General features: G+C 36.9%; 1 protein-coding gene across 4 annotated transcripts; it reads right to left on the minus strand.

Annotated features, from left to right (window-relative positions):
- Positions 1 to 13225: 13225 nt before the first annotated feature.
- Positions 13226 to 99430, minus strand: RWDD3 (RWD domain containing 3). 4 transcript variants are annotated; one of them, XM_078155004.1, is made up of 7 exons: positions 99248 to 99411; positions 77970 to 78457; positions 75777 to 75892; positions 75573 to 75678; positions 72599 to 72637; positions 25841 to 25868; positions 13547 to 13647 (listed from the first exon to the last, which is right to left on the minus strand). In XM_078155004.1, exons 1-7 carry the CDS (start codon positions 99330 to 99332, stop codon positions 13634 to 13636), a joined length of 876 nt encoding a protein of 291 aa, XP_078011130.1. In that variant the 5' UTR covers positions 99333 to 99411; the 3' UTR covers positions 13547 to 13633. The 4 variants fall into 4 exon arrangements, with proteins under 4 accessions (XP_020855165.2, XP_020855157.2, XP_078011130.1 ...); XM_020999506.2 differs by lacking the exon at positions 25841 to 25868 and having other exon boundaries at positions 13226 to 13647; positions 77970 to 78451; positions 99248 to 99430; XM_020999498.2 differs by lacking the exon at positions 25841 to 25868 and having other exon boundaries at positions 13226 to 13647; positions 99248 to 99414.
- Between the last annotated feature and the right edge of the window lie 35362 nt (positions 99431 to 134792).

Below are 134792 nucleotides of genomic sequence, written 5' to 3' on the forward strand. Positions count from 1 at the left end.
GCAAGTCACTTAACCCCCATTGCCCAACAAAAAAGAAAAAAAAAGTTAAAAAAAAAAGAGATGATGGTGGGCAAGTGGGAATGATAATGTTGCTTTTCCTGATTCCCTCCCTCCTGAGATGCTATTGACTCCCCAACCCTTCCAAAAAAATTATCTTATATTTACCTTGCAAATACTTGAGTGTATACTTGTCTTCCTGATGGAATGTAAGCTACTTTGGAGTACGGACTATTTCGTTTTTGTTTTTGTCTCACCTCAGAGCTGTCTGGCACATGCTAGCTATTTAATAAATGTTTATTGATCAATTGATGAGGACAATAATCTTTCAATATATCAAGGACCTGGGATTTTACTAGTCTATGTACCATGAAGATTATGACTTCAGCTATAACTTAGTAAATAAATCTTAAAGAAATGCTAGAGGTTGGGAGAAGAAGAGTGACTTGCCTATGGTCACACAGCTAGTAATTTCCACAGGTAAGATTTGATCCCAAATCTTCTTGACCTCAAATCCATTACTCTGTCCTCTACATTGACTCATAATATTAATCATTTTTATGGCACTTAATGTTGCACCAGTGAGTCATCACTGAGGCTGGATGACCATTTGTTGAGAATGTGATAGAGGGAATTTCTGTTTGGGGACAGAATAAATTCACCTGAGGTCTCTTCTGTATCTGGGAAGCTATGATTCCAGAACATCGCAAACCATTCAGCCTAGACAGGGGCCAGAATCCATGCTATATAACCTGATGAAATGAAGAGGTTGAACCAGACACTTCATAAAGTTTCCATTTGCTTTTACAGTTAAATTGCTATTAAGACCTGCGACAAGGAAATACTCAGCTTTCCTTTTTTACTGTGGGAATTTAAAACATACAACAATTAACAGATGCTGCCCTGCAGCCCCAAGGGTTCAATTCCTGAGAGACTGTGATATTCACAACACAGGCTTCCCCATCTTAGCCCGTTTATGGTTTGTTTTGTTTTCTCATTCCCCTTCAATGTGTCTGTGTGTGCTATTCATAAATGGTCTACAGCAAATTATAACAAAGGTATCTCCTTTCTCTATTGACATTTTATGATCTATACTTAACTACAGGGTAACAATACAAGCCCTAAATCACAGAGCAAACTCCCACCTTCCAAATCTACAGCTTGGCCAGAATCTTGTAGCAGGGTGCTACATGACTAGATTTAATGCGTATGTTGTAGTCTGAAGCGAATATTAATTTTACAGCTGGAATATAACATTTGCATAAGTTACAATTAAAAGGGAAAAATATAATTACAAATTTTCAACTTAATTCGAATAGCTTTTAAAATGCCTGTTTGGCGTAGGCAACGGCTCTCAGGAAAACACAAGACCCACCAGGAGCCGTATCTATTTCCTTTGTCTGGGCAGCAGCACTGTGGGCTGCTTCTAAAGGCTCGTGGTTAACCCCTGCATCCCAGAAAGGGTCCTGAGTGAGCTGCGGGTTGGGACAGTGAGAGCTGAGGGGTTAGGGAATCCATATACTAGAAACCTCCCCCCTCTCCCAACATGGCAGAATCAAGGACCCGCGGTATACAAGACAATGTTTGTTTTCAAAATAGGATTACAACGTAAATTGATTCATAAATATTTGCATCTTATAATTGTTTCTAAAAATGAAGTGGTAAGTAGAATCACACAGAAACGTGATTTCTCCTGTGAAGAGGCTGAGCAGAGGAATTTTAACTAGTTTCTATCATCTTCAGCAGCCAGCCCGTGTTCGGAGATCTTGCGATCACATCTCTGCTACAATACTTACCTAATATCCCTCTTTGAGAACTTCCGTTTCTCCCTCATTCTCCGCCGCCCCTCACCACCCCTTCTTAATTAAATGCCTTTCCACAACCACTCCTCACCCCTACAGCTTCTCCTTGCTAGGACGTACCTTTCTTCCCAAGGACAGGTTCAAAGTATATAAAGTATCAGTTCTTTATTTTTAGGATAGTTTTTTGGTTACAGGAGATAAGAACCATTTGCACATATACCTCAGAGATACTGTGGATTTGGTTTCCAGACTACCAGAATATCACAACCAAGAGAATATCAGAATAAAGCGAGTCACAGAAATTTTTTGGTTTCTCAGTGCATATAAATGTTTATATTATACTGTAATCTATTAAGTATGCAATAGTATTAGGTCTAAAATATTGTACATATTTTAATTTTAAAATACTTTATTGCTAAAAAAAATGCCAACCATGATCTGAGCCTTCAGTAAGTTGTAATATTTCTGCTGGTGAAGGGTCTCACCTCGATGTTGATGGCTGCTGACTGATCATGGTGGTGGCTGCTGAAGGTTGGGGGTGCTGTGGCAATTTCTTAAAATAAGACAATAATGAAGTTCGCCTCATCGATTGACTCTTCCTTTCAGGAAAGATTTCTCTGTAGCATGTGATGCTGTTCGGTGGCATTTCACCCACAGTATAACTTCTTTCAAAATTGGAGTCAATCCTCTCAAACCCTGACGATACTTTATCAACTAAGCTTATGTAATATTCTTCGATATTGTTGTGTCTCAGGGAACAGGGAGGCCCAAGGACAGGGAGAAAGATGGAGAATGGCCAGTCAGTGGAGCAGTCAGAACACACACAATATTTCTGACTGAATTCTCTGCCTCTTATGAGCCCAGTTCTTAGTGTAATAAAATAATTACAACAATGACATCAAAGATCACTGATCTGATCTCAGACATAATGATGAAAAATTTGAAATATTGCAAGAATTATCTAAATGTGACACCGAGACACAATGTGAGCACATGCTGTTGGGAAAACGGTGGGGATAGACTTGCTTGACCACAGGGTTACCCTAAACCTTCAATTTGTAAACAGAGAAAATACAATACAATTAAATAAAATAAGATGCAATATCTGCAGGAGCCACTAGGTGGCGCAGTGGATAGAGGACTGGCCCTGGAGTCAGAAGGACCCGAGTTCAAGCTCGTCCTCAAAATACTTAGCTGTGTGACTCTGGGCAAGTCATTTAACTCTATTGCCTCTCTCCCCGCACCTCCCCCCCACCAGACCAGCCAAAAAAAAAAGTTCAATATTTGCAAACCACAATAAAGTGAAGTACAAGAAAACAAGGTATGCCTATACTGTTTGAAATATAAGTATGGGAAATATCCTGAGATATTTCCTGGGCCCAGTGCCTTTACATGAAGTTCTACTATTACTAGTAGCACATTTATTAGTGCTTATCACAATGTGATGTGTCAGTGGGTTTGGAAAGTGGAAACACTGAAGGAGAAATGTGACTCCATTCAAATCCCTGCCAGGAAAATATATGTCTCAAAAGTGTTTAGAGTTTGAGGAAATGTGACAAGACTCCTGGATTTTCTATGAATTATGTAACAGAATATAGAGAAAAATAATGTTAAACTGATGATTAAATTAATTAAAATATATTCTTCCTTCCTAAACTAATTCTTTTTTTTTATCACCACCATCATTGTCATATTCTGCCCACTACCGACAAGAAAAATCAAAAGTTCATCCTAAAAGATGGTCTTGCAGGTAATATTAACCAGCTTGTCCTTTCGTCTTGTTACCGTGGAATACAATGTATTTGTTAAATACAAAATGGAAGAAGTAGGCTTCATCTCAAAGATGACTAATATTTGGTTCCAATCCAATGCAACCCCGTTGAAAAGTCAGGTCTTTCATACACACTCTCTTCTCTCTCTCTCTTCCTCTTTAAAATTCATTTAAAAATAAGCAAACTAGATTTCAGGTGAGACAAAGTCATTTGAGACCCTTATTTTCCTGTTAATTGTTTGAAAACTTTTCACACAGAAAGACTCAGGTCCCACATACCTCCACAAAAGTACTCTTTCAGGTAGGTGCTAAACACATTCAGAGCTCAAATTCTCATTCAAATCTCATAGCAAGAGAAAACAACAATGGACCTTCTGCTGAGAAGTTCTCAACAGGCCTGGGCCTTAGGCTTCCTGAAATCCGTAGTTCACATCCCTCAGAAAAAAAAAAACAATAAAGTGAGAAAACCATATCTTTGTTACTCCAGTTTTGAATTTTTCTGCCTTTCAATGGAATCCTTCTTCTCTGCTGTTTAGAGTGCCTGGTGCCATTATGCTTTCTCTATTCAAGAAAAGAAAAGAAAAGAAAAGAAAAGAAAAGAAAAGAAAAGAAAAGAAAAGAAAAGAAAAGAAAAGAAAAGAAAAGAAAAGAAAAGAAAAGAAAAGAAAAGAAAAGAAAAGAAAAGAAAAAAGAAAAGAAAAGAAAAGAAAAGAAAAGAAAAGAAAAAAGAAAAGAATAGAAAAGTAAAGTAAAGTAAAGAAAAGAAAAATCTTTTCCTGAAAGAATATGATAAATATGCTTACACTGAAGTGGTGTAGCAGGAAGAGCACTGAACTAAAAATGAAAAGATTCAATTTTAAATCCTGGGAATACCTCATACATACTAGCTTTGTGACCCTGGGTTAATCACTTATCCTTCCTGGGTCTCAGTTTCCTCTTTTGTGAAATAATGTAGTTGTACTAGATCATCGACAAAGACCTTTCCAGCCCTCTGATTCTACAAAACACCATGATATACCAATCTAAACCTAAAGCTTAATGTGCAGCTGCTCCTAAAAGCCTTTCACTCATGCCTTAGGCCAAAGGAATAAATGGTGGGATTTCAAATGTCAGCTAGAAGGGGAGAGAGGTATTCTTTTAACTGCCAAGTGCCCCTAAAATCAGGTCAGATTTGGGGGAACTTGTGGAGATTCTGCATACTTACACAATGAGCCCAAAAAAATGACAAAATGGAAGATAGAATGTTGAGAAGGACTAAGAGATTAGACCTGCTCACACAGGTGAAGGGGAAAACTGGGTAGAGTGAGAGAACAGGACCTAGAGAATAAGAAATATTGGTGTTTCTATTACCTGTTGACCTTTTTCCTTTGAGATCTAGTTCAGTTTTGCCCCCATTCCCCTATTTTTCTGTTCTTCCTATTTTTTGTCCTTTTATCTTTCCTTCCTTCTTCATCTCTTCTCCCTCCTTTTCCCCCTTTCCTTCTAACTTAACTGAATAAATATGCACTGAAATGTATTTTATATTATATATTACTTTATTGAATTAAGTATCCGTCTCCTTCTACTTAACTTAAAATATAATTACATAACTTGAACCACATCATGTAACACACAAGATGCAGGTAGAAGTAAGGACTGCCTTTCTCAATATACCTGGACCAAGACATAAACTCTTACTGAAGAAAAAAATAAGAAAGCCATTTTCCATGAGGCATATGAACCCATGATTCAAGGTGAGTACATTGAAGTAAACTTCTAATGGAAGAGAAGAAGAACAGCAGATGATGCTTGCGTTCATAATTAGGAGGTGGTGAAAGCATGGAGATGACCATGACCAGGGTGACAAACAGTACTTGAAACCAGACAAGGCACTACATGGAAGCTGAGAGCAGGAAAGATAAGTAGTAAATACATATCCAAGCAGCAGCTCCAAGCCTTTCTTCACTGAAGGCTTCAGATCCCTGTCCTCATTCTGGATGTATGAATCTTAGATCATATTTAATTAAGTGTCTTACAATCCCAAAGCTATATGACATAGTAGGATGATCCATTGAATACCTATGATTTGGAGCTGAGTTAATATAGCTGAGTTATTGTTTTGGTATTGCTGATTTTAGTTTTTGTTTTTTGGTTATTGTTTTAGGGTGTGTGGGGGGGGTGTGTATTTAACCATATGAGGACAAGCAAACCAGAGAAATGACAGCACTGAAAAATGCCTACATTGAATCCAAGTACTTTAAGGGTTCAAAATAGTTGGAACACCATCCACGCTCCCTAGATTTCAAGTGGTTGATTTTTTTCCTGCAGGTCAGGATTCCTCATCAGAGGATCATAGATTACAAATGAAAGATTTTAAGATAATCTAGTCCAAGCTTAAGCAATTTACGAAAGGTCATATGGATAGTAAGCAGGGTATAATCCAAGTCTTCTAATCCTATACCTCGTGCTAAATGCTACTATGGAAAGTTAGGGGATTTCTCTCTCTCTTTTTTTTTTAGTGGTAGAGGAATAAAGCACAGAAGATTAATGGGAGTAGAGGATCATAGAAGAAAGATTATATATGGGAGGAAAATGTACTTCCAAAAGTGATTCCAATTCAAATTTGACAAATATTTATCATCTTTGTTTTCAAGAGGGTTTAGAAAAGAGAAGGATATTCCCTTCGGAGTATTCTTGGGAATAAAGAATAAAAAAGAATAATGAACATACCCTGGGATGACTCCAGAAAGTGAACATTTTGCAAAGAAAATGAACATTTTTTCAGGCTGCAGGATTCTCCATATACATTTCCAAGACTGTATTAACAGGTAATGTTTATACAGAGCTTTAAGGTTTACAAAGAGTTTGACATATGTTATCTCATTTTCTCTTCACAATTATGTAAGGCAGATGCTATTGTTATCCCCATTTTACAGATGAGGAAACTGAAAGTGAAAGAGGTGGAGGAGCTTGCCTAAGGTCCCACAGCTAGGAAATGTCCAATGCAGAATTTGAACTTGTTCTTCTCAATTCCAAGCCCAGAACTCTATCTACTGTGCCACTCAATTCATATTAGCTACATGAGACTCCCCTGTAGAGTCCACCATACTCCATCCTTAAATCTTTCTCCCATAATTACTCCTGTATTTTCTGATATAACTCTGAGGGGTAGTTAGAGAGAGTAGGACCACTGGTTTTTCTTGCTTTTTCTTCCTTTCCTCAGTTTTTCAAAACTGAGTTTTCAAAACTGAGTTTGACAAAAGAATAAGATCTAGGATCTTTTAAGAGTTTAGTAATTCCAAATATTCCTTTACAGACACAGCTGACAAAATCCAGAAATATCCTGTGTAAAAGAAACTCATTAATTTTAAAAGGATGTTTGATTCCCAAAGGGGAGACATGCTTCAATTGGAGGGTTATGATGTCACAGCAGAACTTCATTAGTGTGCCAATTAGAAAGGAGTAATGAAAGCAACTAATGTGAAATGTAAATAACTGCCTAATTAGTTGTATACTAAAAACTGGAGCCTCTCCAAAGTCGTCAGAAATGTCCATTCATGGCAGCTAGGTTTATAGGGAGACAAAGGAAAGTTGAGTGCGTTCACTGCCTTCACAATTGAGAAATCACAGAGAGTTTCCACACTGGCAATACATCAAAAGAGTTTTGGGATACCAGAGCTTCTCTTACACCAAGACTCCTTGCATTGTGTCGTCATGGCTAGGCTCCTCTATAGTAATGGTCTTCAAGCTTTTTAGACCACTACAATGAGGTAAAATATCCCACTGATCACTTACCCCAACCACTCCCATTTATCGCCTTAATCCAATACTTCAAAAGATACCTGACTTTATTGTGCTGGTGCAAAGCTTGGAACCTTTCCTTCTCACTCCTCAACCACTAAATCCCTATTATATTTTGTCCATTTAAATTCAAATGTCACCACCTCCATGAAGCCTTCCAAGATACATACACATACACACACTAATGATCTTTTCCACCTTGGCCCTACTAAAGAACTTTGTTCTTTAATTCTCTAAAGCACATTTTGTATATATGTTTGCATTGTGATTATCAATGTATAAATTCTAACCAAATTCTTGGCATTAAGCTATAAAAAGACAGGAAATGTGTCCTATCAAAGGTTTCTATTTCCATCAACACTTAGTATTACACTCTGTATAGAGTAGGTTCTTAACAAATGTTTACTGAAATGAACTATAAATTATTTTCATGTGTTGGTGTGACCCAAAAAAAAAGACCAGCTGGTGATAAGCCTCTACAAGCCCAGCTAGGCTAGCCTTCAGAAGGCAGTGTGTCCCTCCACCTATATGCAAAGCCTTCTTCACTCGGCAGGACCTAATTGTACTCCATTAACATGACTACTTGTCACTGACCAAAAAGGAGAAAAAAAAAAAGAAAGAAAGAAAAAGAAAACAGGCCAGTCCAATTAATGAGGAGAACTAGTGCTGCTTTTGATGATGACTATCCTAAAAAATAATTAGCTCATTCAGGAAACAGAAATACAGAGGATCATATTACAATCAGGAATATAAAAAGTAGTCCACAGATGACTTAAAGGAGTCTTAAGGAACTCTGTGAACCACAGATCTTCTAGGACACTAGAGAAGCCCATTATTCAAGTCTAGAGCTATTAACAACTCTACAAAATGAACAGAATGGATATTATATATCCTTCCATTTCTCATGCCATGTTTTTCTTTCAGAATTCGGCACTTGTATAGAATATGTGATGATATGGAATCTCTAGAGAAAGTGTCCACTCAAGAAAACTATCAGTGAAGAGGACACTACCCAGCAGAAAGGGTAAATAAGGAAATTCAGACCAGGCTTCCAAAGGCAACCTCTTAACCAGACAAATATGCCATGAGATACTTAGCATTCATCAATTTACTGAGGTCATATCTTTCAGGAAAGTCAGTGGAGCCCAACAGACCTATTCATAAATCTATACAAATGAGTTGATCCCTGGAGGTCCTAGGGTTTTCACAAACCATTTGAATATACTCATCCCTTGTCAATCAAGTATTTATTAAATACCTACTATGTCCTGGACACTGTGTTAGGGTTACAAACACAACAACCATAAAAGAGTCCCTGCTCTCAAGGAGTTTACATTCCATTGGGGGAAACATCATATACACATATAAGTATATACAAGAATTTAGACACTATAGCTGGTAGGATAAGGAAATATCATGCAGAAGGTGGCTTTTGAACTGAACCCTAAAGAAAGCTCAAAATTCTAAGAGATCAAGACAAGGAGGGATGGGGTGGGGTGGAGGACAGCTCAAGCAACTTTGACAAGTTCTCCATATTTTGCATAATTAATTCAACTTTCTTCATTTCCCTGTTGATACTCTACCCCTCAAATGGAAAAGCACCTTACAAAATTGTTTTTTCAAAACTATTCAACTTTCTTTGTTGATATTAAGGTTTAGTATACCATCAAGAAATGGATCAAAAAGTTACTTCAATTATTGCAGGTGTAGCATTGCTTGCCAAGAAAAACTAAAAATCTTCCTTTTAAAATCAATTAAAGTGATTTAAAATTTCCATGATCATAAAAGACAAAAAGATGTCTAAAGACGAAAGTGAAGTCTGTTATCCAGAGAAAACAGGGGGTGCTGACTTCCTTCAGAGGGGCCTAATCCTAACAAAAGGGCGTTGCATAAGACAAGTGATTAAGCAAAGCAAACATCACATTGATGGGGACACAGTCTTGAAAGGGACCTACTATTCTAATAGATTCAGGCAATTCTGCCACCAATTTTGTTTCACTTTCGAGTTCTGAGTTGCTGCATTTTCCTTGTTCATTTGTTTGTTTGTTTTCCAAAACACATGTTGCTGCATCTGGAAACTGCCTAAAAAAATTCTTTAAAGATTAATAAATTAAGAGAGGACAAGCATATAAGTCAGACATGGCCACCAGATCAGGACAGTCGCAAGAAGAAGTTATCAATATAGCAAACAAAATGTTGAGAGAAGTATTCTAAGCAAAAAGAAACGAAGGGGGAAGGAAAGGAAATTAAAGCATAGGATACTAGTTATAACATAGAACCCAGTAAAAAGATGAAAGGAAGATAGCAGTTCTTGAAACATCAGCGAGCAGCCATGAAAGGAGGATTTTTTTTTAACACGAAGCTTAGAATCTCACAAGTAACGTATGTTCCATATTATGTGGCAGTTGCTATGGTAACAACCTTTATTTTCTGAAGCACAGTACACAGATGTGTACAACATACTAACTTGCTGGTAGTAAATTACTGCTTTCCCGGAGGTTCAATAACTTAAAAATCCTCTTTCTTTTTTGGAAATCTGAGAAGTTTTGTTACTGCTAAATAAGTGTTTTACAGGGTAATTTTCCTTGTATTTTACAAATGAGCATGTTCTCAAACAGGCCAAGAGAATGAGATGATGAGAAAATGTAGTGCATCATAGGGGAGAAGCTGGGTCTGTGTTGTTTCTACAAAGATTTCATAGGAAAATCCACTGAAATGAGCAGGAAATTATTTTAATGAATTAGGCCTCACGGATAACAAAAGTTCTAGGAAAAGAAGAGGTCAGCAAATAATGTTGCCCATAAAGTTATTTATTGATTCTTAATATAAAATGTGCCAGACTCATAGTTTTAGATTAAGTGAAAATTATTTTCTTTGAAAAATGTTATCACAAATATAATTTCACCAAATGAAGCAATGAATGATAATACCACTGCAGGAAAAATCGAGCTGGGATGAAAGTTTACTGAATCTCAGAAAGGCCTGTCTCTATAGGAAGAAAAATAATTTTCATCTATTTCAGTTAAAATGGTATATGCTTTTTTTAAATAACCTAGGTACAAAACAGAAACTAAAAATTGTCATATATTGAAATATTTTGCTCTTTAGGTTTTTGTCAATTATCAGCAAAAAATTCTTAAATATTTCCTATGTATACTGTTCTCAGCAAGCTGAACATGTGTCTATTTTTTGTGTTATTTGTACAAAAGTATATATCATAGAGATTTCAAGAAATGAGAAGATAATGTCCACATACCTTAACTTCATTTTCAGTAAGATTACTGCCACTCATTGTATACCCTGAAACCAAATGATCATTTAAAATCCATAATTCATTTCCTGTGACAATACCAGATGATTTTTATAGGTTAAGGTTTATTTCCTAGAAAACAATTTTTAATAATAAAAATCATACATGTAACATTTAAGAGGTAAGCCCAAATTTCTAAAGCAAGAAAAATGTCTTTAGTTATAAGAAAAGGCATGCAATGTATTTGATGAAAAGTAAAAAAAAAAAAACCATTCCCTGATTTAGAAAGCCCAGGAACAACTCTGGGAATGGATTTCCTGAACAAACATAAAGCACTTCCAAATGTTAATTCTGGTCACAATGCATTTATATTTGAGTTCAAAAATACTGCATCCCCAAGGATGGTAAAGAATGACAGAACAAAGGACAAATGAATACAGTAAAGATAAGAACTGATGGGGGGGGAGGGTAGATTTCATTTCTAAGCATAATTAAGTCATCGTTAAAACTTTTGCTATGAATTTCTGCATATACTCTTCTCTGCATCTGCCAAAGACATATTAAAATAGGCCTGGATTTTTATCCATTCAAATCCTTAAGTTATCAGAGAGAGAGTTAAGTTATAACCTAATAGAGGCTTATAGGCTAGGACCAAGAACATAGTGGAAAGGAGAAAAGAAGTACTTCAGTGGTGGATGCATTTTAAAAGTATTACTTAAATTACATTTAAGTCATCAGATAATTATGAACTTTCTTCTCCTTTATATTTATGTGGCATATTTATCGAATGGCACAGTATGCTTTTACAATAAAGTGCTTTCTACGTTGTTTCCTTTGTTCATCCAAAGTAAAACTGACACTCATCCTTTTATAAGCTATTCTGAGAACATTTTCTCTTCTTTGAAACTGATTGATGCACTACTTTAAATGTTCCTGCAAATATCTTTTCAATTCAAGTTTTTGCATAATGTAATAAGAAGATAAAAGAATTCTATACTTCAACAAGAGACATTACAAAGCAAGTAGAGACATTATCAAGGACATTAACACGCTCCTAATAGCAATAAAACCTTTTAACTGTCTGCTGTAGAGCATGCTCCTACCAAACCACCACATATTATGGTAATTGGCTCCAATTTCTGAATCTTACATTGTAAAGTTACAAAGAGTAGGTAGAACTGAAAAGCACAGAATACCCAGAATACCTAGAATACCCAGCCTGTCGGCTTCCCTATTGTCAGGGTCTGGGCTGCTGCACTGTTCTGTTTGGTGCTATATCTTTGCATCACTCCTCACTTTTATTTCCATAGTCAGATATAAACACAAATTTTTTAAAATATATATGACTCTGGTTTCTAACTCCAAAACATCACTGGAGTCAAATAACATTTTCCTCTGAATTTCCACGTAACAAATGGGTTCTCTGTGCATGCCGATGTCACATCTCATTCACTTTATGTGTTCTCTCATCATGAGAGGGTAGAATGAGAGGGGGAAATATTCCAAGAGGATGCTTCAATTTTTCTTTACAACACAGGACTAAATTATGTGAGTAGTCTATCCCCTACCCACTCTGGCCAAAAGAAAATAACATCTCAAACTAAAGTAGACCCTAGGTTTTATTAAGGTAAACAACAGAAAAAGATATTACTTGGCTTTATATCTCTTGCATAGGAAGCAGGGTAGTGGAGAAAGACATAGGTCTTTCCTCAGTGATTAACCTGCCGTTTACGGTTGTGTTTCCAGATGATGGACGCACCATCGTACAATAAGGTTCTTCAGAGGCTGGCAATAGCAACCTGTCTGCTTTGAGAGGTGCGAATCTATCAGTATCCAGAATCATGCTCTGAAAAAGCTGTCATTTCATGTCTCCAAAACAGCCTTTGATTTAATGTATGAGATGTCAAGAAGGAAAGGACAATGAAAGAAATACCAAAGAGGAAAACTATTACAATTAAGAAGCATTTCTACAATAGTTCTTGGAAATCACATAAAACAAAGCCTGTCAGATGCAATCTGTGTTTAAAAGGTTGGTTCTGTTATACTTACAAATACCATGCAGGATAAAAAAAAATACACATCATTAGCACTGGAAAAAAATGAACTTTAAGAACTGCTCACAAGAGTCTATATTTTTCTAAAATTCCCTGATGGAAATAGGAAAAATGCTGTTTTAGTGAAAGGGGCAATGAGACTGTAAAAGGGGGGGGGGTCACATTGATCTGAATGTAGTCTCCAGACATGTAAGAAGCAATAGTTTTCTGTATTTTTTCGGAATTTAAAAAAATCTCTGCTGCTAATAATTACTAATAGCCTTTTAAATGAAACTGTAAATTAACTTTTTTTGGTGCCATTTCCATATGCTGTTTGGCAATCTTTTTCACAGAAAGATAACTATTACTTCTACAACTCTCTGATCACCCTAGTAATCAAAGAGCTAAAAGGGGAATTTAGAAATGTGTATTAATTTTCACACAACCTTCTGGTCACAACAATAGATTAGCATAGAGATAAACATCATAAAGCAATGAGGTAAACCTATGGCCATGGTAGCAACATTATCCAAGACCTAATTTCTATTAAAAACAAATAAACAAACAAACAAACCACCATAGCACATTTGCTTCCAGAGAATATTGTTTATTAATTCAAATAAAACATGCATTATACTTCCGACCATTCCTCTACTTCAAATTTTTCTTATCATCTTGTGGGTTTTTCATTTGTCATTAACTATTGAGAGGGCTATTGGCTAGTGAAAGAAGAAATGAACTCACTTGATGCCCCATTGCTTATCAATTTCAGTGGCACACAGCTTTCCAACAGGCTATTTCTGCCTCCTTTATGAAAAATCAAGTCCTTCCGAAGGGGGATTTTTAAAGAGAAAATGCACTCCTTCAGCATGGAATCAAGAACTTTTCCAAGTGAGTCTTCTCAAGGCAATAAGGACAAAGTACTCCAGAGCTTCCTCCAATCAAAGGAAAGTGAATCAGTTTACCCAGGATCTCCTTAATACACTTTAAGCATCTAAAATCACATTGATGTCTCTAAAAATAAACATAAGGAAAGAGCACCATTATTGATTCACAGCAAACCGAGGAGCATTGTCGCTTAATGATAACACTAAACACCCTCCAAGCCTTTAGTGATTTCTAACAAAAAGTCTGCCGCTGAACAAAAGTTTGAATCATCATATTAATATATTAGGGCAAAAAAAATTATCACGGGAGGCACTTGGAAATTAATTAAAACCCAGGATTCGTTTGTTTGTGAGGCAAGATAAATATCACACATGGGAAAAGAAGTCTGACAACCTCCCTAGTTTTCAGCCAGAATTAAGACAGCTACGTCTGTCTTGTATGATTCTCCTTGGGGTACGCTATACAGATATATAGAATATGAAGATTTCTAATAGAAGTATTTATTACTGACACTTCCAAAACATTCCAAGGGTGGCATCAGCAAAGGATGCTCAAAGTCAGACAGAAATGTCAGATTTTCTTCCAGGCTTTTCCCCCTCTTCTATTTCTTTCCCCTTTCCCTGCCCCCACCCTTCTTTCTTTCCTCCTAAACATCAATTTGTTTAGAAGTTCAACAGCGGCCCCTAGTGGACATCATCCATTCTCTTTCCCATTTAACTCAATTGTTTGCGCTACCTCTTTCCATACTGTGTATTAAAAAAGGAAATTATTGTTTGTGCGCTCAGAACCACACCAGCGCACCATCCCTGTGTGTCAGTGTTCCGAATGTGACCTCCCAAATGTACAAATGCAGTCCTTTGTGATGATAATTGGAGCTCATTTCAGTAGCTAAAGCTTGAGAATGGGGGTGGGGGGAGGAATATATATGTAGTCAACAATAAACATCTGTCTCAAATGTCACATTCATTTTATGCATGAAGACCAATAATTAACTGCTAAATAATATGCAGGGATACACTTGTGAATAATACTTACCCAGAGCATGACTTCACAAAACACAAGGTGGTGATCATTATTCTATTGGAGGCCTATTGTGAATGATGAAGCATTAGAACTTAGCAAAGTGGAAAAGCCCAAACACAATTCAGTGCAAAGAAGGGAGGTCACTGGCTCTCAGCCCAGACCCTACCCCACTGCTGCCTTCAAGCCCCAATTCCAGCCTGCAGGAGAAGTAGAATATCACTGAAGCCTTTGGAGCCAAAATGCTTTTCAGGTCTAATGTTGCTTTTGTTACTCTAGAGTTTCTAGCCACAGATATGAATTCTGGTCAGGAGGAGGGAATTTTTTTCTGCTGGTAGTGGGCAAGACAGAGCAAGAAGTTAACGGACTGAAGAATTCAGTTTTCCTGATTGGAATACCACATTATACTAAGGAAAAGGGTGCGCATTAATTGCCTGGGCGTTGGCCACTTGAAAAGCCCCATTAATTAGATTCATTTTAGGGGAAAAGGAATTGTTGGATACCTAGCCAAGGATTACTCAGCTCTCTTCACACTTCCATTGTGCTTACAAGTTTTCCTTTTTAGATTTGTCATTTAAAAAAAAAAAGAAAGGTATATCTCAAAATGGTTTTTTCTTTATTGAAAGAAGTTCCTGTAATGAAATGGTATTTTTTAAAATTAATATACTCAACACTTAACTGACAGCCTATAGAAAACTGAAGTTAGGCCTCTACACATGCAATGAAGTGGGGAAAAGGTTGAAATGGAATAACGTATGTAAAGTGCTTTAAAAACCTTAAAGCAATATATAAATGTCAGCTATTACATAGTAGTTCTTAAAGTGCAGTCTTCAATCATCTTCCAGATGGCCCATGGCCTGGTTTCAAATAACACTGTTGTTTATGTACCAGAGAGCCTCCAAGAATCTCTGTTTTCCTTCAATACTCAGTTCAAGTCACCTTCCACAAAAGGCCTTTCCAATTCTCCCCAGCTGCTGTTGCCTTCCCTTCAGAGATTACCTCATTTTTTATTTGAATATGTCTGAATATGACTGAACTGAGTCACTTTTATTTGTTTTTACTTTCAAGAGAAAGAGAGAGACAGAGAGACAAGGTCAGACACAAAGAGAAACAAAGACAAAAAGACAGAAATAGAGTGAGAGAAAAACAGAGGGAGAAAATTAGACAGAAAGTGAAAGAAAGATGGAGAACTTGTCAAGAAAGTCACGGGCTGGTATAGGTTTGAAATAAGCAAAAGAACAAAATCTAATTTAAAGTGGGCACAGATTCATTGTTAAAGTTTTCTCCAATGGCACAGTGGATACAGTACTGGCCCTGGATTCAGGAGGACCTGAGTTCAAATCCAGCCTCAGACACATAACACTTACTAGCTGTGTGACCTTGGGCAAGTCACTTAACTCCATTGCCTATCCTAAAAAAAAAAATTTAAAAGATAAGTTTTCTCCATTACAGCATAAATTCCTTGAGTACATGGACTGTTTCATGCATGTCTTTACAGCCCCAAATGCCTAGCAAAGTGCCTGGAACATAGAAAGTGCTTTAATGAATACTTGCTAATTGATTAATAAGATAGTGATATCTAGATTTCAGTTTCTAGTATGAATTAGTAATCTACATATAATATCTCTTCTCATTTTTCATCATAAAGTTATTTTCCCAGTACTTCTGGGTAGAATATTTTTTTTAGTAGTAGCAAGATGATGTGGATGGTCTTGTACTTTGTACAAGTAGCACAACTGGGAAAAAAATGAGAAATGCTTCCAAAAAATTAGCCACCCAAGTCATTCTTCATATCTGTTATTTTATATTCAAATTCCCCCCTCAGACACTTTCTACAAACAAGTCATTCAACTTCTCTGAGACTCAGTTTCTTCATCTGTAAAATATGGCTACTAAAAATGTCTCCTAGGGGCAGCTAGGCAGTGCAGTGGATAGAGTACCAGCCCTGAGGTCAGGAAGACCTGAGTTCAAATCCAGCCTCAGACCAAACACTTTACACTTCCCAGCTGTGTGACCCTGGGCAAGTCACTTAACCCCAATTGCCTAAAAATAAAAATAAAAAAATTTTAAAATGTCTCCTTTAGAGTGTTGTGAAGATCAAATAATGTTCGTAAAAGTAATAAGGCATGCAAAGTGTTCTAAAAATTTTTAAACACTCCATAAATGCCAGTTACTAATATTATTTTGGCACCATAACATGGAGGAAACAATTAAAGGATCTCTTTATTCACAAAAGAGTTCATTGTTTCTCTAGATGAAGAAAAACCATACCTAGGTTATTTAAATTCTTCTGTTTAAATTGGCTTTTATTTATTAAAATTGGCTCACTTAGAGTTTTTTATTCCATAATAGTGAATTGAGAGTACGCCTTCTAAATAGAGCAGGAAAAGGAAAGAAGGTTAAATCTGAATGTTCAGAGAAGACTTTCAATCCAGCAGAGAATGAATCACAGAGCCTAAGGGTAATGGGAGACCTCGGTGACCACTTAGTCCAAACGGCACCTTTACAAAAATCATACTGCAACCTACCTGACAAACAGTCATTTATTCAGTCATGGCATGAAGACCTTCAGTGAAGAGGAAGGTGAGGCTGCCTCCTGAGGCAACTTCTCAGGTTTTTGAAAGCCTTGAGGAGACTTTCCCTAAATCAAGCCTACATTGTTTCTTTGCAGTTTATGCCCATCTCTCCTTGTTCAGCCCTCTGGTCAGTCTCATCTCTGGACCAAGTGACAACACTTTGAATACTTAAAGTCAGTGGCCATACCCTTCTAAATTTCTATTCTCTGGACTAAACATTCCAAGATCAATCAGACAGTCAAGCAAGCATTTATGAAGCCTTTTCTTTGTGCCTGGCACTGTGCTAAGTGATAGGAATGCAAAGAAAAGCAAAAATAATTCTTGTCTTCAAGGAGGTCACAGTCTAGCAACAGGCAGGACCAGCTTCTTACAGAAGCTATCATTTAAAATGAGTTTTGAAGGAAATCGGGGAAACAGAGGCAACAGAGGTGATGAGGGAAAGGACTCCAAGAACAGGGAACAGACAGTACTTTTATTATTCCCTAATTAACTGTATATCACACTCATCACTGTAGCATTTCCCAATCTGTGCTTCTTTCTTTAAACTCTTTTTACTTTTCCCTGTGCCCCTCCCTGTCAGCATAAGACTGCTCCTACCCAAGGTCATCTGCCATGTCCTCCATCTTCTCTAGTGTTCCATACTTCAAAACTCTCCTTCTTTCAAAACCCTTCTGGGGGGCAGCTAGGTGGTACAGTGGATAGAGCACTGGCCCTGAAGTCAGGAGGACCTGAGTTCAAATCCGGCCTCAGACCAAACACTTGACACTTACTAGCTGTGTGACCCTGGGCAAGTCATGTAACCCCAATTGCCTACAAAAAAAAAAAAACCCTTCTGCTTTGCATCAGTCTCAAAAAAGAGAGGGCCTGTTTCCTTGCCAAAGCCACACCCTCTATTTATGCCCTCCCTGCTAGCTCCTTGATGAAGGGATGACCTAGGAATTTGCCCCTTCAGTCTCCACCTCTCTCTCATCTTGAAGCAGTCTTTAGCTATTGACTCTTTCCGCACTGCCTACAGATATGACCTTCTCTTCCCTTCCTTAAAAAAACCTTTACTTGACTCTACTATTCCATCACTCCATTACCCTATATTTCTTCTCTCTTTCACAGTCAAACTCCTAGATGAATCATCTACACTTGTTGCCCCAGTTTTCTTATCTTCTACTGACTTCTCAACCCCTTGTCCCAGCCCCATACAGGTCAAAATGCATTGGATCTGAAGGGCATGGGTTCAAAGCCTGATTGCATTGTTCAACTGGAACTACTCTTCCAAAGTCACCGATGATCTAATTGATAAATCTGATGACCTTTTCTCAGTCTTCATCCCACTTGACCTCTGCTTATTTCTACACTGCTGACCATACTCTCTCCTCCTGAAAATTCTATCTTCTTTTAGCTTCTATGACATTGCTTTCTTCCAGTTCTACTTCTAAGCATCTAACCTCATCTCACACTTTTTTCCCTAGATCATAGAAATTCCCCAAGACATTGTTCTGAGTTGAGCCATCTTCTCCTCTCTATATAAAAGTCTCTCTTTTGGTTACATCATTATATTCCATGTGTTTAATTATGTTTTCATAGAAGATATGTATATATATATATATATATATATATATGTATATATGTATATGTGTATATACACATATATATACACACACAATCTTTTTTTGTATAGTATTTTTCCCCAGTTGTATGACAAGAAAATTTTCAGCATTCATTTTTACAAGATTTTGAGATCCAAATTCTTCTCCCCTCCCTCTTATCCCTTCTTCTGAAAATTGTAGGCAGTTTGATATAATTTATACATGTGCTATCATGTAAAAATATTTCCATATTAGTCAGAGTTGTGTAAGAATAAACAGATCAAAAGGGGAAAAACCATAAGAAAGAATAAAGTAAGTAAAAAAATATTCTTCAATCTGCATTCAGAGTCCATCAGTTCTTTATTTGGATGTGGATAGCATTTTCCATCATGAGTCCTTTGTACTTGTCTTGTATCACTGTGTTGCTGAGAAGAGCTGAGTCATTCATATAGTTGATCATCATACAATGTTGCTGATACTATATACAATCTTTTCCTGGTTCTGCTCAGTTAATTTTGCATCAGTTCATACCAGTCTTTACAGATCTTTGTGAAATCTGCCTATTCATCATTTCTTACTGTACAATATAGTATTCCACTACATTCATATACCACAGCTTGTTCAGCCATTCCCTAATTGATGGACATCCCCTCAATTTCCAATATTTTGCCACCACAAAAAGGGCTGCTATGAACATTTTTGCACACATAAGTGCTTTTCCCTTTTTTATGATCTCTTTGGGATATAGACCTAGTAGTAGTATTGCTGGATCTATGCAACATTTGCTTGCCCTTTGGGCATAGTTCCAAATTACTCTTTAGAATGGTTGGATCAGTTCACAACTCCTTCAACGGTGCATTAGTGTCACAATTTTCCCACATCCTCGCCAACATTTATCATTTTCCTTTTCTGCCACATTAACCAATCTGATAGGTGTGAAGTAGGACCTCAGAGTTGTTTTAATTTGCATTTCTCTAATCAAAAGTGATTTAGAGTACTTCTTCATATGCCTATAAACAGCTTTGATTTCTTCATCTGAAAACTGCATGTTCATATCTTTTGACCATTTATCAATTGGGGAACACACACACAATCTTAATCTGAATCTTGAACTCTATTTTTTCATTACTGGCTAGATAGCACCACCTAGGAGTCACATCTGATTCTAAAATTTGACTTAACTCAATACACAATGCACTATCTTCCCCCCTAAAGCTCAAAATCACTACTTCTCCAAAATTCCATAATTCTGTTGAGGAATATTGAATTCATTACCCAAATTTTTAACCTCAGTGCCATTCCTGAAGCTGTCTTTTCCCTCACTTCCCATACCCAAATGAGCTGCCAAGTCTTGTCAATTTTACCTTCACAGTGTGTCTTATCTGTCTCCTCCCCACTCACACACCCTAGCTCAGGTACCCACTGCTTCTTGCTTGTACTGTTGCAATAGCCTCCTAATTTGTCTTTCTGCATCCAGACTTCCCTTTCTAATCCATCCTTCATACGACTATCAATTGATATTCCTAAAAACACATCTGACCATGTTATTCTCCTATTGAAAAATCAGTGGCTAGGATAAAATAACATTTCTTCAGTATGGTATTATAAAAAGCCCACCCACCTTTCCAGATTTATTTCATATAACTTTCCTTCATAGCCTCTACCACACAGCCAAACTGATGTAGAGGTTCCCCAGACTTGGTATTCTATCTTTCAACTGTGTAACAATAATAGCCAATGTTTATACAGAGCTTATTTGTTCCAGACACTGTGCTTTACAAATACTAGCTCATTTGATCCTAATAACAAACCTGAGAGGTAGGTGTTATTATTATTCCAATTTTTAAATGAGGAAACTGAGGCAAAGAGAAGTTAAGTGACTTTCCAAGGATCCCATACCTTACTAGCTGTGTGTGAGGTCAGATCTGAACTCAGGTCTTCCTGACCCTAGGTCCCCTGCACTAACTAACTGCAGGTTGTCCCTCGGGCCCAAAATGCTCTCCCTTCTGACGTCTTAGAATACTGCTTTCAAGGCTTGATCTAGGTATCACCTCCTAAAAAAAGTATCTCCTAAAACCTCCTCCTCAATGAGTTATCCTTCCCTCCTCATAGGACTTTTCAGTGACTTATACGTGGACATGTCGCCTCCCTCCAGGAGAATTTAAGCTCCCTTAGGACAAAGGATTGCTTCATTTCTGCCTTTGTATGCCCAACACCTCATAGGCCCTTAATAAATGTTCTTTGAGGGGCAGCTAGATGGTACAGTGTATAGAGCACCAGCCCTGGAGTCAGGAGGACCTGAGTTCAAATCCAGTCTCAGACCAGACACTTGACAGTAGCTATGTGACCCTGGGCAAGTCACTTAGCCCCAGTTGCCTTGTCAAAAAAAATTGTTCATTGAATTGATTTGAAGAAAAAAGGCGGAGGGAGGGGGAGGCAACCCCTAATGGCTATATAGGGAACTCTGAAGCTTTTGAGTCTTTTTAATTCATGTACAAAAAAATGGAAGCAAAATTACATCCCAAGAAAGAATACAAAAGAATGGCATCAAATGTTAATACTAAATTGAGAGAGGCTAAAACCCAGAATAAACTGAAACCTCCAAAAATACTAAACATATAAAAGGGTTATTTTAATTTGTATTCAGGACAAAAAGAAGAACCAAGAAGGGATGGCCTTGAAACCATACCATATTAGAATCAATTGAAGGTAAATAGGAATGTTCAGCCTGGAGCAGAAAAGACCTGTGGGCAGGGACGAGGGGTGTCCAGTATTTGAAGCTTTGTCCTGTGGAAAAGGGATTAGTGATGCTCTTGCCTGACATAGGAACAAGAGGAAGCTACAGAGGGCCAGATTTAGGTTCAGCATAAGGAAAAACTTGCTAACATTTAGAGCTATCCACAAGTGGAATGAACTCACTTGGAAAGTAATGGTTTTTACCATCACCAGAAATCATGAAGCAAAGCTAGATGACCACTTGTTCTATGAGTCTACGTGGGAAAATAAATAGGTTGGATAAAATGCAAGGTTAAAGTGACCTGTTATCCTCTTTCTCATGGATCAGCTTGCCTTTCCTGGTATCTCACACCAGCATTCTGAGAAGTCTGTAGTAGACAGGACCAAGAAGCACCCAAATGCCCAGCCTGCTCTTGAAATGTGCGCTATACCAATTTAAAATAATGTCATACCTGACCCCTGGCAAAGAGGAGAAGAACAGGACAAATGAACAGCTTCAAAATATTTCACCAAACTCTATCTCCACTTGTCTCCATCTGTACTTTGTGTCATTTACATTTTAACGTCCTTTATTGGGAGGACAGGGTGAGTCAATCAGTTAACTAGCATTTATTAAGCAACTACTATGTGCCAGGCACTGTGCTAAGCATACAGTAAATCTTTGTGGTAAGTAGAACTGGGGGTAGCAAGCACTTATTTATTTATGTGTTTATTTATTTATTTGTTTGTTTGTTTGTTTAGTGGTTTTACTGCCCAGTCTCCTCATCTGTAAAATGAGCTGGGGAAGGAAATGGCAAACCATTCCAGTGTCTTTGCCGAGAAAACCCCAAAAGGGGCCATGAAGAGTCGGACACAACTGAAAAATGACTGGACAACAACAACTGTACTCTTGGCTAGTGTTGCGGGGTTAACCATTTTGGGTACTTTTAACAGGTGTACTAAAAAAATCTTCCACAATAGCAATTATCTACTTGCAAACTTAGAAACAAGATCCATACAGTATATGCTACTAAAGTTCCCCACTTTAGCGTCTATATGCTGTTCCCAAAAGCATTCACACCTGAAAAGGACCTCAGAGGCCATTCACTTCGACCTCCGCCTGAAAAAGAAATTTCCTTTACTATAATCCTGTTAAGTGGTTTACATAGCCTATGCTAGAAGAAGGCTAATGAAAAGGAATCCACTAATAATAAAGACAACCCATTTCACTTTGGAATAGTTGTGATTCTCAGGTAGTTTCTCTTTATATTGACCCAAAGACATACCTCTCCACAACTTTCTCCCATTACTTTTAATTTTGTCCAAGCAGAAGAAATCTAGTCTCTCTTCCACATATCTTCAAATACTTGAAGATGTCTCTCATATTCCCTATCCCTAAGTCTTATATTCTATAAGCTAAAAGTTTTTTAAAATTATATCAAATTCTTCAAGTTTGCCCTCTCTGTACCAGACAACAATTTTTGTCTACTTCCTCTATTTTTCATGCATTCTAATGCCACACTTTCAAAAAACTCCTCTGATTATTCTCTGGGCCATCCTTGGCTGTGTGAGATGTCTTGGAAATTCTGTATAACAAAAGAGCAGAGGACACTACATCATATAATTCCCACTGGAATCAATAAAACAAAATGAAGCACCTTGTTGAATTAGGTTGAATTGAATGAATCAATGTATGCATGAATACATGGATGAGGCAGTTATTAAACTCTTATTATGTGCAAGGACCTGAGCTAAGTTCTGGGGATACAAATATAAAATACAAGGTCTCAAGAAGCTCATATTCTGATCAGGGAGACAACAAGCAAGTTAAATGGGAAAATGTCATGGTCCTTAGGGTATCAGGGCAAAGATGCTAATTCCTCTTCTTTCCAGTAATAAAATGATATCAGTTTCTGATATGGACCCATTTGATAATGTGAAGGACTTTGGAGTCAAGAATTTTCTTTTCTGGCTCTTCAGTAACTGTAGAGGTAATGTGTGCCCGCAGGAGATGCTTCCCATCATGATGGCCCAGGGTACTGGTCTGGAAGCATTGCTAGCTCAAGACTCATGGGTTCACTGTCTTGGGCTATCCATTAGGGACTGAGGGAAGATAGTGGTCAAGGTGATCACTGTGATGGTTCTACTTGCCCAATACATACTACCTCCTATCTCTCCTTCAGTTAGTCTGACTTCTCTGTCCTGTATGAATGGAGTTGAGCCCAGAGTTTGCTAAACTAAGAAGACGACTCAGAATGAAATAGATTTGAGGCACATGGTAGAGAGAACAATCTGATTTTCTGGCAAAACCAATGAGAGGGTGTAAAAAGATCCTACTCGTAAAATAGCTGAGACAGCTATTGGAATTAGTCTGGGTCCAACAGGCCCAGGATCTGAAAAAAAAAATTAAAGCCGGGACAAAAAGTACATTAAATATTTCTATATAAATGACTTAATAAAAGCAGGAAAATAGAAACATCGTTCATTATATAGTGTGACAATCATGAGAAAAGTAGATTAAAAAAAATTTCAGGAGCAGCTAGGTGGCGCAGTGGATAGAGCACCAGCCCTGGAATCAGGAGGACTTGAGTTCAAATTTGGCCTCAGAAGCTTACTAGCTGTGTGACCCTGGGCAAGTCACTTAACCCCATTGCCTAGCCAAAAAAAAAAAATTTCAGTCCCCTGTAGGAAAATAACCTAACCAATCTTCCCTGTTTCTGTTAAGGATGCTGCCATCCTGTTGGTCTTCCAGTTTTTAAATCTCACATTCATCATTGGCTCTCCCTTTCCCTCACCATCTCCCCATTATCCTATCAGTTGACAAGTCATGCCATTTTATACCCAGCAATACCTGTGGTTCCAACGTTCTTCTCTCCCACTCACATATATAACTACTGCCCTCATTCAAGCCTTCATTATCTCTTTCCTGTAATACTGTAATGGCCTTGGAAGTGGGGCTCCCTGCTTACAGTCTCGGCCCTCTCCAACCCATTCCCCCTACAGCTGCCAAAGGCTCCATCCTGTCACTCCTCTACACGAAAACCTAAAGTGTCTCTAACTGCCTCTGGGATCAAATATAAACCTCCCCATTGGCAACAGAATAATGAAGTTAGAGTCACAGGCCCTGAACTCACACCCCAGCTCATCTACTTATTCCTTGTGTGACCTTGGTTAAATGACTTAATCAATTAACATTTATTAAGCACCTACTATGTGGCAGGTCCTATGCTAAGGCTAAACAAAAAGATAAAAGACAGACCCTGCTCTCGAAGAGGCAGCTAGGTAGTCCAGTGGAGAGAGCACCGGGCCTAGAGTCAAGAAGACCTGATTTCAAATCCTGCCTCAGACATTTACAAGCTGTGTGACCCCATGAAAGTCCCTTAACCTGGTTTGCACCAGTTTCCTCATCTGTAAAATAAGCTGGAAGAGGAAATTGCAAACCACTTCAGTATCTTGGCCAAGAAGACCCCAAATGCGGTCAAGAGAGCCAGACACAAATGAAACAATTCAACAACAAAAGCCCTCAAAGAGCTTACAATATAATGGATCAAAATCTAATTAAATCTAATTTAATCTCTCTAGGCCTCAATTTCCCAATCTATAAAATGAGGGAGTTAGGACTAATTGATCTCTCAGGTTCTTGATCTATGTTCAGTCATTTCAGTCACATCTGACTGGTTATGACCCCATTTGGGGTTTCCTCGGCAAAGAGACTAGGGTAGGTTGCCATATCCTTCTCCAGCACCTTACACATAGTAGACACTGCACTTTTAATAAATATGTTAAGTTCAATTGAGTTTTCACCTCCAGTCTCATCTTTTTTTTTGTAGCCCCTTCTTTCACAACGCTAACAAATCACTTTCTTTAAGTCCAGATCTAGCTTTGTCACTCTTTTGCTCAAAACCCTATGGCATGCTAGATAAAGTTTAACGTTCTTATCCTGACATTCAAGGCTCTCCACAACATATCCCATGTTTCTACTCTTATATCAGACTGCTTCATTCCACGTACTCTGCATTCCTTCCAGATACAACCCTCCATTCCCCTTCCCTCCCCCCTGACCACAATCTGAAATTTTCCACCATCATACCTATGCCTATTCTATGCCTAGAATTTCCTTTCCACTCCACCTTTCAACATGCTGAAATTGTGTCTGTACTTTAAAAGGCTGCCTCAAATGCCATCTCCCCAAATAGCACTTTGATCGCGTTTCTCAGATACTTACTATGCATCATTCTGTGTTATAATTATGTTTTCTATGTCTTATATTACAGCGATAGTATGTTTTCTTCTTATCTAAATGTTTTATATCTCCCTCCCTCCCATGTGCAGCACAAGACACAATAAGAATTTAACAAATATTTGCCAGATTGAATAATTGAGTGAACTGGTATCCTATGGGTAGAACACACATTGCCTCCTTCTTACCTTCCTGACACACACTGGCGCCCCACTCCTAAAAAGGAAAACAAGATACTGTCAAGGGTGCATCAGTAAATAGCAGCATTCTCCTGATATCAAGACCTGGACTGTACAAGAACTGCACTACGAACAAGTTGATATAAGAATTACTTATAATGTATACCTAGGAAAGAATATTTCCTGATGTAATGTAATTTTCTGGTTTCCTTAAGTTTTTCTTTGAATAGAAGTACTTTTCAATGTAATCCTAAATCGATATACTTAGGCAAACTCATATACCTCAACCTAGTAGTTTCTGCAATTCTTTGAGGTCTTAAACTGTCTTAGATTGTCTTTAAGAAGGATAGAGAATGCTATTTTTTCCTAACCTGCAAATATTTGACTAAATTTTGTTTCATACAATGACTGGGAAAAACTCCTATTTCATGTGTTTGGATATGAGAATAACGAATTACAAGACTGTTAGGAAGAGAAATACATAATTTAGTTCCAAGGGAAACCAGTCAGAATCCTTCAGAAATTCCACCAGGAATAGCAGCTGCTTTCTGAATACAACCCAACCTTTGACCTCAACTCTTCTAGTTTGTGTGGTTCTTTTTAGCAACTTTACAGAGCTGCTTAATTTAAGCATGAGAACTGTTTGCTTTGGTTCTACAGTCTATTGGCAGTTATCTCCATTTCCTAGGACTAAATGAAGAAAATTTCTTCTCCCAGAACTGAACTCCACACAGTGTAAAATCCATTTACCCTGTGGATAAACCAGTGTATACCCTGGGGAGTAAGAGAACCAAGTGAAAGTCACTTTTTAAAATGGTGACAACTTGGAAAAGCTAAGCTGGTTTATTATTGATTTCTCCCTGGAGTTTAGGCCCTTAGGTCACATAGGTACCTCCCTGTGGTATTACTGGGAAGATAATCCATTTTGGCAAGATAACCAAGTACATTTAACAGTAAATCGCTCCAGTTTCTTTTTCAAAGGTGAATTTCTTTGGGATTATGATTGCTTTTGCAAATATTTTGCCACCATTGTTAAAACCATAGTTCTAAATTTTAGCCTAACAACGACCAGAACTAAACTTTCCATCCATGTAGTAGTGCCACTCTCCTTTAGTAGAAAAAAAGTTGTATCTGTTGGAAATTATGCATTATGACAGGTCAGTGAAATAGATATAATGCAAACTAACAGGCAAACTGATACATAAATATGTTGTTTGAATGCTTTATGAGGGGTGGGAGGGCTATGTAAGTAGTAACAGCTACTATTTATGTAACACACTAAGCTTTGCAAAGTGCTTTACATATAGTGTTGACTCACAATGACCCTATGGTGTATGGTTGTTATCCCCATTGCTGTTATTAACCCCATTTTACAAATGAGGAAACTAAGACAAAAGAGAGAAGGCAAAGCTGCTCAGTCTTTATTCATCTTCTTTTTTATCTACAAAGGAAAATGACTTTTGCACTAAAACAACAGAAAAATAAAGGTAGATGATAACTCAGATAAAGAAAGATGTAACAATAGAGCTCCTAGTTGCACTTGATAAATTCAAGTCAACTGGCCCAGAAGAGCTATATACTCATGCACTAAAAGAGCAAGCAGATATGATTACTGAGCTTCTGTTTTTAACAATAATAATAACACTAGTAATAATAATATTTACATATTACTTAACAATAATACAATATAAGTGTTTATATAGCACTTCAAGGTTTGCAAAGCACTTTAAAAATATCACATTTTGTATTAACAACTCCAGGAGGCATTTGTTCTTATTATCCTCATTTTACAGCCAAGGAAACTGAGGCAGAGAGTGGTTAAATGACTTGCCCACAGTCAACATAGCTTGAAAGTGTCTGAAACAGAATTTCAACTCTGGTCTTCCCGACCAGAAGTCCAGTACTCTATACTAAGCATCTGCCTCATATGACAGTCTATGAATCCTAATGAAACGTGTCATATTATTTTTTTGGGGGGGGAAGAATATAGACATGTTGATAATACAATCAGATGTTTTTTTAAACTGTTGCATGTCCAGATTCAAAAAATAGTCATTAATGGTTCACTCAACTTGAAGAGGGTCTCCTGTGGAGTAACTCCATAATTTATGCTTGGCCCTGTACTGTTTAACACTTTCATAAATGACTTGGATAAAAGCATAGGTGGTGTGCTTATCAAATTCACAGATGACACCAAGGTGGAGGATGGAGGGAAGGATAGCTAACTGAAAGGCAGAGTCAGAGTTCAAAAATATTGGGCTGAATCTAATAAAATGAAAATCAATAGGGATCAATGTTAAGTCTTACACTCAAATTTAAAAAAAAACTTTACAAGTATAGGATGAAGAAGGCACATTTTTGGAAATTTGTCTTAAAAAAGATCCAGACATTTTAGTGGACTGCAAATTCAACACGAATCAATAGTGTGCTAATGTCCAAAAAGTCATGGGATCTTGAGTTATCTTAATATATAGCTCCTAGGAATAAAGGGGTGATAATCCTGCCCATGTCAGCTCACATCCAGAGCACTATGTCCTGTTCTGGTTCACAAGATTTAGGGACAAAAGTGGATAATCTCATAAGTATCCAGAGAAAAGCAACCAAGCTAGTAAAGGACATTGAGTCCATCTAACATAAGATGTTTACCTTAAAGAAGAGAAAGCTTGGAAGGGACAGTGGTTCAAATATTTGAAAATTGTTCACACAGAAGAGGACTTTAGTTTATTCTGATTGGCACCAGAGTATAAAAACAAGAGTGACAAAGAGCCTAATCAAGGTTTGGTATCAGGAAAAACCTCTCAACAGTTAGAGATGTCCAAAATATAATGCACTGTCTTGGGAAGTAGTGACTTCATCCCCACTAGAAATCTTCAAAAGGAGCTAGCTGGCATATTCTCAGGTATATTATACTGAGGGTTCTTTTTGTGTATGGATTGGTATAGATGGCTATTGCAGTGTCTTCCAGTTTCTCTCTGAAATTTGGTGATTTGGTGATTCTGAGACAGGTTAAATAATTTACCCAGGGTCATAGAGCTAAGTGTCTGAAGCAGAATTTGTACCCAGGACATCTTAACTCCAGGTCCAGAAAGCCATCCACCAAGGCACACTGCCTGAACTGGGAAGGAGTGAGGAGGCCTGGATTCTAACCATATATTCTAGTGCCCTTGGAGAAGCCTTTTCTCTCTCTGTGCCAAATTGTCACCACCTTTAAAATGAAAAAGTGAGATTAGATGGCCCCCAAGGTCCCTCCCAGCTTTGACATTCCATGATTCTGAACTTAAAACTTTTCCTTGACCAGAAAAGCAAAAGGAAAAACTTTTCAGTCTCTTGCCATTCTTCTATAAATTTACATCACTTTGCTAAATGTGATAGCTAAATAGACTTCTGACAGTGTTGTTGAGAACTGTGTGTCAGATTTGGAAATGTTATTGTCTAGGCTTACCTTTGATGGTGAGATTTTAGAAGCCTGTTTCCCTACTAAACAAACATATTATGGAATGATGGATAAGGGAGATTCAAAGGATTACAATGAAGGATCAAAAAGTTCACATGCAATATCTATTACACTGACAGCTGACTTTACTGAAGTTTCACAATATTAACTGCCTATCTACAAACCAACTTAGCTGTAAAGCGATTATCAGTTTATCACGTCAAAACACAGATTGCTTCAAGTACCGTATCTGTGGCATAATCATGTACCTAGAATCCTATTAAACTGGAAATATCCTACTGGAATTATTCTCCTAAGACCAAGAAAGAAAAATAGTGGTTTAGAGCTATTTTAACATGATTATCTCATCCTTGAATTTTGTTGGGGCAGGAGGGGGAGTAAAATAATTTGTCTAGAACCTGGGTAAATGGGACTAACCCAGCAGTTAAGAAGCTATTAGGGGGAGTGATAACTTGTGAAAGCCAAGCTGAAGGTTAACCCATACTTTCCTAGAGTAGAAGAACCTTTAAAGGCTGTCTAAGAATCCTAACAATAACATCCCCAACACGTGTTCACCCAGCCTTTTCTTGAGGACTTCCAGTAAGAAAAAATCTGCAGAGGTGACCCACTCCTCTTTGGGCCAGCCAAAGGATGATGAAAAATGTTCATGAAGTTTGGAATTGCACCAATGGATTCATACATTGTTAGAGCTGGAAGGAAGCTTAGAGATTAATTAGTTCAACACCCTCATTTTACAGACAAACCAGAGAGATTAAGTAACTTGTCAAAAATCACACATCTAGGTAGGTTTAGACCTGTGATTCAAAGCTGTTTTCATCATTCTGATTCCCAGTGGCACCACAAAGGGAATACACCAATTCCAAGAAACCTCTTCCCATAGGAAGTCTTGCCTCTAGAAACTGCATCCAATCTAACACTGCAGGTGTCAGCTGAACCTGTGGGAAAGGAGCTACATGGCTGGCACATATTGGGCACTGAATAAATGCTTTTTAATTGATTGATTGGTTGACCTAGACACTAAAGGATCAGCATTCCCTTTTTGGTTCCCTGATTTTATATATACATTGATTTTAAAATATACCATCAATCACACATTGATATTCTCTGATTCCATAATCCCTCAGCAATCTGACCTTCTTTCATATTCTAATTGTTATCAAGAATATCATCAACTAATTCCTCAAATACAGATGTGGGAGGGCTGAAGGTTTGTGTCTTTGTCCCTTGAGGACAAGGCCTCTCTCATACCTTTTTGAACTCAACACAGTACCTACACCCAACATGAATTCAAAAACTCTTTGTTTATTTGATTTGGTTCCCACATGATTTACTCTTCTTATTTTTCATCTAGGAAAACAAAGGTATGAATAGATACCATAATATCTTGATCAGAGCTGCACAAAAAATCAGATGTTTGAAGAATTAAATCCTTAAGAGTCCCAGGCTAATATTACCATCACCAAATACACACAAACACACACACACACACATACACATACATATATACACACATACTATATATACACATAATATCTATATACACACATATGAAACAAATTCTTATTTACTTCTCCTCTAATAATATATATGTATATGCATATATACATATATATGGTAGTGGGAGTGTGTGTATATATATGTGTTGTTGTTGTTGTTATTCAGTTGTTTCAGCCAGGCCTGACTCTACATGACCCCATTTAGGGTTTTCTTGGAAAAGATACTAGAATAGTATGTGTGTTTATATATAAATATATAGAGAGATTATAAATATACATTATATATATATGTGTGTGTATATGTGGTTATGTATGTATGTGTAATACATGCGCTCCTGAGTGCGTGTGTGTGCGCGCACGCACACACACACACACACACACACACACACACACACGATTTCCTTTTGGAGCTTCTATATGTTCTAGGTCTGCTTTCAGAAATCCCTCAACTCCAAATTTGAAATAAGGTCTATCCAATATACCTTTCCTCTGGTTGTTTTCCCTCCACCTATGCTAATTTAACATCTTGAACTCTTTCTTACCTCTCTACAACTGCATTTGCCCTAAGAGAATTACAATTCCCTTTGTTCTATTAAGGTAGTACTTAAAAAAAAAAGTCAGCTCTAATAGTCCACACACCCTACTGAGCTGAGCTACTGGATGGAATAAAAGTTGAATGTCAGTGACTATAAACAGTCATAACACTTTGTGAAAATGCTCCATAAAAGCAACTAACATCATAAAATGTGGGAACTGGACTCTATATCATTATACCACTGATTTTTCGTTTTGTTTTTTTTTTTTATCTCCAATCTATCCAGTTGGTAGGAAAAGGGTGAGGTTTTTTGGAGGTTTGGGGGAAGGGGCTTCCATTTGTTCCATTTGTTTGTTTTTGCCTCTTAAAGCTATAAATGTTCTTGAACAAAGGTTTTATTTTCAGCACCAGTCAGGCCTTACTGGTACCAGTAGAGGTCAGGTCCACGTTGGGGTCAGCGTCTGAAAATAGAACACTGAAGGGTAGGCTGAATATTGACTTGCCAGAGGGGCAGACTATAGTGGGGAATGCAATCTTTCTAGGAGGACATTATTGCACAAGGAAGCTCTAGCTGGTTTTCCTCATTCGATACCGTCTTGTATTTAGTAGCTCTGTAACCCATTCTGCAATAAGAAATAGAGAATGCCAGCATTGTGTAGCACCCCCCCCCCCACCCAAAAGACAGATGGTTTTTTTCACATTATTTTTTCACACTATCCTTCCATGGCTTTTCTTAGAGAGTTTATTACCATTAATAACTGCAAGCACTGCTGAAGCCTTTTAGGGTATTAGACCAAACCTGAAAATTAATGCAATAGCTCATCACAATTCATTAATCAAGCTCAGGCTGGATTTAACAGCAGATTATTAAAGATGCAAAATTATACCCACAAAAAAGGGGGGGGAACCTAGCTCCCAGAGGGTCAGATGTAATGCAAATGGTTTTGCATAAAATCATAAACTTGCTATTAAATTAAAAACAGGAAAAGAATTACATCCACTACTTATCTTCAGGCTTTTTTTTTTCCTAAAAAGGGATGTTACACTAATTTATTTCTTCACTACTCCTGGTTACAGAATGAAAGACCAAAGGTTAAATGAGATAGGTCTTCTAATGTTTAGTTAAGCAACTTATACTAACATATCTTGACTGAGGTGAAGAAATTAATGAAATTACTACTACAACTCACTATTCATGGAAAACCATTGATGCTTTTAGCTGTCAGCTTTTTTTGCTTGTTTGTTTTGGGGTTTTAAGCATAATACTCAGACACTTATACTCTTCAGAGGGTCTTAGACTCACTATTGCTCAGAGCATTCAGCAAAGTAGAACTCTAAATTCTTTCCCAATAAATTTTCTAATTTTTCACCTCCACAATGAGTGTTTACTTATGATTTAAAAAAAAAAGTTTAATCCTCTTGTGAGGTGGGGTTGAAGGACATAAATGTTTCTAATTTTTCTTTCTATTATAGAATTTAGGCAGAAGTCATTGGGGACGCCCAAAGACTCATAAATTTTTGGTCCAAATAACGGCCAGCCTGGTTGACAGCACCAGTGGTTTCAAAAAGCAGTTAACAGTTTAAAAGAAAAAGACAGATGGATATCATAGCAAAGCAGAGAAAAGCAAAAGAGACAAATATTAAAGACCAGTCTTTCCGGCACTGCTGTTGTAGCTGTTCTTGTTTAATATTCCTGAATGCTTGCGATAATATTTCTCTATGCTTTTACAAAAACACAAGCAGCTATATCATTATAAAAATTGATTTTTTTTGTTTTCCAGCTTCTACACAACACTTTAATTTCTGTCCCTATTTGCTATTTTTACTTTGTTTAAATCAGTACTGTTTCAAACTATATGTTCCCAAGGAAGTAGGCACCTGTATTTGTAGGTACTTAATAATTTATCTTTGATGAGCCCCTATGATATTTGATACACCATGTAGTACCCAAAGAATCACACAAGTTCTCTCAAATGGATCTGTGATCTCATAAATTCAGAGTTCCTTCCCATGATACAGATAGCAGCCCATCCTGTATGATTACTATGCATATCCTCCCAAAATTTTGCCACAGAGGGACTGTGCAATGTACTGGAGGCTTCTCTCACTTTCTAAGCCATACAGTATAAAATAAATTTTAATGAGAGGCTATGAGTACAGGACTAGAAGCATATTGTATTTAAGTATACAAGCCAGCCTAGATAAGTACAGAAAGGTGTATCAACAGAAGGTTGGCAAGCAAGCAATGAATTTTTTGGCTATGCTGATCCATGAGACAGCTAAAAATACAAATCAAGGTTCAGTCCTTCACTACCCCCTCCAACTCTATAATGACAATAGCCATGACAGAAAAGAGGGCAGAGGGTAGTGTGGTAAATAAAATGTAACAAAGGCAAACTGAGGCATGTTTTCTCCAAGCAAGATAATGGTTTATTAACAGTGATAAATATAGCTGTTAATAAAGTGAGTCAGATTGGCCCCCTCAGTCAGATCAGCAACCCTGAAGGGATATAAAAGGGTGGGGGGGAAAGACCCTCTTTACTGAGATGCAGGAAAGGAGGATTTCTGGGTGGTCAAGGAATGTCACAATTGGCTACAGCTCCGAAAGGTTAGTTAACCTTCAGGTGTGGATGATCGTACCCCTCTGTGACAATTGAGGAATGTTAATTGCTTTATGGGACTCAACTGTCTCCTATAACCTTGACTAGAAAATCAGAACCACATAAATCAGGACCACCCAGTTAGTTGTCCCCTTAGGGGAGACCAAACCACACCTAATTTCACAGGGAGAGACAAGGGCAAAAGAATTATCTTTTGGAAAGAGGCTCAGTTTAAACTGGCTTTTGTTTCCAGGGAAAAAAAATACAGAAGTCCCAAATTATACTGATTTGGGGAGAGGGGGAGTACCAACAACAAAGCAGATGGCCATGGGCTAGTTGCATGATCTATAGCACAGCTCCCTTTCAATCATGTTTTTAAGCCAATTCAATCTAGAACAGACCAAATTTTTAGCTTAACTGAGAAATGGGGCTTGACAAAATGGGGAATAGGGTCAATTAAAGAATAGAATCAATTATTAAATGATACAGCATAATTTTAATTTCCTCAGTACTGAGAATCACGAGGCAGAGAATCTATGAATACTAATTTTGCTATTGATGAAGATAGTGAAATGGTTGCAAACAGTATAGCCACCCCCATCCACAAAGTTCTCCAGACAGATCTAGAAAATGCATCATACTGAATTCTAGTGAGGAAATCCAGAAAAGATTACAGTGGGTCATTTGTCCAGCCCAGCTTAACCCAGGGAGATAGGTGGTGAGGTTTTCAGACACTGGGAAGTCATTGGACAGGGAGCATACTTGGGGAGGACTGCAGCACCCTGAGAAAGATTGTGCACCCGGGAAAGAGGAAGACCCAGAACCCTACAGAGGCACCACTAGACCAATACAAGGGCACTGAAGTGAGGATTGGTGCTAACTGATAGCTTGGTTCCCCACTACTCAGTTCCGGTTTACAGACCCAGGGCAGGCTAAGAAAGGGACCTGTACTGGGAATAGGAAAGCCTGGAACAGTTTAACAAGAAGGAAGTTCAGAAGCCAGCAGCAGCAATGCTATGGTTCTAATTCCAGGCACAGAGCAGGGTCCCAATTAAAGCACCTAGCTCATCTTGCAAAGGAATAACCAGGGCAGGAATCCCAGACTCAAGGGGACCTAACAAATTCTACCACTCTCAACTAACAGAGCATTCTAGCTGGCTGAAAGGGGCTGAATCTAGCAGCAGTTTACTCTTGCTCAGACCTAAACCCAGGTCAGCAACTTGCAGAGTTAAAACCAGAAGGCTGCAACCCTACTAGTCCTGGTTCTGACCACTTTGGGAGCACTGAAAGCTTTCAGGTCCCCAGCCTGTCCCTGAGAATCAGGAATAACAAATTACTCAACATTCCAAGAAAGCAGCAGTAGGACCAGCCCATATCTCTCCTCTAGAAACAAGCAGCGCCTAGCCCTAACATCAAGTCCAAAGTCAGGGAGTAGGCTAGAAAAAAGGGCAAACAAAAAAAAAAAGGAAGTCCACCATAATGAGCTATTATGGTGGCAGGGAAGCTCAAGACACAAAGAAGAAGAGAATGACTACAAAACATCTGCAAGCAAAGTCTCAGAGAAAAACATAGCTTGGGAATAAACTCAACTAGAATTCGTAGAAGAAGTGAAGCAAGGGTTTAAAAAAAGTTTTTCAATGTGGGGTTTTTTAAATGGAATGAGAGCACTTGAGGGAAAAAATTGGGGGGAAAAAATGAGTACTATTGAAGAAAAAATTAGAAAGGGGATTAAGAGTTTGATACAAAAGATATAAAACCTTGCCCAAGCAATAAACTCCTTGAAAATTAGAAAAGACTGAATAGAAGCAATGATTCCACAAAGTAACAAAAAATACTAAAACGAAATCAAAAGGTGAAAAAAAAATGAAAGAAAATATGAGGTATCTCATAACAAAAACAACTAACCTGGAAAAGAGATCGAGGAGAAAAAAGTTAAGAGTCACTGGACTATCTGAATGCCATGACCAAAAAAAAAAGAGCCTGGACATCATATTTTCAAGAAATCTTAAAACTGCCCAGATCTCTTGGAACCAGAAGGCAAAGTAAAAATTTTAAAAATCCTGGTCATCTCCTGAAAGAAACTCCAAAATGAAACCATTATAGCCAAAATCTAGAGCTTCCAGGTCAAAGAAAAAAAAATCCTACAAGCAGCCAGAAAGAATCAAGTACTAAGGAACAAGAATCAAGATCATCCACAATTTAGCAGCTACCACTCTAAAAACACAAGAGACTTAGAATATGATATTCCAGAAGACAAAGGATATGGGCCTACAGCCAAGAATAACTTACCACGTAAAACTGAGTATAATCCTACCAGGACCAAATGGAGACCTTTAAAGAAACAGAGGACTTCCAAGCATTTCTGTTGAAAGACCAGAGCTGCAGAGAAACTTTGAAATTCAAATACAGGGGTAAAGAGAAACATAAAAAGATAACTATGAATGCGCAATGATAAAGGACCAGATGGGATAAACTTCCTACATTCAAATATGGGGAAATGATAAAAGGTTCCCTCTGAACCCTATCATCATTAGAGTTTACATAAAAAGTCCAATTAGACAAGGCCTGGGAGTGATTCTGTTATGTTTCAACGATCTTAAGAGAAGAATGAAAAGAAAGGGGGAAACACTGGGGAGAAAGAAGGGAAAGGAAGATTAAGAAAAATTATCTCACATAATCAAGGTGCAAATAGACATTTATACAAATAAGGTAATGAGGGGGAATAGATAACACAAACCTTATTCTCATCTGAATTGATCAAAAGAAAGAGGAGGTCCCAGAACCCTACAGAGGTACCACTAGACCAAGATGGAGGCACTGAAGTGAGGATGAGTGCTAACTGATAGCTTGGTTACCCACTACTTGAAAAGATACTTCAAACTAAATTAATATGTGCCCTGAAATTCAGTAACTTCAGTGCAATGGTGGGTGAAGAGGGGGGCAGTGAAAACTACATTGGAAAACAAGGAATTGGTATCAGTAAGTGAAAGGGACTTTCAACAAGTAGCCTTGCAGACTGCTCAGATTCTTATATCTGTATAGCATGAATTCAGTGTCTGGTACATAGTAGGCACTTAATAAATATTTATTGAATTGAATTCTTTAAAGAAAAGAGAGGCAAAAGGAACTGGAAATTGGTGGGCATTGAATAGTAATGCACTAAAATGAAATTACTATATATCAAGAGAAAGGAAATATTTTAGAACAAACAGTTGACTGCTTAGAGAAAAAGTAAGATTAGAAAGGTAAAGATGAAAAGAAGACATAATATGCAATTATAGCAACCCCAATTTGAACTGTTTAAATAGGCTGTCAACTTTGACAAACGGGAAATGGATAAAAGCAGAAACATTGACTCTATCACCATTTTTTAGAAAAGTTTAACCATGCTAAACAGTCATCACAACCAAAGGGTCAAAGGAGCCCAGAAATTAACTGTCAGGAAATCTGACCTCTTCCTCAAGTGGTAAGACATGACTGTCAAGAGCACCTCCAATTTATAATATGAAGCCATTTACAAAATGACAGCAGAAAATTATGAGCTGAACTGCCTCATGAAACGGTAAAAATGAGTCAACAAGCCTGCAGAACTTGGTTTAAGACTAACTAGGCCTTTTCATCCTCAGAATACTTGTCAGTGAAAATGGAAGGAAGACAAAGAATAGATGAAACAGACCTACGGTTGATTCTAGAGGAATCTTTAAACTCCATCACCTAAGCATCCACAGTGTTAAACTAAAGTCAGGAAGTGAAGCTGGCTAACCAAAGATGCAGAGAGGAGATCCAAGATGAAGAAAACACAATTTTGAAGGCACTGCAAGATACGTTTCCAGACATCTACACAGTACAAAAAGAAACAAGCTTTTCATTAGTCTTACCTGCGTCAAGAAGAATTTCTTGCATATGGTTCAGATAGGATTACCTAATGATAGCAAGGCCCTCCAAATTTTTCATTCTTAGATAGCATTGTACCAACCACACTGCTCCATGGATACTCCTTTTAAATGGAATCCTTAGTCACTCAACTGACATTAGCACAACTATTCACACTGAAGGAAAAAAAAAGGCAGGCAGAAAACATAGTTTGCCCAGATATCAATAAATAATAGAATGGCTAGCCGATTAAATTAGTCCATCAGCAGAAACATGTATCTGTGTGTATAATTTTTAAACTAGACATGATTTCATCAGTGTGGGAAACATCTGGTGACTAACTAAGCTCCCTCTAACCCCCATCCATAATTGTCCTCCAACTTGTACATTGCAAAGTTGCCTAGTCCACTGAGAGATTAAGCAGCTCACCTAAAGTCACAGACCCAGTAAGTGCCATGGCGGTATTTTAATCCAGACTGTCCTGACTTTTAGCTGGCCCTCTCTCTTCTACACCAGACTGCCAACACATACATACACACATGTATATGTATGTATGCCTGTGTATATGTGTACACATACACATGTGTATATAGGACATCCATTGCAGACAGTATTAGAATTCACTTTCAGGAAACTGTGCAGAGGTTTCAACTCTCCGTAGATGCTTGTTGCTTCAACAGTCTATCATCTGCATGATATCCTCTCATTGCTCCCTATGGAATGCCACCATCAGATGTGGCTCTCATTTAGGAGGCTCTACAACATTACAAGACTTAATGAAATCATGTGCATGCAAGAGTATCTGGAGGGACTCACTATCCATAAAGAATCTTACTTCCATTTGAATCTTCTATAACAGCTGGTAAGCATACATCTCTTTTTTTCTCTCTTAATGATAATCAGAGGATTAGTGAACAAAACTTTGTTGTATCTGTCAAGAAATAGCATATGATCTTAATTTAAAAAAAATGGGTCAGTAGTTGTTGTCCTCTGTATCACCTTTTTTCTTTCAGTAGTGATATCCTCCACGATTTTTCTCTGATATACAACTTCTCAACTATCCTGAGAAAACAATATTACCTCTAGCAGAGATTTCCTTTTCTTTAGGTGGTGCAGTAGATAGAATGCTGGACTTAGAGTTAGGCAGAGCTGAGTTCAAATCTAGCCTCAGAGACTAAATGGCTGTGTGACTATAGACAAGTCATTTAACATCTGTTTGCCTCAGTTTCTTCAACTGTAAAATACAGATAATAACAGCACCTACCTTACAGGGTTATTGTGAGCCTCAGATGAGTTTAACATGTTTGAAGTGCTTTATAATCCTTGAAGTGCTATACAAAGCTAGCTAGCATCACCTTCACCATCATCATCATTTCACACTTAGTCTGACTGTATTGCCACCTGTGATCAACTCAGAGTTTTTTGTTTGTTTGTTTTTAGGCAATTGGGGTTAAGTGATTTGCCCAGGGTCACACAGCTAATATACGTCAAGTGTTTGGTCTGAGACTGGATTTGAACTCTGGTCCTCCTGACTCCTGACTTTAGGGACAGTGTTCTATCCACTGCACCACTTAGCTGCCCCCTCAAAGAGTTTTTTAGAGTGGAACAGGGTCCTGGCTCCACACTTCTTCTCTTCTCTGCACAGCTAGAAATTTTTTAAAATACATATAATTAATACAATGCGTAAATCTCTGAGCTTCCAAGTTATTCTTTTTATCACCAGGCCAGAAAAGTATTTCCCCAGCCATCTGAATTTGGTGTAATCAATTATTCCACTCTTTGCCCTCCTCCCATCACACTCCTTTAGAAAAAATACAAACTCATAATGCAATTAAACTGGCATTTACTTAGAAAACTATTGTTTAAACTACAAATAACCAATAAGCAAAATTTTAAATAACAGACAAAAACTTAGTATTGAACCTGCCACCCATTGCAAAAAGCAATAAAAGTGAAGAGAGAAATAGTGGGGGTGGAGTAAATGCACCACTCACTATTCTAGCAATTTCTCCAAATGATCATAATTCATTCACTCCCTATTGGAATCTCTTAACAAGAGAAGCAGCAAGCCAGGGAAAGTATGAGGCTCCAGCTCCCGGAAGGCTTAGGAACAATCTCCAGGGGTTTTCATCTACTCCTGATATTTGCTGCTGCCAGTCACTCTCTTCTGCAATCAGTCAGTCAACAAGCCACTGCGTGCCAGGATTGTATGGGTGTCTGTCTAGAAAGAATAAAAGCTGCCCCTGTAGCAGAAAAAAACTCTGTAGTTCTAGTCCTATGATAGCTTATAATATATTATTATTACTTATATTATTATACTATAATAATATTATTTTCCTGAGCTAGGAAAAACTACAACTCCCAGGATCCTTAGTGTCTTAGCCCCATTTACAAGGCATCCAGGTTAAGTCTTTCCTTAAGCTAGTGGAGGAGTTCAGCTTGGCCAGAAAAGCCACCTCATTTTGTGAAATAGGTAGTGGTAAAGGGCATCTGGGAGATACGAGTTGAGAAGAAGGAGGAGAAGGAGGAGGAAGAGAGAGGAAGATCTCACCAAATGGCCTCATTTTTTTCAGTGAAATTTCTCAGCTGAGACAATGGAGGGAGTAGGAGTTATGGAAGGTTTGACAAGGGATCAAAAAATTTAGAAAAGCCAATGTGGTGAGTGGGGAAAGTGAGTCAATTGGGGAATTGTAAAAAGATTTGTCTTGTAGCAGTGAGGGATCAGTTGAGATTGCATAACATAAATTAGTAGTGGATCCTATGTAGTGAATATTTGTACTTAATACCATGTCTCTCTTAATGTCGCCCAAGATTGCATTATGTTTTGGAGCTGCCGTATCACTCTCTTGACTTCTATTGAGCTTCTAGCTCACCAAAGGCTCCAGCTTTCTTTCTCAGAAGACCTGTTATTGACTGACACATAAAACAGAGGAAAACATGCCATGGTCTTTAGTAATTTGTAACTCCCTTCTTCTTCTACAATAACAACATCAGAACGCAAAAAAAGAAAAAAAAAGGCAGAAGATACTAAAAGTTGTATACTTTTTAGAACATATGTAATTATTACTTTAGCTACTGGTATTCTAAATGTGAGATCCTTGCCCAGTGAGTAGGGGTGTAACAATTTAAGTTGTTCTGGAGTCTGCCTGCCTCTCCAATCAATGAGCGTTTGTCTCCAGAATGACTGTGAGTCAAGAGGCATGAATCTGCTCTTTTCTTAGGTGCTATCCCACCCAGGGGCCACCTAGGTGGTGCAGTGGATAGAGTGCTGGGCCTGGAGTCAGGAAGACTCGTTTTTATGAGTTCAAATCTAGCCTTAGAGACTTACTAGCTGTGTGACCCTGGGTAAGTCACTTAACCCTGTTTGCCTGTAAAATGAGGACCCTGGAGAAGAAAAGGCAAGCCACTCCAGTATCTTTGTCAAGAAAATTCCAAATGGGATCATAGAGAGTCAGATGAAACTGAAAAACGACTAAACAACAACAACAATCCCATCCGGTCCTACACAAGAAAATAGAGTCTTTCCTGACATTAACAATTGCATGCATACATCTCTATCTCTCAGTCTGGGCACAGTAACCAAATGAATACTATTATGACTCACCAAACCAAAACTCCATTCCCTAGCCACTATTTCGCTATATATGTTGCCTGCTACTATGAAAAGGTGAGCTGCTTGAGGGCAGAGACTGTCCCACATTTGTATTTCTATCCCCAGCCCCTAGCACATAATGGGAGCTGAACAAATTCTTTTTTCAGTGTTAGTCATATGGTAGAACCCAGGCCAATCACATCATGCTTCTTACAGAATTTAGCATCCTATCACACTCACTGTAATTCTAGAATCTCCTCTTCATCTGGGTGGCACAGTGAACAGATTGTTGGGCTTGTAATCAGGAAAACCCAAATTCAAATTCGGCTTCAAATACTTACTAGGTGTGTGACCCTGGGTAAATAATTTTACTATTTTCAGCCTCAGTTTCCTCATCTGTAACATGATGGTTACATTCAAAGGCTTTTAAAATCTCTTGTAGCTCTAACTCTATGTACCTCTGATCATACTCATAGTCTGTTCATTCTGCTTAGGCTGGGAGGTTATGAGAGGAACAACTTTATCTAGCACTCCTGGTTAACTAGAAACTTCCTGTGGCATTTCCTATGAGTTCCTTGTATCATCTCTTAAAGGAGATTTGCAGTTTCCTGAAAGTAATCCTGCCTGCTTTCCTCTCCCCTTTCATTGTGCATATATACTACCTGTCTCTGATTTGCATACCAGTGGACAAGCTCTATGACAGGGTTTGTTAATCTGGGGTCCCTTACTATGCAACTCAGGAACAGGTAGTTTAGTTCCCTTGCATAAATTTCACAAAGTATGCGAACATAGATGGGGGAAAAAATTCATCTTTATTTTCATTAATCTGTAACCACAATTTAGCATTTCTTTCTTTTTTAATCTTTTGTTTTGTTTTGTTTTGTTGGAGGCAATCAGAGTTAAGTGACTTGCCCAGGGTCATACAGCTAGTAAGTGTTTGAGGCTGGATTTGAACTCAGCTCCTCCTGACTCCAGGGCCAGTGCTCTATCCACTGTGCCACCTAACTGCCCTTTTTTTAATTTTTAAAAATTATTCTGAAAAGTCCATAGGCTTCATCAGACTTCTAAAAGCGTCTATGATATGAAAAAAGAATCAGAACCCCTGAATCCTACTGCAACACATAACTGAAAAAGGATCTCCTTTCCAACACATCTGACAACTATTCATCCACCTTTTGCTTTAAGAAAGGGAACCTGCTCCCTCCTGATAAAGATCTTTCCACTTGTGGATAGCTCTGATGGTTGAAAAGTTTTTTTCATTGTTTTAAGAATAAATTTCCCTTCTTAGAACTTTCACCAATCGTTCCTAATTCTGTCTTCTTGAGTCAATCAAAACATTCCTAATCTCTCATCCAAGTGACAACCCAAATCAAAGAGAGCTGAACCTTAGCCTTCTTGAGTCTGAGGACAGCTCTCTTTACTGGGCTATGGTGCTTCATCATGGGAGGAAAATCATAGTATCCTTCCTTTTTCTAGGCTTGGACTAGGAAGAGCATTCTTTTCATACCCAAGTAGTTTTTGGAAGACAACAAAAAGAAAATACAAATATATCAGTTTGGGAGGGAAAAAATGGAATAAAGAATCTTTTCCCTACTCCTCTTTTACCTACCTACTTACTCACACCCTAAGTCACCTTACTAGTGAGGTATTCTAAGTCACAGAGGAACTCACTTCAATTAAATTTTAAAGGTATGCATTATCTAAAACTGTATTTTCTAAAATAAGTCTCTTTGGAACAACAAAGTAACAATAATGTATCTTGTTAAACATCAAAATAAATGGTACCTTGAGGAAAAAGTGGTCATTCTTAACTAATAGGAGTCTTTTATTTCTTTAGTATAACTGCCTTCAGTTATATATTAATACTCTAAAATATTAGACTAATAAAGAAGGATTCTCCCCCTACCTCTATGTGGAGAAACACTTAGTTTATAGCTAATGTAGCTTATAATCAGTGAGTAGTGTTTCTCAGGGTCTATCTCCTGGCCCACCTTTTTTGTTATGATAAAATGCTCTTCATATGATCAAATGGATTTCTTCTATTTCATTGTGTATGCCAAAACAATTTTTTAAATGCATAAGCCATCAAAATTTAAGAAAAAAACTCAGTGATTGTACATTAATTATATCTTTATTAAACCTGTACTTTTCCATAGGGTTATGTGAAGATGAAAATGAGGCTCAGTTTAATAACAAAGCATGCTTCCCTACTACTACAAAAATTATGAAATTTTAATGTTCAATGTGTTCCTTAATTATATAAAACTGCAAAGAATAACATCCTTGAAATTTACTATGCAAATGCTCCTAATTTGTGACAGATTGCTACTTCAAATACAAGTATTAAATCTCTATTAGATTTGTTGAGGTAATATACTAATATGCATCACTAAGGTCTTAAATTTCTAAGTAGCAATGCTGTTTGTTAGATGCAAATAAGAATTACCTTAATTAAAACACACCATCTCTGGTCTCTCAGAAGATTTAGCTCAGTCTTTATATAGGGCAGGTTCATTATCTACCTCAAGTTAATAAAAATATGACCTACTGTGATTATTTCTTTTAAATTTTAATTACTAATTTGTTAATAGAAACAAAGCAGTAAAGACTTTTAAAGATGATCCAAAAGCAATTTTGAAAACTTAATTAAAATACCTCCTGATACCCTCAAAAGGAATTTAGCATTAACTGATGGTCTCAAAAATATAATATTAGATAACTCCATTAAAAGATGGCAGAATAGCACATATTTTAAATAAATTGTCTCTTGAAATTATGTCCAAATGAAGTCATTTAAAATTTTTCACATTTGACTTGAAATGTTCAATATTAAAATATTCATATTTTTGTATTATAAAATATATTATTGTTATTATAGCCAGAATTCATACGATGTTTTAAATATGTTATCTCCCTTGAATATCACAACAACTCAGTGGAGTAGATGCTATTATTATCCTCTTTTTACAAACTAAGGCTGAGGGTGACTTGCCTAGGGTCATATGGCTGGGTCTTTCCTAACCCTAATGCCACTATTTACTCCACCACCTAGATGCGATAAATATTTGTTCTTTCAAAAAAAATGTAACAAGAATCCTATTATGAATATGTTTTCTTAATATGTAAATGTTAAAGTGATACAGTCAGAGATTTTCAGAAAATCAGAATTGCTTAATTCATATCACCACAGAAGGTTTTTTTTTCTTTTCCCTTTGACTCAAGACCTGTAGAAAACTACGAAGCTGATAATGTGGTTCATAAAATTCACCACCAGAGTTCTGAAGGCAATCACACACAAGAAAATACAATCTGAATTTCAGGGCTTCATACATATATTGTTGATATTACCTGTGATAACACTGGTTTAGCAAGTAATCTTTAAGGCCAATGCAATTCATAGATTTTATTCAGATTTGCCACACCTAGTCAATAGCAATAGATACAGAAATGAGAAGGTGGCAAGCATCATGCTCTTTTCAATAAGCCAAGTTTTTATTATACTCAAAATGTATTTAGCAGTTCTTATGCGGCAAGCCTGACGATGCTATGGGTAATTCTATGTATATTATGCATCATGAGACTACTTTCAGCAACTGAAATCCCTGAATTCATTAACCATGATAAATCTTTTTTCCCCCACAGATTCATTTAATGGAAAGGCACTTTGCCATAACTAAAAGTGTTCCAACACTACATTCAATTTAACATGAAGTCTTTTAAATATTGGAAATCAACTCTTCAGAAATTAAAGCTACTGATTTGAGTGGAAAAAAATTATGCATAAAAACAGTATAATGGAGAAACAATGAACCTAAAAACTTGTTGCACATCTATGATTAAATTGTGCCATTGAAAAATGTGATTGAAGTTCATTTGCACAAACTCGATTTAGAGTCACACATGTGGTATATAAGTGGTAACATAGATGCATGTATGTATGTATGTATGTATTACACTTTTTCTGTGACTAAACCTATCTCATCTAAAACTGTTTGCCCAAATTCTATCATCATCTCTAGTTCCCTTTTAATTAACTCAAGGAAGTTTCATCATAATGCAGAATGGGAATGAATCCCATCCCATCACTATTTTATCTCTGATACCTAAACTAGCTGAGTTTTTTTTATTAAATCAATCAAAACAGAGTGAACAGGACCCCCCAGTACACCTCCACCAACCAATAAAAGCTATTGTTTAAATGGTTGTTTATTCTCAAGCAAGGAAGAATTTATCTCAGCACTAGAAGGAGAGATTCTAAGGGTCTGGATTCAAGAGGTAAAGAGCAAGCAAGAGGTAAAGATGCTGGCATCTCCAGCATACCTTTGAAGAACAAGCAGGACTATGTGGCAGAGAACTGAGAAATCAAGGAATGCCGTTGGTTCTATAAGCATCTCAGAGTGGAGGACCCAAACTGAGGGAAGTCCCAAGAAATATCTGCTCTCTCCAACTTCCTCTCCTGGTATTTTATTCTATACAAACACTATAGCATAATCTGCTGGTTTTTTACCCAAACGTTTCCAGTAAACTGAATTTACACTTATCTCTAGTTAATCCCAACCTCTTTTGTCTCAACCACAAAGAGGCTGAGATTAACTAGAGATAAGTATAAATGTTAAGGTTAGATAGAGAACCCATCTTCTGCCTAGTGTTAGGAATTTTCTTAACTGTTGGCTTGGAGCAAATGTCACTAAACTCGGCACTTTTCATTTAAAATAATTTCCTAAAGCTGAAGAGAGAAAATCAAGTGTAGTTTGGAGGCCATTATATTTCCCTCTGGGCTAAAAATGAACTAATTATTGTAGTGTACTATTTAACAATAATAACAATTATTGTCATTTATGTAATTCTTTAAGATTTGCAAAGTGATTTACATACATTGTATCATTTGATCTTCAGCAATCCTGTGATGACCATAAACCCAGGAGAGTCAAATTAAAATTGTGTTTATTCACAGAACATAAAGCTTTCTTCAAAATTCAGCTCAGATGGCACCTCTTCCACGAGACCTTTTTTGATCCCCTAGCGGCCAATGCTTCCCCATCCCAAAAAAATACCATATATTTCTTTTGTAAATACTTACATATGTACACGTAGTTTATCCCCAACAGACTATAAAATACTTGAGAAGAAAGATGGTTCCATTTTTGGCTTTGTATACCCAAAAACTAACACAGTTCCTGGCTTATAGTATGTGCCTAATAAATGCTTGTCAATCAATTGATTTTTTTAAGAGAAGATGAAAACCAAGGTGTAGAAGTTACAACAATGTTTTGATTCAAAATAATGAAGATCTTTCTAAGAATTAACATTGTCTAACATTTATGTAGATTACCTTAAAAAGTAGTGCTATCTAGATATATAGATACACACACACACACACACACACACACACACATACACGTTCCTTCAAATACTCTAATTTCTCAGTTTCTCAATCTACTCAATCCCTTAATTCCACCTCAGCTACACATAAGGATGATTATACCATAGCTCTTTCCATCACCTACGTTCTTCTTCCATGCTCACTCTCCAACCATATTCTCTATCATTAGCTTATAATTGAATATTTGATAAAAATTTACTTGTATATCCATCTAGTCCTGGAGTCTTTTTCTTTGGGAAGTCCTTTAAGACTTGTTCAATACCTCTTTTGGAGATTAGGGTATTTAAACTTTCCCTTTTTTGGTTCACCTGGATAGTTTATGGGTTTTTTAAAATATTCACTTATTTCATTTATCAGTTTTATTGGAATCTAATTTGTCAAAATAGTTCATATTATTTCCTTTTTTCCTCTTCATTTGTTGTACTTTCTCCTTTTTTTCACTTTTTATATTGGCACATTGGTTTTTCTCTTTTTTATCAGATTAAACAATCATTTGTCTATTTTTTTTAGTGTTCTCAAAAAGTCAGATGTTAGTTTTATCAAGCAAATTACTTTATTTTCAGAATTTCTATTTTTGCATTTAATTAGGTTTTTAAATTTCTTGCTCATCTAACTTTTATTGAATGCCTAATTTATCTGTTCCTTCTTTTTTTTGGTGTTGTTAATGAAAGTATTTAGAGATAAAGATTTTCTATATCTAAATTTATATATATAAACTTCTATATCAAAATCTACTCTAAAGCTTACTTAGACTACATTTCAAATTTTAGGGATGTCTCATTATTGTGATTTTCTTTTATAAATTTTTGTTTCTATAATTGTTCTTTACCCACTGATTCCTTAGGATTAAATTATTTAGTTTCCATTTTAAGTTTTAATCATTTTTTCAAATATCCTTTATTCACTATGATTTTTGTTGCATTGAGGATAGTAAAAGATGTGTTTAATTTTTTTTTTTTACTTTTGTTTATTAGGTTTTTATGCCTGGCACATGATCAATTTTTGTAAAGTTCCTCTGTATATGTGTATAAATATACATACATATATATATATATATATATATATATATATATAATGTGTTTATGTATATATTCCTTCCCATTCCCATTCTGTAATTGCCAGAGGTCTAGCATACCTAAGTTTTAAAAAATTCTATTCTGATCCTTAACACCTTTCTTGTTCATCTCTTTGTCATTAGATTTGTTTAGCTCTGACATTGACATGCTGAAATCCCCAACTGCTACACTTGTGTTATTTCTATCTATAATTCAGTTAACTTTTCCTTTAAGTGCTTAGTGCTATGCCACTTGGTATACATATTAATATTACTTTTGGTGAATAATATATATATTCTGGTATATATATTAATATATACTTAATATCTCGAGTATTGACATTGTCATTATCTATGATACACTTAGGCATAATGTAATTAAGCTTATTTCATTTTTATTGTTGCCTAATCTGAAAGAATTATTGCTACTTTTGCTTTCTGAAATTAGCCTGGAGTATGATAAATTCTGCTCCAGACCCTTATTTTAACTCTGTGTGAATCCTTATGTTTCAGGTATGCTTCTTGTAAATAATACATTCTCAAATGCTACTTTCTTTTCCATTCTACTACCTTCCTCTGTTCAATGGTGAGTTTATTTCACTTTTATTTGAAGTTATGATTATCATTTGTATATTCTGCTCCATCATATCCTCTTACAGTTCTCTCCCCTGCCCCCAACCTTTCTATGCAAAGAATGAGGGGGCAAAGTTAAAATGGCAAAGAGGAAGCATTTTTGTCTAGCTCTCCCAGCATACCTTCTCCCCAACAACCTACAAAATGCAAGAAACCAAATTCTAATCAGAAAAGCCAAGGTAAAGTCACACTGAGTCATTTTTCTGGCTGAGGGCAGCTTAGGTAGATGGATTTGTATCACTGGGGGAGAGACCGGCCAGGAGAGGCATGGAGAGGGAGTATTCTAGCACCCAGGCGAGGAAAGAGGCTCAAGACAAAGCATCAGGGAAGAAAGGGATCCCAGACGACCCCTTAACTTTCACTGGGTTCAGAAATGGGTGCCATCTGACAACTGTCTCTGTCCTATTACTCAGCACGGGTCACAGATCCAGAGAAGAGAGGAACAGTTGTTTCTGAGTGGGGTGCACTAAATGAATACTGAGGAAGGAGCAAGTTCTAGAAAGGTAGCTGTGTGGCTTTCAGCCCAGAAGCAGAGCAACGACCCAGTTCTGGCCTTTAGCTCAGCACATATGCCTGGAATGGAATGACCAGAGCAGGGGCTCAAACCAAAGAGTTTAGTCATTTTGAACCTGCAGAACCTCCCACTGGGCGAACTGTGACTGAGTCAAACAGCAATCTGCTGGAATTTAACCACACACAACCACACACAGTTGAGTAACTTCTGTTACTCTTTGAAATTGTTATTTTGTTTTATTTGGTTGGAATGTGTACATGGGAACTGAGTTCCTCTATAACTTTTATATTGATCTCTTAACTACATATAGGAGGCGAGGAAGTATTAAGCAGGCCAATGAGGCCCAGTTTTGTTGACTTTGGTTCTTCCTGGGAGGGGGGCAGGGGGAACAGGGTTTGCTGGGAGTAGATGATTCATTGATCTCCTAACTGCCAAATCTAATGGCCTTCTCTCAATCTTTATCGAAGCTTCATGACATCTCTACTGATCTGACACTATTACCTTCTCCTCCTAGATACCTTTCTGATACACCATAATCAGTAGATACAGTATCAATATCAATATCAAGATTTACTAAGCACCTTACTATGTGTGAGGAACTATGCTAAGCACTGAGAATACAAAGAGAGGGCTAAAGATTGCCCTTGCCCTCAAGGAGCTCATAATCTAACAGAGGGAGACAAGACAAAAAGAAGCTGAAAGGGGAGAGGTCACCCCAAGTAACCAGCATGATGAATTCCTGCAGCAATGAGAAATGATCTGAAGATGTATGAGTTACAGAGTTGAATTCAACTTACAAAATGATGAGTTTCTGGAGATCGTGAAACCCAAAATACCTAGGTGGAAAATGATGAGGTAAATTCCTTGGATGCCTTTCTTAACTGGGCCGACAAGATTAAGGGACTTGCCCAAAGAAACACAACCAGTTTGCGTCAGGGGCAAGAATTAGCTGAGGCCTTCCTGATTTGACTCCAGGGCCAATTCTATATCCCTCATGCCTTGCTGTTTCTCTCCTGACATAATTAGACAAACATAGTTCTTTTATATAATGCATTAAAATTCACACTAAGGTGGCACAGTGGATAGAGAACTGGGCTTAGAGTCAAGAAAACTCATCATCTTCTTGAGTTCAAATGCAGCCTCATATACTAACTAGCTGTGTGACCCTGGGCAAGTCACATAACCTTGTTTGCCTCAGTTTCCTCCTGGAGAAGGAAATGGCAAACTGCTCCAGTATCTTTGTCAAGAAAACCCCAAATGGGGTCACAAGGAGACAAGACTGAAATCACTGAATAACAAAAAAAATTCACAAAGTACTTTCATCCCAACCCTATGAGGAAGGTACTACAAGGACTATTTATAGACATTTAACAGATGGGGAAACTGAGGATCAGAACAGTTAAATGATTTTTTCTAGCATTCAAACTCAAGTCTATCTAGAGATAAAGAGATTTATAATTCTTGTCCCTCCCCTCAATCACTGAATTGCCATATAGACTTGAATTTTTTGCTTAGTCCTTCAATATCTATGAAATAGAGGTAGTAGCTTTCACCTTAAAGGAATTCTTGATGAATTGGGTTTTTTAATATTCATAAGTAACTTGAAGTCTTTAGCAATAGATTTTACAGATACATATACACACACACACACTCATACATACACACATATGGGTGTGTATGTGTGTATACAGATATAGCCATAGCTATAGATGAACACAATATTCCTAGAATCCATTTCTCAAATTTTAAATGTTTAGGTCTTTTTAACAATTTCCTCTGGGTCCCAAAAGCAATCAACCTTGCAACACAATAAATTTTCATTTCAAATTTTTTAACTATCTTTAATGTATGTAGTTTTTAACTTGAATAAAAAGCAAATGTTTTCATAATTGCTTTGAGTCTTCAGAACTTTTTTCTTTATGTAAAATATGAATAAATATCTATCATGTATTATTTACTTATATAAAAAGAAAATGTTTTCCTACTTGCTTTGAGTCTTTAGAATTGTTTTTCTTTCACTATCTCTCTGTCTTGGAACTTGAAAATGATAAAGGAAAGAGATGCACCTCCTAAAGTGGTTGCCTACGTTGGTTAGGCAATTTTTAAGGAAAAAGATTTGTCACTATGTGAGTGAAAAGTTACAGTCATACACAATCATGGTCATGCATTCAATAAAATAGGTTGGGATTAAACAGATGAAGGTCAATGTGGTTGAATGAAATAGAACATCTTGTTCTCTCCATCTGTTTTTTTTTCCCTGAGTTTGATAAAAACAAAATTGAATATGGTTGATTAGACACTACTTATCCCCTGACAGATTAACCTTTCTCCACTACAAGTTTCTGGTTGGAAATCTGATAGCAAAACCACCATGTATCCTAAAATTGATCTTCTGAACTCTACTATAAGAAGACATTAAGACTCCCATGCATACTAACTAACCTCTGTAGCCTGTCATGATAACTGAAGCATAAACTTAGAGACATGATTTATATGTCAGAGAAGGTAAAGAATCACAGAAGATGCATCTCTTCACCTTTTTCCCTTTTACCTTAATTTGTCAAACTTTGTGTGAGAGAAATGAGAATCCAAATTCCATAAAAGCAAGACTGAGTTCTAGTTTAAACTAAGTTATGTTTTAAGAAATGGTTTTACAAGTGATTGGCTCCTTAGAATGATATTGACATTGTCAAGTATAAATTCTGACATTTTCTATTCATCTGAAGGTTTCCTGTCCTGTTTCTTATATGTGAGTTTTTTTGTTTGTTTGTTGTTTGTTTTGTATAATAAAGAGGAAGCAACTTTAGTTTTATCACTTTTTATACGGTTAATCTGTATCAATAGTACATTGATTAGCTATCAGTTATTTTTAAATAGGGCTTACTTTACTGACAATGATTTGCTTGACATTTTTTTAGAATCAGTACTTGGCTAAATCAGTTCCTTCCTATACTTGCAGTAATATGTAATTACATGGGGAGAGGAGGAAATTTTAAAAAGAAAAACATTGCTTTTAGCCTGAAACTCTAAGTATCTAGTTTCAGCCAGCAGCAAGTTTCTGCATTTAAATTATAAACTACAAGTAATAGAGATTTATAATGGAAGTACTGATAAGATCTTAACTATAGTGCCACCATCTGAAATGTTCTAATGCAGTATATGAAGAGGTTATTTGCATTAAATTATCTTTAAGAAATGCAAACAAAACAAAGGAAAATATAAAGCTTGCTGTATGATTAGCATAAAATTAAAGTCCTTGAATACATAATTGTTCCATACCCAAAGTATTAAGGGATTTTTTTTCTTGAAGTTCAAAGACTCCCTAAGTTAATGTGCAAAATGTTTTTATATTCTATGTAAGGATTTTTTTCCCTTCCATATCAGAAACGAGTCCTTTATGTAATTGTGGGTGCATGTGCATGTGTGTGTGTGCGTCTCTGTGTCTGTGTGTTTGTGTGTTTGGTACTTACTAGACAAGAATACTATATGATTTAGTCAATATCAACTAATATAGATGTTAAAGCATATACATATAATAATCCAAAACAATAACTACGGGATGCTATTAAGATGTTTATATTTCCTAATTATGCAGCTATTGCTATAGCTGATACAAATTAAATATATTCAATGCTTTGCTAACAATAACTGAATTTACATAATGGAAAAGGTAAACATAAAATTGTTCTAAAAATACCTTTCAGGATACCATGTAAAAGTACTTTAAAGAAAGAATGTAATCTTTTTTTTAAGTTTTATTGATGTGTTTTGTTTTTACATTACAAACATTTACAGCAATCTTGTAGCAAAGCAATTAAGGAAAAGTAACAATATGGTGACCTCATCTGAAATTGCAGGTAACATTACACATTTGTAGCACTTCTTTCACCACTTCTCTATTTAAAAAAAAAAATTTAAGTAATAGAAATCTGTTTTCTCTTCCTCCCATCTATCTTCTCCCAGTCCACTGGGGGGGGAGGGGAGAGGAAGATAAGAAAAACAAGCTCTTTGTAGAAAATATACATAGTCAAGCAAAACAAATTCTCTTACTGACTATATACAAATGTATGTGCATGTGTATACATACATATGTATGTATAAGTATACAAATGGCAGCTACAGTGGCTCAGTGGATAAAGTGCTGGGCCTCAAGGCAAGAAGACCTGAATTCAACCCACATAAATCATCAGTATCTCTATATATTACCAACAAAGCCCAACAGCAAGAGATAGAAAATTCCATTTAAAATAACTGAAGAGGGGTAGCTAGGTGGCGCAGTGGATAGAGCACCAGCCCTGAAGTCAGGAGGCCCTGAGTTCAAATCCAGCCTCAGACACATAATACTTACTAGCTGGGTGATTCTGGGCAAGTCACTTAACCCCAACTGCCTCACCAAAAACAGTAAAATAAAATAACTTAAGACAATATAAAATATGTGGGAGTCTACCTGTCAAGACAAACCTAGGACTATATGAATACAATTACAAAACATTTTTCACACAAATAAAGTCAGATCTAAACATTTGGAAAATTACCAATTGCTCATGGGTAGGCCGAGTTAATATAATAAAAATGACAATTTTACCTAAATCAATTTACTTATTAAATGCCATACTAAACTACCAAAAATTATTTTACAGAGCTAGAAAAATTAATAACAAAATTCATCTGGAAGAACAAAAGGTCAAGAATATCAAGGAAATTAATGGGGAAAAAATGGAAAGGAAGGTGGACTAGCTATACCAGATATAAAACTATATTATACTGTTGCAATCATCAAAACTATTTGGTACTGGCTAAGAAACAGAGTGCTGGATCAGTGGAGTAGGTTAGGTATACAAGACATAGTAGTCAACAACCATAGTCATCTACTACCAAGACTCCAGCTTCTGGGTTTAGAACTCACTACGTGACAAAAACCGCTAGGAAAACTGGAAAATAGTATGGCAGAAACTAGCATAGAGACAGACCGACATCTCACACCCTATACCAAGATAAGGTCAAAAAGGGTATATGATTTGGACATAAAGGGTAATACCACAAGCAAATTAGGAGATAAAGGAATAGTTTATCTATCAGACCTACGGAGAAGGGAAAAATTTATGACCAAAGAAGAGATAGAGAGCATTATGAAATGCAAAATGGATAATTTTTATTATATTAAATTTAAAAGGTTTTACATGAACAAAACCAATATAACTAAAATTAGAAGGAATGCAGAACTCTGGGAAACAATTTTTATAGCCAGTGTTTCTGGTAAAAGGCCTCATATCTCAAATATATAGAGAACTGAGTCAAATTTATAAGAATACAAGTCATTTTCCCAACTGATAAATGGTCAGAGGATATGAACAGGCAGTTTTCAGATGAAAAAATCAAAGCTATCTATAGGCATATGAAAAAATGCTCTAAATTGCTATTGATTAGAGAAATGCAAATTAAAACAACTTTGAGGTACCACCTCACACCTATCAGATTGCTAATACAACAGAAAAGGAAAATTATACATTGCATAAGATGTGGGAAAATTGGAACACTAATGCACTGCTGGTGGAGTTGTGAACTGATCCAACCATTCTAAAGAGCAATTTGGAACTATGGCCAAAGGGCAACCAAACTGTGCATACCCTTTGATCCAGCAACATCACCCAAGGAGATCATAAAAAAAGGAAAAACAGCCCACATGTACACAAATATTTATGGCAGCTCTTTTTGTGGTGGCAAAGAATTGGAAATTGAGGGTAACAGCTGAACAATTTGTGGTACATGAATGTAATGAAATACTATTCTTCTACAAGAAATGATCAGCAGACAGATTTCCAAAAAATCTGGAAAGACCTACATGAATTGTAACTAAGTGAAGTGAGCAGAAGTAAGAAAACATTGTACACTGTAACAGCAACACTGTGTGATGGCCAACTTTGACAGATGTAGTGCTTCTCAGCAATATACTGATTTCAGACAAATTCCGAAAGACTTGTGACAGAAAATGCCATCCACATCCAAACATGACTAATGTGGAAGTATGTTTAACATGATTGTGCATGTATAACCTGTATCAGACTATTTGCTATCTTGGGGAATGGGGAGGGAAGGGAGGAAGGGAGGAAAATTTGGAATTCAAAAATCATACAAAAATGAATGTTGAGGTCAGCTAGGAGGCGAAGTGGATAAAGCACTGACCCTGGAGTCAGGAGGACCTGAGTTCAAATCTGGCCTCAGACATTTACTAGCTGTGTGACCCTAGGCAAGTCACAATGAATGTTGAAAATGATCTTTACATGTAATTGGGGGAAAATACTATTAAATATATTTTTTAAAAGACCTGAGTTCAGATCTGGCCTCAGACACCTAATAGCTGTGAGACCCTGGGCAAATCACTTAACCTGTTTGCCTTAATCCATTGGAGAAGGACTCTAAATAGCATGTTTTGTCATCAATCCTCTGAAATTAACAGTAGTCATTTTATTGCTCATTATTCTTACAGGTTTCAAAGTTGTCAAAGACAGTATAATACTAAAGAAAAGATACATATGATCAATCATCAGAGGAAGGTTTATATTCTAACTCCAAAATAAAACCTTACAAAGCTACCACCTTTGAACTTACATAAAAGGAAAAGAAAAATCGAATTTAAAATTAGTTAAATTACCTCCAATTAATAAATAAATGTATATTGTCGCCAAAATCCTGGTCCTCTTTAATCCATTACCTACAGAAATCCAAGCAAAGGTTATTCTCTGCCTAGATTTCATTTGTTTCCCACTGTGATTTTTTTTAAACTCTTGCCAGTGAAGGGTGCTAAACAGATCACTTTATTCTATCATTTTACATTTACTTTTCTTCATATCTACAAGGTATTTGAGCCTTTTATATCTATAACCATAGCTGCAACAACATTGTAATTGGTACAATATCTTTACATTTAACTTGGACAAAAACTGAAGAATGTGTTCTCACAAAAAGCAACCTAAAGTTTTTCCAATCTTCATTGTTCAATCCAGTTTGTTAACTTTATGTCCCATTTGAACGAAACATACCTAAACTATGAAGTGGACCTTCATCTAGTACTATGATAATGTTTATTGCTGATTAATTACAGACAAAGGTCTCTACACTGTACCTTTTCAAGCCTCTCAGCTATAACCTACCATTTTACATTCCTCCTTATCTCTGGATTCTAACTGAAAGTGGTATTATCAACCCAAATACAAAACTGCATTACCATTTTATGCAAAAAAATAATTAAAAAGGAAGATAGTTTAACGTATACTTTAAAAAAAATTTTAGAGTCCAGATTGAAAAATATATACAACATAAAAAGTGCTACCCGCTAAAAAAAAGTCTTGTTAATAACTGATTCTGCTATTGACTCATTAAATAAGCATGTATGGATAAAAATGACATCTACCATATGTTCCAGTAAAAAGCACAAGTTAGAAAAATTACTATATTATTTAAGGCCTGATCAACTTAGAAGTGGTCTGGTCTCTTCCCATAATGGCTAAGAAAAGAGATTTCTTCTTGTCCAAGTTGGTCCTTTAGCTAACTGCTGGTCCCTAAGTTTATATTCATTCTGACAGCAAACAAAATCATATGATTTAATGGTTTATTTGTTTTTAAAAGACTAGTTGAAAAGCCTACCTTCTTTTGGGGAGCTGAAAAAGTTGAGGATAGGTTAATCTGAAATACCTGTTGTCAAGCCCTCCATAAGATGAAATTTCCAGGAACAAAAAAAGGGGGAAGTTAAAGTTCTTCCACACTCCGGTCATATTGTATCTAGCTTCAGAAGCCATATTTTAAGAGGAAACATGACCAGAATTATAAAAAGTCTGGAAATCATGTCACATGAAGAATAATTGCAGCAACTGGGGATATTTTAAAAAGATCACTGCTCTTCCCATTATTTGAATAGCCAGCATGTAAAAGAGAATGCAAGTTCCAGGATACTATAGAAGGCACCAAGAGGTGAAAGTTTCAGGGACGCACATTTCAGCTCAATATAACTAGAACTGTCCAACAAAGAAGCAAGCTACCTCATCAAGTTGTGATGTTTCCACGAGTGAAGGTAATATCAGGTACAGTCTGGATGACTGCCTATCAGGGATGCTATAGAAAAGTGTCATGCATTTGGTTCAAGGTTATAGTAAAATATTTTTAAGGTCCCTTCTAAATTCTGACTCAATGATTCTAAATTAAAGGAAACATACATGTTTGTGTTATAAAAGATTTAAGTGTATATTCACTATAATTACAATGAACGATTAAAAAAAATAACCTGGTTTTAAAGAATGGAAAATAGATTATAGTAGAACACAACGTTCTTCTATGGAGGTGAAGGTGTCCCAGTTCCATTTTTTAGAAGACTGTGACTAATAACACATAGTATTTGTGAAATTAATGAAATAATTGCAGATCCTAAAACACAGGTGGCATGCTATTCCAAACACAAATAAATCAATAAAACTATAGTGAAATAGCTTTTGCAGTTTTGAGAAGGAAATTCTAAAAGTTTACTACAAATATAAATTTAGAAATACATTCAGAAGTCAAAAGGAGATTTTTTTCAACCTACACAAATATGCCAGAACAAAACATAGAGCCTATCTTTCCTTGGGGAAATTTAGAGGGGGTGCCAAATTACTCACCAATACCTATTGGTCCTGCTCCTTCAGTGTGACCTGAGTCTTAGAATTAAAGAGATACCTGTATTCTCCTGTAATAGGATCTTTGAGTTATGAAATTCAAATGTGATCACGTACAATGACGTCTTAATTATCTAAAGCTCAGATGTTTTGTACCTTGTGTTATCAAGAAAAACTAGATACCTGGAAATAATATTTTTTTTAAAATTCTCAAAGAGTTCTCTTCTTGGTAAGTGATAGTTACAATAGCTAAGAACGAATACTGCCAAAGTCAAGAAATTAAAGAGAAACAGGTAAAACAGAGCTGAAGGAGGAAAGGATAGGTATTTAGACTATTTGGAGGCACCATGGTGAACCCTTTTGCACAGTGAACTCTTTTGAACCAAGACCCCCTCTATGTTAACCTTGTTAACAAGGAGTTAACCTCAACAATGAAATCAAGCTTGCTAATAGAATTTCAACTCCTTCAGGAGATGTAAGAATAATTTAAGACCTTTACCACGTTTATCCTAGGCATATTATCTGCATTACTAGAAGAATATTAGTCTTCTCATCCCCAAGTCACAGGGGGTGAGTTTAGTAAGTAGGGAAGTACTTTTGACATAGTGATTATTCTGAGATTTGGCACAATCACCTGAAAGACATATCTGAGAGGCCCATAGGTAACACTTATAGCTCAATACCTGCATCATTCTTAGCCATGACACCAAGGGGAAGACTTCCCTAGGTTTATGGCCTGAGGACCTAGGACAAAGGGCATCAATTAAATTCCTGGTAGGCCAACAGAAGCCCAAGCAAGGGATTTCACTGGGTTGGAAAGGCAGAGCCTACTATACACCGTAGCCTGTCACAACCAGAACTAATGATTATGGAATCTGTTACACAGAAGGACTAAGATAGGTAGCAGCCTTGCCAAGTCAAATATCTCTGCTACTGAGTTAGCATCCAGAACAAGCAGAAATGGACTGGCAAAAAGGGATCAGATGGGAATAAAAATGAAATTAAGAAAGAATATGATCCAGTTCCCTTCAGATGATATTAGGATCAGCAGCAATTTATAAAGCCTTTGTAATGTTATGTGTTTCTTCTTTATTATTTTTGCCACCTAGAATAGTATAACCCTTAAAACCACCTAAAAGCTTTGTACATGATTTTTTAGAAAGAGAATCATACACATACACACACACACACACACACACACACATGCTTGTTGCTGTTCAGTCATTTCAGTTGTGTCCAACTCTTCATGATCCCATTCCTACTTGGGGTTTTCTTGGCAAAAGTACTGGAGTTGTTTGCCATTTCATTCTCCAGCTTGTTTTACAGATGAGGAAATTAAGGCAAACAGTTAAGTGAATTGCCCAGAGTCACACAGCTAGTAAATATCTGAGGCCACATTTGAACTCAGGCCTTCCCGACTCCAGGCTCAGCACTCCAGCCACTGTACCATATAGATGCTTTTTATATACTTACAGAGTACTGAAAAATAAAGCTTATTAAGTTGACTTCCACTTCCCTAAAAACATGGTTTAAATCTAAGAAAGTATCAAGCGGTATGTTGGAATATGTATCAGCACAGCATACCTCTGAGGTCAAAGGGCAGTTATTACAGAAGCCTCAATTGCCAACTGACAAATGATCAAAGGATATTGAACCAGCAGTTTTCAAGGTAAGAAATTCACTCGATGCCTAGCCACATGAAAAAATTTTCCAACTCACTAATAATTAGTGAAATGCTAATTAAAGCAGCTCTGAGGCTCTACCTCACACTCAACAGATCAGCAAAGGTGATTTTTTAAAGAAGGAAACAAAGAAAACAAATGTTGAAGAGGCTATGGGTGAACAGAAACACAATGTACTGTTGGTAGAGCTGTGAATTCATCCAGTCATCCTGGAAGACAATCTGGAACTACACCTCAAAAGTTACAAAATTGTATATATACCCTTTGATCCAGCAACACCACTATTAAGTCTATGCCCCAAAGAAATTGTTTTTAATAGGAGGATTCATGTGTACCAAAATATTTATGGCAGCTCTTTTTGTGCTGACAAAGACATGGAAATTAAGGGGTACCTGCCGATTGGGGAATGGCTACATAAATTATAGTATATGAATGTAGTGGAATACTATTGTTCTATACAAAATGATAAAGAAGGTGGTTGCAGAGAAATCTGGGAAAACTTGCATGAACTGATACAAAGTAAATGAAGCAGAAGCAGAAGAACAATTTATATTATAACAACAATAATGTAACAATAAACAATGATGTAAAAACAACTTTCAAAGACTTAAGAACTCTAATCAATGCAATGACCAACCACAATTCAAGAGAATGAAATGTCCTCACTACCTCTCAACAGAGGTGTGATGGACTGAAGGCACAGACCGAGACATATGTTTTTGGACATGGCAATGCTGGAATTTTGTCTAAGTATTAATTTGTCACATTTGTTATCAAGATTTTGTTTTTCCTTTTTTTCCCCCAAGAGATGGAGGGAGGTGGGAAAAAGAAAATCTATTTTTATGGATTTAAAAAAAAAATTTAAAAAAAGAAGGCAGTTAATGGAAACAATTTCTCATAGTAAGCTCCAGGGTGTTGCTCCAACTCACTCTTGAAAATGAGCCATGCCATACACTCTCACTAATCTTGTGAGGAAGATGTTTAGCAATATGAATTTTCCCCTAAGGACTACATTGATATCACAAGTTTTAAAAATGATATCTAGATGTCACTGCCTCTCCCAGACCACTATTCTACCATTTCAAGAAAAGCCCTACCCACATTTCATTTCATTCCTGACTCTCCTCTTCCTCTTTCCCCACCAGCAAACCCAAAAGAACTTTTGATTGACTGCCTCTCCCATAAGCACCCATCTCCCTCAGTTCTGAGAAGCAAACAAGAGATATCTGTAAAGTGCTTTGCAAACCTTAAAGCATTATAAGAATGCCAGGTGTTATTATTGTTGTTGTTGGTACTATTATTATCAATTCTTACTAATAGGGAGGGAATGGTTTATGGAATAAGAACAAAGGAAACCTTGGGTGAGAAATTAACACTTCATCTTAAATTTTGTGGTAAAGAAATGAAAGGAAAGTCACAAAGTCTGACACATACAGAATTTGGGGAGAATAGATTTTGAAATGTTAAACCTTTTAAAGGACTCAGAGAAATAATGGTATAATCTTACATAATAAAATTTTAGAGAAGCAATTCCAGATGGGATGGGGAGCTCTACAGAAAGAAAATCTAACTCAAGGAACCCTAGTTTCTAGTCCTTCCTCCTTCCTCAAGTTTTCCTGCATTTAACTCCACCAATTGTATCCCTCAGTAGATATTATTACCTGGAAGGCAGGGGCTGTTTTCCATTTTTATTTTTGTACACCTAATATTTAGAGAGGTAGTTTGGTATACTGGTTAGAAAGCCAGCCTGGAACCTAGGATAAATGTTTTTTCCTCTCTGTTTAGAAATACTGTGCTAAATTTTTAAGTGTTTTGTTGTTTTGTTTAGCTGCCTTTTAAGCAAGATTTTCTCCTTTACTGTTCAAAGTATTATATTAAATATTTTTATTTTAAGACTCTTAGTTGGACTTCCAGTGCCAGGATGGCAGAGAAGCAACTTCCCAGCAGGCAAGGTCTGTCTCAGTGGGGTGGGAGGGGAGCAAAGTCCAGGAGCAGCAAACACTAGCCAGCAGCAGCCTCTGCCACTGCCATCCCCACCCCTGCCCTGGGGTTGGCCAACAGCAAGACTCCACTTCTTCCCTTTTATATACTCTCTCATGTTGTAACATATTCCCACAAAGTATTCAGGGTATTACCAGGTTCTATCCATAACACCCCCCTGTATACCTTTTCACTGTTACCTCTACCTGGTGTCATGGCACCTCCCTGAAGTCATGGTCCTCTTCAAGAACAAAGGACAAACAACAAACTCTGTGAGCAGTACTAACGGCCCCACTGGGGACCCAAGTGGAACTGGACAGTTGGGCAACACAGCTCTTTCTTCTTGTTCCTTCCTTCTTTCTTTCCTTCCTTTCTGGAAGTTGCTCTGCCCAAAAGAATATAAATTTTGATTGCTGAAACCTCACAAGACATCTTGGAGTTTAGAGGCTAGATTTTTTTCCTTAAGGACTTTGCCTTAAGCCCAAATCTGTCTGACTCTCATTGACTGGCCCTAAGTCCTCCTTGTTCATTGTTTGGGCCCCGATTGGCTCAGAGCAAATGCAAATAGCAATTGTTTCTATTTTGGCCAGAAACCCTGAGAGTCTTCCCCTCCCAGACTGGTATTTTTTTTAACTAGGTAAAAGAGGCCATTCTTTGCCTCCTTTCTTACCTAGCTTTAACCACTTGTTGCCTCAGTCAAACTGACACCTATTAAAGACCTTAGCTTAAAAAGGCCAGGGTCTCCAACTGCATCCAGGGTCATCTCCAGTCATCCTGATCTACATCTGGCCACTGAACCCAGATGGCACTGGAGGAAAAAGTGACGCTGGTGACTTTGCCCAGTCCTCCTTCACTTAAATCCAATTTACTTGTATGTCATGGCATCACCTTCCCAAGAAGGAAGGACAAACAACAACAACAACAACACTGTATACCAAGATAAGGTCAAAAAGGGTGCATGATTTATAACTAAAGGGTAATACCATAGCAAATTAAGAAAGCATGAAATAATTTATGGCAGATTTATGGATAAGTGAAGAGTTTAGGACCAAAGAAGATATAGAGGGCATTACAAAATATAAAATAGATAATCTTGATTATTTAAAATTAAAAAGTTTTTTGCACAAACAAAAGCAATGCAACCAAAATTATAAGGAAAGCAAAAAACTGGGGGGGGGGCAGAATTTTGAACAAGTACCTCTGATAAAGGCCTCATCTCTCAAATATATAATTGAGTCAAATTTATAATATAATTCATTCCCCAACTGATAAATGGTCAAAGGATACAAACAGGCAGCTTTCAGACAAAGAAATTAAAGCTATTTATAGTCATATTTTTAAAATGCTCTAAATCACTATTGGTCAGAGAAATGCAAATTAAAACAACTCTAAGGTACAACCTCACACATATCAGGGTGGCTAATATGACAAAATAGAAAAATTTGGATGTTGGAGAGGATGTTGGAAAACTGGGACATTAATGCACTGTTGGTGGAGTTGTGAACTGATCCAACCACTCTAGAGAACAATTTGGAACTATGCAAAAATGGCAACCAAACTGTGCATACCCTTTGATCCAGCTATACCACTGCTAGGTCTATATCCCAAAGACATCCAAAAAAAGGAAAAAGGACCTATTTGTACCAAAGTAGTTATAGCAGCTCCTTTTGTGGTGGCTTAGAATTGGAAATCAAAGGGATGTCCATCAGTTGAGGAATGGCTAAACAAGCTATGGTACATGAGTATGATGGAATATTATTGTATTATAAGAAATGACAAGCAGGTTGATTTCAGAAAAACCTGGACTTACATGAACTGATGCATAGTGAAGTGAATAGAACCAAAGGAAAATTGTACACAGTAACAATGATACTGTTCAGTGAAGAACTGTGAATGACTTATTCTCAGCAATACAATGATCCAAAACAATCCCAAAGGACTTATGAGGAAGTTCACTATCAGACTCCAGAGAAAGAACTGATAGTGATTGAATACAGACTGAAGCATGCCATTTTTCACTTTTTTTAATTAATCTTCTCATAAAATGACTAATAAGGAAATGTTTTACATAGCTGCAAAAAAAATCTTAGTTCTGATTTATGTCTAAGAGGACACCATCCTATAATTACATAATCTGCTAATAACTATGGATGACATTATTATTACTGTATTTCTAATCTGGATTGTTGAAATTGATCAAATTGCTTGGTGGTTGGGTAGACTGACATTATGGAACAACACTGTGAGAATATGAGAATAGCATTTGAAAAATGTTGTCAATTTATGGAAGTTGATATTCATAAAGTACTACTGATATGTGGAACAGAACATGTGTTTATTAAAAAGGATGTCACAGATTTCATGAAGATCAAGTAAACAGAACAGGGAACTATCAAAAGTATATGTGGGAGTGAGGTTGGAAGCATCTCCGAAGGATATATTCTCTGAATTAACAGAGTCATTTGAACATTTGAGAATACCTTTAAAAAATCAAATAGGGTGCAATCTTGGAAATTGATTCACAAGTCCTCCATTTGAGGGGAAGAAAGTACCACACATACATTAGTGAATTGAAATGATGGCAACATAGCAAGTAAAATTTGGAGGATTTGAAATAGGTTTGGGGTTTCATCTACATAGAATGTTCCAGAAGGACGTTTCCCAGCAGAATTATTCTTGAACAATGCTGAGTCTGCTCTCTATAAACCAAAGATGTTTTTCTGTTATCCCTGGTGGGGATGGTGAGGGTGAGGGGAGGAGGGAAAAAGGTGGAGGGAGAGGGGGGAAGCTTCCCCAACCCAAATAGCAATATGGCCCTAGAAGGAAGATCAAAAGATAGTTCCATCATGATGCATGGAGTCACCTCACCAATATGTCAGTTGGTGGCTAGATCCCCTAAAAAGCACTGAGAAGGTTGCTTCCCCTTTAGACTGAAAACTGTACACATTGTTAGACAGCAAAGATAAGCTAAATCTAGAAACATTTTCAGGGAATAACCCTAGTTGTTCTGAGGAAAACTTTTAGAGAACCAGGCCAGATGTGCACTAGAACTAATACAAGACTGGTAGGATTCTGATAATAACAAAATCTGCTAGTTAATGGAAAGCCATAAGGGCTTGTTTTTGAGCACCTGGGAGGAATGGAGAGAAGAAAATGGAACCCTTGAATCACACTTAGAATGCATACATAAATTCAAATTATTCTATGGTCATGGCCAAACAGTGGCAACGGTACTGAGTGGGTAGGAGGGTTGGAATTCAGCTAAGAAAGGAACCACCATCCCAGCTCCTATCATTTATCCAAACTAGTAGAGTTTCTCACATTGAAATGGAAGATCACTGAAAAATTCAAAGACTATTTGCATGGAGTGATGTTCAAGTCTGGACTGATAAAAATCCACTGGCATATTTTGACCAGCCTTTTTGGATGCTGTCTACCAGAAATGGGTGGCAGCACTAGACAACTATGAATTCAACATCCACTACCAACTGGAAAAGATATGGAAGTAGATGTCCTACGCAGAAGGCCATGTGACAAGGAAACCATAAAGGACTGAAATATGTAACAGCCAAGGAGCAGGAAGCCAAAGAGATGACAGTTCAACTGAAAGGTTCCACCAGATAATACGCCAACAGTACATGTGAACTTCGCTCCACTAAGCCAATGCTATTTACCTTGTTGTCTGTGCATGATGGCGAAAAGAACAGATGGCTGATGCTTATGAAGGACTGTGTGAATATATGATAAGAAGCAAGGCAGTAATGTCAGAGGGCTCAAATGCCATTCCCTCGAAGGTACGTTATTATCAAGACAATGGCAGAAATAGGAGCTGTGATCAGGAGTACCATACTGGACTGTAACTGAGGACATGAATGATAATCAAAAGCAATTGATACTGGCTGGGGCATATCACTCTATGGTCATGAAAACTTTATATAATGACTCTGGTTGGAAATATGGGTCAAGAAATAACCCTAGAGTTGCAAGAAATATTTTTCCTGCTCAAGACAGTCATACAGGTCACCAAAAAGTGTGACTTGCGCTCAGTGTGTACAAAGAAAAAGCACTACCAACTCAGGCTGCATATTTGGAGAATGTTAGCACCAATAAAACTCTAAAATTTGTCTGCATTTACTTTTTATTTCTTGAAGAGAATAGCAAAAGTAACATATTAGTGGTAAATGATCATTTCACAAGGTATATACAAGAAAACCCAAACAAGAAACAGAAAGCTTCCACAGATGCTAAAACATAGTGAGAGAAATTTTTCAGTATATAGACTTCCTGCCAGGACCTATTCAGACCCGGGCAGAGACTTAGAAAGCATACTGCTCAAAGAAATGTTAGCTTTGGTATTTCAAAATTTTATTTATTTTCCATTCAAATTTCTCTCCCTTCTTCCCCTCCCACACACACTGAGAAGGCAAGAAAAAGAAAACCCATAACAAGTTCCCACATTTGTTATGTCAAAAAAAAAAAAGGAGAAAAGAAAATATGCTTAAATCTCTATGCTCACTATCTGGAAATGAATAGCATGTTTCAGCATGAGTTTTGACTAGCATTAAGAAGTCTAGAAAAATGCCTTACTACCTTAAAGGAGACCCACTATCTTAACATTTTAGCCATTCACTGATAAATGTAGTAGGAATACTGAAACTAGAACAAAAATCTCAGCAGAGTAGGCATCTCACTTTTCTGGTAGATACATACAACTCTACCAGGAATGAGGCCCCTGGCTTAATACCCTAGTTAGTGATTTAGGGGCATGAACCATACTATCTGCTTTGTGTTTGGGAGTCTCCAAAGATTGAGAGATTGCAGAAATCAATATAATTCTCAGCTGAGAAGCTAAAGGAAGCTTACTATTTATCTACATTTCAGCCCATAAGAACACCGAAAGGAACAAAATATATAATGGTCCAAATTTGTTGGTGAAACCGTCAACAAGGTGACAGATTGCTGAGATATATTGGTAGTCAGAAAATGCACAAGTTAACAGATCAATGGAAAACCACTCCATACTTAATAGTGGAGAGAATGGGCAACTTGCCTATTTACAAAACAGTCATGGGTGGGAGGTAGCTTGCAAAGATAATCCACTCAAAGCATTTATTGCCAACAGCTGAATTAGTTGGACTCTACCAAGCAAGTTGAGACTGACAGACATTGATCTCAGCAGACTCTAAACCAAGACCTCTTACTTATTACTTATTACAAAGTGTGCCCGACCCAGGCAATGGATCAAAAACAGTCATTTCAAATGAAAATTGGACCTATGAATGAAGAAGATTGTACCTCAAGAACTACTAACAACTGCGAGGTAGCCTGGCCCCTCTAGAATCTTGGGTTTAGGAAAGTGGAGATTATAGTCCTTGATGCAGATTATGATCAACCAATACCATCAGCCAACAATAAATCACAGAAAAGCAAAGCCTATTTGAATGGTGACCAGGCTAACTTCTAACGTCTCAGTTGAAACTAGATAAACAGCTATATATGTAGCCAAATGATAATGCCAACTCTTACTCAAGTAAGGTATGCTCTGCGTGAAATTACATGTATTCAATTATGCATATATTCATGGCTTCATGCTTTTTGTCTTTTGCTTTTTAGACATTCGAATTAGCATCATGAATCATGCAGTATATTTGTTAACTATGCTTAATTTGCTTTTAGCACGTTAATCTATTTTGCATAGCCTATCAGTGTGACTATTGCATGAATATGGCAGTTCTTCTGGTTTCTTTCAAGCTATGTCCACAGAGTTAAACATCTCACAGATTCTTGGAAAGGCTTTAAGTACGTGCAAGGAACAGTCTGGCTAAGTTTACAGAAACTTATCAGTAGCTGGCGGAAGGGGGATGAATTTTTGACCATAACAACTCTTGGGGACAGTGTACTAAATTACAAAGGGACTCTAAATTGTATCAATAGGAGTACCCACATTGACAAAATTACAAATCCTTTAAGTAGCAACATTTGTGTGGATCATTGTGGTTTTCAAAAGGCACTTTTACATAGATTATAGTTTGGATATATATAACGACCATTTGAGGTAGTTACTACAGATATTATTATATTACAGGAGAAAACAAGCTAAGAGGTTTAAGGGACTTGCCCTATCTCACACTGCCAGCAGCATCAAAAACAGGATTTTAACCCATGTCTTCCTGACTCAAATCCATTACTCTTTTCACTACAACACTTAATAGGAATAAGTTGAACTGAACCAAATCTTACTTCTATTACCCACTAACAACTTTCATTTCTTAGCAATTAACAGCTGCAGACCAGCAAAAGGTCTTTTAGGTGACTAAGATCCAGTCCATATTTTAAATTCAAAATATCTCTCCTACTAGATCATAAGCTGTCGGAGAAGAAATTGTTTTATGTGTATGTAAGTTCTGAAGTGTGCCTAGAATAGTACCATGTCCATAAAAAATACTCAATAGCTTTTTCCTAAATGAACAATATAGACAGCAAAAGGAAGAAATGAGGATAGTGCCTAGAACTACTAAATATCAATACAGCTGATGCAAATATTTAGGCTGAATTGAGCATTTGTACACCGAACATGTCTAGTAAGCTATCTCCAAGATGATATGAATCATCCTACAAAATCTCTGCCTGAGAAATTAAGATTACCAAAGTCAGAATTGAAGAAGCCTGGAGAGAGAAGAGAGAATCAGATCTCTGCTTAGTTACTTCTACTATCCCCATTGCTACCCTCCTTCATGTCTTCCAGTTCTACTTCACAGCCATTCTACTGGAAAAGATAGTTTTCTCCTTGACTGAGAAACCTACTATTCTCTTAGGATTAGGATCAATTCTTGCATCTGATAATAATCCTATTATGCTTAAAAGGATAGCAGTGATAAAAAGCAGGAGGAATGAATAAGGGTTGAGCTCATCCTCTGGATTCTTTCCAGCCACCATCTTAGTTATTTGTTGCCAATAAAAGCTTAGCAATGTCAAGTTGATAGCTCCATTTAGAAACCCATAAGTATTTAGGTACCCGAAAAAAAAAAGGTGAGCTCAAAACTTTATACTATCTAGTTAATGCCTATTTCAGCTTCTTAAAGTTAGAATTGCTTACAGTGACTAATAGAAGTCAGTTTTGCTCTTCTCAAAGGCAAGCTGCAGAAAAGATATTTTATGTGGTTGTGAAGAGGGAATAAAAAATAGGGTGGAAAACTGGGAAATGAATAAGACACATTTGACCTACTTCATGATTTTGCTGACTGTTATGTGATAACTTGATCACAAAACTGTTATAAAATTCTTAGATTTTATATTTCAAATAATTTGCTCATTGACCCAAATTATTAAAACAAATTTGGTATATTTTAAGGGAGAAAGTTATTTCTTAAACTTGGGAGTTTACTTCTAAAAGTTTCTATAAGCACACTGAGTTGAAGAGATACACAAAGGCTACAGGCAAAGCACTGGGATCTGATCTTGGTCCTTCCCAGGATGATGATAAAGAAATAAAATGAAAATCCATTTAATAACCACACAGCCTTTTGTTTCTTAGTCTTATTGCTTTAAATGACAGAGGTTCTTATGAACTTTTTTATATTTCATAACTATATTTTGAAATAATTGTTTTCTTTATAATCCTTTGCATCTTATTTTAAGCATTTATTTATGCATTCTCTCTGAGAAGTGGTCCATAGACTTATCCAAACTCCCAAAGAGGTCCACGACACACACAAAAAAGTTAAGAACCTCTCTACCTAGAGACTTCCAGGTCATATGAGCAACAAGGTGATGGACTTAACATTTTCTCTGATCCCCATTCCCCTCTGATCTAAAACCTCTCCAAAAGAGAAATTATGAGCCAAGGATAAAAGCAACTTCAGCTATTTCCATGGTCTAGGACACCCAGGACCCAAAACAAGCTTTAAAAAAAATATCCCCAAACCCAGGAACTGATACTCAGCATCCGTTCCCTACCACCCACGCTAGTCAGCAAGGCTGTACTAGCAGACCCAAGGACACAATACAAGCTTACATCAAAACTCACCCCTTCACCCTGGTCCCCATTCCCTCTTTCCAGTGCCACAGAGCCTCTGGCTCCTGGCTAGGAAAGGTTTTTTGGGCCTCAACTGCCAACTTGGCCACAGTCCTTCAGAAGCAAAAGGAGAGGGGAGTTGGGAGGCAAGGCACAGTGCAACCTGGAAGCACCAACACAGCAAAGTTCTAAACTGCTTGTGCCAGGCCAGAGAGCTGAGCAACAGAGGGAGTGTGGCTGTTCACCAGGTCTGAACATCATGTGTGTGGGAGGCTGTGTATCACTCCACAAAGCCTGAGGGCACTATGAAGCACTCTGCCAGTTCTGAACACGCAAAGGTCAATTGAGGCATAGACCCAGGCATTGCCCAGCGTGAGAGGAGGTTCAGACACTTTAAGACCCAGCTCACAAGGTAATCACAATCAGAGGAGAAGGAATCAGAAAGTGAATAATAAAGGAAAATAAGGGGGGGGGGAATGAAACTACCAAAGGAAGGCAAAAACTCAAAGACCTAGAACATAAGCAGATAAATCAACAGGAAAAACATTAATAGTAGAAGGAAATATGGTCTCCAAATCTAGCAAACAAATTCAGACATTTATGAATAAGCACTGCTAAAAAAAAAAAGGAAAATGATCTAATACTTGATGAGACAGGGAACCCTGTGGAATTTAAGGAGAACATGGAACCACAACAAACTATTCCTGAGTGATAGAAAAGAAAAACATGAGAACAGAATTTTATGTTCTATACAGCAAAAATAATGAACAGGATAGAAAAATTTGAATCTGCAATGACAAGGTTCACCAAAGAAACAAAAGAGAGAACAATAGATTGAGGATGCAAATATACAAAAATGAAGGACAACCTAGAAGAAGAGAAACAAAAAACAGTAACATTAAAAAAAATACGCTCATTATATAAACAAAATATACTGAACACAAAGACAGGCTGCACAGTGACAACCTAAGGATCATATGTATCCCAGAATAACACAAAAAGACAAAAAACTTTAACACCATAAGGAAGGAAATGATAGAAGAGAACTGGCCAGAACTTCTAAACATAGAAAATGAAATTCCAATTAGAAGAATTCACAGATCACCTCCAGGGGAAAAAAAAAACTCAAGACTGCAACTCCAAGACACAGTCAAATTTAACAATTTCATTTAGAAACAAGGTCTGCCAGCCACCAGGAAAAAGCCCTTCAAATACAAAGGAAAGGGCATCCAAATAATGCAAGACTGTTTCGTACCCACTAGAAAATGCAAGAAGGGATGGAACGTGTTCCAAACAGCAACAGAGTTCAGGATGTAGCTCAGGGTGACCTATCCTGTAAATTTGAGTTTAATTACACAGAACAAAAGATGGATGTTCAATAGTAAAGAAGAGTTTGAAACATGTTTAGAAGAAAACCAGAACTGAAGAGATTATTTGCCTCTTTAACATACCAAAAATTAAAAATGTAGGGGGAATGAATGCAGCACAGAGTGATTGTGAGAGAAATGATTGTTATATAATCGATTATTGGGGAGATCCAGGTTTTTCCCTTCCTATATTCTCTAGGTGAAGCCAGCATCTGAAGTACATTGCTAATAGTGAGACTGGATTAACTTTCTTCTCAATCTTGTTCAGACCCCATCCAAGTGAAGAAGCCCATGGTGTCCTACTCAGGTTTGAGTGGGGATTGATCCTTTACCTAGATTGCCAAGGCTTGGAGTGAATGGGAAGTAAATGACATAATCAAAATCATATCCTCCAGTCTCTCATTAGAATAGTCTCTCATTAGAATATCCATTCTTTCCTTACTTGTTAACTAATCAGAGCTGATTGTCACCCTCAGGAACACCCACTCTTCCAAGGGCATATGAGTATTGATTGGGGGGCCATCTCCAGTTGTCCTGATCTGTATCTATATCTTGCCACTGGACTCTGATGTCTCCAGAGGAGAAAGTGAGACTAGTGAGAATGAATTACAAACTACCACTAGATTTATACTTTCAGCCATGTTTCCTGTTATACATTTAGAAAGTCTCTTCCTGGTCTCTTTGTTGTGGCTCTGTTACTGTTATCCTTGTACAATGTATTAAAAGTTCAAGAGACATAATTTTCTGGGTAATCATCTTACTAATCATGCAAGCCATAGTTAATAAAAAGGGTCAGTGACACTCTCAAATGCCAAAGACCCTTCATGGAACCCACTCAACCCTTGTTGTTTGTCCTTCATTCTCAAACAAGACCATGACATGACATCAAGAAGGCTACATTAAGAAAGACATAATTTAAGCACTCTGGAAAGCAACTTGGAATTACTCAAATGAAGTCACTAAAATCTAGCCTCTTTGACCCAGACATTTCACTGGGTCACATATTCCAAGCTGGTCATTAATAGAAAGACTATACATATAGATATAGATATAGATATATAGATATATATATAGATATATATCTATACATATAGATATAGATATAGATATAGATATATAGATATATATAGATATATATCTATATAGATATATAGATATATAGATATCTATATAGATATATATCTATATAGATATATAGATATATATATATGTTAATTAAAAAGTGAAGTAAACAGAGCCAGGAAAACAATATTCACATTGACTAAAACAATGCAAATCAAAAAACTCAAAACTAAATGTTGTGATATTATGAACAAGCTTGGCCCCCAATGAAAGATAAAAGAAGCTATCTTCCTCTGCATCTTTGCAGAAATTAGGGTCCACAAATGCAGAACAACGAATTTAGTATAATTTTTTTCAATGTGTTGGCTGAATTTACTGGATTTTTCTTCTTGCAAAAAACATTCCTTGTTATAAGGTTGATCACTCTCCTGGGAGCATGAGGGAGAGGGATATAAGGAGAAATCTAAAAGAAAAGATAGCAGTTAAAACTAAATTTTTTAAAAAGCATATTTTCTAGGAATATGGAAACTATAGTCCTAACATGTTCTGCCCCTGGTCAGATCACATCTATGGTGCTATGATCAGTTTTAGACAGCATATTTTAGGAAGAACATGAGTGAGAAAGTGTGTTGAGAGTACACAGGATGATGAATGACTTCAAGTTCATACTGTATGTGGATCTGTTTAAGGAACTGGTGTTTTTAGCCTGTAGAAAAGAAATTTAAAGGATAGAGAATAGCTGTTTTCAAGCACCTGAAGGACTGTCAAATAGAAGCAAGATTATACTTTGTTCGAGGCAGCTAGGTGACGCAGTAGATAGAGCACCAGCCCTGGAGTCAGGAGGACCTGAGTTCAAATCCAGCCTTAGACACATAACACTTACCAGCTGTGTGATCCTGGGCAGGTCACTTAACCCCATTGCCTAGCAAAACAAAACAAACAAAATAAAATAAATGTTAAAAAAAAAAAAAGATTATACTTTGTTCACCTGGCACCAGAAGGCAGAATAGGTGCAAGAATGAGCATTAAAATATATATGTGTATACATATTTTAAGATGAATTAACAATTAGAGCAAATCAAAAGTGGAAAGGGCTGCCTTACAATGTAGTGGTTTCTCTCTTCACTTGACGTCTTCAAATCAGGAGTTCTTAACCTTTTGTGTTATGGACTCCTTTGGCAACCCGGTGAAGAAGCCTACCAACCCTCTCTCAAAATCTTTTTACGTGTATAAAACACACTGGATTACAAAGGAAACCAATTATATTGAAATACATTTGTCAAAATATCAAGAAAACAAGTTCACTGACCTCTGAAGTTAAGAACCCTTGCTTTAGATAAATATTTGTTGATTACATTGTAAACAAGTTTCTTTTTCAGACGTGAGTTATGAAGGTGACTTCTGAAGCCCCATTCAACTCAAATTCTGTTACAATTCCTTTCCCTCCTAAATTGGACGTTAACAGAAAATCAGGACTGTTCTATTCATTAGAACACACTATGATGTCTTTGCCTTTCTTCTCTGCCTATAAGGACTAGATATTAAACGCATGGCCTCCTCTACCACTTTGCCTGTTGACTTAGAAGGCCCAATGGCTTCATGTATATATAATAGGTACCCTCTCCTGGGTATACTGGCCTACTTACAGGTCTGCTGTAACCATTTAAAGTTTACAGAGGTTTTAAATTATATGCGTTATGGTATGGTTTATTTCCCCCATGGAACATAAATGTATCTCAAGGATATTGTGCTTAATAGATTTCACAAGAAATAAAAACTAATATTTATATCACTTTTCAATTTTCTTTGTCCAACAAGGCAAGGTCATTTTATGAAAAGCATTTCTCCACTTATAAAGCTAAACAATGCATTTTCATATGAGAGTTTTAATTAAAATGACATTTCTAATCTTGCTGCTAATAGTACCATGCTGCTTAGGGGCCACAAAGAAAGGAACTGTAAACTGGGTTCTATACAACCTTAATGCCACTATGATATTTTTAAAAGTATTAGTGTTTTGTAGACTACTGGTTTCAGCAACATCAAAAGGCAATCAATATAAAATATTTTTTTATCTCCAACTTGAAATATTAAGATCACAGGACTAAATATGAAAATATTCAGACTGGAGAAAACTTAAGGGACATGAAAGCTGTCTTCAAATATTTGAAGAGATGTCAGGTATAAAACGAAATGGACTCGTTCCACTTAGACCTAGAAGCCAAATTACAATGTATGAACAGATGTTATAAAGTGGCACATTTAGATTTGGTGTAAGGAAAAACTTCCTAACTATTGTTGTTCAGTCTTGTCCAACTCTTTGTGATCCCAATTTTGGGGTTTTCTTGGCAAAGATACTGGAGTAGTTTGTCATTTCCTCCTCCAACTCATTTTACAGATGAGGAATTTGAGGTAAACAGGGTTAAGTGACTTGCCCAGGGTCAAACAGCTAGTAAGTGCCTGAGGCCACATTTGAATTCAAATCTTCTTGATTCCAGGCCTGGCACTCTACTCACTGCACTATCTAGCTGCCCTCTTAACCTTGTTAGAGCAATCCAAAAGTGGTTTAGAAGTTAGTAGATTTTCCCTTCACTTAATCCATTAAGTTTTAGAACTCTGCCCTGGGATTGAGGTATTTGGGCATTCTAACTCATAAGTGAATGCAAATTCACTCTAGTAAATAACAGAACATCCTTCACATCCCACCTAGCTATCCATGACCAAAAAAAAAAAAAAACAGGGAATTTGAGTACCCTTCTATCTGCCCTGTTTCCACATCTTACACTGGGATCAGTAATCAGATCAATACTGCCATGTTCCTGGAAAGAATGTAATAATTGTGGGGCAGCTAGGTGATGCAATAATAGAACTCTGGCCTCGGAGTCAGGAGGACTTGAGTTCAAATCCAGCCTCAGACACTTGAAACTTACTAGCTGTGTGACCCTGGGCACATCATTTAATCCTGATTGCCTCACCAAAAAAAAAAAAAAGAATGCAATAATTCACTACACTATGCCTCCACTCACAATTCCTGTAATTTCCTAGACCTAAACTCCCTTCACTAGCCCCACTTTTTTGTGTGTGCTATCTTCCCCTGTTAAAATGTAAGGTCATTAAGGACAGGGACTTTTTTTTTAAACTGCTATCCCCAGCACAATGCCCATCATATAGTGGACAATAAATGTTTTCTATTTATTCATTCATTTGTCACATATGCCAGTTATAGAGGGAATTTTTGTTCAGGTGTAGGTTGAATTAGGCCTCTGAGGTTTCTTTCAATTTATATTCCTTGAGAGGAAAAATCTCTGTATCTAAGATAACAATGCTATTTTAAAAAATGAAAATACGAAAGTAAATAATTTTATATATCATTTATTTTAAAGAAAAGTAATAAGGACTTCCAGAAAAAAAAATTTCTCATAAAAACAGGACTTCTTTCGGTTCAGTCAGGTTACAGTTAAGAAACTGATGCATAAATGAAAGGAGAAATGTGTAACCTGGAAAGACGGTAGAATTTACCATCATTTCTTCACACTCTGGCTTTCAAAAATGTGTCAATAATTAAAATCCAGACTTTCTTGGTAAATATCAAGACACAGTCAAAACTATTTTTCTTTGCTTTTCTATTCCCAGTGCTTACCATACTGACTTGAACAGAAGAACTTAATAAATTGCTTAATTAAATCTAACTTTTTAATGAAATGCAAATTATTTTTCCTTGAGTTGAGACATTTTCACATTTTATTCCAAAAAAATTAAAGTTGCTCCTCAAAAGTTTTGACATAATTGCTCACAGAAACCAATCCACGAAATTTCTGTTTTACTAAAAGACTCCTGAGTTTCTTATTTCATTTTACCAGTGGAAGTACAAACTCAGAGAACAGCTCCTTAAGCCCTGCAGCTTCAAATTCCTTTAGTAGCTCATCCAACGATGAATACTCTTTGACTTCAAATGCCAGGAACCTACATTATACAAGAGAAACTCATGAATATGCCTAGATTTGTCAGAATGTAATTATCGATTCAGTTGCTTTTCTATCTGCAACAGTACTAAATTATACCTTTTGTGTTCCATCTGTACTTTTGTTTCAAAGAGTACACTAATCATTTTCTCTTTGCATTTCTTTCCGCTTGAGTCCACATCAACTTTGGAGGTTTTCTGAAGAATCAGGTATTCCTAAATGATAAATGAGAACATTAAATACAAATCTTACTATCTTAGAGATTTAGTTTTAAAACTCATAAATACAGGGTTTATTTTATATATAAAAAATATCCATTTTCTAGCCCATATTTTTATATAGTTACCTCTGAGTTTGCATACAGATGACAGGAAGAGTCAGGTATTTTCAGGCCATATTCATGGTCTCAATGAATAGGTTTAGAATATATTTTTAAAAAATTTTGTCCTAAACTGCAATTTTATTGGTGAAGGGACTCTTACTGAGCAAATTCCCTCTTCCAATACAGATGGCAATTGCTCAGTAACTTATAGTTGAAGAGCTGCTGTAACGCAGGTCTTCTGACTCTAAGACCAGCTCTCTATCTACTACAGCACATTACCTCTCTTCAAATGGGTATGACTTGATCCTTCAAACTAATATAGGATCTTTTTAAAATCTGAAAAAAATATATATATTTTTGCAGAATTCCAGTATACAGACAGGTTAAAAAGTGAATTCTGAAAAGAGAAATTTGCCAATGTTGTGTCCCTATCCACTGATAACTGTTCCAAATCACCTAGATGCTTGTTGACTAACTTATCCAAATTAATCCATCTACTATAACTTCACTTAGTCTTTCTTTTGAGAGGCAGTGTGGTTGTGGGGAGAAAACTCATCTTGAACTTAGGAAAACCTGAGTTCAAGTATAACCTCGGAAATATTCACTATGTGAACTGAGTAAGTCATTTAATCTCTCTGGGTCTCCAGCAGTTGTCTGAAACTACATCTACAAATGGTTTGCAATCTGTGTAAATGGAAGGATATTCCCACACAAGGATTCCTACACTAAACAAATCACAAGTTCCTGATGTCTATGGGTGGTATATGAACAAGCAAATGGATCTAGATCTCTACCTGAATATTTGCCTATAAAGATCCAATTAGCTTAAATTCAATGCAAATTACCTTGGAACACATGGAATCCTTTCACAGACCCCAAAAAAGGATACAACTAAAATCTGATAATGTTTTAACTATATAATTCAATACTAATCTGAATAAATACCAAGATAATGTTTTATAATAAGATTATACCATGAAGCAGCAATACCAAAGTTCTTAATCTTTATAATTACAGGTTATCTGAGATGAAACAAAGTAAAGGCAATTTCTAAAAATTTTTGTTACTTTGACTTACCTAGAAGAACAAAACTTATTAATACACTCTGTTAAATATTTTAATAATCACAATCTTTCTCTCTTGGTCTCCAAGATAAATAGGTTACAAAAATTTCAAGGGATATACAAAATGTAAAAAGGGACTAATTTTGAAAGCAGCTCCTCAGACAAGTCAGCTAGAAAGAAAAAAAAGATGGTAGGAGGTAATGAACTGACAGCAATAATAGTTCTACATCTCTGAAACTAAATCTCAGTTGTAAGACACAGACTACTCTTTCCAAGCAGCACAGATGCCCCCGCAAAAAATTTTTTTTTAATTGCCAAGAGGTAAGAAAAAAACTACTGTTTATCCCAAATATAACATACTATGCCCTCCTGTGCCTATGAGGAGCTAATATATAAACATACATATTAATTTCTTTATACACTTCAAAAGATGTTATTTTATTGATGTGAGTACTACTTCTGTTAAAAGCTCTTTCACATGTCACTGTGGACATAAAATTAATTATCTAGGCTAATGTTTGACAATGAACCTCTCTAAATTTAGGCTGATCCTTGAATGAAAATTAAATACTGGAACAAAACTTAAAGTCTCTCCAACACTGTAAGACACAGGAACAGGGTATACATCTTTATTTTCATCTCATACCTTTTATCAGCCACTAACTTCAAATGGCATAATTGAATAAATAAAAACAAAAAACTCTTCAAGGCTTCATAGGTTTGTTGTGTGTAACCAGTAGACAAAGATATTCTTTCAAAGAAAATACAGGCTTACAACAACAGTAATATAGACTACAGACATATCCCTAATAATTTGCCCATCCTTACTAACTGCTATGAAACACTCTTATCCACCCATTCTTAAGTAACAAAATAACCAAACTTTCATTCAGTATTCAATGGCACCTTGATACTGTTTCTGTCTCCTTGTAGAAGAATGAGTATTATTTTGCCCCAAAACATCAGTCTTCCAGTAAGTCTTAAATTTGAAGTCCACTTCTCCACAGTTTTGACATACTTAGTCTTTGCTCTCATGTGATCTAAATGCAAAAGGGCTATCCAAGTTCCATCATCCATGGACATACTTGTTGACAAAGTGCAGTTTTCAGAGCTAACAGTTGTTTCTGGCTGCCCAATGACGTGTTTAAGGTTTTGTTGAATCCAGAGAACCAGTTCGTGTACCATCGGTTCAGACAAAAGTTTTTTTGCTTGTTCAAGTAGCTTCTCTTTTATAACTATACACTGTGCCCTGGTAAGGTGCTGAGAGTTAACAGAGATCCCTGGTAGACAAAATGGGTAAGTAGCTGGTAAATGAAATGATAGTTTTAATGGTATATTTTCATCCAAAAATCCTTGTCCACTTGTGTTAATTCTGAATGAAGCTCCATCTGTTTCTGGAAGAGATCCAAAATAATAATGAACTGTGCATACTTCAGTTTAAATAGATCACTAATAACTTAACAGCACAGTCAATCAATAAATATTTATTAAGCACATATTATGTGCCAGGAACTGTGTGTTAAGCACTGGGGACAGACTTTGCCCCCAAGGAACTTACAATCCAACGGGAGCAACAACATACAAAGAAATACATACATAATAAGCTATACACAAGATAAACAGGAAATCATTAATGAAGTGGAAAGCACTGGAACTAAGGAGGGTTAGGGAAGACTTATTTCAAAATGTTTTACCAGAATTCAGTGTGAAAACTTTCAAGTCATGAGTTGTCATTGATTGCTAAGAAAGGTTTTATTTACAAATTATTTCCTTCAAGAACTTAATAGTAAATTATATGTATATAGTAAAATATATTAGACAAAAAATTAGAAGGTACTAATTCTCATAAGCTTTTCTTCTTGAACTTGGGTGAAAATGTTGACTACTGATTATAAAAATTAGGAATTTTCAAAGAAATCACACATTATATATACAAGTCAAGGAAATAAGATGACACCAAATCAGGAAACAAACAGACTGATAAATACTGAAATCGAAAAAATCAAAATCACTAAAGGAAATATGGTAAGTATATATGTCAATGTTCTCAACAGACTTTTTTTTAAAAATATATCCAAGTCAATATAACAGTAAGGTAATATCATGAAGTAAAAATGAGGAGATAGCAACCAAACCCACTCTAGCTCTTTAAGAACAATAAAAAAAGCAGACACCAAGTATTAAAGAATTCTGTTCTCTTTCAGATCTGCTCTGCTTCACCCCTTTAATGTGTTCTACTTCATTTCATCTCACTTTTCAAAAAAGTTGATAAAATGTCAGACTGATTCATTTTACAGGGGGCAGAAGCAAACAGATCAGAAAGACAGAATACAACAGAAATAGGTGCACAAATGAATTTCTTTGAAGTTCAAGTTACTGCCTATCTCAGCCTCTGTCTTTGCATACACTGGTTTTATTCTCTTTTTTCACATGATAAGAAGTCAAATGCTTTCTCATTTTCTTACCTGAAAATCATTGCTCACCAGCTTCAGGACTCTCTAAGAAAGACCACCATAATGCCAATTTAATATAGTTATAATTCCATTTTAAGATATGATATTAAAATTTCCTTACATTCATAAATTAATTCATAAGTTCACATTTCCTTACATTCATAAATGAAAATTTGTGACGAACACTGACTTTCAACTATTACTAGTAAGAATTCTATGAAAAAAATGTTCCAAATGACCACAATAGTTTTAAATATTAGAGATTAAAACTATACAACTGATACATAATTTGTTAAATACAAGTGGAAATATTGGTTTTGAGTGCCATCTAAACAAATAATTTAAAGAGCAGAGTCTAACCTAATGGAGAACACAGATATCCACCTAACACCACCCATCCCAAGACAGTGCCTTTCTGATATCCAAATTCTCAAGGAAGGTTGAAGCATTGTTTTTCTAACTTCTTGGCTTGATCCAAGCCATAACAAGAACAGATATCAGAAAATGGAAGTTTGTCCTCCTCACCCCAGGTATTTTTCTCATTAAGAGCTACTTTCTCCCAATGAATTAAAAGGCACATCTGTACAATATTTATGTATAGTACTGGCCCATATGTGAAAGTACTTTTATGGAGTAAAAAATGCTATTAAAGTCCAAGGGAGTATTATTTAATACCTCCAACATGTAATCATTGCCACTGGTTTTACTCATTTGGAGGAGATTACAAGTCTCCTTCAAAAAATAGTTTTAAAAATCATTCGCCTTAGAGATAAGGAATAGATTAAATGGCTCCTGGTCTTTTCCATTCCAATGATTTTATGTTGCATATAGTACTTTTTAAGCTTCCATTTCAAGTAACCATATATAGCACTTGATACCATAGGGAAACAACTTTAATTACAAAGGTTTTTAGAAAGTATAAGAACTGTCGTTATCTATGGGAAGTAATGATTATGAGAAGTTTGAAGACAAGTGAAAAGAAATTACCCTAGACAGTCTTTGGGGCTGCAGTTACCAGTTATTGTTGTTCAGTCATTTCAGTGGTAGTCCAACTCTTTGGGACCCCATTTGGGGTTTTCCTGGCAAAAATGCTGCAATGATTTGCTGTTTCCTTCTCTAGCTCATTTTAAAGATGAAGAAACTGAGGCAAACAGGATTAAATAACTTGTCTGGGGTCACACAAGTAGTAAGTGCCAGAAGCTGGATTTGAACTCAGGTGTTCCTGACTCCAGGCGAGGCACTTTATCCACTGCCTTCAGTTTCTGAAAACACTATTTTGAGGATTATCATTGTAACGATGTGTTGGCTGCATGACTCAGGGTAGGCCACTTAACCTCTCAAGGCCCTAGGCATCCAGGTTGGTACAACAGACAAAGCTCTGTATCTGGAGTCAGGAGACCAGAGTTCAAATCTTATACCTGTGTAACTGGGTAAGTCACTTAACCTGCCTGTCTCAGTCTCCTCAGTATCCTCATGACGATAATAGCATCTACTTTCCAGGGATATCGTGAAGATAAAATGAGACAATATATTTAAAGAGCTTTGCAAAAGATTCCGTAAAGGGCTATTGTTGTTATCACCTTCACTTACTGATCTACTCTCCTCTCTGCCCCTCCCAGAAATTAAACCCTTAAAACAAAAAATAAAAAATATATGAGAAAAAAATTTCAGCAAAAATAGCCAACATATCAGCTAAGTCACTTCTTCAAAGGTGAAAAGAAGGTATATTTTCACATCTCTTCGGGTCCCAAAACTTAAGCATTGTAATTTTACATTGTTTTATTGTTTTTTTTCCATTTATGTTGTAACAGTCATAGTTTATAGTTTTCCTGACTCTGCTTACTTCACTTTGTTTTAGTTTATGTTTTCTCATACTTTTCTAAATACAGTATGTTCATCATCGCTTACAGTGCAATAAAAATATTCCATTATATCCATGTACCACAAATGTTTAGCATTCCCTAATCAATGGTCATCTTATTTACATTGTTTTTATTTCTTTGTTACTACAAAAAAATGCTGCCATAACCACAATACATTTTTATCAATGACCTTCTTAGAGTTTATGCTTAGCAGTGGGATCTCTGAATTAAAGGTTATGTACATTTTAGTCACTTTCTTAGGATGATTCTAAATTACATTCTAGAATGTCTGGACTAGATCACAACTCCACCAATTGTGCATTAGTATGTCCTTCCATGACCCTTCCAAAAGTGACCATCCTCATCTTTTGTTATGTTTTCTTTTCACTAAGTGTGAGATGAAATCTTACAGTTGTTTTCACTTACATCTTTATTTACTAATTCAAAGTACTCTGTATGGTTCTTAATAGTTGGAGAAGGCCATTTTCAACACAGAATTTGACTTCCTATCATGTGAATGAGAATAAACCAAATGCTTGCAGCAAAAGGTAAAATCTTAATGTCAAGAGGCAATCAACTTTAGCCCTGAAAAAATCTGTAAGATAAAATAACATTTTTGAAATAGTAAAATAAAAAAAGTATAAACTAGGGTAATTTTAAAATAAAGTTGCTGGAGGGCCAGGATTGGCATGGTGTAGACAAAAAAGCATTGGATTTGGATTTAGAGGACTTAAATTTGGATCTTGATACTTCTAGTCATTTGTATGGACTCAAGCAAGTCATTTAACCTCTCTTGGCTTCAGTGTCCTCATTTGTAATATTAATGAGTGGGATGGTATCATCTCTAAAATCCTTCTGGGTCTAAACCTATAATCATTTGATTGACTGATCCTATGTGATTTTCCTGTATTCAAAACAATTGAAGAGAACTCTAGAAATTCATGGTTGCTAGGGTCTTCAAGAAGTGACACCTTCAAAAAAGAAAGGAGGGCCTCTAATAGATTCAAAGAATGAATACTTGAGGTAGCTGCCTATCTATACCTCTTCAATATGGTCAATTAATTTCTGGAAAGCAGCACAGCAGCCACCTAATTTTGGGGGTGCCATCTTGAAATAAGATGGAAATAACTATGTAAAGCTTTTACTATTTTCATTTTACTGCAGTCATTTTCCAGTTTTAAAATTTAAATTCCTAATTTTTGTTTGGGGAAAAAAGCAAAATTAATGTTTAGAGTTTGTATTTAGAAAGATGATAGATAATATAACAAATTACAAAAGATGAAAGCAAGATCAGGTAACAGTCCTATAAAAATAGTGATTGTCAGGAATAATAAAGCTCAGAATGAGTTGAAGTCAGGGGAGAGATGCTAAGGACAGCAAAAAAAGATTTTGTTGTGTTCTTTTTTTTTTCCCTTCCCTACTCTCAACCCCTATCTCATGAGAAAAAGGAAAATTAAAGAAGGGATAGGATCTTTCCTTAAGGCATATTGGAGAATAATAACTGACAACAAAGAAAAAGGGAGAATTGTCGATTCTAGGGGTTTTTTTTTCTGTTCTCTCTGACATAACCTTTAAACTAGAAATGTCAGAACAAAAATGACTAACAGGGAATCGGTATCTAAGATAAGTAAGGACGTAGTAAGAGGTACACCTAATCTGCCCTTGAATTCAAGTCACCTTGCCCAGATTTACCATATCTTTGAGTCCTAGAAGACCTGGCAGATATAACTGCTGAAGTCATTGTCAGTGATATTTGAAAGATCAAGGGAAACAGGAGGTATCACAAAATTGAAGAAAGACTTTTCCCAATTTCCAAAAAAGAACAGTATCTGAAAACTATAGGCCAGTAGAGAGCTTAATTTAATTCCTGGGTAAATTCTAGAATGGTTCATTAAGGAGATAGCTGGCAAACATCTACAAAGAGAAGCAATGATTACAAAGATCTAGCATGGCATTGTCGAGAACCTCTTATACTAGATGATCCTTGCTACCTTTTTTAACAAGATTTTAAGTTAATAGAGGAGAAGAATGAAATAGGTATAGATTTCCTCAATTTTAACAAAGATTTCGATAAAATATCTCATACTACTTTTGTGAAGAAGATAGAGATATGGACCATAATGCAGTTAAAGGGATTCAGAACTAGTTGGATGACCAGACTCAAAAAGTAAATGATTCAATGTCAATGTGATAGAAAGTTTCTATGGGAGTACCCCAGGGATTTGTGTTTGGCCTTGTGATGTTTGAAATCTTTGTCAACTTCCTGGATAAAGGCATAGATGGCATGTTCATCAATTCTGTAGATGACACAAAGCTAAGAAGGAAAGATAATCCAGTAGATGAGTCAGGGTCCAAAAGGATCATGATAGGCTAGAGCAGGGGTTCTTAACCTGAGCTTCAGCTCAGTCTTAACATGAATTATTTTTAAAAATATGCTGATCACTCTATTCAATATAATTGGTTTTCTTTGAAATCCTATTTTTAAAAAGTTACGTATTTTAATTATACTGTGAGAAAGGGCCCATAGGCTTCACCAGATTGCCAACAGATCCATGACACATAAAAGAAAGAATTTTAGGGCTAGAGCACTGGACTAAATCTAACAAGATGGAATTCAGTAGGGATAAATGAAAAGTATACAAAAAGTGTACCAAAAAATCAACTTCATAAATATAAGATGTAAGAGTTATGCTTGTTCTGAAAAAGATCTGGAGTTTTTAAAGGACTGCAAGATCAAAATGAATCACTGTGTGATGCGGCAGCCAAAAGAGCTAATGAAATCTTGGGCTGCATTAAAAAAGGCATGGCTTCCAGCCCACAGCAGCCTTTTTTACCGTGGAAGTTCATACCACCCCTGCAACCCTTCCCTAAGTACCTGGTTCATCCTACAACCTCCATTCTAAAGAAAGTGCTCAGACCCACTTCTGACTCTTGAAATTTTCTCTACCATGCCCACAATCAGGTACCTTCTCTCTCCCCCTTCTCCTACTGCACTCACCCACTCACTGCTTTTCAGCTTCCTTTTACAAGCTATCTTCACAGAATATAAACTCCATGAGGGCAGGGACCATTTTTATCTTATGCATGTATTCTTAGTGCCTGGCACATAGTTAAGACTTAAGAAATGCTTGACTTGAAATGATAGGCCCATTAGTGCCCTAATAAGACTTCATCTGGAGTACTGTGTTCAGTGTTGGTTAAGTGGTGAAGTAGACAGAGCACTGAATTTACAATGAGGAAGATGGAAGATCAAAGTTCAGATGTGATCTCATAGACACTTATTGGCTGTATGACTGTGGGCAAGTCACTTAAACTCTCTATGCCTCAGTTTCATCAACTATAAAATAGGGCTAATAACAGCACCTATATTCCAGGTTACTGTGAGGATAAACATTAAAACACTATGCAAACCTTAAAGCGCTATGCAAACGCTAGTTGTTATTGTTATTGTTACTGACACCAAGGTCTAAGGAGGGCATTGATAAGAAAGAGTGTCTAGAAAGCAACTAGAATTGAGAAAGTTCTTGAGTCTATGGCATATAAAGACTGGTTGAAAGAACTATGCATGCTCAGCCTAGAGAAAAGAAGATGCAAGGAGGATATGAAAGCTGTAATCGAGTAACTGAAGGGCTGTCATGAGGAGGAAAGATTAAATTTGTTCTTTTGTTTGGTCCCAGAGGGCAGAACCAGGAGCAATGGGTGGATGTTGCAAAGAGACCAATTCAGGTTTGATAGAAAAACTTGTTAATAATAAGAGCTGCCCACAACTGGAAGGGCTGCCTCAAGCAGTCGTGGGTGACCCCTCCTTGGAACTCCTTAAACAGGCTGGACACCTACTTTTCATGTAGGTGACAGTGAAGATTCCTTTACTACATGGGGTGTGATCAGCCACTGAGCTTTCTTTTCACTTTCAAATTCTGTGATTTTTGTGAAATGTAGCATTGTACAACAGATAGAGAACTAGCCTTGGAGTCAGGAAGACCTGCATTTAAGTATCTCTTGGTGACCCATGCAATTCTAAAATTATAAGACACTAATGAACTGCTATCTGAATCAGAAGGGTTTCTTACACCAGGAGTTGCCCAATGAAAACACAGGTTTGAACCAAAATTGAATGGTATAAACCATAAGTGATCTAAAATTTTGAGAAGTTGTCACAAAAAGCTTTATAGAAGATATGGGACTTGAACTGGACTTTGAAGAAGAGGCAGGATTTGCAGAGGCAACAAAGGGAGGAGAAAATCATGATATGTGAAGGTAACAGAAATAGCCACCTTCTTTTCAGGAAGCACTTTCTTCTTTTATGGGTAATAATGCCAGACTTAGAGTCAGGAAGACCTGAGTTCAAATCCCACCTCAAATACTTACTATCTATGCAATACTGAACAAGTCACTTAACCTCTCTTAGCCTCAATTTCCTCATTTGTAAAATGGAGATAATAATAGCATTTACCTACTCCCAGGGTTGTTATGAGGATCAAATAAGATAACATATGTAAAGTGCTTTGCAAATATTAAAGTGCTATAAAATCTATTACTATTGAAGTTGTTTTATAATCATTATTATTATTACTATTTTATTGTTATTGCTTTCCTTCCATCCATCCCATAATTATAGTGTTATCTTTTATATTAGGTCATATATTCATCTGAAGTTTATTGAAGAATAAGATATGCCACACAATAAATATGAACAGGTTGGCCCAGAGCTGAATAAGAAGAGGAGAGGGCTAGACTGCCTTCAAGAAAATGAAAAGCTCTTTTAACAATCCTCAAACTTCCCATAAGGAGGGTCAATCTTTCTAATAGTAACATTCTACCAACATTGCTGTATAGCAGCAAAACAAGGAATACAACAGCTGTTAGCCAGACACTAGCAGTTAGGTGGCACAGTACATAGTACTTGTTATCAGGAAGACCTGAGTTCAAATCCTGCCTCTGACACAAGCTGTGTAACCTGGGCAAGTCACTTCACCTTTGTCTGCCTCCGTTTCTTCGACTGTAAAAAGGGTACAATAATACCATCTACCTCCGAGGGCTGTTGTGAGGATCAAATGTCATATTTTTAAAGCACTTAGCAGTGTCTGGCACTTAGCAGGCACTTAATAAATGCTTGTTCCTTCCCTTCCTCCCTTCCCTCAAAAGAATTAAATATGAATCCCAGATGAGGAAAATGGAAGGTACATGGTGAGGGTGAGCAGTATCTACCACATAACCAATGAGGTTTTTTTATTCTTCAATAAATAATAAGAGAATAAAATATCATCAAGGAATTATGAAGATGAAGGAAAAAGAAGATGTGTTAGTCACATGTAAAGGGATGACAGATGGATGGACAGTCAGTGTTCCACTTTCATGATTTCAGGAGAAAGTGAAAAAGGTCTCCAGCACATTGGGCAGACCTTCTGTGATGAATTTACAACAGGACATTATAATAATCACAGAAGATGGGCAAGCAAGGATGAGTTGCAATCTACATCACTGGAAGGAATTCCCAAATCAATGCGATCACAGAGCCATTTGAAGACAGTATGGTATAAGCTGCTGATCTAAACTTAATTTCTTCCAAACTGCTTTCCAATTTTCTCTGAAGTTTCTATTAAACAAGGAGCCTTTCTCCCAGTAACTTTTATTTTCAGATTTATAAAACACTCAAGTACTTCTGCATCTTGCTTATCTAGTCTGTTAAACTGATCTATTTTCTATTTCAAAATAGAACTAAGTAGTTTTAAAGATTACCTGCTTTATATGCCAGCTGAGATCTGATGATGCTATGCCTCCTTCATTCCTTTTTTTTTTTTTAATTTCCCTAGAGAGCCTACACCTTTTGTTCCTCCAAATGAATTCTGTTACCACTCTGTCTAATCATATAAGTAACCCTTGGTATATTACTTGGAAGAGTACTAAATCTGTACAGTGCTCTAATTCAGTGTCATCATTTTTAAATCGTCAAAACCCAACCATGCATAATGAATCTCTCTCCTATTATCTGTCTTTTCATTTTTGTAGAGTATTTCGTAGTTGTATGTGTATGAGTCCTGAGTAGCTTGTATGTGTATGAGTCCTGAGTAGTTAATATCTAGCTATTTTATGCTTTTTCTATTAATTTTGAATGGAACTCTTCCTAGCAATTTCTATTAGTTTTCTTAGTACTATACAGAAATGCTGATAATTTTTATGGATTTATTTTATATCTTAAATCTGTTAGAAATTAGTAATAAACTTAAATTAGCCTTTGCTGACTCTACGGAGTTTTCTAAGTGAACTATCGCATCATCTGCAAATCAGTAGAACTCTGTCACCTCTTTGATAAAGTTTACAAGCCTTAATTTTTTTCCTCATCTTACTGCTATAGCCAGCATTTCTAGAATAGTGTCAAATAATAGTAGGGTAAACCAAAGTTTTCAAATGTAAACATAACTGTGTTTTTAAAAAATACATTTTGTCCATCTTCTCCTTGGCAAAGCTTCTATTCCCTGCCAACTAATTCCAATTCCACTTCATGTTGAGGTTTAAAGAAAGAGCCTTGGGCTAGAAATCTAACCTTGGTTCTAGTCCCAGGCCATGCCTTATCTCACCTACATAGTCAGAGCTAGTCATTCAACTCTTATTCCACAATTTCACCATCTGTCAAACAGAAATAACTGTTCTTTCTACCCCCAAACAGTTATTACAAGAAAAAAAATTAGATTATGTGAAATTTTTATAAAAAGTGCTATATAATACAATTTGTTACTAAGATCATTTTGCACATATTAAAAAAAACTTACTGTTGTCACTCAGTAGGTATATCCTAAGAACCAAGAATTAATGAAAAGTATTTTAAATCTTCACGTACCTCCAAGGTTCAAGTGCCCATTTGGTTGTCCACAACCAAGTATCTTTTCACTTCTCTTCTCCCTATACTTTTGCCCTCTCAATTCCAGAGACTTTAGACTCTTCTTCTAGCCCTCAAACATCAAATTGAGTGGACTAAGTTATGGCTGAAGAGTCAAATCTGGGGCTTGAAATACAGGACTTGAGTCAGGAACCAAGACTGTGATAAGATACAGGTTATTAATTATTGGGGCTAAAGCTTACAAACAGAATTCCAGAGACATTTAAAATAGATAAGCAGAATACCTACGAAAGTCATCAAGTGTCATAAAAGCACTAGTGAAAGAAGTTTACTTTTTAATCTGTCATTGTTACCTAATTCCATTTCTTTCTCACCAACTTTTGCACTATTACATTATATAAAAGTGTTATACCTTACTCAGCAAAAAAAATTTTTTTTTTAAGAATCACAATTGCTAAAGCACATTTTAAAGTCTGATACTCCTACATTAAGAAAAGTAATTATCATGGACCCAAAAAAGTTTCTGAATATATACATTTTATTAATCTGGTTTCAGGTTGCAATAAGTTTGCTAGCTAAGCACTAGTCTAGTAAAGTAAGCACCAGCAGGTGAGCCATCACTGATAAACTGTTTGGCCATGGCAATTCATGACAAAAAGAAAAATATAAAATAGCCCTCAGTTCTATGAAACCACCTTCGAACGCTATAGACAGTTAACAAAGAAGAGACAGAAAGTTCCAAGAACAACAGTTTTTAGACCATTTGTAAATTAACTGGTGGTACTATGTCATGGAATAAATAAAGATCACTCTCTGGCTAAAAGTTCAGATTGCTCAAAGTTTTTATTAGACAACTTGCCAGTTGGGAGACAGTCTGAAAAACTGGCTCAAAAGTCTCAATGTTCTGGATATTTTTAACATCAACTAAAAAGTAAACAAAAACTTCACATATAGGGGATAGTCGGTGTGAGAATGTCTAGTGGGGTCCAGACTTTCTTAAGTACCAAAACTGGGATATAGTGAGGCTGCTGAACCAAGAGAAAAAGCTGTGCAGCAAAGGACAGGAACATACGATTGCCATGTGTTAAACAAGTTTCTATACTGCCCCTTCTGAGGCACAAAAATATGGGACCATTATGGAAAAGTGGAGCAATTTGGGATTAAAAAGCTAACAGAGAAATTACTCTAACTTAATTTTAAGCCTAATGGAGGGCAATTTTCAAAAAAAGGAAGTACTTTCATGATAAGTTAGCCTCTACAACTAGATATATTACTGAAGATACTAAATCATATCATTATTGACACTCTTACAACAAATGAAACCCGAAGACATAAGGAAATAGCAACTGGAAGAATGGTTAACAGGTTCTCCTTGAAGAAGTAAATAAAGGAATTGCAGAGTTGGTTTAATCAGTGATTCAACAGTAAAATGAAAGACCACTGTTCAATCTTTCCATCTAATCTTTCTGATGCATATAAACAAAAAAAAACATCATGAAGATAACAACAAGAGCTGACACTTTATAGGTTAAGGTTTAAAAAGTAATTTATATAAATTATCTCCCTTTAAACTTCATAATAACCCTGTGAAGTAGGAGCTATTATTGTTTTTATTTGACAAATGAGGAAACTCAGTGCAGAGAAATTAAATGACTTGCCTACACAAGTGTCACCTACACAGCCTGAGGTAGGGTTTAAGCTCCATTCCTTATGACTCCAAGTCAAACTCTCTATCTTATTATACAACATTTGTTGTCAAAAATTAAAAGGTAAAGAAATCCTACTACAAAACCTCAAGAAGAACCTCTAAACCAAGAATGTGAATCACAGGATCATAATTCTAAAGCTGGAAAGGCCCTCAGGAGCCATCTAGTCTAATCTCCTCATTTTACAAATGAAGAAATGAGTTACAGGAAGATTAAGTGACTTGCCAAATATCACACAATTAATATATGTCAAAGGCAGAATTTGAAGCCAGATCCTTTGACTCCAAAACCAGCAGTCTAATTGTACCATGCTACCTCCTAGTCAGGAGATACTCTGATATTCATTTTCCTACTATATTTTTTATTTAATCAACTATTTTTCATTTAATCAATCAACAAGCATTTATTACCTAGTATATGCCAAAGCCTGACATAGACACTAGAGATAGATACAAAAAATGAACTACCCTTTCTCTCAAGGAATTTAAATTTTATCAACTGCATTATAGGAATATAGTTTTCTCTAAATACTTGAGTTAATGAGCTGCTTTAAATTTTGATAGGTTAGCCCAACTGATAACTTTAAAAAAAATGTGCTTCCTATAAAATGAGTTTTTGAGTGACCACATCACTTAAAGCCAAAAAAATCTATAAATATAATATATCCTCCATATTGATGCAAAAGGCAATGTTTCCATTTGGGCAAAAAACACAGATTGCCTTTATTACAGTAATTTCAAAATATTCTTAGAAAGTAATTTTCATAAAAATTCACATAAGCTATCACTCAAATAAGTGTGAGGAAGCTTGTAACAAAAATAAACTGGTAAGGAAAGAAACATCTTTACACATACGGAAGCACTGATTTTCATTGTCTCTCCCTATTTTACCTACATATCTACATATCTGGCCCAAGTCTCTCTCTTGAACCCCAGGCATATTATCACCAATTGCCAACAGGTCAACTCCACATAGACATCTCAAACCCTTTTCCATGTGAAGAAGTGTTTGATAAGGAGAAAGACTAGGGGCAGGGAGACTAATTAGGAAACTACTAAATCATAGGTTCCCAAAGTGGGTGATACTACCTCCTGGGGGAAGGGGGACACTAGAATAATTCAGGGCTAATACCAGACTCAGGTGCGATTGGGGAGCACTGAATAAAAATAAGGGGGCGTGGCAGTATAAGGAAAGTGAAGATAAGAAAATTTTGAAAAATCGTTCACACGTGTTTCATCTGTTGTGCAACAGAGTTAAAGTCATAGTGATTACATTATTTTCCAAATAAACACACAAAATGCAAGTTATAACCAATCAGTGGTCAAGTGTGCCAACAAGTCGGGCAGCTAGGTGGCCATCGTGGATAGAGCACCAGCCCTGGAGTCAGGAGGACCCGAGTTCAAATCTGGCCTCCAATCAAACACTTGACACTTATTAGCTGTGTGACCCTGACCAAGTCACTTAACCCCAACTGCCTAAAAAAAAGTCTGCCAACAGGTCTTATAGTGTTGGCAGGTAAGCCTGTCACACATTAGTGGGAAGGCCAGCATGCATGGGCAGTAATATGTGTGCATAATGACTTGTTTACAAGATGATGGTATACGGTTACATGATGCGATATTGCGTCATCAAAATGTCAATGCAGGAAAAAAAACCCAAAAATTTACAATAAATTATTAAATTTAAGATGTATCTTTTTAAAATATATTTTATATTTTTTGAAGTGACACAAATTTTAAAAAAAACAAAAAGGGTTAAAGAAAGTAGATTTCCAGGGGGGCACTGAGTAGTTTGTTTTTTGTTGTTTTTTTTTTAAAAGGGGAAGGTAGGCCAAGTAAGTTTGGGAACCTCTGCTTTAGGTGAAAGCCAACAAGGGCCTGCATTATAGTGGTAGCCTTTCATTCTAGGTAAATTGGCCTAGCTGTTCCCTGAAAACATCATTCCATCACCCACTTGTGCTTTTGCATAATCTTTGCCCCATGCCTAGTATAGATACTCTTCTTCACCTCTGCCTCTTAGAATCTCTAATTTCCTTTAAAGTTCAACTCAAGTACATCCTTACAGGAAGCCCATCCTGATCCCTACCAAGTTGCTAATGCCCTCCCTCCTACCACAAAAAAATTACTATCGTAGTTCAGTGAGGTAGCACAGTGGAAAGAGCAAAGACCCTGGAGCCAGGAGGATCTGAGTTCAAATGTGGCCTCAGACACATAACACTCACTAGCTGTGTGACCCTGGACAAATCACTTAACCCCAAATGCCTCGCCAAAAATAAATAAACAAAAATTATTATTTCCACATACTTACTGCGTTCTCCAATAGACTGTAAGTTCCTTAAGGGCAGTGCTTCTATTTTTGTCTTTGAATCTCTAGAACCTAGTACAATGCTTGGTATGTAGTAGGTATGTAATAAATACTTGTTGAGTGAATTTAAAACTATAAATTACAGAGAAGGTACAAATCAGAATTGTAGAGGAAGTTCCTGACATAGCAATGAAATTACAAGATTAGGTTCTTTTTTATTGGCCAGGAGCCCTAAAAAAAGATAAATATACATTTTACCCTATGTTGGGAGGTAGAATAAATTCTAAAGATAGAGCAAAGTTCTGTAATTTCCTCCTTAATAGCACGAAAATGTAAGTAATAAACAAACCTAGCACCTATTTAAAAACACTTATTTTGTAAAAAGAAAAAATTAAGCCTCAATTCACATAAGATAACTGAACCAACATGGAATTATTAGAGTCAAACTCAGGATTCCGTATCATTGCATTCTTATAATAGCTATTTATTTAGTACTTGAAGGTTTACAGTGACTTATTATAATAAGGTTTACATATATTATTTCATGTAAGCTTCAAAATAGCTTGAGGTAGGTACCTTAGGTACTGTATTATAATCCCCACTTTACAAATGAGGAAAATGAGTGTCCAAGAGGTTATGTAACTTTGCTTATGGTCACACCACTAATAACTTACTAGGTTTCCCCTATCCCGCAATTTTTTCACTTTTCCACACTATTCTTTGCAATACAGAATCTATTTTGAAGCATGTTGATTGTCACACACAAAAAAAACTAGGCCCTACTTCAGTACAGTAAAATAGCTCACTGTTTCTGCACCTAAGCTACAATCCAGTGGCAAGAGGAAGAGATGTCCATTGCTGGGTCCAGCCAGCAAAGGGAATATCAAAGAGGGAGATTATAGCTGCAAGTTTCTGCTCCCTACCCCACCTTTATATGTAATTTGGGCACTAACAATAGAAGCTATAAGGCTACTCTGCTCTCTACATAGCACATTAAAAAATACCACTGTTACATTCAGTGAAATGTCCCACTTCCCAATGAACCTTTTCTGTAACAAAAAGTGCTGTGATGTTATACTAAGTTCTTTTATAATTCAATTACTTACTGATGCCAGAATACTGAATTAAATTAATTAGAAGGCATGGCTTTAAAGTCATGCTCAATTTAACAGCTGATAAAAAGTCCACAGTGTCCTCATTATTAAGGCACCATTCTCTTGTTTTCCACATTTGTATCACATAGTCAAAGATTTTTCTCTGTTTCTCTCTGACCCAGGCAACATTTTTCAATTTCTCAGGCTTGTATTTATAACCTAATAAACCATACCCTTCCTACTCATGACAAATGAAAGGTCATTATTCTGGGAACCTGTACCCATTTTCCCATAAACACATAACTAAGAGGCATAAAAAGGTGAATATGGAAATATCCTTATGTCTTTTAAGTAGTCTACTTTTAAAATGCAGACAGTAAAAAAAATAAACAATAATCATACGGGAAGAAAATAGGATGTAGAGAATAAGAAAATCAAGCTAAATCAGAAGAGAAAGGATAAGAGTGAGATGAAAGAACCATAAGCTCCTTGAGGGCCTGGCCATCATAGCTCTTTGTAACACTCTGCCCAACACACACACACACCCCTATTATGATAGAGCCAGAACTGTACATTATAGGTGCTAAATAATGACGGAGGGAAATGGTCTTTTTAAGTGAAAAAAACTTCCCTTTTCTTCCTCTTATATAAGTGAGTCAACATAATTTTTAACCTAAAAAGTCATGGAAAATGGTTCTATAAAAGGTGCCTCTTCCTAGCTGGAATCATCTTTCCCTAGCGATGCATTTCAGTAGTCCATTAATCACTCAGATGTACAAAGAACCAACCCCCCTATAATAGCTTCCCTCCCAAAAAATATTAAAAATTCAATTTTCTGTCTTTCCAGGTATAAAGGGAAAGGAGTCTCTATAACTGTCTGAACCCAAACCTAATACTGCTCTCTGCAATCATGTGGATAACTATCCCAGTATGCACATTTTACAAATGACTGTTATCTGTACTAACCATTTCACCTAACGTAAGTGCTTTTCCCAAGTATTACAAAGCATTTCACTGCTAATTTGTCTCTTTAATTTTCATTTTATCATCATTTCTTAGGCAGCAAGATGGCACAGTTGAATAGAGTGCTGACCCTACAGTCAGGAAGACCTGAGTTCAAACTGGCCTTCAGATAATAACTGTGTGATCCTGGGCAAGTCACTTACAATCTGTTTGCCTCAATTTCCTCACCTATAAAATGGGAGGGGGAGGAAATAATAGCACCTACCTCTCACAGCTACTGTGAGTATTAAATAAAATAATATTTGTAAGCCCTTAGCAAAGTGCCTAGAACGTAGCAGGTGCTATATAAATGGTTACCACAACACGGAGGGCAAAAGAGCCCAGAAACAACTGCAATGAAGAGACGTAACTCACAAAGGCAACATTGGTTTAGTACAGAAATTCATTTGAAATAGATTATGAAAGAGGATAATAAATAATTACAAGCAGTATTCCCATACAAACTACTGAGCAACAACTGGAGGGGAAAATGAGAATACAGAAAAGCTAGGCATGAAAGCCAACTAAACCAGATAATCCCAAGTGTATTTATAGATGAAACTGGAAGAAAACATATAAATGTGAAATGGAAGTGTCTCCATATGAAATTTATGTTAATCATCGATGACAGTCGAACTACCAGCAACTCCAACATTTCAGGAGCCAATGAGGAAATGAAAAAGACACAGAATGAAGTCAGCACCAATGAAGAGACAGTATTTGGTTCAGAGGGTTGTCAAGGTCAGGTGGGTGTGTGGATGTGTGGGTGTGTGGGTGTGTCCCACGATACATGCCTGCCTTAAGTAAAATACCAATCAAAATGAGAGCAACATAAAGCTAGAAAGACAGAAAGTGGATTTCCTTATAGTTTGGGGTGAGTAAGGAGGTTGTCTTTGTACATCTGGGTTATCAGTGGATTATTTAAATACATGAGTAGGAAATGATTTTGGCCAAACTTTCCATAGACTTTTCATATCCACCGATTTTCACTGTTTTAAGAAGCAATGCTACTTACAACATTCTGCTATTTTCCTCCATATTATACAAGTGAATTTATATTCTAAAGCAGTGTTGCCCTAGGCTGCAATCTCTCTCTCCTAGAAAAGAAGATCAAATATCTGCTGACTTGGGTTTTCCTCATACTTGTCTGATCACTCTGTCTCATTCTCCTTTACTGATACAGCTATAATCCATATCATAGCCCCTAATTATGAAGTCTCTGTCCTGGCCCCTCTTCTCTCCCTATATGCTCACCAAGTCACATGGGTTTAATCATCTCCATACACATGACATACATATACACATATATACATACATACATACATATACACATATATACACATATGTATTTCTGATATAGGGCTATCTAATGAAACTTATGGGCCCTTTCTCAAAATGCTTTTAAATACATTTTCTAAAAAATAAGATTACAAAAGAAACCAATTACATTGAAATAGTTATCAAAATATTTTTTAAAAGAATTCATAGACCTCAGGTTAAGAACCCCTCCTCTAGCCTAGTATGATCCTTTTGGACTCTGACTCATCCACTGGATTACCTATCCCTCTTAGCTTTGTGTCTGCAAAATTGATGAGCATACCATCTATGCCTTTATCCAAGTCACTGATAAAGACATCAAATCTCTGGGGTAATCCAGTAGAGACTTCCCACCACATTAACACTGAACGATTTACTCTTTGAGTTTGGTCAAACCAACAGTCTGAATCCATCTGACATTACAGTCTAGTCCACATCTCTCCACAATAGTATGAGACACTACTTGTATCTCCTTACTTGTCTTGGGTATCAACTCCACACTGGTCATTTTTGGTAATCCCCCTTTTTCTCCCAATATAAATTTTATTAGAACCATTTAGTTGTCCTTAACCTCTCTCATTATCCTCTGTTCACTGTGAGCTTTAGAACTCCTGACATAAATCTAACATTCCTGACCATGCCCCACTCCATTACCCAGTCTCACTTCCATCTTCTGTGCACCTTTTCTAAAATCTGAGTTGGTTAGTCCCTGTGCACTTACGTAGGGTCTCCTCAAGCATATCCCATTTCTTCTCATCACAACTGTTTCCCTTTGTGTCATCAGAATTTCATTCCTGAGGCTCTCCAATCACTCCTGGGGTGACTCCCCATGAAGTATTTTACTCTAGGGGTCCTATCTATCTTTACTCTGAACTCTGAAAATGTGCTTTCTCAAAACAGAGCTCATGTTAAACTGTGCCTAGATTTTCTCTCCTCCATAACAACCTATAAAAAGGAGCGGTTCCTTCTCCTCAGATTCCCATTACCTCCACCTCAGCAATTAGTTTCTCCTTGCTAGTGAGAATCAAATCTAAAACAGAATTTCCCCATTGATTCTTTTCTATCTTTTGAAAATTAAAGTATCACTAAGGCCAGTCAATAAGTTATTAGATGTTCTTCTTTTGACTGAAAGAGATCTAACATGTTTAAAAAAATTAAGTCCTCCATCTCTAGTATACCATGCCTCTGTGCTTGTGATGTTTCCCAAACTCATCTATCATTCTTCTTTCTGTCCTGGTGGTCTGTAATATGCTCCAGTGGCAATTTCTGCTTTTTCATTGACTTTCACCAAATACTCTCCATCACACTTACTTTCTGTGGCCCCTAGATTTCCTCAAATAAGTGCACCTACTAACTGTACACTGCTTCCCACCTGATCCCCTTTCTGAATAAGGTATATCCATTCAGTAAATAGCTCCATCTTGGGTTTCATAACACTCCTTCCCTCCCCACTTCCACTCTTCTGTAATACCTCAGTTTCTAATTGCCTCTAGGATCAAATAGAAATGTCTTCATTTAGCTTTCTAATAACTTTACAACCTGGCCCCAACTTACTTTCCCAACCCCTTTACCAATTACTTCCCTTCTGGAACTCTATAATCCAAACTGGCTTCCCTACTGTCACTCATTCCTGGAATGTATTTCCACCTCACCTTTAAGAATATCTCTTTTCCTCCAAAATAATCTTCAAACTTCTCAAGCATCTCCCTCCCTACTCCTTTATTAAATATTTTGGATATTTATACGCGTCTCCCACAATAAAATGTAAGCACTTGTGGGCAAGGACTGTTTCATTTTGGCTTTTCCATTCACAGTGCTTCAAATTTAGTAGGATCTTAAGAAATGCTTGCTGAATGACGCAGCCTGAGCCTTTATTTCTCCTCACTGTAGGCACTGCTTTTACATAAGCTATACTTTTGCAAGAAATGGTGATAATAAAAGGCAGTATCTTTATCATTTTCCATTTCCCAATTTTCAGCTCATTTCATATGAATAGGTCAGATTGAAGCTACTGTACTCACAAACGGTGTCTTCTCATCTGTAGCTTTTCTTCTAATTTTACGCCAATTGTAACCCTTACTCTAACTTGTTGATGGTATGATCATACACAGACAGCTGTTTCTTTTCAGAATTTCACATCAGTAACTAGCCATTTCCTGTCTGTTTAGATATAGTCAATTTCATTTTTTATGATGTTATTCAGTGCTCACCATGTCTAATGTCTTTCCAATGAGTTTCTGGAAGAAAATATTCATAATATATAAGCATGAAGTTTCTGAGAGGCTTGCATATCTGTGGCACCTTTGGGCCATATTTTCCAACATGTTTTTCAACATTCTTCCCTGTGCCCATCTTCACACTTAAATTACTAAAGCATATGTTGACTTGGTTTGGAGGATCTTTTCTTTTCCTTTTTTTTTTTCTTTCTGAGGATTTATAATCTCCTTACTTTTTAATCCTCCCCGGTAGATGAAAACAAATAAATTGCAACTGTCTCAGTAGTAGTCTTATGCTTATGCTCAAATGAGAATTTGTGAATAAGCAACTAGCACGCAAAAGAAGAACTAGAAAAGGTATTGGAAATAAAAGGCAAACAAGTGAACAGGATACATAGCAATAGAATGGCCGGATGGTGAAGCAACCGCTATTTTGATGGTACAAATTTTACCATGTTTCCTAGAAGAATACATAAATAATCCCATACAAATATGGTAATCCCATACATATACAAACAGACAAATGCCCTTACTCACACACCCTTTAGCTCCTATTCCAAATATTAATAACTGGCCTTTATATTTCTTTAAGATTTATAAAGCACTTTGCATGTAAGTATCTCATTTAACTTTCCTAATAACCCTGTGCGGTAAGAGTTTGTGAGGGGAGGGGTGCAAACCTGTAACTTTGACTCCCTTGGTACCAACAACGCTTCCATTGAAGCTGACAGGCAGCTTTTCTGCAAATTATGCCTTTAAACCTGCATGTAGCACCGGGATGCTAAAGTAACTCGTCCGGGATCACATAGCAGCTTATATGAGTCCAATCGTTTACCGAGTTCTTTGGGACTCCAAGGCCAGCCCTTTCTAAGATAGGCTCTACAGATATTATTGTCCCCATTTTTCAGATGAGGAAATCGAGGGTCAGGAAGGTCGGCTGCCTTGCTCACCCAGCTAGCTGGTATCTGATTCAAACCCAGGGTTCATGGGCCCCTTTGGCAGCGTGCCGCCAAAGACGTCTCCCTTTAAATGCACAACAAAATGCAAATGTAATTATAATTACAAAGGACGCCAAAGGTTAGTGAAAGTAAGGGTGTATTCTTTCCCAATCCAAGTTCACCGACTGCACTGAAATCAATCCTCAGATCCACTGGTGATGCCCCGCCCTAAGCCCTCCTCCGCCTCTTGGGACGCTCACTTGCTCCAAGGAGCAGAGGAATCCGAGCTCGGACGCGGCCACTGCCCTCGAGCCTCAGCTTCCTCAGCCGTAAAATAAGATTCCTAGGCTCCCTGGCGGCCCTTGGGTCTAGGAGGCCCTGAGGGGTTTGTTCTGAGGCCGCGAGGAAACGCGCATGAGCCGGGGACCGCGGAGGGGAGAGGGGAGTCGGTCACCTGAGCAGCTCACCACCTCCCACTCGTCCGGCCCACAGAATATAGCCGCCAAAGCCGACAGCTCCTCCTGCACCAGATCACTCATGACGGCAGCGGCAGCCGGCCGCCCGGATGCATCCCTGGATGGATGCACCGCCTCTTCCGGCCTCTCGCCTCGCACGCGCCGACCCGCACGGCGCCTGCGCAGCCGCCAGAGGGCGCGCCAGCCCCTCCCTCTGCTCCTGGATCCCGTGGTTCACAGCGCTAGTTACAGAGAGAGCTCCGGGACTCCCTGGCCTCCCAGAGCACCTGCTTCTGCGTCCTGCGCGGCTAGGTGGCGCCACTGAGCGCTGGGCCTGGAGTCGGAAAGACCTGAGTTCGAATTCACCTCAGACCGCTCACTAGCTAGTCGCTTAACCTCTGTTTGCCTCAGTTTCATCAGTTGTAAAATGAGGGAGGGGAAAATAGTGGCAGCTCCCTCCAGGGCTGTAGTGAGAATCAAATGAGATATTAGTAAAGTGTTTGACATAATGAAAAAGTACTATATATATTAGCTGTTTTTGTTTATTATTATTTATTATTATTATTATTATTATTATTATTATTATTATTATTATTATTATTATTATTATTCAGTCTCAGATGCTTCCTAACTGTGTAATCCTGGACAAGTCATTTAACCTGTATTTGCCTCAGTTTCCTCAACTGTAAAATTGGGAGAGGGAAGAATAATAGCTAACTCCAGAGTTGTTGTGAGAATCAAATGAGGTACTGTTTGCAAAGTGCTTAGCACAATGCAAAGGTACTAAATGTGTTAGCTGTTCTTGCTTGTTTATTATTATTAATTATTATTATTATTTCAGTCCCAGATATTTCCTAACTGTGTAACCCTAGACAAGTCATTTAACCACTGTTTGCCTCAGTTTCCTCATCTATAAAATGAGGATAATAATAGCACCTACCTTGAAGGGTTATTGTGAGGATCAAATGAGATGATATTTATAAAGTGCTTAACACAGGACCTGGCATGTAGCAGATGCTATGTAAATACTTTCAGTCATATGTTCAGTCATAACCGACTCTCTGTGACCCCATTCGGGGTTTTCTTGGCAAAGATATTATCATGGTTTGCCATGTCCTTTTCCAGCTCATTTTACAGATGGGGAAACTGAGGCAAACAGGGTTAAGTGACTTACCCAGGGTCACACATCTAAGAAGTCTCTGAGGTTGGATTTGAACTCAGGAAGATGTGTCTTCCTGACTCCAGGCCCTGCCCTCTATCCACTTCACCGCTAGCTATTAACATGGGTGCCCAGGCCTCCTATCAAACCTCCAATAACATTTAGAGGCACTGGAGCTGGTTTCCTCTGTGTCTAGAAGACCTGGATTCAAGCCTCTGCCACATACTGGCTGTGGGACTCTGGGCAGGTGACAGTTTGCCAACTGCCTCAGGCACTTATCTCTTAAGAGATAAAACCCTGAATTGCTAATCTGCAGGCTACCTACACATAGATGAAATTATAGTCCATCCTGGAAAGAAACTAATAAAGCCTCTGAGATTTCCCTGCTTTATAGAACAGGAAACAGGTCAGCAGAGGTGAAATTGACCCAGTTGTGCAAGTAGTAAATATCGGAGCCTGGGAATCAGTGCCTTGATCATTTCCAATTTGCCCTGTAGATAAGCTTGTTTATACATAGTTGTTTGCATATCATCTCCCCCATTGGACTGCAAACTCTAGAGAGCAGGGACTGTCTTTTGTCTTTCTTTGTATCACCAACGTTTATTAAGCACACAGTTGGGGTTTAATAAATGTTATTGATAGACTCCAAATTTAAAATTCTTTTCACTACAGTTCCCTAGACTTTGGCTGATGGAGCTAACCTCCCAGAGGAAGGGGATACTTCTGCTGTCATGAGCACCACACTTGGGCTGGGCTGGCTATATAAATTAGAAATCACAGGGTAGATCATAGAACTTTAGAGCTGGAAGTTTTACATTCATCTAATCCAACTCCCTCAATTTGAAGATAGGGAAATTGGAGTCCAGATATATCCTAGACTTGCTTAATTAAGTACGCAGCTGTGCACCAAGGCTTTAAGGAGAAGAAAGGGCTGAAACTACCTCCAATCCCTCAGACTCCAGGGCCTAAAGCCGGCTAATAACCTTTAATGTAAGGTGTGCAACAGCAAGAGGGGATTTTCTAGAGTTTGGACTCCATGACTTCGATATAAGTGGGAGGAAATAGCAATGGACCTCAAGAGGAGAGGTGTAATAATAGTAGGTAATCCTGATGAACTTTAGATTTCATTTTCTCATATAATAAACCCTGAAGGTAGGTAGTAGTGATGGGGTGCTTGGATCGCGTCAGTATTATTACCTTGTTTTATAAATAAGGGACCTGAGGCTGAAGGAAGTTAACAAGCTTCCCAAGAGCCAAAGAATTGATCAAAGGTCTTCCTGACTCCAAGGCCAGTGCACTTGCTAATACACCACTTGCCTTTCTATATGTAACATCAAAATAGGTGAAACTTTCCTTCACATTCCCTGGTTTCTTTTGGGAACTGAGAACTCAAGGAATGAGTCGGAGATCTGAAAGGAAATGCCCAGAACTTAAAATGTAGAGGATGTTAGTGGATACAGGGTAGAATGACGGAATTAGAGTCAAGTCAAATCCTACCTCTAACATTTACTAGCTGTGTGATCCTAGACAAGTCACTTAACCTCTGTCACCCTCAGTGTATCAGAATCAAATGAAATAGTATGCGTAAAGCACTTAGCAAATATATATGTGTGTGTGTGTATATACCACATATTTACATATATAATTATATATTTATATTTTATATAGAAATTGCTCATTTATATATAACATGTTTGTTTTCATTTATTTATATATAACATATATGTATTGATATATTTATTTATATTTATAATTTTATTTATATGTTTATGTATAACATGTGTTTACATATTAAATGTATATAATTATATATTTATTTTATATATAAATTGCTTATTTATATATAACATGTTTGTTTTTATTTATATATAATATATGTGTATTTATATATTAATTTTATAATTTTATTTATATATTTATACATTTATATATAAAATGTGTTTACGTATTTTTTGTGTGTAAATCCTTATTGAGGAAGGAATGGTAGGGAAAAAGCATTTATATAGCACCTGTTCTGTGCCAAATACAGTACTAAGTACTTCACAAATGTTAACTCATTTGATCTTCACAACATCCCTACAAGATGGGTGCCGTTATTATCCCCATTTTATATTTTAGGAAACTGAGGCAGACAAATTAAAGGACTTGCCCAGCATCACACAACTAGCAAGTGTCTGAGGCTTTCGGATTTGAATTCAGGTCTTCCTGACTCCAGGCCCAGTAAGCCACTTAGCTACCTTTAATTATCATCCTATTGTTGTGAATTGCCAAAGTGAGAATGAAGCCTGAAAAAGGCAAACCAACCTGCTTTCCCGGGACCACCACAGCATTTCTAAATCTATGTCTCCACGAGGAGACAGTTGTGCTGGACTGTCACACTATGAGAAAGGGTCACCTTGGAAGATGACCAGCAGATTCTCTGATACAGATTCTAGCAGATCTCTCTTAAGCATACCACACCACCTGTCTTTGCACAGCCAGAGAAGGAAGAATAATAGTAAGAGCTAGCATTGATATAGCACTTTAAGGTGTATGAAGTGCTTTGCAAATATTATCTTGCTATTACTCACAAAAACCATGGCAGGTACGTGCTATTATCTGTATTTTACTGATGAGGAATCTCTAAGGCTCCACAGTGCCTGCTTCAGCCACCTTCATGGCTATTGGAACAAATTGTTCTCATCCATCAATTCCGCAGGGGAAAGTCTTCACATGTTTGGGTAGAAACCTTCCAACTCACCAACAGGTTTGAGGCTTGTCAGTGTTGTATACTGGGCCATGGCCAGTAGTCTGGACTTTTGTCCTGCCACTGGACTCTGATGACTCAGGAAGAGAGTGAGGCTGATAATTGCCCAACTCTGCCTCATTTAAATCCAATTCACTCTCAAGACAAGACATCACTCTGTGATATCATTCTTCAAAATGAAGAATGAACAACTGAACACCCCTATGAAAGGAATGGAGAGCTCAGAAGATGATATTCTAGAAGGTAAAGTGATGAGGGTGGGATCTAGACCCCAAAAAGGAAAAACCTTGGACTTTCCCACATGGCCAACCTAGCTAGGCTCTATTGTCCAGGTCTCAGGAGTTCTGTTCACCCCAGCTTACCAGCCACTCCCATTCAGATCTCCTTAGACCCCTCCTCCAGTCATCCTAAACTACTTGGCCACTACTAGATCCTTCCCACAGTCTTTCTGTCACTAATGTTCAGACTCCTTAAGAATCTGCCCAATATGGCGAATGTTCTAATAAACCTTGTCTTTGGCTGAAAAAAAAAACTAATGAGGAAACTGAGGTAAGCAAAGGTTAAGTGACTAGCCCAGGTCACCCAGTCTGATGCAGGATTTAAACTCAGGTCTTCTTAACTCAAGCGCCAGACTTCTACCCACTGTACCACTATCCCCAGCTGCCTATTTGTCCACAACAGGAGATCATGGGAGCCCCATGAGAAATAAGAACTGAAGGGGATGTCAGTGAGACTATTCTCTCCTCCTTCCTGATCCTTTCACTGCATTGAGGGTCTCTGGATTCCAGGTGCTGAAGACATGGTAGGATTAAGCTTAGACCACACTACCTCAAAGTTAGGACTGTAGCAAAACAGCTGTTAAGATGTCTTCTGGCTGGCCCTATTACCTAAACAGCAAGCAACCAGTTGAGGGGGTAACAATGCTGTGTTTACTATCTTTCTACCCCTTGCAGAAAATATACTTGAACTATAATGGGTGTTTATTTTTCTTTCAGATCACACAGGATGGAAGAGATAAGCATCTTAAAGGGAAATGAGATAAGCTATCTTTGGAGATTTTTCCTGATGCTTAAAACTTCCATTTAGAACCAGAAAGGTTCTGTTATTACTTATTTATTATATATAATCATATGCATAATATAACAATATTATTAATTATATTGTTATATATGATCATACATGTAATAATATATAATATAATAAAATTATTATTAAACTAATAATAAGTAATACAGGTAATAAATGACAGAGACTAGATTTGAACTCAGAGCCCTCTAACTCTAAATTCAGCATTCTTTCCACTGTGTCATGTCATGCTTTTTCAAGAGAGAGAGAGAAGAAGAGCATAGATTATTCTTTAAACAAACAAAAAAAGTGAATGAGAAACACCACTAATTACCAAGCCACGTGCATCCTTTCTCTCATCTCTATAAAACCTTTATGAGAATGATCGATGCATATGTAAAGGGTATCACTAAAAAAATAGAAAGGAAGAAGTAGGGTTTTACAGATCACATCTTCACAGTTAATCGATTAAGAAGCATGGAAAATATAGATTCTCTCTGTATCTTGTAATTCTTAATTTCAAAAAAGTATTCAAGAAACAAAATACAGTCTTAAGGTCTCTCCTTAAACAGAATGCCTCCTACATCTGTTTTATTATCATACAAGGTTCCAAGATTGATGTGGTAACCATGGAGATTATTTTGTTCAATAATCCACTGAGAATCAACATCAAATAAGGCTTAAGAAGAAAAAAAAAGCAAGGCATATGCTCACTAAAGTGGCTTCCTAGTTTCATGAAGAAGGTCCCACACAAATGGAAAAGAGTTTCCATTTCACTGGAGAGGTTCTCTAGATGCTCTTCTTGTAGATGTCACTGTGCTAATTGCCTCAAGACTTGGAATACTGTAATCTCTTCAATGGGATCCACAGTGACTCAAAAGAGATCTGCATAGCAATCCACACTAGAAAAACAAAGTGGGCAAAGATGAGGAAAGGAAGGTTTAAAAACAAAAGATATCAAGAAAAATTGTTAAAATAAGAACTTAAGTTTGTATTGTGACACGTCATTTTGTTTGTAAACACAGATCTTAAAAAAAAAAAACTAATTCCTCCCTAAATGGAGTTTGTGATTCATGTGCTCTGGGTTGTCACATAATTTGGTTCATGTGGAGGTCTTTCCCAGCTACTAGTGCTTTCCCCTGTAAGGTTGCCTTCCATCTACCGTATGTATCTTATGCATACTTACTTGTGTACAGTTATCTCCCTCATCAGACTATAAGCTCCTTGAAGGCAAGAGCTGGGGATTTTTGTAACTATTAAAAGACGTCAAAAGATTTGTAAAGAGCTTTACAAACCTTAAAGTAGCATATAAATGCTAGCTATTATTCCTAGCACAGAGCCCAGCACATAGTAAGCATTTAATAAATACTTGCCGGTTGGTTGTTTTAGAAACAGTTAATAGTTCTGGAGGTTAATGTGAGGAATGCACAGTGTCTTGTTGTGTGGTCTCAGTGACCTCCAGAGACCAGACTTTGACTCTACTGAATTTAGCAGCTCTAAAATAAGCCGGCAGTTCTATTATTTCTTATTTGTTGTATATCACCATTACCAGTCCCTGTTTTCTTACTCTTGTCACTACCAAGAAGAGATTTGAAGAGAGAGAGAAGAGAGAGAAAGGTTATCAGCTTCAAAGACCAGAAAGGAAGTTCACTAAAATGGCCTGGAGAGGAAATGCTTTTTTGAGAGAATGCCATGGGATTTTAGTGACCCTAAGCAATTAGGAAGCCTACTCTGTGTGTAATTGCAAAGACAACGGTTTATTTAAAGTAATAACTATCTATGACTTTGCCAATTTGTAAAGTATCTTCTTTGAATTACTTCCTGAGGAGTCATGGTTCAAAAAACTCACAATTAGCTGTTAAATAGTTTGAGGAAAACGAGCAAGAAATGTCTTTTTCGATTTATAATCTAACTACTGATATCTTCTGTTTAAAATGTTAGCCACTGGGTTTCTCAATTGAAGCCCTGTGCTACTGTTGACTTCCTCAAGAAGAGGTGAATTCTGGAAGAGTGATCATTTATTAACTCTCCAAAAACCAATCAAATGATCCTCACGCTTTTGAAAATGGCTCAGCTTCTTTCTGTTAAAGTGATATGTTAGGGGTCTCAGACATAAATGAGTGAGATTATAGGAAAAACAGTGGGACTATACTATAGCTGTCAAAAATTTTACCAGGCAGTTCCTGAAGCTCGCTGTCAGCAAGGTAGCCAGGGAAATTAGTCTTAAGAGTGCTTCAATCTATTATTAAAAATTTTCTTGTCAATAGGTTTCTCCTTCACTCTTCCTTTCTCCCTGGATTTCCTAACCTGTTTTGCATATTCCATTTTACATGTTTAAATTTTAAAAAAGAAGTCGATGTAAATGTCTTTTAAATTGACACTATCGCAAGACATTGAAGTCCCCATGAATAAGTTACTGCACTCTGACATTTGGAAGTAATCATTACAGAGACAGTCTAATGTCAGCCTGATATTTCTCATACTATAAAAATATCAGCCACATGTCAAAGATCTAAATTCAACCTTAATGCAATAAATTTTCTTGTATTCACAGACTACTGAAAATGCTAAATATTTAGATATGGAATGAATTTCTGCAGTTACAACATAGCCTTCATATCTATTATTATTAAATTGGAAGTCAAGATCTTTTTCCTCCTTTCCTTTCACTCTCTCTTAATATTCTTTAAACAGTACAGGATTTGATAGAGCAACACTAGCTATACATTGTTTTTCCAAACATGTTTCTCCAGAGCTAAGCAGAAGAAAAGGGTGTCAGATTTCTCATCACTGTTTACCCTACTCTTTTCAACAGTTTTGGTCTTGACATGGCTTTTAACTCTTCACCATTGTCCACACTTCCATATTTTATAAATGCATGATTATTTACATAGTCTCAAGAGATGGAGGAGAGAAAAAATTTCATTTTCTACCAAATAGGATCAGTCAGTGCTTTTACAGATGGGATCTCTTCAATTTGGGATCTTCCTTCAACAACATAGAACATAACTAATCCATACCTACCCCGACCTCTGTGACTTTCACTCATGTCCTACCACTCAACTCATCACAAGGTGTCCCATCAACATATGAGAGGCTATTATTTTGACATTGCATGGATACCATTGGAGCAAGTGGACTATTCATAAACAATTCCTCACTCTTACTACCTAACTCACCTTTTTTATTTTTTTAGTCATAAGACCTCTGTAATAACATCGTTTTTTTATTCAATTTTATTTTAATTCGAAACACCAGATATAATGGCATTTGCATATGCATAGTAGAACAGGAAAAAAATATATTGTACATGAAAATTCTGGTCTCTCTTATGTAATAGCTTGCCCTTTTAAAAAAGCATATAATAAGATCAACCTTATTTTTTTAATTTAACAAAAATTGATTTTCACTCCTGTTGTGCACAACTAATTCACTCGGCTACAGAGCCTACCTAGGACCTAAGATTTCCCAATCGCCTGAAGAATCAAGACCAGCTTGATCTTTCACTCTGAGCAAGCATTGATGAGGCAGGAGAAAGGATGACAGCAACTCCGTTTATTTTTAGCAAAGCACTTACTTATATAGTAAAATAACAGGAACTCTTTCTCAAGTTACAATGACGTATAACCCATGCTGTGCTCAAGGACAGTGCATGCACAGTCCGTGCACTTACCTACTACCAATCACAAATACACTGTTAATGACTAATGAGTAACTAGGGAAGTTAGAGATGTATAGAATGGAGCACCGAACCAGGCAACCTTGCTCCCGGACCAGCACCCGAGAGGGGCCTCAGCCCTTCAGTGAGATCTCGTGAACTGTCTGTGGCCCTCTACATCCTTACAGATCCCTAACACACTCCTTCCCACCTCCTCTTCAATGAAAAAAACCCTGAATATTCATAATCAAGCAAAACAAATTCCAACACTGGCCATGTCCAAAAACTATATGCTTCAATCTGCACTCTGAGTCCATCACCTGAATAACATATTTCGGTGTCTAGAATATTATAGAAATGCAATCATAACAATAAAGGAAAGTGTTCAAGCTAAAAAAAAATCCAAGGGAAATTCAACAACAGTGAGGAGTGAAAAGGTCATTCCCACATACCACTTTGGTACATCGGATCAAAGGTTATGCCCAGTGGTAACATCCTTTTCAATAGCTGGGTCAAAGTTTATACCAGTGATAAAACTCTATCACAGTGATATCATCTTTATTACAATGGAGTCAAAGGGTATCCACAGTGATAACAGCTTCTCCTAGTGTAATTCCTCTCTTGTAATTTGTCACAAACCTTTCAATCCACTGTGTCCCTTTTCATCACTCTCTTTGGAGACTGCAACCCTCCATGACTTTCAACCATACAATATAATCTGAAGAGTATTGTTCCCGAAAAGATGGGCCTTTGTTTCAGAGAGAAGTTTGAGGTGACTTAAAAAATAGCACAATTTTAGCCACTACTCTGACCTCACTGTCACAAATGTCCCAACTATATCTCCCAATCAGACTTAGTTCTAGGAGAATCTCTGGAAAGTTGAATATGTCTTTTTCTGATGCTATCAGCTTGTGACCATATTGTAGTGTGTGGTCCTCCCACTGCTAGCTGGCATTTATTTATTAATACTCCAGTTTCATTTTGCCAATTAATATCCATTAGCTTTTACATCAATTTAGCTTTTAAATAAAAGGTACCTATTTTTCAAATATCAGAACAAGACTATAAACCTCCTCCCTCCTCCCAACACTTCAGGGACACATTTTCCTCTTAACACTTCTGTCTCTAAGAGAGTGAATTCAGTGCTAAAGCAGATTCTACATAGCATTTATCTTGCCAAGTTCATATCCAAATGCTGCATTGCTACTGAATGAGTCTTTAACTGAGCTACCACTGGCCTGGTGTCCTACAGGAAAGTTGCTTCTCAGGACTTCAAAGCTGAACCAGCTGTCTGAAAAACTCTGGCATGGACTCCATTTCCAGACCTCTGAATAGCTGGCTTTCCTAATCTTTTGAAACTCACAAGTCCAGTCTCCTTCACCCTAAAATCAGAAACACAGCTGAGGCAAAGAAGTAAGGCCAAATGTCAGTCTTCCACAACAGCACTGTTTCTCTTTTCTCACTCGATTAGTGGACCTGCTTGCAAAATGTCTATATCTGCTCCAAAGTCCACATAGGAGATTGCATCAGAAGCACTCTGAGTATACTTACAAGGACAGGGCTTGTCATCCAGTCTCCAATTACCCAAGCTGCCTTATCAGTGGCAAATGCCAATATAAAGTCATGAAAAAAACGCAGCCAAGAGTCAGGAGACTTGGCTTTCAGTCTAATTTCCACCACCAGCTCAACAAGTGAGATTAGGCAAGTCAAATAACTCTTTTTTTCACCTCTAGCTATGCAAAGCTATTCACCTTTTACCCAGATATTTACAAGTTATATGCTTATTCCACCCACTTCAATTTGTTTTGGCTCAAGTCTTCAGAATGACTACATCAAAAGCTCTCATAGCTTTTTATTCAACTTTCAATCAGTTACCTATTGGTAACGTTATCCCCTTACTCTGTATCTGCTCTCTTGAGTGCTAAGCTCTTAGCTCCCAAGAGCTGGATAATAGAAAAAGATATATTGGGAAAATTATTAGTCCCCACAGACTCTCTTTCATACTAGGGTTCCTCCTAAAGCTAGCACTTCCACTAAATAGGAAATTCAGTTTCTGCATTAAAATCTACATTTTTACAACCTTATTCAAACAAACCTAAAATGCTTCTCAAAGAGTCTATGTCTTCCCCTCCTCTTTCCACCAACATCAAAAAACAAAAACAAAAACAAAACAAAACAAAACAAAAAACCACTACAACTGGACAGAAATGGTTTCCAATGATACACTGGTTTCTTCCACATTCATAGGTACCCAATCTCCTTTATATTTCTCACATCTTTCTTCCAGTTCTGGTTTCTAATTCTAATTTAATCATTCTCTTCTTGTTTACATAATTCCTAATCTCTAGAAAGGCAGAAGTTGAAGGGGTCACATATTATTCAATTTCTTCCTACATGTTAATACTTCTTAGTATCTATAGTAGCATTTACATTTAATATCGAATGGCTTATAGAAGGTGAATCAGAGAGTTTTAGAATTCTATCTAGTCCAATCTTTTCACTTCACAGATGAGAAAACTAGGATCCAGGATGATCCAAGACAATGGCTTAGACAAGGGCTTAGAACCCCAATTTTTCTGACTCCTATCCCTAGGCCTTTTTAGTCTTTCCACAATACTCACTTGCTTCTCTAAAACAAAAAAAGAAATATTCACATTTTATATCATATCATTTCATATGCCTATAATTGGTTGGGAAATTATTCCTCAAGTACATCTCATTAATGTATTTGTTACCTGAAAGGCTATGAAAATTGTAACCCATTATAATGTTTTTTAAAAATAAAATTAAAGCTATTATCATCATATTTACATTCGCAGTGCAGCTTGGAATAGTGAAAGAGAAGACCAGTCACAGTCAAAGAGACATGGGTTCAAATCCTGCTTCTGACATGCTAGTGGAGTACCATGGGCAAATTACTTATCAATTATTCAGTGCCCCAAACAAATTTCTAAGACCATTATTAGTTCTAGAGGGGTTGCTGACCTTTATTGCTGACACCGTAAATACTTGAGGGCAAATGAGGTTTTCAGTGCCCTTCAAATCAAAAGTGAGATAAGCACAAGACAGTGAGATGATTAAGGAGATGTCCTGGCTAATCGATTTGAAAAATTTGAGAAGGGAGAATTCGCTTTCATTTAGCAGGAGAGAAGCTGTGCTCAGGGAAAACTTTCCAGTGCAGCTAACACTTAAACTAGACCTGAAAGCTGGACTTCTTAACCTTTTTTGTGTTGTATCCATCTTTGGCAGTCTGATGAAGCCCTGTGGACCCCTTCTTAGTATTATATTTTTTAATGCATTGAATAAAATACATAGAATTATAAAGGATACCAATTATATTTAAATAAAGGTGCGTTTTTCCCATCCAAGTTCATGGAAAGTTGGTGTAGATGAGGAATAGGAAAAGTTTAAGATCAGTTTGTGTCAAGACTTGAATGCCAAACTACAGTATTTGGCCTCTTCTGTAGGCAATAGAAAGCTATTTGACAATGTGGAATGGAAGAATTGCCATATGAAATGATAAAAAAAAAACCCAAGATAATAAAAGGTTTTTAGAAAGATTATCTAGTGATGGTATGCAGCACAGACTGAACAAAGGCCAGGAGAGTAATTAGTAGGCTATTGAAATAGCCAAACATCTGTGAAAGTCCTTCCTTTCTTTAAGAGTGAAGGATAACAATAGAACAGCACTGGAATCCATGAAAAGTCAAAAGACTTAAAAGAAAGTTGCTGGCACATTAGATGGATCTTTCATGGAGAATTTGTGGAAGGACACAGACAAAAATTACTCAGGCCGAAAAAGTCTGTATCACTGGAGAAAGTAGCCACACAGATGAGGTCATGGGTCATTTGTAGGACCCAGGATTTCATAATTCCAAGCCACATGAATAATAAAAAATGAACAAGAATCACCAAGTCTGACAGGTCTCCAAACTGTCTTGAATACATGCTCCAACACACCTACATTTCTATTGCTCACATCAGGCCAATATATGATTGTTCAGGTACAACTCCTCAGCGGGGATTTGCCAACCACCACTCTTCTCTTCTTCCTGATCAGTACAGGATAGTCTCTTTCCTACTACCACCTGTGGATCTTCATCTTCTTTCCTTGGGTTTCAAAAATCTGTTCTGTCCTAAGACAGTCTAGCCCCATCTAATAATGATGATAATAATTTTTGTTCTTGTTCATTCTTGTCTGACTCTTCAAGACCCCATTTGGGGTTTTCTTAGAAAGGAGGGAGGAGGAGGAGGAGGAGAAAAAATTGCAGCAGTGAGACAGGGAGAGGTTTATGTTGTAGGATTTTTGGTTTATTTTTGTTTGCTACCCAGAAGGAATTTGCTGTTTCTGCTTTTGGAAAGACTGAAAATAAATCTAAAAACCCTCTTTTACCTGTCTAGACTGGAGCACATCATCTATAGCATATACTCCTGCTCTGACACTTACTAGCTATGTGACCAATATCAAGTTGTTAACTTCCATGAAACTTTCCTTCTCTGAAAAATGAGAATAACAATAGTACTTGTAGCACCCACCTAATAATAATAGCTCACTTTTATGGAGCACTTTGAGATTTGCAAAGTCCTTCATATACTTGATCTTCTCAACAACTTGGTGTGGCAACTAGATGGTGCAGTGGAGAGAATTCTGGGTTTGAAATCAAGAATAGCCAAGTTCAGATCTACCCTCAGATACCTACTAGCTCTGTGTCCATGGAAAGTCACTTAACTTCTGTTTGCTTCAGCTGTAAAAAGGGAGTAATGGTATATTTTTAAAGCACTTAACACAGAACCTGGCACATAGCAGATACTATACAATTGCCTATTCTCTTTCCCCAAAATGATATTATCCTCATTTTGCAGATGAGGAAACTGAGGCTCAGAGACATTGATTAACTTTCCCAGCATCACACAGCTAGTAAGTGTCTAATGCAAGATTGAAATTCAAATCTTCCTGATTGCAAATCCAGTGCTCTACCCACTACACTATACTTCCTCCCACAGGGTTGTTGTAAGGAAAATGATTTGTCAACCTTAAGAACATTATAGAGAGACAGACAGAAATATGCATGATAGAAAGATAGATGTGTGTGATCTGTGACTATAATTATCATCACTGTTTATGGCATGATTTTATATTTAATTTATCATTACTTCAAATTATAAAATTCAGAATTAAAAGACATCTTAGATGTTTAGTCCATTCCCTTTATTTTAGGAACAAATTAGGAAACTGAGGCCCAGAGATGTGAAATGAATGCACAAGTAAAATGGACAAGCTAAGATTTGAACCCAGATCCTCTGACTTTAGAAATGGTGCTCTTTCCACTATACCTAACTTCAGTGAGTTCATGATATGATGATCCACATGGGGATTTCAGCAAAGTGTATGGAATCTATCTACAGCTGCCCATCATGTTGTTGTTCAATCATTGCAGTTGCATCTGACTCTCCATGACTCCATAAGGAGTTTTCCTGGCAAAGATAATGGAGTGGTTTTCCATTTTCTCCTCCAGTTTATTTTGCAGATGAGGAAACAGACAAACAGGGTTAAGTGATTTGTCTTGGGTCACACATCTAGTAAGTGTCTGAGGCCAAATTAAACTCAGAAAGAAGAGTCTTGACTCCAGGGCTGACACTTTACTGTATCACCTAGCTGCTCACACCTGCCTATGGCCCTTTAGCATTCTTATTAACTAGAGGATTACTCTAAGCCTGCCAGAACACCAATTACATTTTCAGTGCTAAGGCTCTAAGGATTCACACCTCTTCATCAGCACTACCATGTAATCTGTCCTCATGACCTCACCCTCTGTCCTTTTGGGGTAAGTGGTAGGAAGAGGAAAGGAATTGGGAAACAATGATGCCACTAAATACAATGTAACAGTGCTGAGATACTTTCTCCCACTTACTCTCTCCCTTTCTGTTTATTTCTGGTCTTGATCCCTTCTTTTTCTAAAATAAATCATACTATTCAGTGTAGTATCAAGACTTTTCAATGTCCTTAGAACTCATTCCTTGTGAGGCAGGAGACATGAATGAGCAGTGCAAACAACACATCACCTCCAGTTAGACACCTCCGATTCAAATAAATGTAGAAAAGGTAGTGCTATCATTTTTAATAGTGGTTTTGCCTTTGAATAAATTCACCAACCGACTCAGAATTCTCACTCTTAATTAACTGCATAATGTAAAAGTTAGAATGAATTTTAAAGTAATCCTCATCTGTGAGTGTGAAATGCAATGAATGAAGTTTTCACATTGCTGAGATGAAGCCAGAACACATGTAGTAGACACAGAGTATTTATGTCCCAGGTTGAAAGAAGAAACTATGTGTTACCTAATCTATTTTGGCTGTAAATAAATATACCACACTCCATCCTGGAAATTCAGCTAGAATTTTCTGTTTACTATGTGTTCCTATTAATAATTATTTTTTAAACTATAAATCACTTGTAAAGATAAGTAACAATTCTGTCTTATTAACTAAAATATAAAAAGTTGCTCATTTTTATTTTAAAATTTAAAACATGAATTTAAGGGATGGAATTTTTTTCTAGTGCCTCAACATGTTAACTGTGTTTTAAATTAGAAAAGCTCTCACAGGATCTCAGGATTAATGCTTTTATATATATATATATATATATATATATATATATATATATATATATATATATATATATATATACGTATATATATACATATATATACATATATATATACATATATATACGTATATATATATATATATATATGAAAAGACATAGGAAGTGTACTCAGCTTTAATTCAGATGAGAACTTTGTACTTTATTCAACTTTGAGGTGAAAATCAGTGTGCCACCCAAGAGAAGGCATAGTTAAGGGGAGAGAAGCAGTCAGCTCTCTGAGAATCAGAGAGAGCTTGGTATTTATCTCTGAGTTCTCTATGTTTTTGGTTGGGCCCATAGATAGTGAGGGCATTTATTTAGGGAACAGAATCTGGTGCAGTGGATTGAGGGTAGGGCCTGGAGTCAGAAAGACCTGAGTTCATCTCTAGCCTCAGACACTAGCTGTGTGACCCTTGGCAAGTCACTTAATCTTTCTTGTCTCAGTTTCCTCATCTATAAAATGAGCTGGAGAAGGAAGGAAATGGCAAACCACTTCAGTATCTTTGCCAAGAAAACCCCAAATGGGGTCGGGAAGACTCGGACATGACTGAAATGACTGAAAAAATCACTGTTAAAAGCAAACTAACATTGGAATTCTGATATTCCAACTCATGTTTATAAGAGTGGCAAAGACATTGACAAAAAATTATTAATGTTCCCTCTCAGAATAAGCTGACCACCTTAAATCTCCTCATCATCCTGTTTAACTCAGCTTTGGGTACTCAAGACCTTTCCAACTCCCTCAGCTTCCTCTCCCCTGAAGGTCTGTAGCACTAAAAGTCCTCCCAAAGCTTTCATTTATAGGGGGCTTGACCTGGATTCTCCAGTTAACTTTCCACTTTCCATCTACTGCTCTGCTTCGTTTGAACTCCGAGGAACAAGACCCTAAGCCACTCTCCCTTCCTTTTGTGTTGTTGTCTTCTCTCATTAGATTGTAAACTTCCTGAGGGCAGGGACCATATCTATTTTTGTCAGTGGTATCCCTCCCCACAGCAGCTAGCCACAGAAACACATAATAAGTGCTAGTTGATTGGCTGAATGATTGACTGACTGCCCTCCTCCCCTATCCCCAAGCTAGAGAAGAGGGGGCACTGGGCCTTAAAGAGGTGGTACTTTCAGGAGCTTGGGACAGAGGGAGGAGAGAGAGGGAAAGAAAGTGACTGTCCTTTTCATACTATCGCCTCCCCTTCTCCTGCCATTGTCTGGGCAGCAAGTGAATTTAAAACTCTGACAAGGTATTTTAGACCACCAGTAAGGAAGCTCGGGCCTGGTTTATGTTGTAGTGACCATTTTATTTTTTTGGCTTTTTGGTGAAGCAATCAGGGTTAAGTGACTTGCCCAGGGTCACACAGCTAGTAGATGTCAAGTGTCTGAGACCAGATTTGAACTTAGGTTCTCCTGACTCCAAGCCTGGAGGTCTATCTACTGTGCCGCCAAGCTGCCCCTATAGTAACTTTAAAAGCCAGCCTGGATGCTCTGAGTTTGACTGCATAGAGCCAGAAGCATCAGCTACCATAAAAGTGTGTTCTAGGTGTGTTGCTGTAAGATGAGGGAGGAAGCAGCAGACATATTTGGAGGGAGAGTGGTTACAATGCTTAAAACGTTCAGACCCAGCCTAACAAGAAGAGTGGTGGGAGAAGAGAGACTGGGCACACGGCAGACTGTGTCTGCTCCAAATGCCTCATCCAGGACCCACTCCCTGCTCCCAGCAAGCAAGAAGTTCAAATTGTCTAGGGCAGTATATTAGAATCAGGTGCATCAGAGCTCCCTCCTGATTACTGTTTCAGTAGGAGGGGTAGATTATTGGGTAAATTAACAGGTGGATGCAATCAGTGAAATCACTGATCTTTTCCTGTATCCATGAAATAGCTGCGTTTGCCAATATGGCTTTCGTAGATACAGCTAAAAATGGCTCTGAAACCATAGAAGTATGAGTTGCCTCTCAACACATGGGCCTTGGCCACGTGTATTCACCCTGCTTGTGTATCCTTCCATGGGAGTGCCCTGGCTATCAAATGTTACCCATGTATGTATGCCCCATAAATGAGCCTTCTGCATGCCCAGTCTTCTCACTGAAGGATTGGATACATTTGGGGAGAAATGAACTCCAGCTTATGAGGAGAATGTTTTATCACACTATTTTGTTAAATGCCTTGCTCCAAACTAAGTGTCTTCTTTGGCTGATTAGTAAAATTAAACACATTAATGGGGATCCATGAGCTATGATTTGGAAAATATTCTGACTCACAAACTATGAGGTTGCAGTTGGGTTCTATGGACCTACAAGTGAGATGGACCTGTTGGTTTTACATATTTAAATGTTTTCCTTAATTGGGTGGGGGATCATGGCTATCCATTAGAGCATATATGAAATTCATACCTTGTAATTTTTACCTTGTAAATTTTATATTTATTTATATCATATATTTATATAATATATATTATGTAAACATGTATTTACATAATGTGTACAGGTTATAGGAATATATTTATATAATGTATAATACATTATATAATTTATATTATTATAATTTATATAATGATATATGATAATTTATTTATATTATATTCCATTCTGCCCTTATCATTTGTATTTTTTCACATACATCAACATTTTAAAAAGATTTTATTTCCTGATTTGTAAAAAAAAAATCCATTTACTGAGTTTAGGGTACACAAAAATGTCCTTTTTGCAACTACTCACCACTTAATAATGTGGTGTTTATTTTTTCTCCCCATCCTGGAAAAATCAACAACATGTTATATTTGGACACTAAAAACTGAAATCTATTGATTTCAGAAGGAAAGACAAAAGCATTTTAGTTCCCTTCATGTTATGTGACTCTAAAGATTTCTTTTAGCTGCAAAAAAAATGCCATTATTCTGAGATTAAAATAGAAACTCAAAGTACATTTCCTAGCTTAATGTCTGTGTCATTCCTAAGCCAAAAGTCTTTTGGTGCCATACCTGGAGTAGAATCTTTAAACCAGTTTCCTTTTTGATCCTATCCATTAGTGTCTTATTACCCCATTTTTCATATTGCCCAGCAAAACATTTGTCTCCATTTAGCTTTGCACAATTTATAGTTGAAAGATAGTTCATATATCTTCCTCTGAAGCAAAAATAATTTAAGGAGGAAACTCTTATTTATATACATATGTTAGGCAACATAGCACCAACTAGGGAGCTTTCCTGTATTGAGTGGAGTGTGCTAGAGAGATCACTAGACTTGGAAGATTTGGGTTTGCTTTCTAGCTCCAATTTTGATTAGTCCTGTGACTATATAGGAAGTCATCTAGCTTCTTGGAAAGTCTTTTCTCATCTATCAAACAATTAGGTAAGCACTCTGGAAATCTTAAATTGTTCCATAAAAGTGTAACAGAGCTAGCAATGGAGCCTAGGGCTCCTTCTGACCTTATTCCAAAGACTAGTACTTTGCCCCTCTTCTCATACAGGGCTTTTTCCCACTGTATAACTTCAACCAAAGAATCAGAGTATCACAAGATCCCACTTATATGTTATTAAAGAAACCACAGTTGAATGTCATAAAGAAGCAAATCCAAAGGACCTGGCTGAATGTTAACTTCAACCCTACTTAGCTGTGTGATCCTGAGCAAATCACTCTATGACCCTCAGTTTTCTCAGTTGTAAAACGGGGGTGATCTTACTCGCATTCACTTTTATGTGTTGTCTTCCCCATTAGAATGTAAGTTCATTGAGGGCAGTGACCGCAGAGACTGTCTTTCTTTTTGGATGTATTTTGTGTTTTCAGTACTTAGCACAGTGCCGGCATATCATAAGCACTTCTTATTAAATGCTTGTTGACTGCTGACTGACTATCTAATGCACAAGACTGTTGTGAGAAAAATGTCTTGAGAAGCTTAAGGTTCTAGAGAAATGAATCCTCATTATTAGCACTATGATGATCTCATGTCTGCCCAGTATGTCCTAAACCTCTGCTAATCTCCCTTCGGTCAAGAGATACTAGATAAAAGAGCCAGGCTAGTCTTACATAAAGAGAGCAAAGGTGACATTCAACTTTGATTTTGAGAGACCAGATTTCAAAGCATTCAGGAAAAATATACCTAATGATCCATGCCTACAATTCTATAGGGCAAAACTGGTCAAAAAGAGAATGGAAACTTTCAAGAATAAAATTCTGATTGTATAGATGCAAACAATTCTATTGAGAATAAAAAGGATGAGTAATCCAGAGGGATGGGAAAAAGCATTTCTAGAACACCTACTATGCACCAGGGGCTGTGCTAAATGATTCTTACAAATATCTCATGTGATCCTCACGACTACCCTGGGAGGTAGGTGATATTATTATCCCCATTTTACAATTGAGGAAATTGAGGTAAACAAGGGTTTAGTGAACCCTGGCAGGGAAGTGCTATTATTACCCCCATTTTATAGTTGAGGAACTATAACCCTTGTTAAGTGACTTACTCAGAGTCACACAGCTAGTGAGTATCTGAGGTGGGATTTGAACTCAGGTCTTCTTGATTCTAGGCCCAGTCCTAGAATCAAGGTTCACCACCTAGCTCCAGGTCCAGGTCCACCACCAGCTACCTCTATATATGTGGGACTAGAATAAACTTCTATTCACTGGAGGTCTTTGAGTAGAAGTCAGATGATCTCTTGTCAGATATGTTATAAAGGTGACTTTCATTTATGAGTTGTACTAAATGACCTCAGAGGTTTGCACTGAGACAGTCTTATGGCTCCATATACCTTATCACCACTGCTGTAAAATAACTCTAATCTGTGGTATCATTTTTGGCAACTACGGGGGAAATGACATATTTAATGGCAAGAAAGCATAATTCCACAAATAAAAGATTGCATGCTGTAAGAGGCTAGTGGGTCATTTCTAAGTGAACTCTAACTTCAGAATTCTAGAATAGAACTACTAATCTGGAAGAGAAGTCAGCAAAAGCAAAGTGACAAATCAAAAAGCTTAAGCATTACCTCAGCTGCACTTTCTTGTTTTAAATCATACTTTTGCAGGGAGTTTCCATAAAATATCCATTTTCTTGGTTTAAATACCATAGACAACATGTTAATAAGACTTTTAGAGGGCTATAATTTTGTGAAACTGTTTTTCTTGAACACCATCAATTTTCAAAACCCACTGTCATCGTTTGTTAAGCTACACCATAAAAAATGAAGTTAGCTTTCAACCATCTGGCTGAAATTTATCTTGAAGCTCCTGAAGTTTTAATCTGACTAAACAAGGTATGAAATCACAGGTTGGTCAACTTAATGCTGTTTTAAAAGGGAGTGTTAGAAAGTCATTTATTAACTCTGCATTTCAATAGCTTCTCAATATACTTGTTCCATGAGTTTTGTTTGTTATCTTTTCCTTTTCCTGTGTTAGTTCCAAAAATGAGAATGTTTATTCCTCCCTATACTTTAGCTGAAATTCTTTAAGAAAATTCCCTGAGGGGTGACATTACTAGAGGCAAGAAGGTACTTGTCATTAACTTTTTTAGGATATAATTAATTACTGATTTTGTAAGTCACTCCTCCATGGATAATAGGAAATCTTTAAACTTGTAGTAGTTTTAATGACCAATACAGGAACCTGAAGCTGGAATGACTAACATTTGTTTAAATGGAACCCTTCTGGATAATTGAAATAAACAAGAGGAGGTGTGGAATAATAGATCCTAACACAATTGGGGAAACTTTGAAGTTGTATTCATTTGTGTGCTTGCTGATTCCATGAAATTACTTCCAAAGACATAATTACTTTTCTTCTGATAATGTGGTTTGGCTACAAGTCATGGAACATTAGTCTGAATAACTGAAACTGATGATCAATCAGCAAATCTTTATTAAGGAAGACTATGGACTAAGTATTTAAACATTGAAGATAAAATGACAGAGATGAAGCTTACCTAACCCACTATATCTAATCCATCTCAGACCAGACAATATTTCACATCCTATGCAACTGTTCACTTGGGCCATCTTGCCTGATGCCACATGGTCATACCCAACTCTTTTCCACCTCTTGCTCTAAACACCATAATGAAATAAACACTGTTACTGTTTCAGGAAAGGACATAGCAGTTGGTTACCCTATAGATCAACTCACAAGTCACAAGTCAAAATTTGTTATGACTTCCCAGACTAAAACATCCTTTCCTAGGCACTGTTCTCCTCTATGTGTTAACTCCCTCATTAGAATGTAAACTCCTTAAGAAAAGGACTGTCTTATTTTCCTATTTGCATCACCAACACCTAGCACCCTAACACATGTACAAACTTAATAAATGCCTTTTCATTCATTCATGAAACAGTACTTGCCCATAAAGAGTTTCAACTATGTTAAGGGGAAACAACGTGTATACACATTAATGTATTCAAAAGATATGCAAAGTAAATGCAATTAAGTGGAAAGGGAGGGAAGCATTTGGTAGATGAGGGAAATCAGAAAAGGCCTCATTGACAACATCACATTCCTCTGGATCGGAATTTGAAAGATGCTAAGAATTCTAAGTGATAGTGAGCAGAGTCCACTTTAGGAATGTGGGAAAACCAACTGGGATGGGGGGGGAAGGGGAGAGCCACGCAGCTCGGAATGAAATGTCCTGTGTCAAAAAAAAGCAAAAAAGCTACTTTGGTTGGATTGTTAATACTTCAAAGACATATCAATAGAAGGATCCAAATAAAGTGCAATATATTTATTCAGTTCCTTCGCAATGCACCCAGAATGTCCATTTACCTTATTTATAGAACTCAGATTTGGATACTTATTTTCATTATCAAAGTGCTCAGTTTCTCCTTTAACATTATTGCTTTAAAAATCTGTAGAGTGTAGGAAGGGGAATAGTGTTCAATGAGCCTGATAAGGTACCCTGGAGTCAGGTTATAAAGGGTTTTAAATGCCAGGAAACAAGTACAAAATGGTTCATCCTGAATCAAGTTGGTAATTGCCAACCTTGAGCTAGGCTAGAATATGTCCAAATTCATTAGAAGACAATTAGACTAAGTTGGCCAAGCAAATTTTGATGGGCTCTGATATCAAGGCTTTTATAGAAATTTGAGCAGTCCTTAAAAAAATCAGGTGCTGAGAGAGAAAATAAATAAATAAAAATGAAAATATGTCCCATAATCTCTTCCAAAATCCTACTCTGATGGCTTATCATAGTGTAGATGAGCCTAGGTTCTTGATGGTTACTCCCATAGAATTCAAGATCTAGAAAGTTATGCTGCTCAGGAAAAGCTTAGCATATGGCTCTGAATGAAAGTTGTCTGAAAATCAGACTTAGCCATGTCTGGATAAACTGAACACTTGAAAGTTGGCCATTAGGTAATGGATATATTTCAGTCACCAAAATTCAGAAATATCATGTACTGAAGATAAAGGAGTTTCAATGTATCTCTGTGGGTGGAGTATTTATACCAATAAAATACTAGAATCTTGAAGTATTTGAAATGTTAGCATGTTTCATCACTAGATACTGGATTGGAACTTCTGTTTACTGGCATCAGATAAACAAAGCACCATTATCCAGCTAATGAGTATTGGGGAAATTATGGCCTGTTTTTTTTCCTACTAAGGAATTTTTAACCTATGTAAAAATTTGAATAAAATAGTGCAGCGAATCAAAAGAATAATAAACCATGAGTTCAAAAGAATGAAGAAGAAACATGTACTTACTTCCTGACGGAGAAGTGATAAACTTAAAATACAGAAAATTATATATATATGTGTATGTATATATATATGTACATATATACATATACATACATATATACACACACACACATACACACACACGCACACACACACACACACACACACATATATTTGGACATGGCCAATGTGGGAATTTATTTCACTGGATCATGTAGACATGGGAGGTTTGGGGGGGGGCTATAAAAATCCTCAGTGGGGGAGGCTGTAGTAGGAGAAACAGATTAATTAAAAAATAAACTTGTTACTTAAAAACATAAAAATAATAAACTTTTTAAAAAATAGCACAGAGAATTATCTCTGAATTAGGGCCCAGGTTGAACATTTGTTATAAGGATAAGCTAACATTTTCCTAAAGGAAATAAGTCAACTTTGAATACTGCACATCCTTCCTATACGACTCACTAAGAGAACATTCATAATTTACAAACATTATTTTCACCTTAACTTATTGCAGTTTTGGAATTTTGCTTTTAAACTCTCCATTGCTATAGGTGATCATTAAATTTCGTTCATTTTGTTACTACAAGGAAAGCATTCTAAATCATGGCTGTCTGGTTCTTCGAGAGCCATTGGTGCCTGACAATACCGTCAATAGGGCTCTGCTCTCCTAAAAACATGGATGACAAGGCAACTTTATCCTGTTTCAGTAACCAAGTCAAAGCACCTGACCTTGGACAGGGTACATACAACGCACATAAACAAGGGAAGAAGGGCCAGGAGGTCAGTCACACTCAGTGGGTATCTTTAAGGTCTTGCGGTCCTTCTAGATAATCAGACTGCAAGGCAAGATTCATTGCCAGTGCATTGACTTCTGAATTTATGGAGATAATAATTCTCAAGAATGAGTTTCTAGCTTTTCTAGTACCTGCCCTCAGGTGAATGGACAGATGACTTTCTTCCACTAGATCCTGCTGATAGATAGAAGCAACCCACTGGCCGCCTATTTCTAATGCATTTAGCCGTTTCTGCTGCAGGCAAAGGCATAATCTGGGAGTCCCACATACATCAGTGGATTGGCAAAGTCATAATGCTGAGCATTGTACATGCCCTAAGGTCCTACCGAAATCAATCTCCCATACTACTGAAAGCCTGACTCCAGGGAGATTTGCAAGAACACATCAGAACATTGTCCTATCATCCTAATGCCTCCTAGAACTCCTTGTCCTATCCATCTGCCTCCCCAGTGTAAGAGCAGTCCTGGAGTCATAATAAGCTGAGCCAAAATGAGATCCATTTATGAGCCTAGGAGGCTTGGTAGGTAACCATTTACCAGTAATCAGCTAGATTATACAGAGACATTCAACTTCCTACCACCAGTAACAACCTGTCATCTCAGGAACACTGGAAGGTTCCTATGAATAACATTATCTCCACTTGTATCTGTGTCATCTGTTTCCTTCACCTTTGCATTTAATTCTGGGAACCAAGCAAAGAAAAAGATGATGTATAAGAACGTGACCATTATAATCATGATGCAAACATCTGCAAAATGTCAATACCAAGAAGGGTGAATGTTGGGTTTGTTTCTAAGTATAATGAAACAATAACATCAGTTGTTTTGTTTTGTTTTTAAATCATAAGGGCTCTTAATCCTGAGTGTACTGAAGGAGTCAGCAAACATTTTACTAAGCCTTTTTATCAATTACATTGATTGCAAATGAGGAAACCTAAGTCATAAGGATGTGGCCTCACTCAGGGTCAAATCTTTGCTCAGGATTAAAATCTCATCATATAGATTTCATTTACAAGCTTAGATTGTGAACTTTTAGATCCTGAGCTCCCTGAAATCAGAGATTGTTTTTGCCTTTCTTGGTATTCCCGGCACTTACCACAGTACCTGGCACAAAGTAAGAGCTTAATAAATGCTTCTCAACTTGACTTCAGAGAATATCTAGTTACAATTCAATTGTCAGGAAGTTTTTTCTAGCACTGAGCCTAAATGTGGCTCTTTGCAACTTGTACCCATTTCTCATATTTTTGCCCTTTGTTGCCAAGTAGGATAAATCTATTCCATGTGCTATATCAGAAGATATGAATGATTTCTGTTTTGTGACCAGACATAGTTGGGATTGTTCTCAAAACTAACTAGTATTTGAATCTTTCTAATTTGCAATTCCTTTATCTCATCATAAAGTCCTTGAAGCAGTGTTACTGATTGTCACAATCTTACAACACAAAGGGTTATCTTTTGACTTGTTTCCCTTTTTTTTGTTAGGACACCACGTTCTTGATTTGTAACTTTAATGAATGCTTTGTAATCAGAATAATTGTTTATGTAATGGAGGTTCACCAAGGTTCATCTGCTTGAGTCTGTGGAGGGTGAATGGAAGAACTAGACATGTTAATGTTGTGCCAAGGAGAGGTTGTAAGGGGCCCTATGAGCTCACAGCAACTACAACAGGAAGAGATCACAGCCAAAATGGAGTGTGGACACAAGGGAACTGATGCTGATCCCAGCCCCTGCCTCTGCACCCAAGTAGCTTCCACCGTGATAACCATGGTGACATCCAGCAGCTTCATCTCAGAGATAACTGGTACTCAGCACCACATCTTTTTTTCTTTTTTTCTGGATTCTTCAGGTGTCAATTCAGTAATTTTATTTCTACTTCATTTCAGTAAATGCATTCTTTTTTTCCCATTCACAAACATCATGGTTTTATTTTATTCTTTCTACTTAGTAGTATTTTATTTTTTCCAATTACATGGAAAGATAGTTTTCAACATTCATTTTTATAAGGTTTCTAGTCCAAATTTTTCTCCCTCCCTCCCCTATACAACAAGTAATCTGATATAGGTTATACATGTACAATCATGTTAAACATATTTCCACATCAGTCATGTTGTAAAAGGAGAATCAGAACAAAAGGGGAAAACCACAAAAAAGAGAAACACAAAAATGAAAAGTGAAAATAGTATGCTTCAATCTGCATTCAGACTCCTTAGTTCTTTCTCTTGATGTGGATAGCATTTTCCATCGTGAGTCTTTTGGAATTGTCTTAGAACATGGTACTGCTGAAAGGAGCTAAGTCTACCATAGTTGATTATCACACAATATTTCACCATCACCTCTGATGGAAGCTCAGTGTCTCCATTTCTTCTGCTAATACCCTGATTATGGGTGAGACAAAGAGATAAGACTATATAGTTGATCAATGTAGAATCAGCAGCAGCCAGTATAGGATGGCCATTTGCTGATAATGAAAATGGTGACATCCCAACTTTCCTTTTCCCTCCCAGGATAGCAAGTATCCTTTCCATAGCTTTCTTTAACACTGCCTAGTCACTAAAAGCTGGCATAAACCACATAATTGTGGTTAGTCCAATACCTTTCTTGTCTATATCTATTTCATTTGCTCAAAGGCAAGATGAGTGACAGGCTTTGATCAGCTATCAAGAAAGGTCATAGAACAATGAATAGATAATAAACTTTTTGTCATCTGATAATATATCTTTGTGAAATCCAATGCTGTTTCCTCATCATCTAAAATTGTAACATAATTTGTAATACAATCACTGATCAAAAACAATCAGCTGTAAAAATCGCTATGAATTGAATAGACACACTGAAAAAGGTATGTAAGTTCAGTCAAAAAGTGAGAATAATATGAATGTAAAACTATACATATACAAACTATATAAGGGGAAGCTAGGTGGTGCAGTGGATAGAGTGCTAGGTCTGGAGTCAGGAAGACAATCTTCTTGAGTTCTAATCTGGCCTTAGACATTTGCTAGCTTTATAACCCTGAACAAGTCACTTAACCCTGTTTTCCTGTTTCCCCACCTATATAATGAGCTGTAGAAGGAAATGATGAACCACTCTGGTATCTTCGCCAAGAAAAACCCAAATGAAGTCACAAAGAATCAAACATGACTGAATCTACTCAATAACAACAACAACATAGAAAAGCCAGTAATGAAAACATATAAATCTATTGACAGTTGCAAAGAATAATGGAGGTTTGGAAAAGGTCTTGGGAGTTGGCAGGAGAAAGTGTATTCTTGTGCTAATTGGACCTATAAAAGGGTTCAAGTGGCTGAAACATCAGAAGGCAAAACAACACCTATTAAACTTTTGCAAATATTTTAAGAGAAATTGGCCTTGAAGAAAGTCATATTTTATAAATGTGCTCCAGAGAAAGTTGAGGTGGACTATAGAGTTCATAGAGAATTTCCAGCTTCAGAAAATCTACAACCCACTTTCAAAAATACCTGACACAAGCTTATAAATTCCATCAAATACTTTTTTAAAAATTTTGATGTGGCCACTAATGTGAACTTGGCGCTGAGTTGAGCCTACCAGTGACTCTTGTAAGGAGTTTGGAAGTGTGTGCTTGAATTGCCTGTGATCTAAGAGATAAAGGCTGTACAAACTGTATAGGAGATAAGAAAATGGTAATAATTATTGCTAGGTCTTCAACCTCAGACTAGTTTCTTGTACCTTTTAATGAAGCCTTTTTGGTTGGGTCTAATGCGTGGACAATTATGTGTATTTGAAACCACTGAGGTATTCCTCCCCATATCTGAAATATTAGACTCAAAGCTACTTCTCTTTTGCCACTTTCTTCTAGGACTAGAAAATACATTTCATTAATTGCTTTGAGACTTGTTGTTGTCGTTCTTCTTCCTCCTCCTCCTCTTCCTCTTCCTCCTCCTCCTCCTCCACCTCCTTTTCCTCTTCTTCTTCTTCTTCTTCCTCCTCCTCCTCTGCTGCTGCAGTTGCTGCTATTGCTTCTTTTTTTTAACTTACCCACTTCAGGCCATAAACTTTTCCAGAGCAATTTCTTTACTTCTTTTCTGTAACAGCCTACTGGCACTCCCTTCCCATTTGGTGTTCTTGGGCAGCTATCCAAAGCCCCATTCTCACTGGTAGGTCTGATCTATAAAGGCCAGCTGCTTCTGCTCCATCCTTCTACCTCCTGTACACACTAGGTAGGTGTTGGGCAGGGGTAGGGGGAATGTCATGTGGAGGTTTTCTAGTGCTGTAGCTCGTGATCTCCCATGGATGTGCTTCTCCACTGATTATCAATTAATATCAATTAATCTGACACACCTAACTAGCTTGTAGAAAAAATATTTTAAAGGTGGTATAGTAAAAACAGCGAATGCCATCATTACACCAAACTGGGGGCTCACTCTCCCATAGGCACAGAAAGAGTCCAAGACAAAGTGAGCACAAGCTTAAAGATAGGTGTGGCAGAGGTGATGATTCACAGTTCCTTGAGGTCCTTTTGTAGACAGGATGAAACAAGTCCTGAAAGTCATCTACTAAATTTTTTCTTCTGTCAGGGAACCCTCTTATAAAACATGAATTTTTCAAAGAAAAAGAGAAAAAGGAGGGGAAAAATAAGCAAAACTGATCAGTGCCTTTGAGAAGATCTGAATACCCACACAATGTTCCACACTAATGGACCTATCTCCTCTGCAAAGGGGTAGGAGGAGGTGAAACAGCATTTTCAGCCAAGTCCCTGGGAAGGAATATGGGAGGGAGAGGAGAGGAGCCATAGTCTCCCGGTCTACACCCTCAACTAGAAGAGGGCCATGTGGACTTCAGAGGGTCAGAGGTTTAGGTTTTTCATGGGCATCCTAGCAGTGGGGCAACAGCAGAACAAGTGACTGCTGGTAATGTCTGTTTCCATTGGTAGCCAAGGACAAACGAAGACGCACTGAGGAAAGACACTCTCTGCAATCTGTCCTCTGACCTCATCAATTGAATTCAGTTGAAGTGAAACTTGATTTCTCCCAGATTAATAATCATCTCTTTATTGCTAGATCTAATGGCCTTTTCTCAATCCTCACGCTTAATGTTTCTGCAGTGCTACAGATCAATCACTTTCTGCATGCTATCTTCGTTCAAGGTTTTCTTGATGCGGCTTTTTTTCCCCCCTCTGCCCACTAACCATGTATATAGGGCCACTAGGTGGCACAGTGGTTACAGCACCAGGCCTGGAGTCAGGAAGACTCATTTTCCTGAGTTCAAATCTGGCCTGACACTTAATAGCTATGTGACTCTGGGAAAGTAACTTAATTTTGTTTGCCTCAGTTTCTTCATCTGTAAAATGAGCTGGAGGAGAAAATAAATGGCAAAGCACTCCAGTATTTTTGTAAGAAAGCCCCAAATGAGGACATGACAAGTTGGACACAACTGAAATGACTGAATGACAACAACAAGCCACATATATCCTCCAAAGCTCTCCCCTGGGCTTATTTATCTTCCCTTTTTATACTATTTTATATTATTTGGTAGTTTCATCAGCCTCCCATGGGTTCAATTATCAGATCTATGCAAATGACTCCCAGATCTATAATCACTATAGACCCCCAGCACCAACTGTATGTTCCATAGTCATCTTAAACTTGTCTGAAACAAAACTCATTACTTTTATATCCCTTCTTCTCAACTTCCTATTACTGTGAAGATCCAGCCCCACTATGCTTCCAAGCACATAGGCTTTCAAACTTGGTATTATCCTGGACAATTCAATCATACTAACCTTGATGTTCTTTAAACACAATACTCTATCAACTGACTCTTTAACTTTTGTCTGACTGTCCCTCATGTTTAAATGTTCTCCTTCAAGACTCAACTCAAATCCTACCTTTTACAGGAAGCCTTTCCTGGTGTTACTCAATCACAACCCTCCATCTACCTACCCCATGGACCCTGAAGTGCCTTCCCTGAGAGATTACCTTACATCTACTCCATATATATATGTACACAGTTGTTTGCATGTTGTCTCCCCAATTAGAGGCTGAACTCCTAGAGGACAAGGACAGTGTTTTTGTCATTCCTTGTGCCTTCAGTACATACCACAGTACCTAGAACATAGTAAGTGCATAATAAATGCCTGTTAACTTTGACTGGTATGTTATGGCTAAACCAAAATGCATATTAGGAGAGAAAATTGGCAAATTCTTGAACTTTGACTATTTTTCTATTTTTCAAGCCTATTTTTTATGGCAAAGTTTATGCGTGGTTTTAGCTCTTAGAAAATGAAAGTGAATTTGATTTTCATAGGTTTTGCCTTTAACAGTTGGGAGTCCATATAAGTGCACTGGCGATGGCAGGAGGCCTTAATTAAATCAACAATTAACCTTTAGAATTATTGAGTGAATGCAAGAATGGTGAATGGATTTACTCATTTTTCTGTCAGCCTAAACCTACTAGCCAGTATGTGGTCTTTTTCAATAACTATTTTTTCTTTATTAATTAGCAAATATTTATTCTTTCTTCCTTCCTCTTCCTTTCCCCACCCCCATTAAACAAACAAAAAAGAAAAATATGACTCTCATAACAAATAGCCATAATCAAGGAAAGTAAATTCCCTCATTGTTCATGTCAAAAAAATGTATGCCTTATTTTGTATTTTAAATCTACCATGTCTCTTATCAGGAATCGAGTAGCATGCTTCATCTTTAGTCCTCTGGAATCATGGCTTGCCATAGCATTGATAAAAGTTCTAAAGTTTTTCAAAGTTTTTCTTCATAATGTTGTCATTGTATAACTTGTTCTCCTGCTTCTACTTGCTTCACTTTGTATCAGTTCATATAGATTGTTTCAGCTTTCTCTGAAAAAATTCCTTTTGTCATTTCTTATCATACAATAATACTCTATTGCACTCAGATAGTACACAAGCAGCAAGGTAGTGCAGTGGACAGAGCACTGGATATGGAGTCAGGAGGACCCAAGCCTTAGACACTTAAGTAGATGTGTAACCCTGAGTGAGTCACTTAACCTCTGTCTGCCACAATTTCCTGGCTCATAATGGGCAATGTTTCTCCCTCTCTCCCTCCTTTATTCCCTCCCTCCCTTCCTTCCTTCCTTTATGCCTTTGTTCCTTCCTTCCTTCCTTCCTTCCTTCCTTCCTTCCTTCCTTCTTTCCTTCCCTCCTTTCTCTCTCCTCTCTCCCTTTCTTCCTCCCTCCCTCCCACCAATAGTGCATTAGTGTACTTATTTTCTAATAGTCTCTTCAATATGTCATTTCCCTTTTTGTCATCTATGCCAATCTGCTAAGTCTGAGGCAGAACCTCAAAAAAAATTTAAGAATGTTTTTATTTTATTTTTCTTAGTTACATTTAGAACAATTTTAATTCATTTTTTATATTTGAATTATAATTCTCTCCCCCTCCTTAAAAAGATAAGCACTTTGATATAGATTATACATGTGCAGTCATGGAAAATATATTTCTGTATTAGTCATATTGCAAAAGAGAACCCCAGAGAAAAGAAGGAAGGAAGGAAGGAAGGAAGGAAGGAAGGAAGGAAGGAAGGAAGGAAGGAAGGAAGGAAGGAAGGAAGGAAGGAAGGAAGGGAGGGAGGGAGGAAGGAATTCAAAAGTATGCTTTGATTAGCATTCAGATTCCATCAATTCTTTCACTGGAGGTAGATAGCATTTTTCATCATAAGTTCTTGGAATTGTATCATTGTATTGCTGATACAATATCATTGTTACTGCATACATTGATCTCCTGACTCCACTCACCTCACTTTGCATCAGTCCATATAAGTCTTCCCTGGTTTTCTGAGAATTGTTTTAATGTGTATGTCTCTAATTATTAGTGATTTGGAATATTTTTCATATAGTTTTAGAAGGTTATTCTCTCCTTAACCAGACCAATCTTCTTCCTGACCTTTCATATGCAAGTTAATACAGCCAGCCAAAAACCCTTTGAGCTTTGGGATCACGCTTATACAAGTAAGATTTAATTTTCAGAGGCTTTTCTTTTAGTTCTTCAAAGAATTTCTCTTCCTTTCATGCTCTAAAACAGATGTTGATGCATAAATTTCAGTTATCAAGTAATTATTTTCTTACTTACATTTATTATAAACATTGCAATAGGTTATAACCAAGTATCCAATGACATGATGTTTATTGTTCCTTTTGGATGCATGATAAATTCAACTCACCACAAAGTATCTGTGAGCAATCCTTCTATTTAGTTCCAATTTTCTTTTCTTTTTCTTTTTCTTTTTTGCTTAGGCTATTGGGGTTAAGTGACTTGCCCAGGGTCACACAGCTGGTAAGTGTTAAGTGTCTGAGGCCAAATTTGAACTCAGGTCCTCCTGACTCCAAGGCCAGAGCTCTATCCACTGTGCCACCTAGCTACCCCTAGCTTCAATTTTCTAATGGACTTCCATGCAATATTATGTACAGAATTTTAGAGACAATGGGAAACCTACAATTCATCTAGTCCAGCCCCCTTATTTTACAAATAAGAATACTGAGGACCTGAAAGGTTAAATAACTTGACTGACTGAAGCCACATTCTACCCACTGCTCCTCTTTCCCAGCTTCTTTTCTTGATTTAAATTAACAAAAGCTTTATCACTACTCTTTACTGCCTTACATTTGGCATTCCCTTAATTTAGCCTACATTTAACTCTGCAACTTTCATTCACTGCTTCTAATTCTGACCTCTCATAGCAAACAGACAATTCTAATTCTTCTTCTACATGACAGATATTAAATTACTCAATGACAAATATCATCTCTCCACCCAATCCCAACCCATTCCTAACAAGGCTTCTCGTTTCCAGGTTAAATATTCCTAATTCTTTCCAAAGATGCTTTTATAAAATGTCATTCATTCCCCTCACCATAATTGATCTCCTCTGAACACACAGCTTGATTTGCTGAAATATTTTCTAAAATGTGACACCCCAAACTACCTAACCAGGGCAGAATAAAGTGTGACTATCACTTTCCTGATTTTATTCATTATGCTTCTCAATATGGTCAAGGATTCTGTTAGGTTTCTTAGTCATACCTCTAGTATGATACCTAGTCATAGGTCTTTATCTAGCTTCTAGTCATATCTCTATCCATTTTGAACTTGTATAGTTGATTCCTTCAAGCCAAATAAAGGACTTGACATTTATCTCTGTTAAATTTCATTTCATTAGACAGGGGTAATTGTTCTATCCTACTGAGATTTTTCCTGAATGTGCCATCTAATATCCTAGTTTTCTCTCCTAGCTTCCCATCATCTGTTAATTTTATAAGTACATCATCTATATCTTCATCTAAGTCATGGACAGAAATGTTGACCAGCATAGGACCAGGGCCAAATTTCTTTCTTTTTTTTTTTTTCAGCCAAAGACAAGGTTTATTAGAACATCCATCACATTGGGCAGACTCTTAAGAAGTCTGAACCTTAGTAAGCTGTTGGCTAGATTATAAGAATCTAAGCGGTGGCTAGATTTTAGTAATCTGAGCACCTTAATGGTGACAAGATGGAAAAGATGATGGAAGATAATCATTGAGCATTCTTTTTTTTATATATATATTTTTAATTTTTAGGCAATTGGGGTTAAGTGACTTGCACAGGGCCACACAGCTAGTAAATGTCAAGTGTTTGGTCTGAGGCCACATTTGAACTCTGGTCCTCCTGACTTCAGGCCGGTGCTCTATCAGAGTCAAATTTCTTAGACACATGCTAGGGAATCTTGCTTCAGGTTGGCATCAAACCATTGTGTACACTTTGAACCTAGTCATTTAACCAGTCCTGAATTCAATTAACTATATTATTACACATTAGATTTGTATTAGTCTACCTCTTTACATTTTGTTCACAAGTATAGAACTTTATCAAATAACTTGCTGAAATGCAAGCATTCTGTGTCAAATTCAAATTCATCAAACATTTATTAGCACTTAATATATGAATAACACATTCCCTCCACTTACAAAACTTAAATTCTACTAGAGGCAGGGGTGGGAAACAATGAAGGAGGGGACACAAAAACATGAAGAAGTATAATACAAGTTAGATTATGATGGGGCAAAGGAGAGATTCTTATAAGGCATTCCAAGCAGGGTAGAGAGCAGCTTTCAGAAATGCATGGAGGCAGGAGACACCATGTCAATACACACATTCAATGCCCCATGCATACATCAAAGTATGTAAGACTGTTATGAAGATAATTCCGTTCAATGGTCATCAGAATACCTGGGTTTCATCAAGGCATTCTATCTTATTGTACAAATTGAAAGACTATTAACACATATATTTCAGACTAGCTTTGCAGATGGGACAACAAGCTTGACCTAGAATTAAATGGAAAGATGAGATCAGGTTGTATCACATCTGGGAAAGTCAACTGTTTTTATTGATCCTAAACTGGTTGCTTTCCCCAAAGCCGAGCTATTTCCAACTGCAACGTCTTTACAGAATAAGGGAGAGGAAGGGCTACTTGCAAGGTAGTAAAAGCCTCAGTAGCATTATCATGATTCATAAAATCAGCTGACAGTTATTCAGCAAATCAAAAGCTTCATATATGGACATTAGGCAGATACAATTTACTTTTAAAAATAACATTCAAGGCCACCAATTTTATATATTGGTAGGATAGAGGTAGAGCCTATAAATCAAATAAATAAATAGAATTTTAGAAACCTCTAACTCTGCCCACAACTGTCCTAACACCACAGTAGAAATCAAGAGCAACGTTGGAGGAAAGATAGAAGTAGACCTGAGACAGAAAAGATAAACACAGTCTAGAGTGGAGAATGTGTTACGTGAAATACAGGAAGTTCCATTTACACTGGACTTTACTGTTAATCAAATAAATGATAGGACTAAATTTATTCTGACCTATTTTGTAATTTTACCCATGTTTTATCTCTCAAGTGACAGCTGCAACTATTTTAATCTTGGAATTCAGCTGTTCCTTTGATAGGCTTTCCCAATATGACAGTCATGTGTAGAAGGATGACTCATTATATTCTCCAACTGCTAGTCCTCTTCTGCATTGCATCTAGTTAGGGCCCTGCTTCCTGGTCTGTCCTAAGGCTGAATTGGTATCAAACCACATAACATGAGAAGGTAGGAGTCGTGGCCAAGACAGCTGGCCCAAAACTTGAGAGCAAATGAGAGTATGGAGGGATAGCAGCACAGAGAAAGGGAAATGTAAACTACAAATGCCATTTTTTTTCCTTAATCTAATCTAAAAAAGCCTGTTACCTGGGTGACTTACTGCCAAGCACGGTTCCTTCTGCTAACCAACTCTGGCTGATAATCTATTTTATTTATCTCAAGCCTATTTATGTTTGCTAGAGGGCAGAACTTGAGAAGAAAGCAAGCTCTGCAATAACAGTGATTTCTGAATATTTCCCTCTTTTAAGGAAGCTGGTGGGGTAGAAGGCATTTAGATTTGAAGGAAGATAACTATGTTGGCTTATTAATTAGAATTTGAAATATAGGCCTTTAAAGTCAAACTTTCTACCTGAATTAATCTATGACTGTATTTTTTTCTTTATATTTCTCTTTCACAGAATGCAAAGCTTTTAATTTTAGTATATCGAAAGTCTTGAATAAAAGAGTACAAGATTTTTTAAATTTACTTATTCTTTTTAAATAAATATAATTTTACAGGATAAAACTGCATTCTCTTTATTATAAATTTAATCATGCAGACAACATAAAGATTATTGCCCAGATATTATTGCATATCTCAAAATTACATATATTTATAAATACCACATTTAACTATCATAGTTTTAGTGAAAAATTCTAAATCATATCACATGCTATTCAGAGAACATCCAAAGACCCAAG

This window comes from Phascolarctos cinereus, unplaced genomic scaffold (genome assembly GCF_003287225.1).
Source record: "Phascolarctos cinereus isolate Bilbo 61053 unplaced genomic scaffold, phaCin_HiC Scaffold_5;HRSCAF=322, whole genome shotgun sequence".
Taxonomy (NCBI): Eukaryota; Metazoa; Chordata; class Mammalia; order Diprotodontia; family Phascolarctidae; genus Phascolarctos; species Phascolarctos cinereus.

Bases quoted from the DNA above. Each gene is read 5' to 3' on its own strand.
- RWDD3 (XM_020999498.2), bottom strand. From the start codon at position 99,332: ATGAGTGATCTGGTGCAGGAGGAGCTGTCGGCTTTGGCGGCTATATTC. The intron at 75,893-77,969 runs GTGCCATTGAAT...TTTATCATTTAG, and splicing joins GAGACAGAAACAGTATCAAG to GAATACCTGATTCTTCAGAA. The intron at 72,638-75,572 runs GTAAAATGAAAT...TTGTTTTGCTAG, and splicing joins CTGAGTTTGTACTTCCACTG to GCAATGGGGTTAAGTGACCT.